The sequence below is a fragment of the Oncorhynchus nerka genome, linkage group LG18 (assembly GCF_034236695.1).
Source record: "Oncorhynchus nerka isolate Pitt River linkage group LG18, Oner_Uvic_2.0, whole genome shotgun sequence".
Classification (NCBI taxonomy): Eukaryota; Metazoa; Chordata; class Actinopteri; order Salmoniformes; family Salmonidae; genus Oncorhynchus; species Oncorhynchus nerka.
Window position 1 is genome coordinate 17,701,532 of NC_088413.1, and position 144,179 is coordinate 17,845,710.

Consider the following 144,179-nt stretch of genomic DNA (forward strand, 5'->3'; position numbering starts at 1 on the left):
CTACTACATTTTGAGACAGAGAGAGAGAAAGATGGAGGGCTGGGATTGGAGAGAGGGCGAGAAGGAAAGATGGATGGAGAGACCAGAGAGAACTGTTCGTCCTGTCTACTGGTGTCTCAGAGAGAGAGGAGGGATGGGGGAGAGAGCATTTTGTGAGCTTCAGTCGCTTTTGTGTGTGTGAGAAAGAGGTTTTGTGTGTGAGAGAGAGAAAGTGTGTGTGAGAAAGAGGTTGTGTGTGTGTGAGAAAGAGGTTGTGTGTGTGAGAAAGAGGTTGTGTGTGCGAGCTCATGACTCACCTGACTGTATGATGTTATCACTGGGCCGCTCCCCTGACAACGTGATAATGTCACCGGGGTCAGTGGCGTTGGCAGTGATGTCACAGAGGTCACTGAAGTAGCCATCGTTCTTAAGGATGAACACCAGCGACGCCCAGCCGTACGCTATCCCCGAGAAACACAGGTTTTCAACGAATCCCGAGGCCACCGTCAAACTGTGGCGCAGCTTGGCCCCGCCCCCACATCCCAGCATGCTTTCTGCTGCCACTGCCGCTTACTTCCTGCTTCACTTCCGGGTTCCTCCTATGGGACTTTGTGTTGCTGGTCAGAGGGGTGGTGGTGAAGCTCGGTAGTAGTGGTGGTGGGTCCCTCAATTTCTGACCACAGCATTGGTGCCCCCTTTCAGCCCCAGGGGTATTTTTGGAAAGTAAGAGGAGATGAGGCGGGACTAGCGCCAAAATATGAAGTACTAAAATAAATGAGGGCAGTGAACCCCCCTGCAGCTAGTTTACCTCACACTTCACCGTGTTGATCTGCATTGACTAGAATTAGTAGAACATGAACACAAACTATTAACCTTAACCTTTCTTTCACTACATCTGGCACTATAGCACTAGGTTCTCACACACAGTACACACACTACACACAGTACACATAGTACACACGCACAGAGGGCACTGCTCCTGAAACTCTGTTACATAGTATTGCTATGTAACAGCAAATACACCGTTAACCCAGATACACTGGGCACAAAAGCAAACATACTCACAAGATGCATACTATGCACACACACACACTCTACCTGTAGAAGGGCCAACAGTGTTGCCTCTGTCATCTTCTCTCTCAGAACACAGTGTTCATCGTAGTTCTCTGGTCTCTATAGTACCACATAGTTCTCTCTGTCTGCTCACTGGTTCAACTCATCTGACTTACTCACTGGTTCTAACTGGTTCACTGGTTCTAACTGGTTCACTGGTTCTAACTGATTCACTGGTTCTAACTGTCTCACTGGTTCTAACTGGTTCACTGGTTCTAACTGGTTCTAACTGTCTCACTGGTTCTAACTGATTCACTGGTTCTAACTGTCTCACTGGTTCTAACTGGTTCACTGGTTCAAACTGGTTCACTGGTTCTAACTGGTTCTAACTGATTCACTGGTTCTAACTGATTCACTGGTTCTAACTGTCTCACTGGTTCTAACTGGTTCACTGGTTCAAACTGGTTCACTGGTTCTAACTGGTTCTAACTGATTCACTGGTTCTAACTGATTCACTGGTTCTAACTGTCTCACTGGTTCTAACTGGTTCACTGGTTCTAACTGGTTCTAACTGTCTCACTGGTTCTAACTGATTCACTGGTTCTAACTGTCTCACTGGTTCTAACTGGTTCACTGGTTCTAACTGGTTCACTGGTTCTAACTGGTTCACTGGTTCTAACTGGCTCACTGGTTCTAACTGGTTCACTGGTTTAAATTGCTTGCCTCCCTAAAAGGCTGCCCCCCCACCGATTGAAGCCAGGTTCCCAAAGTCCATGTTGTCGGTTGGAGAGAATGCCTCAGTGTGTTCCATGTTGTCGGCTGGAGAGAATGCCTCAGGGTGTTCCATGTTGTCGGCTGGAGAGAATGCCTCAGGGTGTTCCATGTTGTAGGTTGGAGAGAATGCCTCAGGGTGTTCCATGTTGTCGGCTGGAGAGAATGCCTCAGGGTGTTCCATGTTGTCGGCTGGAGAGAATGCCTCAAGGTGTTCCATGTTGTCGGCTGGAGAGAATGCCTCAGGGTGTTCCATGTTGTCGGCTGGAGAGAATGCCTCAGGGTGTTCCATGTTGGCTGGTGTCCCAGTTGGCAGTTTTATGCGGAGTCACTGACTGAGGTTGTGTCCTGGTTGCAGCTATGTGCAGGCTGACACAGGAAAGGCCTGACGCTTTATCAGACACATTATTGGCAGTGGCTGGAGGGAGGGGGGCGGGGGCTTCAGTGTGTCAATCATCCTCTACTTAGGCTCTCATTAGTTCATTGGAGTGCCTTGGCTCCTCCCAGTGGTGTATCTGTCTGTGGCTGTACTGTCCTTGTCCCCAAAGATCCTGCTCTCAGACACACATGCAGTTCCTCTGTCTGCCTCCACAACAGTCCAACCAGACTAGAGGAGTGCTGTGAGCTGTGACAAGGTCAGAGGTCGTCTCGTCTACTAGCCGCTGTCAGAACTAACAGCTAACAGGTTACAAAGGTTTACGTTAGTTTAAGTTCTGTTTGTTTACCTCAAGGTCTGGGGCCTGTTGCACAAAAGTAGAATTAAGACATCCGGGATAAATGACTCAGCTGAGCTCAATGAAGCCAAAACATGTGCGTCCAGGCTTAATTGGTTGCACAAAGACCAAGCCAGGATGAGCAGACACGGATTCATTAAGCCAGGTGAAACCAATCCTGGATAGGTGCGCGCTCAAGGCTCACTCAAATAGACCCCGCCACAGATCACAGATGAACTGATTTACCATGGCAACTAGAGCCGCGTACTTTTCCCCGTCGGAAGCACAAATCCTCATGGAGGCATACGAGGAGGTAAAAGATATAATTAAGAAGAAAGGCAACACCGCCACAGTGATAAAGCAAAGAGAAAAAGCGTGGCAAAGTATTGCAGACCGCCTGAATGCGTAAGTAGTGCACAATTACACACTCACCGCTCCGCTGAAACATCACAATTACAATTCAAATATTTAATTCACATCTCCAAAAATGCAGTTGTACTGTAATTATGAAACGGTTAAATTTTTAATTGAAATGCACTGCAGATATGAGTGAAATTGAGTAAAGTAACTCCATCACACTGTATAAAGCTATGATAAACTTTTTGATATTTTTACTGAAAACAAGACAAAAATACCAAGTAATTTTTTGCAGTGTGACTCCATTAAATGTGTGTGTGTGTGTGTGTGTGTGTGTGTGTGTGTGTGTGTGTGTGTGTGTGTGTGTGTAGATTAAACATGAACGGGCCAAAACGGACATGGCAGCAGGTCAAAATCAAATACAAGAACATTCTGCAGAATGGTATGGTCCCTGACTAATATTTAACAAAGCACAAGCATATATTGTACCCAGAAGGTGCCTGCTCACACATTGTCTGTACTGTTTTAGCAGTGAAAAAGAATACCCACAGACAAGGCACGGGTGGTGGGTCACCAAAGGCTGACCTTACCCCAGCAGAGGACATGGCCTTGGAACTAAATAAAGGCAGGCCCGTCTTAGAGGGGATCCCTGGGGGGAAAGAGACGAGCATAGGTTCCTCCCAAGATGCCACCCGCTTCATTCAAGGTATGTCCTTCCATCTCTACATGGGATACAACCACATTCATATTGAATCAATTTGGACTGTCTGACTTTGGTTTACCTATTGCCTTGCAGTGCCTGGCAGCACTGTGTTCCTGTTAGAGCCACCAGCACAAGCACCAGACGATGCTGATCCAGTGAGTACTCCATCAAAGACATACTGTAGGCCTGGCATGTCTTGTCTACTAGCTTCAATATGAATCCGATTAAATGTGATAGGGTGAAGGCTCCAGTGCAGCAGCAACAGCACATGATGGAGACGATGATGAGGAGGAGACCATCTCTCTGGATTCCAGAAGGCATGAGGTATCATGTTAAGACTGTGAAAGTACTATTCACTCTACAATGGTGAGGAGTCCTCATCAAAATCAAAAAATCTAATTTCTTTTACAGGACCCAGATGCTATACAGTGGGAAAACCAGCCTGGCAACATAGTGCGTATTAATAAAAGGACACCACATCCTGCCAAATTCCAGCTGCGCTAATTGTATTGTGTTCACAGAGCTCACAAGCTATCAGAAAGTTGTATGGCAACCACCTCCGGCGCCAAATAGAACTGGCAGACATAGACATTCAGTACAAGAAGAAAAAGATGGAAAATCTTGCACTGGAGTCCGAAATAAAAAAGAGGACAATTAGGAAACTGGACCTTGAAATAAAAAAACTTGAGAGGGAGGTGAGATATGCCTTCAATGTACACTGTATGCTAACTGTAACACAAATGTATTAATCATTATTTTTCTTTCCTCCCCCAGCTCCAAGAAGATGACACAGCTCAAAATAAAAATTAGGTATATTCTCGTAAAGTCAAGTGAGCCATGACATATGAGCTCTTATTGTGAGCACACAGGACGGTGGCATCTTTCTAAGGTTTTTTTTATTTTCCCAGCAATCAGTACAACCAAGTCATCGTTATAAGGCATCGCCCTCTTTTGCCCACCCCCAGCACCAGGTGTGGCCACTAGCCTATATGAAGGCCCAAAATTGTGTGTTCCTTTCTGCTCTGACAATGGCATGCCCATTCGTGCGAGATGTGGTGGATGAAGAAGCACTTGTGCTGAGGAGAGCCTTCAGGCGAGAAAGGGTCTTCAGGGACCGGTTGGACCCACTGGCCTTCCCTGATGACCATCTATATGAAAGATACAGGTTTTCTGCAGATGGCATCAGGTATCTATGCAGACTACTGGGTCCCAGGATTAAGCACCGCACTGCACGGAGCCATGCACTGAGTGTGGAGCAAATGGTTTGTGTGGCCTTGCGCTTTTTTGCTAGTGGAGCCTTCCTGTACTCAGTGGGGGATGCAGAACAGCTGAACAAGGCCACAATTTGCCGCACAATAAGGAGTGTGTGTCTGGCTATCAAAGCATTAGCAGATGTCTTCATCTCCTTCCCTGGCCACAGAAGACTCTGTGACATCAAAGAGGAGTTCTATAGGATTGCAGGTAAGAGGATCTACAAATTACAGGACAACTGTTAACACATAGTAGGATACTCATTACTTTGTGTGACAGGTTTCCCCAATGTCATTGGTGCAGTGGACTGCACACACATAAGGATAAAAGCCCCCTCAGGTGCCCATGAGGCCGATTTTGTGAATAGGAAATCCTTTCACAGCATTAATGTTCAGGTGAACATAACTTTTGATATTGTCCATTGACGAACACTCTGCATTGCCAGTGATGTGCATTGATTGGTGTAATATTCCTCATCTTATGATTTCAGATGGTCTGCAATGCTGACTGTGTGATCAGCAATGTTGTGGCAAAATGGCCTGGCTCAGTCCATGACTCCAGAATCTTTCGGGCCTCTGAAATCTATCAGTGCCTATCACAAGGTAAGCCACACAACCCCTATTTATAACCATCATGGCTGTGTCAAGAATATCACTGTGTTTATGAGGTAGTAATGATGAGATTTTGTGTTGACAGGTGAATTCTCTGGTGTGTTGCTGGGAGACAGGGGTATGGCTGCCAGCCTTTTCTCCTGACACCTTTCACAGACCCCCAGGAAGCACAGCAGGCCTACAACCATGCCCATGCCAGGACCAGGGCCAGAGTTGAAATGACCTTTGGCCTCCTGAAGGCACGCTTTCACTGCCTTCACAAATTAAGGGTCAGCCCTGTTAGGGCATGTGATATTACTGTGGCTTGTGCTGTCCTCCACAATGTGGCCTGCCTGAGGAAGGAGAGGGCCCCCAGAGTGCCACCAGCCATGGACTGGGACAATCCGGCAATCTTCCCTGATGACGACAGTGGTCGGCTGCTGAGGGACCAATATGTGTTGAATTATTTTAGTTAGTATGTGTGCTTTCAATTTTGGTTAAATATGTCCTGCGGTGGCAGAGGAATTTGGGTTTTTTGGGTTCGTTTTTGACGAATTTGGCCTCTTATGATGTTTGTGCGGTATACTGTGTGTAATACAAGGCTGCAGGGAGGCTACTGCATCCATTCATTTGTCTGTTCAGTTGATGTGTATGGATTTGTCCTGCATTTATTTTAGTGTGCAGACATGCAGGGTGTGTTATATACAGACCTTTGAATGTGTATGTATCATTTTGTATAATATGCTTGGATTCTGTGCTTTCCATCTTGTAGAGTCACTGTGACTTCAGTTTCGAAAGGAGCTGATGGTTTACCTGCTTTGTTTTGTCCTTATTCAATAAAGGAACATAATGTTACACATTGTGTTTTTATATTCATATGGAATGTGTATTTGTTTATATGACAGAGTACTAGGGCCACACTGAAGAAAAAGGATAAAGTCATAAATTTATGAGGCTGGTTCTTTCTGCAGAAAAGCTACATATTGTTTTTACAGTTTTGATACTTATGACAATGTGATACTTAATATTCTGGCACATCAGCATGTCTTTGTTTATGAAACCATACTGAAGTACAATTTCACGAAATGCCCCACATCTGTCATTTTAACAACTGTCCTCCTTTAAAACAACTGGTTACAATATTATGACTTGTGTTTTTTTCCCCTCTGTGGCCCTAATATTCTATCATTTTATATATAGCCTTATAGTCTATGGGAAACTGTAAATTATCTAATGATAGCAACATCATCTAAAAATCATTTTTTATCCAAAATCATTGAAATTAATGATCACAAACGTTTAAATAATAACAGTGGGTCTAGTTATATGTGATAACAATGTATAGTGAGCAGTGAAATAACTATTGGTTTCCATTTGTGGTGACTGCTGACTGACATTAGGGATGAGATTAAATAGATCCTGGAATTTAGCCTGGTCTGGAGCAGGCTAGCTCCACAGAATAAATCTCCATGGTAATTTATACCATAACATATCCTCCTGCCCCCTATCCATCTTTAGTGCAACCGGATTACGGATCAATTGAGCCAGGATCACCAAGATATCCTGGCTTAATCCCTTATCCTAGTTTTGTGCAACAGGCCCCTGGTCCATAGCATCTGTTTGTTTACCTCTGGCTCTGGTCCATATCATCTGCTTGTTTACCTCTAGCTCTGGTCCATATCATCTGCTTGTTTACCTCTAGCACTGGTCCATAGCATCTGTTTGTTTACCTCTGGCTCTGGTCCATAGCATCTGTTTGTTTACCTCTGGCTCTGGTCCATAGCATCTGTTTGTTTACCTCTAGCTCTGGTCCATAGCATCTGTTTGTTTACCTCTAGCTCTGGTCCATAGCATCTGTTTGTTTACCTCTGGCTCTGGTCCATAGCATCTGTTTGTTTACCTCTGGCTCTGGTCCATAGCATCTGTTTGTTTACCTCTAGCTCTGGTCCATATCATCTGTTTGTTTACCTCTGGCTCTGGTCCATAGCATCTGTTTGTTTACCTCTGGCTCTGGTCCATAGCATCTGTTTGTTTACCTCTAGCTCTGGTCCATAGCATCTGTTTGTTTACCTCTGGCTCTGGTCCAGGTCTGGTCCATAGCATCTGTTTGTTTACCTCTTACCTCTGGCTCTGGTCCATATCATCTGTTTGTTTACCTCTAGCTCTGGTCCATAGCATCTGTTTGTTTACCTCTAGCTCTGGTCCATAGCATCTGTTTGTTTACTCTGGCTCTGGTCCATAGTTTGTTTACCTCATCTGTTTGTTTACCTCTGGCTCTGGTCCATAGCTCTGGTCCATAGCATCTGTTTGTTTACCTCTGGCTCTGGTCCATAGCATCTGTTTGTTTACCTCTAGCTCTGGTCCATAGCATCTGTTTGTTTACCTCTCTGGTCCAGCTCTGGTCCATATCATCTGTTTGTTTACTCTGGTCCATAGCATCTGTTTGCTCTCTGGTCCATAGCATCTGTTTGTTTACCTCTGGCTCTGGTCCATAGCATCTGTTTGTTTACCTCTAGCTCTGGTCCATAGCATCTGTTTGTTTACCTCTAGCTCTGGTCCATATCATCTGTTTGTTTACACCTAGCTCTGGTCCATAGCATCTGTTTGTTTACACCTAGCTCTGGTCCATAGCATCTGTTTGTTTACACCTAGCTCTGGTCCATAGCATCTGTTTGTTTACCTCTAGCTCTGGTCCATATCATCTGCCTCTGTCTTGTTCTGTCTGTGGCTGTACTGTCCTTGTCCCCAAAGATCTCTGGTCCATAGACCAGAGGAGTGCTGTTGTGACAAGGTCAGAGGTCGTCTCGTCTACAGAACTAACTTACAAAGGCTCTGGTCCACCTAGCATCTGTTTGTTTACCTCTGGCTCTGGTCCATAGCATCTGTTTACCTTTACCTCTGCTTGCTCTGGTCCATAGCATCTGTTTGTTTACTCTGGTCTAGCTCTGGTCCATAGCATCTGTTTGTTTACCTCTAGCTCTGGTCCATATCATCTGTTTGTTTACCTCTGGCTCTGGTCCATAGCATCTGTTTGTTTACCTCTAGCTCTGGTCCATAGCATCTGTTTGTTTACCTCTGGCTCTGGTCCATAGCATCTGTTTGTTTACCTCTGGCTCTGGTCCATAGCATCTGTTTGTTTACCTCTGGCTCTGGTCCATAGCATCTGTTTGTTTACCTCTAGCTCTGGTCCATAGCATCTGTTTGTTTACCTCAAGGTCTGGTCCATAGCATCTGTTTGTTTACCTCTGGCTCTGGTCCATATCATCTGTTTGTTTACCTCTAGCTCTGGTCCATAGCATCTGTTTGTTTACATCTAGCTCTGGTCAATAGCCTCTGTTTGTTTACCTCTAGCTCTGGTCCATAGCATCTGTTTGTTTACCTCTGGCTCTGGTCCATAGCATCTGTTTGTTTACCTCTAGCTCTGGTCCATAGCATCTGTTTGTTTACCTCTAGCTCTGGTCCATATCATCTGTTTGTTTACACCTGGCTCTGGTCCATAGCATCTGTTTGTTTACCTCTGGCTCTGGTCCATAGCATCTGTTTGTTTACCTTTAGCTCTGGTCCATAGCATCTGTTTGTTTACCTCTGGCTCTGGTCCATATCATCTGTTTGTTTACACCTAGCTCTGGTCCATATCATCTGTTTGTTTACACCTAGCTCTGGTCCATAGCATCTGTTTGTTTACACCTAGCTCTGGTCCATAGCATCTGTTTGTTTACCTCTAGCTCTGGTCCATAGCCTCTGTTTGTTTACCTCTAGCTCTGGTCCATATCATCTGTTTGTTTACACCTAGCTCTGGTCCATAGCATCTGTTTGTTTACCTCTGGCTCTGGTCCATAGCATCTGTTTGTTTACCTCTGGCTCTGGTCCATAGCCTCTGTTTGTTTACCTCTGGCTCTGGTCCATAGCATCTGTTTGTTTACCTCTAGCTCTGGTCCATAGCATCTGTTTGTTTACACCTAGCTCTGGTCCATAGCATCTGTTTGTTTACCTCTAGCTCTGGTCCATAGCATCTGTTTGTTTACACCTAGCTCTGGTCCATAGCATCTGTTTGTTTACACCTAGCTCTGGTCCATAGCATCTGTTTGTTTACCTCTAGCTCTGGTCCATAGCCTCTGTTTGTTTACCTCTGGCTCTGGTCCATAGCATCTGTTTGTTTACCTCTAGCTCTGGTCCATAGCATCTGTTTGTTTACACCTAGCTCTGGTCCATAGCATCTGTTTGTTTACCTCTAGCTCTGGTCCATAGCCTCTGTTTGTTTACCTCTAGCTCTGGTCCATATCATCTGTTTGTTTACACCTAGCTCTGGTCCATAGCATCTGTTTGTTAACCTCTGGCTCTGGTCCATAGCATCTGTTTGTTTACCTCTGGCTCTGGTCCATAGCATCTGTTTGTTTACCTCTGGCTCTGGTCCATAGCATCTGTTTGTTTACCTCTAGCTCTGGTCCATAGCATCTGTTTGTTTACCTCTAGCTCTGGTCCATAGCATCTGTTTGTTTACACCTAGTTCTGGTCCATAGCCTCTGTTTGTTTACCTCTAGCTCTGGTCCATATCATCTGTTTGTTTACCTCTGGCTCTGGTCCATAGCATCGGTTTGTTTACCTCTGGCTCTGGTCCATAGCATCTGTTTGTTTACCTCTAGCTCTGGTCCATAGCATCTGTTTGTTTACCTCTAGCTCTGGTCCATAGCATCTGTTTGTTTACCTCTGGCTCTGTGGGTTGAGGTATGTCCTCAAAAATGGCATCGTATTAACACACGAATCATTTACCACATAATCTTCATCTCAATAATTCCCACACCTGCAAATCAAAATGTGTTTACACACGCAAGCACGCACACACCCCTGACGAAAAAATATTGCAGTCAGAGTGCAGTATAACTGCAGTGTTCTGCCAAAAAAATATTGCAGTCAGAGTGCAGTATAACTGCAGTGTTCTGCCAACAAAATATTGCAGTCAGAGTGCAGTATAACTGCAGTGTTCTGCCAACAAAATATTACAGTCAGAGTGTAGTATAACTGCAGTGTTCTGCCAACACTGCGTCCAAAATAAGTTTTTTTTAATGTAACAATTTCGCAGTGTAACTGCAGTTATCTGTAATTACTGTCTCCAAAATACCAGTTGACTGCCGTCACTGCACTTTTACTGCAGTTTCAAAACTGCAATCTTTTTTTGTAAGGGACATAAATGCATATTGCAACAATAACAGCTGTTGATAGATGTCATGATCAATGGCATATACATTTGCAGTTTTGAAAAACATTTGGTTTGAAGTAGGCGACTGTAGGCCTCGTTGAAATCCTGCAAACAGGTCTTTGGAAACATCAGGAAAGCTAAATTAGCATCATAAACAGCCTAATAAATATTCGCCTCCATATCGTCTCATTTGGTTAAGTTCAAATTCACATCACTAGGCTACATACATGAATAACCTACCTCGTTCTTATCTCTGTCAAATCGAACAGAGTAGGTCTAGACGAGGGTTTGTGAGACAATGCTGTTTTTGTTCTTTAGGTAGGCCTAGGTTACAATATACAGTTGAAGTGGGAAGTTTACATCCACTTAGATTGCAGTCATTATAACTTGTTTTTCAACCTCTCCACAAATGTCTTGTTAACAAACTATAGTTTTGGCAAGTCGGTTAGGACATCCACTTTGTGCATGACACAAGTCATTTTTCCAACTATTGTTTACTGTAACGAATCTCTTCTTCGTCTGAGGAAGAGTAGTTAAGATCGGACCAATATGCAGCGTGGTAAGTGTCCATGTTAATTTATTAGAACTGAACACACAAAACAAAATCGTGAATGACAGAAACGAAACAGTTCTGTCAGGTGATAAACACAAAACAACTACCCACAAATCATAGTGGGAACACAGACTACCTAAGTATGGTTCTCAATCAGAGACAACGATTGACAGCTGCCTCTGATTGGCAGCTGTCAGAGACAACCCCCCTCCTCCCAGAATGGGGCACCTGCTTACACATACTGCTTTGTCTGAATGTATCTATGCAGTGCCAATAGGACACAATCTACTGTCATTACTGTATTACAGTACAGTGACACTTGCACAATCACAACAAAAGTATTGGACTGTAACTCTGTTCCTCTCAAATGGAACCCTGTACAGCTGCTTCATCGTAAGTTGGTGTTGACGCAAGATGTGGCAGAGTGTCGACATACTGACACGGTTGATATTATGGAATGTTGTGTGATCTGCCATGATTTGCTCTCGTAGTTGATGTAGGCGGATGGTCTTGTTTACCAACACTAGATTGACAATGGCCAGTTCCTGTTGTCGTGGAAATTTCCTCTATTTACCAAATCATGAGAGCAAACCACAACACACAAGTCAGAGTTAGTTATCAAGGTCCATCTTTAATTATATGAGCTCTATCACAATCCTGTGACTCTCAGATCAATTCAGTGTCTCTCAATGAATTCTCTGAGAGCCCCACTACAATGCAACTGAGATCCTTTAATAGCAAAGAACACACATAGTCAGACAGCATAGACATAATAAATAGTTCAGCTTTGTCTCCTTACTCAAACCCCAGAACCATAAACCAATCCTCCATATCAACAGGCATATATCAAATTGTCATTTAGATACAACCAACCCTAAATACAAACTCACGGAGAGGATAGAATGATTCCAGACACTGCCATCCTCCATGGGAAAAGTAGGGAGTGAACTGGCACACACACAGTGGAGCAAAAGATATGTTTACACATGATGACACTTTGACCTCTCCCCTCTCTGCGGCCCATGCAACTTAGTCTTGACATAGAACAGATAACTGTAACCCCGCCACAGTATTATACAAAAATACCATTCTGATGAGAAGTAACTTACAAACATATGATGAATATAAAACATCTTACAAATGTTACCAACAAATTCTGAATCTTCCACGACACTGTTCGTGGTGAACAGACGTTGCCGTCCACTGCCGAATTCAGATATGTTTGATTTTGAATAGAAGTGTTTCCCCAATGATTGCAAGAGATCTCATTCTTGAATGAAGTGTCTAATGTAACAAACAGTGTGTAATGTTTTGTAAGTGTTTTGCAGAATTGCAAACAAAGTGCAAAGCAGAAAATGTGTTTGTACTTTTGGTGCCTTTGTTTAAGGGATGGTTGCAAAAGTTAAGGTTTTGATGCTTTTGTCTGAGCATTCACTTTCAGTGTGTCAGCAATCGGCAGAAACTGTAAACAGAATATCCAGTGTTTGTTAAGAGGGGGGAGAAGATGTTTGGAGAGAGGGAGATAGATGGGGGGGATGTTTGGAGAGAGGGAGATAGATGGGGGGGGATGTTTGGAGAGAGGGAGATGATTTGGAGAGAGGGAGATAGATGGGGGGGATGTTTGGAGAGAGGGAGATAGATGGGGGGTGTTTGGAGAGAGGGAGATAGATGGGGGGGGGATGTTTGGAGAGAGGGAGATAGATGGGGGAGGGATGATCATTGCACTCTTGATTTCTAAGAAAAGGGTTTTCATTGATACACTCAAACACAAACCACACATGTACACACATTCAGCCAATCAAGAATTAGCTGATTAGAAATCCCAGGTGTGTTTGAGAATTGACGACCTGCGGATAACAGAATCATCAACACAACTGATCGATTGTTCAATCATCTGTTTATCCTCAGATTTTGTGTGGCTTGTGGAAGGAGAGAATGCATGCTCTGGTCGATTGGAGGTGAAGTCCAATCAGTCCTGGGCCTCAGTGTGTGAAGCTGACTTTGACTGGCCGGATGCAGAGGTAGTTTGTCAGGAGCTTCTCAGGAGCTTCTCTGTCCAGATTTCAGAGCAGTTCATGTACCTCTCTCTCTCTGACTTTTTCACACACATTATTTCTCTCTTTGTCTTACTCTCTCTCTCTCTCTGACTCTCTATCTCTCTCACAAACATTATTTCTCCCTTTGTCTTACTCTCTCTCTCTCTCTCTCTCTCTCTCTCTGTCTAGCTACACTACTCAGTCTGTTGCAGGGATGGAGTAGGTGTGCAGGGAAAGTGGATTTACATAATTTAGGCGGGGCCACAATAGCGGGCCCTGACTGGGACATCAACGAAGCAACTGTGGTGTGCAGACAGCTGGACTGTGGTTCTGCAGTTTCAGCAACACGAGGCAGTTACTTTGGCAGAGGATCTGGATTTGTCACACAGATGTATTTTTCATGCAGAGGATCTGGATTAGTCACACAGATGTATTTTTCATGCAGAGGATCTGGATTAGTCACACAGATGTATTTTTCATGCAGAGGATCAGAGTCTGAACTGCGTCGATGCCCATTCTCATACGCCGGCTTCGGAAGCTTTTCTCACGGCGAAGGCGATGCCGGTGTGGTCTGTTCAGGTTAGACTTGTTGGTTAGATGGTGTGGAGTTGTTTGTCTTTTTACTGAGTCACTCTTGTTGTACATGATGTAATAGCTTTCTGAAGTGAGGAGAAGTTTCCATTGATAGGACATTTACAGACACTTTTCAGCTTTCAGGTTCTAGCATTGTATTGATACTCAGGAAACATATTTGTTTTGTGTGTTTGACTATTTCCGTGATAGTTTGGCTCCATTAACACTATCAGAGGAACTGCTCTATTGCATTAAATTATGACTAATTAATCAAATAGAAATCCTCAATTATAATGAACTGCTATTGTATTTCAAAGTCCATAAGTTGCTGTAGGCCCTTCATCTTTGAAATAGAATAACAATAAACCTCATAAACAGGGTAGGTATCTATTTGTGTTGCTCTGTGAGGGAGGGTGTTATTAATCACTTCCACTTACTTCCCCATCGATGATGTCATCACATCTAAATGAAGAAGGTCATTAGATGTTCCATCCTCTTCTCCAGATCTCCTGGTCCAGCCTGATATCTCCCTGAATGTCTCAACGGAAGGGGTGTACAGGGGCTACCCGGGGCCCGAGCCGTAATGGGGCCACATCTTCCCCATTACCTGCTCCACTCAGCCACAGTACCCAGGAGGCTCCTTCCTCCTCACGTTCACCGGCTCCAACAGAACACAGACCCAGCCAGCTGTCAATCACTCTTCTGCCTTCCTCTTCCCTGCTGCAGATGACTCCCACCAAGGAAACTACTGCTGTGTTTATAAGAATGATGTTTTCTCTCATAACTTCTCCTCTGAGAGTGAGCTCCTCTCTCTAAACCGTAACAGGTACCAGACGTAACTTTAACTGACAGACTCTGATTCACAGATGGTTCTGATGCTAATCACTAGGATGCCAACCAATATGTGTCTCTGTTCCAGCCTCTCCTCTGCCAGCTGTCATCATCAGACTGGTCATAGTGCTGCTGACCACCACAGCTACGTTTCTGCTCTGCAAGTCAAGAGTCAGGTAAACAAAAGATTTATGCATAGAGGTTGTATACGAACTAGTTGGGAGATGGACTGTCATGGTGTGTGTGTGTGTGTGTGTGTGTGTGTGTGTGTGTGTGTGTGTGTGTGTGTGTGTGTGTGTGTGTGTGTGTGTGTGTGTGTGTGTGTATTGAGATCCCTTTCAGTAAACAGTAGTCTCCTGGTGCTGTCTCTTTAGGTCAGTAGGTGTCAACAGAGAGCTGGATAGCGGTGCGTGGAGGGGTTGCCCCTGCATCCCAGGAGGGAGGGCTGCTGGCAGAGAGAGGGGAGAGCAGCCCAGAGGACAGGAGGAAGAGGATGAGTAGGAGGCAAGTCTTTGAACACACTGCCCAAGATCAGGTTACACACACACACATCTTCAGAATAAGCTATTTAAGATATAGGTCATTTCCACTTAGTAATTTCCACAAAATGAGGAAATGGACATTAGTCGGGGTGGGGGGGAGATGATGCATTTCTAACCTTTTAATATCTCTCCAGTTTGCCCACATACACACATATTTTCAGAATAATCAATGTAAAGATATAGGTAATTTCCACAGTTCTGAGTACAGTATGTCCTGAGTAATTTCCTGTATATAAAACCCTGATACTAGCTGGGACTGGTGGGGGTGTGAGAAAGAAAGGTGGAGCAGAGAAAATGTATATGATGGAAACAAAATGATACGTGATTTTAATTTCATATTTTGGCAACTTTCTCAACTATATTTACTCATAACTCTTTTCTTGAATTACAGATTTGTACACATGTTGCAGTTTAGTGCTGCTTTGCATAACTAATGTATCCTATATCCCATAACCTGTGTTTTTACGAATTTATGGCTGTGTCACAAATATCACCCTATTTTGACCAGTGCCCTATAGTGCAGTATGTATGGAAAGTGCACTAAATCAAAAATTGATTGATGTAGAAAATAATGCTTGTGTAAATAATAAATATATATATATATGTGTGTGTGTGTTTTTGTATCAAAAAACTGTATGTTATCAGTGCATAGTACACACATATGGGTTTGTGCAAGACTGATACAGCTACTGTAAATTGTACATTTTCAGATTTTAAATGTTCTCATTAATATTTACTTGAATATTGATGTTACTAGTTTTTGTTTTTTATATTAGCTACAGATGATAGAAACTACTACTACAGTAACTACTACATAGGACATTCTGTATGTGATATTATGCATTGGGGTGGCAGGGTAGCCTAGTGGTTAGAGCGCTGGACTAGTTCAAATCCCTGAGCTGACAAGGTGCAAATCTGGCGTTCTGTCCCTGAACAGACAGTTGACCCAGTGTTCCTAGGCCGTCATTGAAAATAAGAATTTGTTCTTAACTGACTTGCCTAGATAAAAAAAAATATCCTGAATGCTTTGTTTATATTCATTGATTGGTCTATCTGGTAAATAAAAGGTCATTGATGTTACAGAAAACATATAAAATTTTATTCAGAAACTAAAACTTTGATTCGTGTGTATTTTATTTTTGATCAAATACTTTACAACGCATGCTGGTATTGGGGTAATGCGCAACAATGGTAATTACGGTAAAGAACCCAACCCCTATCCTGTGTGTGTGCTCGTCATCTCGCACTCAGGGAAGGGAAAATAGGAAAACTGTCGGGAAGGAAGAGCAGTGAACACGCCGAGGAACATACATATTATGTATTCTAGATTGGTCCTAAAAGAGTACACAGTCAAGGGGGGCTATAAGCTAGTCACTTTCAGCGTTAGTTTACCCATGTGTGTGTAATCTAGGTAAAGTTATTCGCTGAATAGGGGAAATTCGACTTCACTACTCGGACGTGCAGTGGGCTAAGAACGCCCAGAACAGCAGCAGTTGGAAATCTGAGTCTGTTTCGATAGGCCTGGATCCCTGTTCAAACAACGTCTGGGGACTTGCATGAAAACAACAAAAGAACCACCCGAAATTGGTAATTCAGTACATTGTTTTTCAATCATTTGAGCTAAGTGTCTGAACGTATACAAAAAAATAGTTAACGTTTGCTAGTTAGCAAGCGGTCGCTAGCGGTGTTGTAGTTTGGTTAGCTAACGTTAGATGTCTACAGTTAGCGATTTGTAACTTAGCTATAATATAGCTACTGTATTCGGCTGTATTTGTTTTGCACTCATTGCACTACTGTCCAATAATAGCGACTTGCTTAGTTACCTATTAATAAGATAACATTAGCGTAAAACAATCGTCGTTAGTTAGTTTCTGCTAGCCAACGAGCTAACGTTTGCTTGAGAGCGAGTGTGACGTTTGTCACCTAGTTAACGTTACCCAACTAACAATTGAGTTATGTGAAGTTTACAAAATTGTCTACCTAACAAGCATTTTATGGATTTAAGTTCCATGTACTTCACAGACTCCCGGCAGACAGTAAGTTGGCCACACTGTAGTCGTTAGGTCAAAGCCCGTCGGCAGAGTGAGCTACCAGATACTCCTCGTACACGGACGTTGGGCCGCTCACGAAATATGAGTCAAAGTCCACGTTAATCATTTTATCATAGGTCTCTATTACATCACCATCATGTGTAGATTGAGTTTTCTGCTGTCACCCCCCTCATGCAGTTAATGTGTAGCAGTGGTGTAGCGTTAATGACTCTTGTGAGAAGTTGTTCTCGACTAGCCAAGGTAGCTAACTAACGTTACATTGTTTAGGAAGTGCTCTGTACTAAACTTTATCCCCTGTCATATTTGCCAAGAGTCTTTGTAAGAAATTGCCCGTGGAAAGGATGGGATATATCGAGATGTATGTGTTGAAGTCATGAACCAGCTGCAAAGTGTACTAACGACTACTGTAACATTACACGGCTGTGTACAGTAATAATTGTCCAACACCATCGGTGTTTTTTTTCTTCTGCTTTTCTGTTATGAAGGGGTGGCTCCCTCTTTCATGTCTTGGATTTCTTTGATATATTCACAATGAGAGCAAGATAGAAAGGGGGGCGGGAGAGGAAGAGAAGAACCTGTTTTGTGGGTCTTGGCCACGTTTTGGAATAGGATGGGTTTACATAGTCATTTAGCAGAAGCTCTTATCCAGAGTGTCTTACAAGAGAAATCAGGGTGAAGTGCCTTGCTCGAGGGCACATTGACATATTTTTTGTCTAGTCGGCTCGGGATTTGGACCAGCAACCTTTTGGTTTCTGGCCCAACACTCCTATCCGCTAGGCTGCCTGCCAATGGGTGGGGTAGAGTCAGGCGTGGTTGTTTCATTTGCACTCTCATGGTATGTAGAAAGACTTCAGAGTCCAACAGCGATGCCGTTGCCACCTTCTCAGTTCACACTATTTCAATGCAGGGTCTCCACCAGACGTGACCAGGGCCATGCATTGGTTTGTTCTGCTTTATATTGTATGCTACAGTTCCATGGTTTGTTGCTCCTCGCCACCAGTATCTATTGATCAAAAAGAGCACCGTACATACACATGCCGTCAACATTGACCAGTTGAAATTTTGGAGAAGCAGAGGGAACACGTTAGTACATGCTCTCTTTTCAGTAGTAGTAGGTTACTTCACCCCTTCGCCAAATTGAACACTTCTCATTTTACCCTCAAATGTAATTTGTGAGATGACTCTGTCGTTGAGTTCATACTAGAAGTTATTTCAAAGTGACTTGAGAGTTGTAGCCTAGCAATGTAGTAGCCTAGCAATGTAGTAGCCTAGCAATGTAGTAGCCTAGCAATGTAGTAGCCTAGCTCCAGCACACAGGCGGTGATTTTTATGCCAGGAGTATCATTTATGAACCTCTTTAATGACAGCCTTTCAAGTCACGCTATGGGTGTGGCCCAGACACATGCACGTCTGCTTGTACTGTATTTGCACCTTCCTAGGTTTGGCGCTACACCTGAGATGTGTTTATATTTCAACTGTTAACTTGGTGTTAAAAAAAATCCAATACTTTGCCAGTGGTTTTCAGAGTGAACATGTCAGCCATTTCATTTCCTGGTCACCTTTACTGGTCGTGCATGACTCCACTCTACCTGTATGTAAACAACAGGTGTGGCCATTTCACATTCTCTTCCCTCCATATATTTGATTGAGCATGACATCACACTGCTGTGTATCTGACTCCCTTTTCCCCAGTCAAAGAATTAACATGGCTAACTTTTTACTGTTGTCTTGCACTGCCCAATGTGCCTCTACTGTGTGTCCGTGTCAGAGGCCACCATACTCTGGCTAGTATTTAGTTTGCCTGCGGGGAGTGTTACATAGGCAGAAGTCTAGGACTGGCACTGGTGGTGTTTGGACTGAGGCCAAGGTTAAAACACACACACCAACTGCCCGTCTCTGTCGTCAGCCATTCAAATGTATCTGAGTCAGGAGCACCAGTACAGGGACCAGACCACAACAAGACTTTACCACACAGCAGCGATGACACTCAGTAAAACACTGGGGAATCAAGTTTGTGTGTGGTCTAGAGGTCGACCGATTAATCGGAATGGACGATTAATTAGGGCCAATTTCAAGTTTTCATAACAATCGGAAATCGGTATTTTTGGGCGCCGATTTGTCGTTTTGAAAAATTATTATTATTTTTAGACCTTTTTATTTAACTAGGCAAGTCAGTTAAGAACACATTCTTATTTTCAATGATGGCCTAGGAACAGTGGGTTAACTGCCTCGTTCAGGGGCAGAACGACAGATTTGTACCTTGTCAGCTCGGGGGTCCAATCTTGCAACCTTACAGTTAACTAGTCCAACGCAATAACGACCTGCCTGTCTCGTTGCACTCCACAAGGAGACTGCCTTTACGCGAATGTAGTAAGCCAGGTTAAGTTGCTAGTTAGCATTAAACTTATCATATAAAAAACAATCAATCATAATCACTAGTTAACTACACATGGTTGATGATATTATCTAGCATGTCCTGCGTTGCATATAATCTGACTGAGCATACAAGCATTAAGTATCTGACTAAGCGGTGGTAGGCAGAAGCAGGCGCATAAACATTAATTCAAACAGGACTTTAGTGCGTTTTGCCAGCAGCTCTTCGTTGTGCGTCAAGCATTGCGCTGTTTATGATTTCAAGCCTATCAACTCCCGAGATGAGGCTGGTGTAACCGAAGTGAAATGGCTAGCTAGTTAGCGCACGCTAATAGCGTTTCAAACTTCCCTCGCTCTGAGCCTTGGGGTGGTTGTTTCCCTTACTCTGCATGGGTAACGCTGCTTCGATGGCGGCTGTTGTCGTTGTGTTGCTGGTTCGAGCCCAGGGAGGAGCGTGGAGAGGGATGGAAGCTATACTGTTACACTGGCAATACTAAAGTGCCTATAATAACATCTAATAGTCAAAGGTTAAGGAAATACAAATGGTATAGAGGGAAATAGTCCTATAATTCCTACAATAACTACAACCTAAAATTGAAGACTCATGTTAAAAGAAACCACCAGCTTTCATATGTTCTCATGTTCTGAGCAAGGAACTGAAACGTTAGCTTTCTTACATAGCACATATTGCACTTTTACTTTCTTCTCCAACACTTTGTTTTTGCATTATTTAATCCAAATTGAACATGTTTCATTATTTATTTGAGGCTAAATTGATTTTGTTGATGTATTATATTAAGTTAAAATAAGGGTTCATTCAGTATTGTTGTACTTTTTTGGTCCTCCAATAATCTGTATCAGTATCGGAGTTGAAAAATCATAATTGGTCGACCTCTAGTGTGGTCCTTGCATATTACTACCCAATCACTATAAAACTATTATTTCCATGTAGTATGGAAACATACTGATCAGGCCTCATGTCAGTGGAAGCTAACTGCTACTGATTGAGGACTTTTGTATCTGGAGATTTAACTGGTCACGCTGAGACACTTTTTTTTTCTTTTTTTAGAAAATGTTTTTTATAATATTTTTGATATTTTCTTCAGATGTGGTTTATTTTTTTAACTCATATTTTACCAGGTAAGTTGACTGAGAACAGGTTCTCATTTACAGCAACAGCCTGGAGAGAGGGTGAATAAGCCAATTGGAAGCTGGGGATTATTAGGTGGCAGTGATGGTGATGAGGGGTCAGATTTGGAATTTAGCCAGGACACTGGGGTTAACACCCCTTACGACAATTACCATGAGATCTTTAGTGACCACAGAGAGTCAGGACACACGTTTAACGTCCCGTCCACAAGCCTGCACCCTACACAGGGCAATGTCCCCAATCACTGCCCTGGGGAATTGGGATATTTTATTTTAGACCAGAGGAAAGAGTGCCTCCTACTGGCCCTCCAACACCACTTCCAACAGCGTCTTGTCTCCCATCCAGGGACTGACCAGGACTAACCCTGCTTAGCTTCAGGGGCAAGCCAGCATTGGGATACAGGGTGGTATGCTGTTGGCATTGATCTAGATTAGTTAGTGGTATTTACCTACAATCCTACATACATGTGTTGACTGAGAATGCATCATGCACATTGGTGGGTTAGTTTTGTGTGTGAGAACTGTGTAGGGTCGGGAGCAGTAAATGGCTGTCTAATACCCATGCTATCCCATCAGTGGACACACAGGATTCACCACTGGGCTAACTGCTTTAATAATGGAGGGGCTAACGATGGCCCCACCTGCACTTAAGGCCTGCGCTGGACTGGACTTGTTAGAAACATCAGCATTATGGTGATGAAGCCTGATGCTCAGAGATCTCCATATATGCATACAGCCTAGGCTAGATACTTTGTTCTCCTTGAAATGGGAAATGATTTCCACAGCCTGTAAGTAACGGAATATAACTCAGAAACACAACACCACAGTACAGCCATACACGGCGGCAAGCAAATCTTTAGGTTGACTCAGCGTGATATCTCTGCTGTCTCATTCAACATCCTTTAGGGTGACTGAGCCTGATATCACTGCTGTCTGTTTCAATAGCTGTCGTGTGTGTCTTAGAACACACTACAAAGAATCTAGAATCCTAGTCAACTGATCACTGGTGTCGCCTTCAGTCTTTCAACAGCTGATAGTCTAGAAAGAACCTAGAATCCTAGCCAACTGGTCACCTTTAGTCTCTTTCAACAGCTGATAGAAATATCCTAGAACCCTAACTGGCATGCTTAGTGAGGTCAAAATTACATGTAGCACATTCAGGATGACAGAGCCTCATATCACTGGTGTCTCACCTCCAGTCTCTGAACAGCTGCTGTCTCTGTGTCTCACAACACAGTCTAAGGCTGTGTTTAGGCAGGCAGCCCAATTCTGATATTTTTTCTCTCCAATAATTTGTCCGTTGACCAATCTGATTGGATGTGATTGGCCAAAAGACCAATTAGTGGGAAAAACATCAGAATTGGCCTGCCTGTCTGAACGCAGCCCTAGAATCCTAGAAATCTGGCACATGATTTTAGGGGCATGGCCATTTGGCTTCAAAATGTGTTCAATCTGCCAGGGCAGTGTTTAAAAAAAAAAAAACTCAGTCAGGCTTCCAACTTACTCTTAAAAGTTGTAATAGTAGAATGCACAAGGTGAAATTTCGATATTGGGTAGTACATCATCAGGTCATGTCAGTCATTGCATACCTCAAAGAGCTATTTATAACTAGTCCATGTCATCTGTTTTTAGCACATAGATTTTGAGTCACTTAAATATCACATGAATAGACATTAGACATGGCAAAATGTATAGAATTGCAAGAAAATTAGCTATATAACAATGTTCTCTGCACCCAATGACAAAATGTGAATAATTGCAGAAAATAAGCTTTAAACCAGCAACATTTTCTCTCCTCCAACAAGCGGGGTGCAAATAGTTTGTGTCATGAACATTACATTCTCTGGAAACAGCTCTGATGGACAATCCTGCAGTTTGCATGCCAATTGCACACTCCCTCAAAACCTGAGACATCTGTGGCAATGTGTTGTGACAAAACTGCACATTTTTGCGGCCTTTTAGTGCCCCCAGCACAAGGTGCACCTGTGTAATGATCATGCTGTTTAATCAGCTTCTTCATATGCGACACCTGTCAGGTGGATGGATTATTTTGGCAGAGGAGAAATGTTCACTAACAGAGATGTTCATTTCTTTTGAGAAATAAGCTTTTTGTGCTTACAGAAGATTTCTGTTGTCTTTAATTTCAGCTAATGAAACATGTGACCAACACTTTATGTTGCGTTTTTATTCACTCTACATACACACACACTTTGTTACGTTACAGCCTTATTCTAAAAGGTATTAAAATAAAAAACATTCCTCAGCAACCTACACACAATACCCCATAATGACAAAGTGAAAACTGGTTTTTAGACAGTTTTGCAACAACAAAAAATATATAATACAGAAATACAGTATTTACATAAGTATTCAGACCCTTTGCTCTGAGACTTGAAATTGAGCTCAGGTGTATCCTGTTTCCATTGATCATCCTTGAGATGTTTCTTCAACGTGATTGGAGTCCACCTATGGTAAATTCAATTGATTTGACATGATTTGGAAAGGCACACACCTGTCTATATAAGGTCCGATAGTTGACAGTGCATGTCAGAGCAAAAACCAAACCATGGAGGTCAAAGGAATTGTCCATAGAGCGCAGAGACAGGATTGTATCGAGGCACAGATCTGGGGGAAGGGTACCAAAACATTTCTGCAGCATTGGAGGTCCCCAAGAACATATTGGCCTCCATTCTTAAATGGAAGAAGTTTGGAACCACCAAGACTCTTCCTTCAGTTGGACACCCAGCCAAACAGAACAATTAGGGGAGAATTGCCTTGGTGAGCAAGGTGACCAAGAACCCGATGGTCACTCTGACAGAGCTTGAGAGTTCCTCTGTGCAGATGGGAGAACCTTCCAGAAGGACAACCATCTCTACAGCACTCCACCAATCAGGCCTCTATGGTAGAGTGGCCAGATGGAAGCCATTCCTCAGTAAAAGGCACATGACAGCCTGCTTGGAGTTTCTCAGACCATGAGAAACAAGATTCTCTGGTCTGATGAAACCAAGGTTCCAAGTATTTGACCTGAACGCCAAGCGTCACTTCTGGAGGAAACATGGTACCATCCCTATGATGAAGCATGGTGGTGGCAGCATCATGTCTGGAGGAAACCTGGTACCATCCCTATGATGAAGCATGGTGGTGGCAGCATCATGTCTGGAGGAAACCTGGTACCATCCCTATGATGAAGCATGGTGGTGGCAGCATCATGCTGTGGGGATGTTTTTCAGCAGCACGGAGACTAGTCAGGATCGAGGGAAACCTGAACGGAGCAAAGTACAGAGATCCTTGATGAAAACCTGCTCCAGAGCGCTCAGGACCTCAGACTGGGGTGAAGGTTCACCTTCCAACAGTACAACAACTCTAAGCACACAGCCAAGACAATGCAGGAGTGGCTTTAGGGACAAGTCTTTGAATGTCCAGCCAGAGCCCGGACTGAACCCAATCGAACCAATGTTGTGAAGTGGCCCAGACATGAATCTGATCGAAAATGTCTTATAAAAATGTCTTACTTCTAGTTGAAGCACCTTTGGCAGTGTTTACAGCATTGAGTCTTGGGTATGACGCCTCAAGCTTAGCACACCTGTATTTGGGGAATTTCTGGAATTTCAGGTCTGGAGACCTGAAAAAAGCTGTGCCGCCATGCTCCCCATCCACCCTGACAGAGCTTGAGGATCTGCAGAGAAGAATGGGAGAAATTCCCCAAATACAGGTGTGCTAAGCTTGAGGCGTCATACCCAAGACTCAATGCTGTAATCACTGCCAAAGGTGCTTTAACTAGAAGTATGGAGTAAAGGTTCTGAATACTTCTGTACATGTGATATCAGTATTTCTCATGTTCTCAACTTTCATTATCAAGCAGCCAATCTTTTTAACAATCAATGCTAATTGTTGCATCTTTAGATCTTCCCTCTTAATTTTTAAAGGATATTTTCATCTCTGTCATATGAAACTATTCGGTGTGCTTTGGAGAACGGTGTTTTCCCACTAATTGGAATTTGGAATGTATAATGTGAGTAAATAAGTTATTAGGCTATCTGTTTAGGATATTTATTTCTCGCACAGAATGACAATTTGACCAATAGAATAGGTCAACTTTTTGAACTATGGGGGATAGTAAATTGACAGGCTAGTGCTTTTGCTGTTTGTTACTCATCTTGATGTCTGATGAAGGTGAATGTGGACAGTGGTTCTAACTTCCTCAGAATGGGAGAAGGAACACCGTAGCATCCCTGACGTGTCTGTCTTCACTCCCAGCCTACTTCAGAGCTGAGATGTCTGTGAGAAGGAGGAGGAGGAACACCGTAGCATCCCTGACGTGTCCTCCTTCACTCCCAGCCTACTTCAGAGCTGAGATGCCTGTGAGAAGAAGGAGGAGGAACACCGTAGCATCCCTGACGTGTCCTTCTTCACTCCTAGCCTACTTCAGAGCTGAGATGCCTGTGAGAAGGAGGAGGAGGAACACCGTAGCATCCCTGACGTGTCCGTCTTCACTCCCAGCCTACTTCAGAGCTGAGATGTCTGGGAGAAGGAGGAGGAGGAACACCGTAGCATCCCTGACGTGTCCTTCTTCACTCCCAGCCTACTTCAGAGCTGACATGCCTGTGAGAAGAAGGAGGAACACCGTAGCATCCCTGACGTGTCCTCCTTCACTCCCAGCCTACTTCAGAGCTGAGATGCCTGTGAGAAGAAGGAGGAGGAACACCGTAGCATCCCTGACGTGTCCTTCTTCACTCCTAGCCTACTTCAGAGCTGAGATGCCTGTGAGAAGAAGGAGGAACACCGTAGCATCCCTGACGTGTCCTTCTTCACTCCCAGCCTACTTCAGAGCTGAGATGCCTGTGAGAAGGAGGAGAAGGAACACCGTAGCATCCCTGACGTGTCCGTCTTCACTCCCAGCCTACTTCAGAGCTGAGATGTCTGTGAGAAGGAGGAGGAGGAACACCGTAGCATCCCTGACGTGTCCGTCTTCACTCCCAGCCTACTTCAGAGCTGAGATGTCTGTGAGAAGGAGGAGGAGGAACACCGTAGCATCCCTGACATGTCCGTCTTCACTCCCAGCCTACTTCAGAGCTGAGATGTCTGTGAGAAGGAGGAGGAGGAACACCGTAGCATCCCTGACGTGTCCTCCTTCACTCCCAGCCTACTTCAGAGCTGACATGCCTGTGAGAAGGAGGAGGAACACCGTAGCATCCCTGACGTGTCCTCCTTCACTCCCAGCCTACTTCAGAGCTGAGATGCCTGTGACGTGTCCCTCTTCCTCCTAGCCTACTTCAGAGCTGAGATGCCTGTGAGAAGAAGGAGGAACACCGTAGCATCCCTGACGTGTCCGTCTTCACTCCCAGCCTACTTCAGAGCTGAGATGTCTGGGAGAAGGAGGAGGAGGAACACTGTAGCATCCCTGACGTGTCCTTCTTCACTCCCAGCCTACTTCAGAGCTGAGATGCCTGGGAGAAGGACCCGGTCACGAGACTGGCGTTGGCTAATAACAATTGAGATATCTGAGAGAGCCATGTGAGTGAGAGGTGCTTTGGAGCACGGCGGCTGGCAGCCAGGAGAAGGGAATTGTAAAGATTATATTCAGCCCAAGGGCACAACGGACACTGGCTGCAAGGCATGGATTTTCGGGGGTGTTGCGGCCACACCAGGGGGTCGTCGATGCCACTGGGACATTTGAGGCCTGTATGTGGTACAAGGCTACCCATCTGAACCTGTCTTGTTAATTGTGTTTTGTCCCTGTCAGTGTAAACCCATGAGCCCAATTTAAATGCGTTAGCCTGCTTTAGAGGTACCTTGAAAATATGTTTGCTGATAAATGAGGCCAACTTTTATCATTCTTTCTAGTTCTTATATTTCTTCTTTTTTGGATTAGTGCGTTTTGTTCTGTATTATTGCACTGTCGCTGATAGAAACATAAGCATTTCGCTGCACCCGCGATAACATCAGCAAAACATGTGTACGTGACTAACATTTGATTAGAGATATGAAATCATTAGAGGAATGCAAAGAAAGGCCCCTTGCCCTTGCAACCACTCCAGGGCTGAAAAGGAGAGGTAGATAGAGAGAGAGGGACAGATGAGTGGATAAATGAAAAAGTGAAGGATTAGCCACAAACACAACCTGAACAGCTGAGGCAGGATGTGACATGCCAGAACTCCCGTTGGAATGTGTGACGGAGGTGTGTGTGAGAGAGAGGGGGGGGAGAGACAGTTTGTCAAGCGGAAAGAGAAGGGGAGGGTGAAGAGATTAAGCAAGTTCACTGAAACTTGATGTTCTGTTTTTAGTTTTCAAGGATAAAGCTCATGTCACCATGACCAGATACCAGACCTACTGTAATACACTTGTCTTTGTTCATCCACTCACCACAGACAGCTGCAGACTGGGTGGGGGGTTGCTACTGTACAGTAATGAATCCGGCCAGTGGCTGACTGGAGACAGGATTGAAGGGGGAATGATTTGGATGGCTGGTCCTCCGGTATGACTACAGCTCAACAAGGATCTGATTCAATGTAGGCTAATGTGGTTCTGAATCGGTTATGTTTTGAACTCGGTGTGTCAACGGTTATTCCAATAGCCAAACGGACGTTAGGATTGAAATACTTTTGTGAGTATGACATTTAGATTTTTTTTTTGGGGGGGCTATTTTAACATGAACAAAAACTTTTTCTGATTTACATTTTAACATCCATGTGACATTGTTACATTCAAGAATATACCATGACATTTCAAATTCTTAGTTTAATAATGTTGGGTAGTTTTTACACTGGGTGTACCAAACATTAAGAACACCTCTTTCCATGACAAACTGACCAGGTGAATCCAGGTGAAAGTGTCGATCCCCTTATTGATGTCACTTGTTAAATCCGATACAGTCAGTGTAGATGAAGGGGAGGAGACGGCTTAAAGAAGCCTTGAGACATGGATTGTGTATGTGGGGGGGGTTCAACTCAATATTGTGTTCCGAATGTTTTGTATAGCCAGTGTAAAGCTTGGCTCTTCTCTAGGCTACTCTATCCAAGACAGTGTAAAGCTTGGCTCTTCTCTAGGCTACTCTATCCAAGACAGTGTAAAGCTTGGCTCTTCTCTAGGCTACTCTATCCAAGACAGTGTAAAGCTTGGCTCTTCTCTAGGCTACTCTATCCAAGACAGTGTAAAGCTTGGCTCTTCTCTAGGCTACTCTATCCAAGACAGTGTAAAGCTTGGCTCTTCTCTAGGCTACTCTATCCAAGACAGTGTAAAGCTTGGCTCTTCTCTAGGCTACTCTATCCAAGACAGTGTAAAGCTGGCTCTTCTCTAGGCTACTACATTTACATTTACATTTAAGTCATTTAGCAGACGCTCTTATCCAGAGCGACTTACAAATTGGTGCTTTCACCTTATGACATCCCTATCCAAGACAGTGTAAAGCTGGCTCTTCTCGAGGCTACTCTCGAGGCTACTCTATCCAAGACAGTGTAAAGCTTGGCTCTTCTCTAGGCTACTCTATCCAAGACAGTGTAAAGCTGGTTCTTCTCTAGGCTACTCTATCCAAGACAGTGTAAAGCTTGGCTCTTCTCTAGGCTACTCTATCCAAGACAGTGTAAAGCTGGTTCTTCTCTAGGCTACTCTATCCAAGACAGTGTAAAGCTGGCTCTTCTCTAGGCTACTCTATCCAAGACAGTGTAAAGCTGGCTCTTCTCTAGGCTACTCTATCCAAGACAGTGTAAAGCTGGTTCTTCTCTAGGCTACTCTATCCAAGACAGTGTAAAGCTGGCTCTTCTCTAGGCTACTCTATCCAAGACAGTGTAAAGCTTGGCTCTTCTCTAGGCTACTCTATCCAAGACAGTGTAAAGCTGGCTCTTCTCTAGGCTACTCTATCCAAGACAGTGTAAAGCTGGCTCTTCTCGAATGTACTCTCGGGCTACTTATCAAGACAGTGTAAAGCTTGGCTCTTCTCTAGGCTACTCTATCCAAGACAGTGTAAAGCTGGTTCTTCTCTAGGCTACTCTATCCAAGACAGTGTAAAGCTGGCTCTTCTCTAGGCTACTCTATCCAAGACAGTGTAAAGCTGGCTCTTCTCTAGGCTACTCTATCCAAGACAGTGTAAAGCTGGTTCTTCTCTAGGCTACTCTATCCAAGACAGTGTAAAGCTGGCTCTTCTCTAGGCTACTCTATCCAAGACAGTGTAAAGCTTGGCTCTTCTCTAGGCTACTCTATCCAAGACAGTGTAAAGCTGGCTCTTCTCTAGGCTACTCTATCCAAGACAGTGTAAAGCTGGCTCTTCTCGAGGCTACTCTCGAGGCTACTCTATCCAAGACAGTGTAAAGCTTGGCTCTTCTCTAGGCTACTCTATCCAAGACAGTGTAAAGCTGGTTCTTCTCTAGGCTACTCTATCCAAGACAGTGTAAAGCTGGCTCTTCTCTAGGCTACTCTATCCAAGACAGTGTAAAGCTGGCTCTTCTCTAGGCTACTCTATCCAAGACAGTGTAAAGCTGGTTCTTCTCTAGGCTACTCTATCCAAGACAGTGTAAAGCTGGCTCTTCTCTAGGCTACTCTATCCAAGACAGTGTAAAGCTGGCTCTTCTCTAGGCTACTCTATCCAAGACAGTGTAAAGCTGGCTCTTCTCTAGGCTACTCTATCCAAGACAGTGTAAAGCTGGCTCTTCTCGAGGCTACTCTATCCAAGACAGTTTAAAGCTGGCTCTTCTCTAGGCTATTCTATCCAAGACCGTGTAAAGCTGGCTCTTCTCTGGGCTACTCTATCCAAGACCGTGTAAAGCTGGCTCTTCTCTAGGCTACTCTATCCAAGACAGTGTAAAGCTGGCTCTTCTCTAGGCTACTCTATCCAAGACAGGGACTTCCATGATAATACGTTGTATGATGATGAATAACATTGTGACTGCTACCAGTTAGCTAGTCTTGGCTGTAGCTGAGTTGCCTTGGTGTCTCTCCTCTTCCTCCGTCTGCTCGCTCCCTTCTCCTAAGTTACTAACCGGCCCATCCGCGTCAGCAGCCATAGCGTGCCAGCCTCCCTCGTGCAGAAGAGCTCAGGTTAAAAACAGGTATTTTGACTATCCGGATATCTGACAGATTCATGATACTATTTGAGTAGTGAAATTATTTCAGACCCACATTCCTTTTCCTTTTTAATAAAAAAAATAAAAATAAAAAAAAGATTTTCCCAAGACTTGACCAGGAAGTTCATCTCTGTCGGTTTGTGTTTGGTTCAGTTAGGCCAAGTTTCCTGTTCTGAATCCTCTAGCTACGTTTGGTTCAGTATGTTTCCTGTTCTGAATCCTCTAGCTACGTTTGGTTCAGTAAGTTTCCTGTTCTGAATCCTCTAATACGTTTGGTTCAGTAAGTTTCCTGTTCTGAATCCTCTAGCTACGTTTTGGTTCAGTAAGTTTCCTGTTCTGAATCCTCTAGCTACGTTTGGTTCAGTAAGTTTCCTGTTCTGAATCCTCTAATACGTTTGGTTCAGTAAGTTTCCTGTTCTGAATCCTCTAGCTACGTTTGGTTCAGTAAGTTTCCTGTTCTGAATCCTCTAGCTACGTTTGGTTCAGTAAGTTTCCTGTTCTGAATCCTCTAATACGTTTGGTTCCTCGACATGTTTAAAGGTCCAATGCAGCTGTTTTTCTCAATATTAAATCATTTGTGGGTAACAATTAAGTACCTTGCTGTGATTATTTTCCATTAAAATGGTCAAACACACAAAAAAATGCTTGTTAGCGAAGAGTAATTTCTCAAGCAAGAATGTAGCTGGGCTGCCTGGGAGTGGGGCTGCCTGGGAGTGGGGCTGCCTGGGAGTGGGGCTGCCTGGGAGTGGGGCTGCCTGGGAGTGGGGCTGCCTGGGAGTGGGGCTGCCTGGGAGTGGTCTGAGTGAGGAAACTCAAAATGAGCTCTTATTGGCAGAGTTTTTTTTTTATTGGTCTATTAACAATCTCCATCCCACCAAAACAGGCTGAAGTTCCAGGCAGTCTTCTAACAGCTCTTACACTAAAAGGGCATTATGATTTTCACAGTGTTATTTCAACCTCCATAGTATGAATATAGCACAGTGTCTTTAAAGTCTGTTCTGTCTTTTACTGTCGTTCTAGTTTCTGGTTCTGTTTTGGGCTCAGCCAGGAGCTGATGGGTGTAAACTCTGGGCCCAGAAATAGACTTCTAGAACCCGTGGTGCTCTCTCTCTCGCTCCGTTTCTCATTCTCTCCTCTCTTTATCTCGCTCTCACCTGCCTCTGTGGAAGACAAGAGGTGCTAACGAGCACCACCTGCCACAGCCCTTCCCTAAGAACATGTGATTCTCCCCCCCAGTCATCACACTCTTATTGTAACTCAACTTATTTCCTTCTGCTTCTCCCTCTTCCTCTTCTTCTCCTCTCCCGTTCTTCTCTTTCCTGTTTCTCCTCAACCTCCCTCCTATCCTCCCTCTCTCTCCTTCTCGTCCTCCCCTCTCTCTCATGCTGTTCATCTCTAAGTGTGGAGGTGATTAGCATCCTGGCTTCCTGCTGTTTCTCTGTACAGCATCACTGTAATGTGTGTTTGTGGGTTAACATTTACATTTAAGTCATTTAGCAGACGCTCTTATCCAGAGCGACTTACAAATTGGCTGTCTGTGTCTCTCTGTGTGTGAATATAACGGAGTATGGAATGTTGTTTAAAAACGGTTTATTCTGTGTGTGTCAGGTTAACTCTGTCCTTCCTCTTTGTGTGGTGCTATGTGATTTAACCCTGTCTTCTCTACTCAGTGTGGTGCTAGGTGATTTAACCCTGTCTTCTCTACTCAGTGTGGTGCTATGTGATTTAACCCTGTCTTCTCTACTCAGTGTGGTGCTATGTGATTTAACCCTGTCTTCTCTACTCAGTGTGGTGCTAGGTGGTTTAACCCTGTCCTCTACTCAGTGTGGTGCTAGGTGATTTAACCCTGTCCTCTACTCAGTGTGGTGCTAGGTGGTTTAACCCTGTCCTCTCTACTCAGTGTGGGGCTAGGTGGTTGAACCCTGTCCTCTCTACTCAGTGTGGTGCTAGGTGGTTGAACCCTGTCCTCTCTACTCAGTGTGGTGCTAGGTGGTTTAACCCTGTCCTCTCTACTCGGTGTGGGGCTAGGTGATTTAACCCTGTCCTCTCTACTCAGTGTGGTGCTAGGTGGTTTAACCCTGTCCTTTCTATTCAGTGTGGTGCTAGGTGATTTAACCATGTCCTCTCTACTCCGTGTGGTGCTAGGTGGTTTAACCCTGTCCTCTCTACTCAGTGTGGGGCTAGGTGGTTGAACCCTGTCCTAACTTCTACTCAGTGTGGTGCTAGGTGGTTGAACCCTGTCCTGTCTTCTACTCAGTGTGGTGCTAGGTGGTTTAACCCTGTCCTCCTCTGTGGTGCTAGGTGGTTTAACCCTGTCCTCTCTACTCCGTGTGGTGCTAGGTGGTTGAACCCTGTCCTCCTCTGTGGTGCTAGGTGGTTTAACCCTGTCCTCTCTACTGCGTGTGGTGCTAGGTGGTTTAACCCTGTCCTCTCTACTCAGTGTGGTGCTAGGTGGTTTAACCCTGTCCTCTCTACTCAGTGTGGTGCTAGGTGGTTGAACCCTGTCCTCTACTCAGTGTGGTGCTAGGTGGTTGAACCCTGTCCTCTCTACTCAGTGTGGGGCTAGGTGGTTGAACCCTGTCCTCTCTACTCAGTGTGGTGCTAGGTGGTTGAACCCTGTCCTCTCTACTCAGTGTGGTGCTAGGTGGTTTAACCCTGTCCTCTCTACTCGGTGTGGGGCTAGGTGATTTAACCCTGTCCTCTCTACTCAGTGTGGTGCTAGGTGGTTTAACCCTGTCCTTTCTATTCAGTGTGGTGCTAGGTGATTTAACCATGTCCTTTCTATTCAGTGTGGTGCTAGGTGATTTAACCATGTCCTCTCTACTCCGTGTGGTGCTAGGTGGTTTAACCCTGTCCTCTCTACTCAGTGTGGGGCTAGGTGGTTGAACCCTGTCCTAACTTCTACTCAGTGTGGTGCTAGGTGGTTGAACCCTGTCCTCCTCTGTGGTGCTAGGTGGTTTAACCCTGTCCTCTCTACTCAGTGTGGTGCTATGTGGTTTAACCCTGCTAGGTGGTTTAACCCCCTGTCCTCTACTCAGTGTGGTGCTAGGTGGTTGAACCCTGTCCTCTCTACTCAGTGTGGTGCTAGGTGGTTGGTCCTCCTACTCTGTGTGGTGCTAGGTGGTTTAACCCTGTCCCCTGTCCTCTCTACTGTGGTGCTAGTGTGGTGCTAGGTGGTTTAACCCTGTCCTGTGTGGTGCCCCTGTCCTCTACTCAGTGTGGTGCTAGGTGGTTTAACCCTGTCCTCTCTACTCAGTGTGGTGCTAGGTGGTTTAACCCTGTCCTGTCCTCTCTACTCAGTGGTGGTCCTCTCTACTCAGTGTGGTGCTAGGTGGTTTAACCCTGTCCTCCCCTCCTCTCTACTCAGTGTGGTGCTAGTGTGGTGCTAGGTGGTTGAACCCTGTCCTGTCCTCTACTCAGTGTGGTGCTAGGTGGTTTAACCCTGTCCTCTCTCTACTCAGTGTGGTGCTAGGTGGTTTAACCCTGTCCTCTCTACTCAGTGTGGTGCTAGGTGGTTTAACCTGTCCTGTGTGGTGCTACTCTCTACTCAGTGTGGTGCTAGGTGGTTTAACCCTGTCCTCTCTCTACTCAGTGTGGTGCTAGGTGGTTGAACCCTGTCCTCCTCTGTGGTGCTAGGTGGTTTAACCCTGTCCTCTCTACTCCGTGGTGGTTGGTGCTAGGTGGTTTAACCCTGTCCTCTCTACTCGTGTGGTGCTAGGTGGTTTAACCCTGTCCTCTCTACTCAGTGTGGTGCTAGGTGGTTTAACCCTGTCCTCTCTACTCAGTGTGGTGCTAGGTGGTTGAACCCTGTCCTGTCCCCTCTACTCAGTGTGGTGCTAGGTGGTTGAACCCTGTCCTGTCCTCTCTACTCAGTGTGGTGCTAGGTGGTTTAACCCTGTCCTGTCCTCTCTACTCAGTGTGGTGCTAGGTGGTTGAACCCTGTCCTGTCCTCTCTACTCAGTGTGGTGCTAGGTGGTTTAACCCTGTCCTCTCTACTCAGTGTGGTGCTAGGTGGTTGAACCCTGTCCTCCTCTGTGGTGCTAGGTGGTTTAACCCTGTCCTCTCTACTGTGTGTGGTGCTAGGTGGTTTAACCCTGTCCTCTCTGTGGTGCTAGGTGGTTTAACCCTGTCCTCTCTACTGTGTGTGGTGCTAGGTGGTTTAACCCTGTCCTCTCTACTCAGTGTGGTGCTAGGTGGTTGAACCCTGTCCTCTCTACTCAGTGTGGTGCTAGGTGGTTTAACCCTGTCCTCTCCACTCAGTGTGGTGCTAGGTGGTTGAACCCTGTCCTGTCCTCTCTACTCAGTGTGGTGCTAGGTGGTTGAACCCTGTCCTGTCCTGTCCTCTCTACTCAGTGTGGGGCTAGGTGGTTTAACCCTGTCCTGTCCCCTACTCAGTGTGGTGCTATGTGGTTGAACCCTGTCCTCTACTCTGTGGTGCTATGTGGTTGAACCTTGTCCTCTACTCAGTGTGGTGCTAGGTGGTTGAAACCTGTCCTGTCCTCTACTCAGTGTGGTGCTATGTGGTTGAACCTTGTCCTCTACTCAGTGTGGTGCTATGTGGTTTAACCCTGTCCTCTCTACTCAGTGTGGTGCTAGGTGGTTGAACCCTGTCCTGTCCTCTACTCAGTGTGGTGCTATGTGGTTTAACCCTGTCCTCTCTACTCAGTGTGGTGCTATGTGGTTTAACCCTGTCCTCTCTACTCAGTGTGGTGCAATGTGGTTTAACCCTGTCCTCTCTACTCAGTGTGGTGCTAGGTGATTTAACCCTGTCCTCTCTACTCAGTGTGGTGCTAGGTAGTTTAACCCTGTCCTGTCCTCTACTCAGTGTGGTGATATGTGGTTTAACCCTGTCCTCTACTCAGTGTGGTGCTATGTGGTTGAACCCTGTCCTGTCCTCTCTACTCAGTGTGGTGCTAGGTGGTTTAACCCTGTCCTCTACTCAGTGTGGTGCTAGGTGGTTTAACCCTGTCCTGTCCTCTCTACTCTGTGTGGTGCTATGTGGTTGAACCCTGTCCTGTCCCCTCTACTCAGTGTGGTGCTAGGTGGTTTAACCCTGTCCTGTCTACTCAGTGTGGTGCTATGTGGTTGAACCCTGTCCTCTCTACTCAGTGTGGTGCTAGGTAGTTTAACCCTGTCCTGTCTACTCAGTGTGGTGCTATGTGGTTGAACCCTGTCCTCTCTACTCAGTGTGGTGCTAGGTAGTTTAACCCTGTCCTGTCCTCTCAGTGTGGTGCTATGTGGTTGAACCCTGTCCTCTCTACTCTGTGGTGCTATGTGGTTGAACCCTGTCCTGTCCTCTCTACTCAGTGTGGTGCTATGTGGTTGAACCCTGTCCTCTCTACTCTGTGGTGCTATGTGGTTGAACCCTGTCCTGTCCTCTCTACTCAGTGTGAATGGAGCAGTGTGAGAGTGCAGCCTCTCTCCTGGCCTCCGTGAGGGAGCAGGAGCGTCAGTTTGAGCGTCTGACTCGCGCTCTGGAGGAGGAGAGGAGGTGCGGAGGCACCCTCCCACGCCCTCCCCCCAATCTACAGGTAAAGACCTCGCCCCCATGGGATCATCCATCAACCCCATAGCATTCATGGGATCATCCATCACCCCCATAGCATTCATTGGATCATCCATCACCCCCATAGCCATCATGGTATCACCCATTCCATCACTTCGTCCTCGTTTCATCACCGTTCAACCGTCCTTGTAACTATCCATGCAGTCACCTCCATAGCTGCCGTTAGGGTTGTAACATTCCGATATCTTCCAGGAGGGAATAAGCAGGAAATTGGAGGATTTCCGGAAAACCTGTGGAATTTTGCATGAAGTTCACAGAATTGTGCAATCCTAGCCCCCATGGTATCACCCATTGCCTCACCCCAACCGTCGTCCTGTCTCGTTCCATCATTGGTCAACCCTCCCTGTAGCCATCATTGGTCAACCCTCCCTGTAGCCATCATTGGTCAACCCTCCCTGTAGCCATCATTGGTCAACCCTCCCTGTAGCCATCATTGGTCAACCCTCCCTGTAGCCATCATTGGTCAACCCTCCCTGTAGCCATCATTGGTTACAACTCTGTGGATGTGCATGTCATGTGAAGGTAGCCTGGTACCCCCAGGTCATCTATGTGGATGTGCATGTCATGTGAAGGTAGCCTGGTACCCCCCAGGTCATCTCTGTGGATGTGCATGTCATGTGAAGGTAGCCTGGTACCCCCCCAGGTCATCTCTGTGGATGTGCATGTCATGTGAAGGTAGCCTGGTACCCCCCAGGTCATCTCTGTGGATGTGCATGTCATGTGAAGGTAGCCTGGTACCCCCCAGGTCATCTCTGTGGATGTGCATGTCATGTGAAGGTAGCCTGGTACCCCCCCAGGTCATCTCTGTGGATGTGCATGTCATGTGAAGGTAGCCTGGTACCCCCCCAGGTCATCTCTGTGGATGTGCATGTCATGTGAAGGTAGCCTGGTACCCCCTCAGGTCATCTCTGTGGATGTGCATGTCATGTGAAGGTAGCCTGGTACCCCCCCAGGTCATCTCTGTGGATGTGCATGTCATGTGAAGGTAGCCTGGTACCCCCCAGGTCATCTCTGTGGATGTGCATGTCATGTGAAGGTAGCCTGGTACCCCCCAGGTCATCTCTGTGGATGTGCATGTCATGTGAAGGTAGCCTGGTACCCCCCAGGTCATCTCTGTGGATGTGCATGGCATGTGAAGGTAGCCTGGTACCCCCCAGGTCATCTCTGTGGATGTGCATGTCATGTGAAGGTAGCCTGGTAAAAACATTATACCGTATTTTCAGTGTTAATGATCCCAGTCCCTGGCTGGTCCTGTGGTCAGAATATTACAGATCGTTCAGACAGTAGAATTGCAGTATTTAGTTTGAGAATACAACACTGACTGACCAGATGTTAGCTAAATGCTAAATGCTAACGTGTGAAAATGAACACAATTGCAAAGACGGGCAAATCCAGCTCAATGTTATACAAGCATTGCTAGTAGCTACTGAATGTCATTTTTGGTGCTTTTCTGCAGGAGGAGCAGCATGTGTACACTGAGCAGAAGGGAGAACAGAGGAGGAAAAATACACTTTATTGTTTACAAATAGTATACTGCTGCCTGCTTGATTCATAACCGGTTGGGTTTTGTCCAATCCCTGGTCTAGGTTACTGTTTACCATGTCCACTTCCTGCTTAGTGTCTGTGACTGTGTCAGGCTTCCCTGTCTGGACGTAGTGACCGCATAGCTTTAGATTACTTGCGAGCGCACACACACACTGTCTGGTAAGCAGACACACTGAGGTGTGTCATTTTCCCACCCGCAGGCATTTTATAAACACACTACACGGTAAACACGTAGTCTCCTCTCTCAGGGTTGGTCTGGTCAGTCAGTGTTGTATCTCTGGAGAACAGACAGGGTTGGAATGTGCCTGGACCCTGTTTACAGAGCTGACAGGCACACACACACACACACACACACACACACTGAGAACCCCACTGAGACACACACACACAGGGTCAACTGACAACCCACTGACAGGTTCTCACACGCCCTGCTCTCTGAGGCTCTTCCTGTCTTGCTGGCAGCAGTGTTGCTCTGAACCGGTCTCTCCTCATCCTCCATGTCTCACCCATTCTGTCCTTCATTTGTTTTTTTCATTCGCGTCATCAATTGTTTTATTGTTTGGCTACTTTGTACTTACTGTATTTCTGCTGAATGTCTGGGGTTGAATGAATGGGATGTGTTGTTGTCTGTTGTCTGGGGTTGAATGAATGGGATGTGGTGGTGCCCGTTGTCTGGGGTTGAATGAATGGGATGTGGTGTTGTCTGGGGTTGAATGAATGGGATGTGGTGTTGTCTGGGGTTGAATGAATGGGATGTGGTGTTGTCTGGGGTTGACTAAATGGGATGTGGTGTTGTCTGGGGTTGAATGAATGGGATGTGGTGTTGTCTGGGGTTGAATGAATGGGATGTGGTGGTGTCTGGGGTTGACTGAATGGGATGTGGTGGTGTCTGGGAATGACTGAATGTGTTGTTGTCTGTTGTCTGGGGTTGAATGAATGGGATGTGGTGGTGCCCGTTGTCTGGGGTTGAATGAATGGGATGTGGTGTTGTCTGGGGTTGAATGAATGGGATGTGGTGTTGTCTGGGGTTGACTGAATGGGATGTGGTGTTGTCTGGGGTTGAATGAATGGGATGTGGTGTTGTCTGGGGTTGAATGAATGGGATGTGGTGGTGTCTGGGGTTGACTGAATGGGATGTGGTGGTGTCTGGGGTTGACTGAATGGGATGTGGTGGTGTCTGGGGTTGACTGAATGGGATGTGGTGGTGTCTGGGGTTGACTGAATGGGATGTGGTGGTGTCTGGGGTTGACTGAATGGGATGTGGTGGTGTCTGGGGTTGACTGAATGGGATGTGGTGGTGTCTGGGGTTGACTGAATGAATGGGATGAATGGGATGGTGTCTGGGGTTGACTGAATGGGATGTGGTGGTGTCTGGGGTTGACTGAATGGGATGTGGTGGTGTCTGGGGTTGACTGAATGGGATGTGGTGGTGTCTGGGGTTGACTGAATGGGATGTGGTGGTGTCTGGGGTTGACTGAATGGGATGTGGTGGTGTCTGGGGTTGACTGAATGGGATGTGGTGGTGTCTGTTGTCTGGGGTTGACTGAATGGGATGTGGTGGTGCCTGTTGTCTGGGGTTGACTGAATGGGATGTGGTGGTGCCTGTTGTCTGGGGTTGACTGAATGGGATGTGGTGGTGCCTGTTGTCTGGGGTTGAATTAATGGGATGTGGTGGTGCCTGTTGACTGAATGGGATGTGGTGGTGCCTGTTGTCTGGGGTTGAATTAATGGGATGTGGTGGTGCCTGTTGACTGAATGGGATGTGGTGGTGCCTGTGTGTGTGAAAGGAGCCTGGGGCTCTGATGTCATGACATTCTCTCTGTGTCCTGCATTAACCTGCTCCTCTGAATGTTTGGAATAACTCTGCTCCTTTCTGGCCACTGGCCCTGCGGTTGACACACATACACACACACACACGCTGTCCTCTTGTGTAAACTACTCCTGTCTTCCCCTCCGCTCTACAGAATGGGCGTGTTTCTTGTGATGCGGACATAGAGAGGCTCACACTGAACGAGGGATACGTCAACGGGACACATGTAAGCTGTGTGTGTGAACCGGAATATGTCTTCCTCTTTGTCAGTTGTGTGACTGTCTATGTATCTGTGTGTGTGACATGTTTGCCTGTGTTAATTAAGTTCGCTAGTGTGCATTTATCTGTGTGTGTGTGTTATATTGTGTGTGTGGGTGTAACAGTGTCTGTCTCCGTCCTTCAGTACAGGATGGAGCCTGGTCAAGTCGTCCAGGAGACGGTTACCGTGGAGGAGGACCCGCACGAGGTGCCCCCCCTCATCTCTGTGGAAACCAGCGAAGATGGCACCACGCGCCGCACAGAAACTACGGTACTACCTTTACACACACACACACACACACACACACACACACACACACACACACAGTTGACACTTGAGGATTGTGAATGCCATTAGCTATTTGATTGACTTTTTCTGCCTCCACGCCCCTTACTTTCTCTAACTTACCCTTTTCTCCCCTCCTTTTCCTCTCCAACCTCTCTACCCCTCCCCTGACTCATGTCATCTCCTCCGTGTCTGACACTAACCTCTCTCCCCTGACTCATGTCATCTCCTCCGTGTCTGACACTAACCCCTCTCTCCCCTGACTCATGTCATCTCCTCTGTGTCTGACACTAACCTCTCTCCCCTGACTCATGTCATCTCCTCCTTGTCTGACACTAACCTCTCTCCCCTGACTCATGTCATCTCCTCCTTGTCTGACACTAACCCTCCCCTCTCCCTGACTCATGTCATCTCCTCTGTGTCTGACACTAACCTCTCTCCCCTGACTCATGTCATCTCCTCCTTGTCTGACACTAACCTCTCTCCCCTGACTCATGTCATCTCCTCCGTGTCTGACACTAACCCCTCTCTCCCCTGACTCATGTCATCTCCTCTGTGTCTGACACTAACCTCTCTCCCCTGACTCATGTCATCTCCTCCTTGTCTGACACTAACCTCTCTCCCCTGACTCATGTCATCTCCTCTGTGTCTGACACTAACCTCTCTCCCCTGACTCATGTCACCTCCTCCTTGTCTGACACTAACCTCTCTCTCCCCTGACTCATGTCATCTCCTCTGTGTCTGACACTAACCTCTCTCCCCTGACTCATGTCACCTCCTCCGTGTCTGACACTAACCTCTCTCCCCTGACTCATGTCACCTCCTCTGTGTCTGACACTAACCCCTCTCTCCCCTGACTCATGTCATCTCCTCTGTGTCTGACACTAACCTCTCTCTCCCTGACTCATGTCATCTGACTCATGTCATCTCCTCTGTGTCTGACACTAACCTCTCTCCCCTGACTCATGTCACCTCCTCTGTGTCTGACACTAACCCCTCTCTCCCCTGACTCATGTCATCTCCTCTGTGTCTGACACTAACCTCTCTCTCCCCTGACTCATGTCATCTCCTCTGTGTCTGACACTAACCTCTCTCTCTCATGTCACTGTGTCTGACATGTCATCTGTCATCTCCTCTGTGTCTGACACTAACCTCTCTCCCCTGACTCATGTCATCTCCTCTGTGTCTGACACTAACCTCTCTCTCCCCTGACTCATGTCATCTCCTCCGTGTCTGACACTAACCTCTCTCCCCTGACTCATGTCATCTCCTCCGTGTCTGACACTAACCTCTCTCCCCTGACTCATGTCATCTCCTCTGTGTCTGACACTAACCCCTCTCTCCCCTGACTCATGTCATCTCCTCTGTGTCTGACACTAACCTCTCTCCCCTGACTCATGTCACCTCCTCTGTGTCTGACACTAACCCTCTCCCCTCTCCATCTGACTCATGTCATCATCCTCTGTGTCTGACACTAACCTCTCTCCCCTGACTCATGTCATCTCCTCTGACTCCCCTCTCTCCCTGACTCATGTCATCTCCTCCGTGTCTGACACTAACCTCTCTCCCCTGACTCATGTCATCTCCTCTGTGTCTGACACTAACCCCTCTCTCCCCTGACTCATGTCATCTCCTCTGTGTCTGACACTAACCTCTCTCCCCTGACTCATGTCATCTCCTCCTTGTCTGACACTAACCTCTCTCCCCTGACTCATGTCATCTCCTCCTTGTCTGACACTAACCCCTCTCTCCCCTGACTCATGTCATCTCCTCTGTGTCTGACACTAACCTCTCTCCCCTGACTCATGTCATCTCCTCCTTGTCTGACACTAACCTCTCTCTCCCCTGACTCATGTCATCTCCTCCTGACACTGACTCTGTCATCACTAACCTCTCTCTCCCCTGACTCATGTCATCTCCTCTGTGTCTGACACTAACCTCTCTCCCCTGACTCATGTCATCTCCTCCGTGTCTGACACTAACCTCTCTCCCCTGACACTAACCTCTCTCCCCTGACTCATGTCATCTCCTCCGTGTCTGACACTAACCTAGTTGTATCTGTTTCTCCTCCCCCCAGGTAAAGAAGGTAGTGAAGACTACCATGACTCGTACAGTCATCCCCTCTGTGTCTGACAACCTCTCCCTGGATGGAGGGGGGTCTATGACAGGTGTAGGGGGTTACACCACCCCCATGGAGCGAGTCTACAGACAGCCAGGTCCTCCCATGGACTACCCCACCAACACCGTGCCCCGAAACTACCACTACGGACCCCCGGGAGGGTACGAGGACTACCGCCAGGGCCCTCCCTCCATAGGGGAGACCTACGCCAGCCTGAGCAGGGGAGCACGCATGGACGACCGCTACAGGTAGGGCAGGTGGATCTGTTGTCTCTTTATCCATAGACGTAGAGTTGGGAGACAATGGGTATATCCTCTCCTTTCTCCCTCCTCAACTCTCTCCTCTCTACTTCTCCCCTCCAGGCCAGCTGATGGGTACCGGACCCTGGACTCAGGATACAGAGCCATCAGCAGGAACCAGCTGGACCCATACGCAGCACAGCCACAGGTGGGTCGTATGGCGTGTGTGTTAAATAAAGTGGGTCGTATGGGCAGTGCGTTGGAGCTGTCAGGATTGCAGAATGTGTGTTAACGTGATGATAATGTATTGGTCAGGTGGGTCGTATGGGCAGTGTGTTGGAGCTGTCTGGACTGCAGAAGGTGTGTTAACGTGATAATAATGTATTGGTCAGGTGGGTCGTATGGGCAGTGCGTTGGAGCTGTCTGGGATGCCGAGGTTTGTCCCAGAGCCGTACGGTCTGGAGGATGACCAGAGGAGTCTGGGATATGACGAGGCAGACTACGGCATGGGACCGGCCATCCACTACGGAACAGTTCCACGCAACCAACAAGCCTTCAACCACGGACCGCCCCGCAGGACAGGGTACATGTCCCAGTGTGTTGAGGGAGTGTGTGCAGTAATGTCTGGTCTCCTTCTCTGTGTCCCTGGTTGTTTATTCAGTCAGTGTAGTGTCCACTCCCTACTAACCCCTACCACTGTAGTGTCCGCTCCCTACTAACCCCTACCACTGTAGTGTCCGCTCCCTACTAACCCCTAACCACTGTAGTGTCCGCTCCCTACTAACCCCTACCAGTGTAGTGTCCGCTCCCTACTAACCCCTACCAGTGTAGTGTCCGCTCCCTACTAACCCCTACCACTGTAGTGTCCGCTCCCTACTAACCCCTACCACTGTAGTGTCCGCTCCCTACTAACCCCTACCAGTGTAGTGTCCGCTCCCTACTAACCCCTACCAGTGTAGTGTCCGCTCCCCACTAACCCCTACCAGTGTAGTGTCCGCTCCCCACTAACCCCTACCAGTGTAGTGTCCGCTCCCCACTAACCCCTACCAGTGTAGTGTCCGCTCCCCCCAGTGTAGTGTCTACCAGTGTAGTGTCCCCCCACTACCAGTGTAGTGTCCGCTCCCCACTAACCCCTACCAGTGTAGTGTCCGCTCCCCACTAACCCCTACCAGTGTCCGTGTAGTCCGCTCCCCACTAACCCCTACCAGTGTAGTGTCCCTCCCCACTAACCCCCACCAGTGTAGTGTCCGCTCCCCACTAACCCCCACCAGTGTAGTGTCCGCTCCCCACTAACCCCCCACCAGTGTAGTGTCCGCTCCCCACTAACCCCCACCAGTGTAGTGTCCGCTCCCCACTAACCCCCACCAGTGTAGTGTCCGCTCCCCACTAACCCCCACCAGTGTAGTGTCCTCTCCCCACTAACCCCCACCAGTGTAGTGTCCGCTCCCCACTAACCCCTTACCTCTTCTCTCTCCTCCCAGGAGCTATGAAGGGACTCTGGACGGAGACATGAGTGGAGCAGGGGACATGTACTACTGGGGAGGTGCACCCCTGGCCCAGGGAGAGAGGGGTAGCATGGCCTCCTTGGACAGGTGAGACTCCTTGGTGTCGTATTGTAGATATATCAGGGGTATTCACATCCAAGCCTGCAGGTCCGGACCAGGGCTTAAAATGAACACCCCCCACCACCTGCCAACGCGGGTACATCTTGTCATTGGTGGGTCAGATGTCTGTTTCACCAGCCATGTTGGTGGGGGCCAGGGCTCCACAGTGCCAGCATTTCACTCACATTTGTGAATAAAAATAGTCAAGTATGATTAAATGCTGCAGTGGCAATTTTCAAAGTATTTCTGCAGTTTTTGTTTCACAGCTGGTAAATGAATCACACAAAGTCAAAGAACTATGAATCTTATAGCCTATACCACCTCGCACAGTGTCAGGAGATGAGGGGAAAATCATTTTTAGAAGCTTTGTGCACAGGCATAAAAGTTGGTCTAATTTACTTGAAGATGAAGTCTACTGAAGTAAGACTTTGTCCTTGTGTTTCCTGGCTATTTATTTATATTGGTTTTGTTTACATGTTAGGTTGTTTTTCAATGTTTGAGTTTCAACTGTTAGAGAAGAGAAGACAACCCTGCTGCTTGTCAGACTCTTTCTCACAGGACAAACATGACTCTAGTCGCGTTACCACGGTAACCTCCCGTCCTTAAAGGGGCAGGGGATAATTTTTGTTAAGAGTCAGGTCACAAAAAAATGAAATGAAATTAAACAATATACCACATTACTTCTTAACAGTAATACATGTTATTGTTTTAGAAACATTACAAAGCATGCACATCTGTATTTTTGTTTTGTTTGTGTAATTTTAGGGGAAATATTTTGGATGGTAAAAAAAACTGAGTGCCTGGTAGATCTTTAAATCTACCTGCCACAGTGGCTGGTGGACCAAAAAGTGTATTTTAGGACTGGTCCGGACCACTGCTGTTTTTCTGTTCTACCTGATAATGAATTGTACCCACCTGGGATCCCAGGTCTAAGTTGGTCCCTGATTAGAAGGGAGGAATGATATTCAACAGTGGAACTGGATTCAAGGTCCAGATGTGGAATTTGCCTGCACTACTGTATGTCGCTTTGGATGAAAGTGATGTGTATATTCTCTTACCTGATTGGCCAGCACCCTGAGGAAAGGCCCTGCCACTTCCTGGAGACAGCCTGAGCTGCCGGAGGTCATCGCCATGCTCAACTACAGACTGGACCCCGTCAAGAGCAACGCTGCCGCATACCTGCAGCACCTCACCTTTAAGAACGACAAGGTAATATATATATATATATATATACACCTGCAGCACCTCACCTTTAAGAACGACAAGGTAATATATATATATACACCTGCAGCACCTCACCTTTAAGAACGACAAGGTAATATATATATACACCTGCAGAACCTCACCTTTAAGAACGACAAGGTAATATATATATATATATATACCTGCAGCACCTCACCTTTAAGAACGACAAGGTAATATATATATATATACACCTGCAGCACCTCACCTTTAAGAACGACAAGGTAATATATATATACACCTGCAGAACCTCACCTTTAAGAACGACAAGGTAATATATATATATATACACCTGCATTACCTCACCTTTAAGAACGACAAGGTAATATATATATATATATATATATATATACACCTGCATTACCTCACCTTTAAGAACGACAAGGTAATATATATACACCTGCAGCACCTCACCTTTAAGAACGACAAGGTAATGGGCGCGTTCCTCTGCCCAGGTGTTGCTGACGCCTGACAGATCTTACAACGACTGGATCGGTTTACCACATAATATGTTATAGAAATCTGTCAGTCGATGACGTGGCACGTAACCATTGGTTGATGCAACGTCTGAGCAGGGGAATGCAACCAATATATATATATATATATATATATACCTTTTTTTTCCTTCTTTATTTAACTAGGCAAGTCAGTTAAGAACGTTCTTATTTTCAATGAGGAACAGTGGGTTAACTGCCTTGTTCAGGAGCAGAATGACAGATTTTTTTTTACCTTGTCAGCTCGGGGATTCGATCTAGCAACCTTTTGGTTACTAGTCCAGCCCTCTAACCTCTAGGCTACCTGCAGCCCCTTTTAAGAACGACAAGGCAATATGTGACTTGCTCTATGATAATCAGTCACATTGACCTCAAAACCATTTGGTGTTTTAGGCAGTGCTGGAAAGAAGAGAATGGGAGTTTGTAATGAGGCCAACATGATCTCTACTCCAAATATCCAACGAGTTGCATGTCATTACATGTTGAGTCCCCACACCATGTTTTTCAGAGAAACTAGGTCAATGTTTGCAGTTACTTTTAAGAACTTTATTCAAAATAATGAATACGAAAACACAAAACATGAAATGCAGTAACTCTACAGACAGTGTCTGTCTGCATCGTTGTTGCAGACACATGTAAACGTGGCCACAGTTGTACACATACAAGCAACAGAGTGCATTGGCTACATTCACTTATGTTCACACTGGTACATACATGACAGAGAATCACTTGGAAAGGCTAAAGGTCACAGCCATAATATATGCAAAGACTACATGCTGCGTGCACGTGTTTGAACATGTACACACACGTGCACATCCCATGTCGTCCCTGCACATATTATGGTTGTGACCTTTAGTCTTTCCAAGTCAGATTCCATTCGTAGAGGCTTGGGAGGTTAAATAATGAATCACGTTAAATAATATCTCTTATAATTCCATGTCACAGAGAATGTGTGTAGGCTATATTCAAACACATTTTCCCCGTGTGACAACGTCCCTGGGGACAGCACATGCAGATGTGACCAAATGACCCTCTCACAAACCAAGGACCCTGACACCCATGACGGTTACACAGAGTAAACAACATCTGAGAAGTGCTAAACCAGAGAAGGGGATGGAGGGGGTGAGAGGTGATACGGGTCAGAGGCATCTCTGGTCTCTAAGCAGCAACTAAAAGGAGAAACGTTAAAGACCATATGAACGCACGGCACCAGAGTACAGACTGACCGTCTCTCTGGGGCTGATTCATGTGGGCTTTGGTTAGTCTTTTCCACTGGTCCACTGGTTTGAGCTGTTCAACGTTCCATACAAATATAAGTATCAAGGTTTAGGGAAGCACTCGTCATGATCACGCATCAAAGTTTTGCACTTGGGCCACACAGAGAAGGTCTGAAATGTCGGCATCACTCGGATGTCTGGCCTCTTAAATCCAGGGGTCCATCCTGAGAGCGGCATCACTCGGATGTCTGGCCTCTTAAATCCAGGGGTCCATCCTGAGAGCGGCATCACTCGGATGTCTGGCCTCTTAAATCCAGGGGTCCATCCTGAGAGCGGCATCACTCGGATGTCTGGCCTTTTAAATCCAGGGGTCCATCCTGAGAGCGGCATCACTCGGATGTCTGGCCTCTTAAATCCAGGGATCCATCCTGAGAGCGGCATCACTCGGATATCTGGCCTCTTAAATCCAGGGGTCCATCCTGAGAGCGGCATCACTCGGATGTCTGGCCTCTTAAATCCTGGGGTCCATCCTGAGAGCGGCATCACTCGGATGTCTGGCCTCTTAAATCTAGGGGTCCATCCTGAGAGCGGCATCACTCGGGTGTCTGGCCTCTTAAATCCAGGGGTCCATCCTGAGAGCGGCATCACTCGGATGTCTGGCCTCTTAAATCCAGGGGTCCATCCTGAGAGCGGCATTACTCGGATGTCTGGCCTCTTAAATCCAGGGGTCCATCCTGAGAGCGGCATTACTCGGATGTCTGGCCTCTTAAATCCAGGGGTCCATCCTGAGAGCGGCATCACTCGGGTGTCTGGCCTCTTAAATCCAGGGGTCCATCCTGAGAGCAGCATCACTCGGATGTCTGGCCTCTTTAATCCAGGGGTCCATCCTGAGAGCGGCATCGCGTGGACATCTGTCAAAGTGTTGATGTAGTGGATGACTCGCTGAATGTCGTCGTAGGACGGCACCTGTTTGCTGGCGATACAACCACCACACCTCTTCTTCCCTGACACCTAGAACGTCATCACTGCAGTCAGCTTGTCTGCAGAAATTCTGAAACCACAAAGTCAATTATTTAAAAGTCCTGAACAGTCATTCTGAAAAGCACTTTGTCTCTCTTGGCTAAATACCAGGAAGTTTGAAAAGACCGGCTGAGTGGGCGTGGAGCTTATATTCATGAGCTGGCCTTGACTGACAGCTCTTTGAAAAGCCTTTGTCAAGCAACTTGGATGCAGCGTTGCATTAAAATCACCTCAAGCAAATGTGGTGAAACACAAAGAACCTCAAACAATATTGCATCAATTATATGTTTATATATATATTTTATATACATCTCCCGTTTAGAATGTATGTTGATGTGGTTCACAGCAGCACTGACAGATGTTTTGAAAGAGACCCCCACCCCTCCCTTTGTTCCATGCTGACTGGAGACCCATCTAGCCAGTAACTAGATGTTTTGAAAGAGACCCCACCCCTCCCTTTGTTCCATGCTGACTGGAGACCCATCTAGCCAGTAACTAGATGTTTTGAAAGAGACCCCCCCCCCCCTCCCTTTGTTCCATGCTGACTGAAGACTCATCTAGCCAGTAACTAGATGTTTTGAAAGAGACCCCCACCCCTCCCTTTGTTCCATGCTGACTGAAGACCCATCTAGCCAGTAACTAGATGTTTTGAAAGAGACCCCCCCCCCCCCCCCTCCCTTTGTTCCATGCTGACTGAAGACTCATCTAGCCAGTAACTAGATGTTTTGAAAGAGACCCCCACCCCTCCCTTTGTTCCATGCTGACTGAAGACTCATCTAGCCAGTAACTAGATGTTTTGAAAGAGACCCCCACCCCTCCCTTTGTTCCATGCTGACTGAAGACTCATCTAGCCAGTAACTAGATGTTTTGAAAGAGACCCCCACCCCTCCCTTTGTTCCATGCTGACTGAAGACTCATCTAGCCAGTAACTAACGAACACCAGACACGGATGTAAGAGGAAACGTATAAGTATCTTTGACATAGATGAATAGGGTAAACTCTAATTATATTTGTCATAGATGAATAGGGTAAACTCTAATTATATTTGTCATAGATGAATAGGGTAAACTCTAATTATATTTGCTGAACACCTACAGTCAGATTTTGGCACCAGTAGAGTAGCTATCTAGCTATATAAACCATGCTCTTCTGCAAACATGCCTTCTCCCACGTTGGTCACACGCTCCTTTTTGAGCTGTTTCCTTGCAGAGGTTTCCATGGCACCAGCGATCTTGAAAGGACGAATAGCAATAAACAATTAAGTCAGTCATCGTCATAATCTACTTTAGTCAATACATTTACAACCAATATCAACACATACAAAGGACACAACCTGCACTCATTGAAATGCATGTGTGAACACACACTTTTACTAGTATTGTAAATGGGTGATGTTTGATATTAAGATATTTGATAACTATAGACGGCCATTTCATGTATTTATGTAGTCTGCCTTGGACAAATATAAACACAAGTTTGTATTTCTCTTTTCCCCCTCTCTGCACTGTTGGGAAGGCCGTAAGCATGTCACTTAGTCTACATCTGCTGTTTACCTGGAACCTGTACGCTGATAATCAGGATGCAGGTACAGGGAGTGAATTGAATAAACAAACATGGAACAAAACCAGCAACACGAGTAGCATTCAGACATGGGACATATAAACAGAAACAATAAGGCCTGGGGAAGGAACACAAGGGAGTGACCGATAGGTGAGGTCATCAGGAAGGTCATGGAGTCTCATGAAGCGCAGGTGCGTGTAACGATGGTGGCTGGTGTGCGTAATGATGACTACACTGGTGACAACGAGCGCCAGAGAGGAGGAGCGCGAGTAGACGTGACATTACCCCAATCATGTGACGAATAAACAGTTATTTTATTTGACACGGAAATACATCCCCACTTCTCTCTCATGGTCAGTCACTCAACTACAAACACTACTAGTGACATAGCAATCTGGGTTGTATGGGCAGAACATCCCCACTTCTCTCTCATGGTCAGTCACTCAACTACAAACACTACTAGTGACATAGCAATCTGGGTTGTATGGGCAGAACATCTCCCACTTCTCTCTCATGGTCAGTCACTCAACTACAAACACTACTAGTGACATAGCAATCTGGGTTGTATGGGCAGAACATCCCCACTTCTCTCTCATGGTCAGTCACTCAACTACAAACACTACTAGTGACATAGCAATCTGGGTTGTATGGGCAGAACATCTCCCACTTCTCTCTCATGGTCAGTCACTCAACTACAAACACTACTAGTGACATAGCAATCTGGGTTGTATGGGCAGAACATCCCCACTTCTCTCTCATGGTCAGTCACTCAACTACAAACACTACTAGTGACATAGCAATCTGGGTTGTATGGGCAGAACATCCCCACTTCTCTCTCATGGTCAGTCACTCAACTACAAACACTACTAGTGACATAGCAATCTGGGTTGTATGGGCAGAACATCCCCACTTCACTCTCATGGTCAGTCACTCACTCAACTACAAACACTACTAGTGACATAGCAATCTGGGTTGTATGGGCAGAACATCCCCACTTCTCTCTCATGGTCAGTCACTCACTCAACTACAAACACTACTAGTGACATAGCAATCTGGGTTGTATGGGCAGAACATCCCCCACTTCTCTCTCATGGTCAGTCACTCACTCAACTACAAACACTACTAGTGACATAGCAATCTGGGTTGTATGGGCAGAACATCCCCCACTTCTCTCTCATGGTCAGTCACTCACTCAACTACAAACACTACTAGTGACATAGCAATCTGGGTTGTATGGGCAGAACATCCCCCACTTCTCTCTCATGGTCAGTCACTCACTCAACTACAAACACTACTAGTGACATAGCAATCTGGGTTGTATGGGCAGAACATCCCCACTTCTCTCTCATGGTCAGTCACTCACTCAACTACAAACACTACTAGTGACATAGCAATCTGGGTTGTATGGGCAGAACATCCCCACTTCTCTCTCATGGTCAGTCACTCACTCAACTACAAACACTACTAGTGACATAGCAATCTGGGTTGTATGGGCAGAACATCCCCACTTCTCTCTCATGGTCAGTCACTCACTCAACTACAAACACTACTAGTGACATAGCAATCTGGGTTGTATGGGCAGAACATCCCCCACTTCACTCACTCGTGTACAAAAACACACACTTGGCTTTAATACACACGAGGTAATATATACACCTATAGCACCTCACCTTTAAGAACGACAAGGTCATATCTTTATCTATACACACTTAGTTTATATACACAAACAGAACCGGCAGCACCTCACCTTCACACCCACAGCCTTAAAGCCCCTTGCATATCTATCTCAATTACCTCGTACCCCTGCACATGGACTCCATACTGCTACCCTGTTTATATAGCCATGTTATCATTACTCATTATGTATTTATATACTTTTGTTATTAAGTGTTACTTTTCTATCAGTTTTCCTATTTTCTCTCTGTCTGCATTGTTGGGAAGGGCCCGTAAGTAAGCATTTCACTGTTAGTCTACACTTGTTGTTTATGAAGCATGTGAGGAGTAAAATTAGATTTGATTCCCCACGCACCCTTAATCTAGTCAAACACAGCCATGCTGCAGGCTACCTAGCTACTGTCTTTCATGTCAGAATGAGAGCAACACACAACCACCAACACCTCATCCCTCTTTCCCTCCCCTCCCTCCCTCCCTCCCTCCTCCCTCCCTCCCTCCCTCCCTCCCTCCCTCCCTCCCCCCTCCCTCCCTCCCTCCCTCCCTCCCTCCCTCCCTCCCTCCCTCCCTCCCTCCCTCTCCTCTCTCCCTCTCCTCGTTCCCTCTCCCTCTCCTCTCTCCTCGTTCCCTCTCCCTCTTCCCTCTCCTCGTTCCCTCTCCTCTCTCCTCTCCTCGTTCCCTCTCCTCTCCCCTCTCCTCTCTCATCGTTCCCTCTCCTCTCCCCTCTCCTCTCTCCCCCTTCCCTCTCCTCTCTCCCCTCCAGGTGAAGACAGATGTCCGTCGTATGAAAGGTATCCCATCCCTGGTGTCCATGTTAGACAACCCTAAGAAGGAGGTCCACCACGCCGCCTGCGGAGCGCTCAAAAACATCTCTTACGGACGAGACTCTGACAATAAGATCGCCATCAAGAACTGTGATGGAGTACCGGCCCTGGTCAGACTGCTGAGGAAGACCAGAGACCAGGACCTGACCGATACTATCACAGGTAATACTACTGCAGTTACTACTAGTGTACGACTGCGGTTACTACTAGTGTACTATTGAGGAAGACCAGAGACCAGGACCTGACCGATACCATCACAGGTAATACTACTGTTGTTACTACTAGTGTACTACTGTTGTTACTACTAGTGTACTACTGCGGTTACTACTAGTGTACTACTGAGGAAGACCAGAGACCAGGACCTGACCATCACAGGTAATACTACTGTTGTTACTACTAGTGTACTACTGAGGAAGACCAGAGACCAGGACCTGACCGATACTATCACAGGTAATACTACTGTTGTTACTACTAGTGTACTACTGAGGAAGACCAGAGACCAGGACCTGACCGATACTATCACAGGTAATACTACTGTTGTTACTACTAGTGTACTACTGAGGAAGACCAGAGACCAGGACCTGACCGATACTATCACAGGTAATACTACTGTTGTTACTACTAGTGTACTACTGTGGTTACTACTAGTGTACTACTGAGGAAGACCAGAGACCAGGACCTGACCGATACTATCACAGGTAATACTACTGTTGTTACTACTAGTGTACTACTGTTGTTACTACTGCGGTTACTACTAGTGTACTACTGAGGAAGACCAGAGACCAGGACCTGACCGATACTATCACAGGTAATACTACTGCGGTTACTACTAGTGTACTACTGCGGTTACTACTAGTGTACTACTGCGGTTACTACTAGTGTACTACTGCGGTTACTACTAGTGTACTACTGCGGTTACTACTAGTGTACTACTGCGGTTACTACTAGTGTACTACTGCGGTAAGTGGGAGACGGTAGTGTGTGGTGGTGGTGATGATGATCCGTCACTCTCTTCCTCAGGCACGCTGTGGAACTTGTCGTCTCACGACTCAGTGAAGATGGAGATCGTTGACCACGCTCTGCACGCCCTCTCAGACGAGGTGATGGTAGCTCACTCGGGCTGGGAGAGAGGGAACGAGGCAGGAGGAGAGGAGAACCTCAAACCACGACACCTGGAGTGGGAGACGTCTCTCACCAACACAGCTGGCTGCCTGAGGTACGGAGGGAGGGAGAGAGAGGGAGAGAGAGGGAGGGAGAGGGATGGATTCTACAGTGGGAGGAAAAAGAGGAGGGTGATATGGCCGTAATATCATATCACAATATGTTTCTCATTTTTTACGGTATTTTAACGTTTCTGAATAATAAAAGTTGTAAATATATTTTATGCTTCAACATTGACCGTAGAATTGCAACATATTAATTCTTAATGATTTTATTGGTCTTTTTCCATTCTGATGGTTTTATACTCAACCCAGCTAGGACCAAACTGAAGTCGTCCAATTTGTCAAACTTTTCATTTGAACTTGGGCACTGTATCAAAATATCATGATAGACGATATTGTAAAATACATACCAGTGTTGAAGATGTGTCAGCCAGCCATGAAACAGTAATGTATCGTCCATTTAGTGACTGGTAGCTGTGTGTTGGTCTTGCAGTGTGTGTGTGTGTGTGTGTGTGTGTGTGTGTGCATGTCTGTACAGGTGTGCCTGAGGAATTCCCAGAAGGTAGGGCAGAGTGGGAATGTGCTGTGTTCCCCAGTGGGTGTGTCTGTCTCTGTTAAAGGCAGGCTACAACACAATGACTGGCCCAGTAACCTGATCTACGATCTCACTGTCCTCTCACTCGACTGGAGTTTAACAACCACAGGCTTCCATCCTAAATTGCCCCGATCCCCTATATGGGCATCCCTAACATTAGTGCACCACATAGAGAATAGGGTGCTTTTTGGGAGGTGACCACACGCTTTGACTTTCAGTCTCTGCAACACACTGACATAGGACCACTCAGTGTTTTATTACTAATGGTTGTGTGCTGGAATCCTTATGTGGCCACTGATTGTAGCCACTCTCATTCCTCTCTCTCTGTCTCTTGGTCTCTGCCCATTTCCCCTCTGTTTCTCTATTGCTTGTTTGTTTTTTCTCACACACCTTCTCTACCTCTCCTCCCACCGCTCTCTCTAAAACAGGAACGTGAGCTCTGAGCGCAGTGAGGCCAGGAGGAAGCTGAGAGAGTGCACAGGATTGGTCGACTCGCTCATGTACATTGTCCAATCACAGATCAACCTGAAAGACGTGGACAACAAGGTGTGCACACACACACTGCTGTTTTATCTTGTGATCCTGAACTTTGATTGTGTCCACATGTATTTTAATCCTGTTCTCCTTTTCCTTCGTCTTATCCCCCCCCTCTCGACACCCCCCCCCTCCCTCTCTCTCACCTCCCTGTCTGTCTCCAGCTGATAGAGAACAGTATGTGTCTGCTGAGGAATCTGTCCTATCAGGTATAGTTGTAGTTTATATTGTTGTCCTTTGTTTCTTTCTACAGTGTTTCATCCTGCCTTTTTAGTAATGTGTTGTGACCTTTTGAATTGTACTTTAAAGAGATTCTCTGGTACTTCTGTAGACTTTTTAGCCAGTAGTTCTTAGTGTTGCATGGTATACCCAAACTTCTGTACTTTTTCCGATAGCAGCACATGACAAACGGTTCGGTCCTAGATAAAGGTACTTCTGTCAAATGAGTGTCACGTCATCTACTGATTGAGAGAGGATCAAGTTAGTTTATCAGCGCAGCCGAGGTCCCCTTATGACGTGAGAGCACGGTGCCCACTCCACTTCCCCATGGCTAACACTGGCCTGTTCCACTTCCCCGTGGCTAACACTGGCCTGTTCCACTTCCCCACTTCCCGTGGCTAACACTGGCCTGTTCCACTTCCCCGTGGCTAACACTGGCCTGTTCCACTTCCCCGTGGCTAACACTGGCCTGTTCCACTTCCCCGTGGCTAACACTGGCCTGTTCCACTTCCCCGTTAACACTGGCCTGTTCCACTTCCCCGTGGCTACTTCCCTTCCCCTGGCTAACACTGGCCTGTTCCACTTCCCGTGGCTAACACTGGCCTGTTCCACTTCCCACTGGCTAACACTGGCCTGGCCTTCCACTTCCCCGTGGCTAACACTGGCCTGTTCCACTTCCCCGTGGCTAACACTGGCCTGTTCCACTTCCCCGTGGCTAACACTGGCCTGTTCCACTTCCCCCTGGCTAACACTGGCCTGTTCCACTTCCCCGTGGCTAACACTGGCCTGTTCCACTTCCCCGTGGCTAACACTGGCCTGTTCCACTTCCCCGTGGCTAACACTGGCCTGTTCCACTTCCCCGTGGCTAACACTGGCCTGTTCCACTTCCCCGTGGCTAACACTGGCCTGTTCCACTTCCCCGTGGCTAACACTGGCCTGTTCCACTTCCCGTGGCTAACACTGGCCTGTTCCACTTCCCCGTGGCTAACACTGGCCTGTTCCACTTCCCCGTGGCTAACACTGGCCTGTTCCACTTCCCCGTGGCTAACACTGGCCTGTTCCACTTCCCCGTGGCTAACACTGGCCTGTTCCACTTCCCGTGGCTAACACTGGCCTGTTCCACTTCCCGTGGCTAACACTGGCCTGTTCCACTTCCCCGTGGCTAACACTGGCCTGTTCCACTTCCCGTGGCTAACACTGGCCTGTTCCACTTCCCCGTGGCTAACACTGGCCTGTTCCACTTCCCCGTGGCTAACACTGGCCTGTTCCACTTCCACACTGGCCTCCACTTCCCCGTGGCTAACACTGGCCTGTTCCACTTCCCCGTGGCTAACACTGGCCTGTTCCACTTCCCCGTGGCTAACACTGGCCTGTTCCAACACTGGCCTGTTCCACTTCCCGTGGCTAACACTGGCCTGTTCCACTTCCCCGTGGCTAACACTGGCCTGTTCCACTTCCCCGTGGCTAACACTGGCCTGTTCCACTTCCCCGTGGCCACTGGCCTGTTCCACTTCCCCGGCCACTGGCCTGTTCCACTTCCCCGTGGCTAACACTGGCCTGTTCCACTTCCCCGTGGCTAACACTGGCCTGTTCCACTTCCCCGTGGCTAACACTGGCCTGTTCCACTTCCCCGTGGCTAACACTGGCCTGTTCCACTTCCCCCGTGGCTAACACTGGCCTGTTCCACTTCCCCGTGGCTAACACTGGCCTGTTCCACTTCCCCGTGGCTAACACTGGCCTAACACTGGCCTGTTCCACTTCCCCGTGGCTAACACTGGCCTGTTCCACTTCCCCGTGGCTTCCCACTTCCCCGTGGCTAACACTGGCCTGTTCCACTTCCCCGTGGCTAACACTGGCCTGTTCCACTTCCCCGTGGCTAACACTGGCCTGTTCCACTTCCCCGTGGCTAACACTGGCCTGTTCCACTTCCCCGGCTAACACTGGCCTGTTCCACTTCCCCGTGGCTAACACTGGCCTGTTCCACTTCCCCGTGGCTAACACTGGCCTGTTCCACACTTCCACTTCCCCGTGGCTAACACTGGCCTGTTCCACTTCCCCGTGGCTAACACTGGCCTGTTCCACTTCCCGTGGCTAACACTGGCCTGTTCCACTTCCCCGTGGCTAACACTGGCCTGTTCCACTTCCCGTGGCTAACACTGGCCTGGCTAACACTGGCCTGTTCCACTTCCCCGTGGCTAACACTGGCCTGTTCCACTTCCCCGTGGCTAACACTGGCCTGTTCCACTTCCCCGTGGCTAACACTGGCCTGTTCCACTTCCCCGTGGCTAACACTGGCCTGTTCCACTTCCCCGTGGCTAACACTGGCCTGTTCCACTTCCCCGTGGCTAACACTGGCCTGTTCCACTTCCCCGTGGCGAACACTGGCCTGTTCCACTTCCCCGTGGCTAACACTGATTGTGACCAAAACCTTTATTCCTCTGTCCCAGTCAAGATCCTATTTGCTCGAGCCTTGAACTGGCTGTGTGTGTGAATAATGTCATGGGTCTTAAAGAGAGACACTGTTATCAAATAAAGAGATTGCTTCTTCTATGCAAATATTGTTGATCAGTACAATAAAGTAAGTCCCAAATGGAAGGGAAACGATAGTTTTTTCATCTGCAGCACCATGAAATCAGCCAGAAAGCTCTACCTCAATTCATGGTCACGCTGCTATTCAATATGCATTCAGCTGTATTGTGAATACACCTAGACTACATCTTGATTTGCCCAGTTTATCAATAGAGATTTACCGTTCAAATACATTATTACCATGATGTTATGTAGTTACATTAGTAAAATAAATGAAGTCAAATTGATTGTATAATTGATTCATTAAAGCGTACATTCAAAAATAATACATTTAATATAGAACTGGAAGATCTGTCTGGTTCAAGTGCCATTCTGTGCCTTTGGCCATGGTATTGTTTTAGTACTGTATGGAGTATTGTGATACTTAACCTGGTATCCGTATGGAAGTTGAACTTTTAGCATGGTGACGACACTGTTCACAGTTGTGAAAGTAGTGCTCACGAGCCAGAAGTGGTCCCTCAGCGCTCACTCTGCTGTGTGTGCATCTTGCTAGCTGTCACTCAAATCGCGAGGGGCTGAAGCTCATTGGCTAGAACTTGAAATGCTAGGGGGCTGACCCACATGGGGGGAAAATGGCACAGTATAGTTCCAGAAAAAGTTGCTTTCAAACTAGGGATTCCGTGGCTAATTGAGTTCAGACAGTAATTCTGCTCGTCGATTCTGATTGTGTGAGCAACATGTTGACACATCAGCCCAAAGCCGGAGGGGTAAAGAACATACTGAGTAGGCACCAACGTTTCACAGCATGTCTTTAAATAAGTCATATTATACTATATGATTGTAAACTTGACTTGACCGTAGGTTCACCGGGAGGTGCCGGGCGCTGAGCGCTACCAGGAAGCCATGTCCCTCAACCAGGGCCCCGCCCCCTCCACTGGAAAGACCAACCGCTTCAGCTCCCGCAGGGGCAAAGGTCAGTGTGTGTCTGTGTGTTTGCGTGGGTGCCTCTGTCTGCCTGTCTGTCTTGTCTGTGTGAGTGAGTGTTTATATTATCTGTCTGTGGAAGGAAGGCAGATGGAGAGTGAGAGTGATGCAATTGTTGACTTTAGTGTGTGTGTACACAGTATAGTGACAGTGTAGCAGGAAAGAGAGACAGCAGAGAACCAGTGGTTGGCCTGGGATGTTGAATGCTATTTACCCCCATCCTAAAGAATGTTCAGTCTCACTCCTTAATGTCTGTGAGGGAAATTATTTGTTTCTCTATTTATGAACAGACATTTAGTTTTTGATGGTTTGTCTTTGTGCTGGTGTGGATGTTGGTGTGTGTTTTTGATGGTTTGTCTTTGTGCTGGTGTGGATGTTGGTGTGTGTTTTTGCTGCGATAGTTTCTAATCTAATCCTACATTTGATCTATGCTGGTGCTTTGGTGGGAGGAGGTGTCTTGGTGGCTGGGTCACTGCTGCTGTTCTCGCTTGACTCAAATGATCTTCCTCTCTCCTCCTCCTATCATTTAATCCTCCCTCGTTCTGCTCTCCTCTCTGCTGTGGAACAGATGACTGGTGTTCTAAAGGTAAGCTCTGACCTCTGCTTGTCTGCTGGGTAGAGCATTAATTAGGACGGGCTAATGATGTGTCAGTCTCCTAACTCTATGCATGCACTGTCATGCTCTCTGCCGTCTCCTAGAGGACGATGTGTGTGAGTCTGTATTAGCATGTGTGCTCCTACCTAGTGGCTTTTTCAGTGGCTCACAGAGCTGTGTGGTTCTAGAGAACCATAGCGGTTAGAGGGTTCTAGAGCACTGTAGCGGGCGGGGGAGTTCTGGTGCGCCGTAGTGGGGGGGTTTATTGAGTGTTCTGTGCGTCTGTTTCTGAGTGTTCTGATGTTCTGTTGCAGGGAGAAATGAAGACGGAGCAGATATGATTGACATTCCAAAGAGGACTACACCTGCCAAAGGTAACACAGTATAAAGTGGCATCATGTAGACTGGAATATGCATGTTTCTCCTGTCCACTCATCTGCTGTACTGATCTGAAAGAAGTGACCAGGTGACAGCTAAGCCAGCCTAATGAGCTCCCATCACATTGTTTTCACCTGTGAAGTTTTTTTCCCAATCATGCTGCTTTCAAGACAACTGGGAAACGAGGTCAAATCATGTCAGTGATCTTCAGTTCTGAAATTCCGAGCTCTATTCCGAGCTCTGACTTGGAATTCCAAGTTGGATGACCATTCAAAGTGACCCCCCCCCCCCCCGAGCTCCCAGTTCTCCTGAACTCACTGAAGTCTGAGATTTATGAATGCAGCAACAGTGCAGGTGAAAATGAGAAGACACTGAGATGTCTCCATGTTTCTAACACCTCTCCCTCCGTGTGTCTCTCCAGGTTATGAGTTGTTGTTCCAGCCAGAGGTGGTGCGTGTCTACACCTCTCTGCTGAAGGAGAGTAAGAACCCCACCGTGCTGGAAGCCTCCGCCGGAGCCGTGCAGAACCTGTGTGCCGGACGCTGGACCGTGAGTCAACCACAACACCACCACACACCTTGAGACACCACGACCTGTTAGTTTAACCCAACCACAACCACCATCAGGCCCAACACCACCACACACCTTGAGACACCACGACCTGTTAGTTTAACCCAAACACAACCACCATCAGGCCCAACACCACCACACACCTTGAGACACCACGGCCTGTTAGTTTAACCCAAACACAACCACCATCAGACCCAACAACACCACGACCTGTTAGTTTAACCCAAACACAACCACCATCAGACCCAACAACACCACGGCCTGTTAGTTTAACCCAACCACAACCACCATCAGGCCCAACACCACCACACACCTTGAGACACCACGACCTGTTAGTTTAACCCAAACACAACCACCATCAGACCCAACACGACCACGACCTGTTAGTTTAACCCAAACACAACCACCATCAGGCCCAACACCACCACACACCTTGAGACACCACGGCCTGTTAGTTTAACCCAAACACAACCACCATCCGGTCCAACACCACCACGGCCTGTTAGTTTAACCCAAACACAACCACCATCAGGCCCAACACCGCCACGACCTGTTAGTTTAACCCAAACACAACCACCATCAGGCCCAACACCACCACGACCTGTTAGTTTAACCCAAACACAACCACCATCAGGCCCAACACCACCACGACCTGTTAGTTTAACCCAAACACAACCACCATCAGGCCCAACACCACCACGACCTGTTAGTTTAACCCAAACACAACCACCATCAGGCCCAACACCACCACACACCTTGAGACACCACGACCTGTTAGTTTAACCCAAACACAACCACCATCAGGCCCAACACCACCACGACCTGTTAGTTTAACACAAACACAACCACCATCAGACCCAACACCACCACACACCTTGAGACACCACGGCCTGTTAGTTTAACACAACCACCATCAGGCCCAACACCACCACGACCTGTTAGTTTAACCCAAACACAACCACCATCAGGCCCAACACCACCACGACCTGTTAGTTTAACCCAAACACAACCACCACCAGGCCCAACACCACCACACACCTTGAGACACCACGACCTGTTAGTTTAACCCAAACACAACCACCATCAGGCCCAACACCACCACGACCTGTTAGTTTAACCCAAACACAACCACCATCAGGCCCAACACCACCACGACCTGTTAGTTTAACCCAAACACAACCACCATCAGGCCCAACACCACCACGACCTGTTAGTTTAACCCAAACACAATCACCATCAGGCCCAACACCACCACGACCTGTTAGTTTAACCCAAACACAACCACCATCAGGCCCAACACCACCACGACCTGTTAGTTTAACCCAAACACAACCACCATCAGGCCCAACACCACCACACACCTTGAGACACCACGACCTGTTAGTTTAACCCAACCACAACCACCATCAGGCCCAACACCACCACACACCTTGAGACACCACGACCTGTTAGTTTAACCCAAACACAACCACCACCAGGCCCAACACCACCACGACCTGTTAGTTTAACACAACCACCATCAGACCCAACAACACCACGACCTGTTAGTTTAACCCAAACACAACCACCATCCGGTCCAACACCACCACGGCCTGTTAGTTTAACACAACCACCATCAGGCCCAACACCACCACACACCTTGAGACACCACGGCCTGTTAGTTTAACCCAAACACAACCACCATCAGGCCCAACACCACCACGACCTGTTAGTTTAACCCAAACACCACCACCATCAGACCCAACACCACCACACACCTTGAGACACCACGACCTGTTAGTTTAACCCAAACACAACCACCATCCGGTCCAACACCACCACGACCTGTTAGTTTAACCCAAACACAACCACCATCAGGCCCAACACCACCACGACCTGTTAGTTTAACCCAAACACAACCACCACCAGGCCCAACACCACCACGACCTGTTAGTTTAACCCAACCACAACCACCATCAGGTCCAACACCACCACGACCTGTTAGTTTAACCCAAACACAACCACCATCAGGCCCAACACCACCACGACCTGTTAGTTTAACCCAAACACAACCACCATCAGACCCAACACCACCACGACCTGTTAGTTTAACCCAAACACAACCACCACCGGTCCAACACCACCACACACCTTGAGAGACCACGACCTGTTAGTTTAACACAACCACCACCGGTCCAACACCACCACGGCCTGTTAGTTTAACCCAAACACAACCACCATCAGACCCAACACCACCACACACCTTGAGACACCACGACCTGTTAGTTTAACCCAAACACAACCACCAAACACAACCACCAAACACAACCACCATCAGGCCCAACACCACCACGACCTGTTAGTTTAACCCAAACACAACCACCATCAGGCCCAACACCACCACGACCTGTTAGTTTAACCCAAACACAACCACCATCAGACCCAACACCACCACGACCTGTTAGTTTAACCCAAACACAACCACCATCAGGCCCAACACCACCACACACCTTGAGACACCACGACCTGTTAGTTTAACCCAAACACAACCACCACCACGACCTGTTAGTTTAACCCAAACACAACCACCACCAGGCCCAACACCACCACGACCTGTTAGTTTAACCCAAACACAACCACCATCAGGCCCAACACCACCACACACCTTGAGACACCACGACCTGTTAGTTTAACCCAAACACAACCACCACCAGGCCCAACACCACCACGACCTGTTAGTTTAACACAACCACCACCACACACCTTGAGATACCACGACCTGTTAGTTTAACCCAACCACAACCACCACCAGGCCCAACACCACCACACACCTTGAGACACCACGACCTGTTAGTTTAACCCAAACACAACCACCACCAGGCCCAACACCACCACGACCTGTTAGTTTAACCCAAACACAACCACCATCAGGCCCAACACCACCACACACCTTGAGACACCACGACCTGTTAGTTTAACCCAAACACAACCACCACCAGGCCCAACACCACCACGACCTGTTAGTTTAACCCAACCACAACCACCATCAGGTCCAACACCACCACGACCTGTTAGTTTAACCCAAACACAACCACCATCAGGCCCAACACCACCACGACCTGTTAGTTTAACCCAAACACAACCACCACCAGACCCAACACCACCACACACCTTGAGACACCACGGCCTGTTAGTTTAACACAACCACCACCGGTCCAACACCACCACGGCCTGTTAGTTTAACCCAAACACAACCACCATCAGACCCAACACCACCACACACCTTGAGACACCACGGCCTGTTAGTTTAACCCAAACACAACCACCATCCGGTCCAACACCACCACGGCCTGTTAGTTTAACCCAAACACAACCACCACCAGGCCCAACACCACCACGACCTGTTAGTTTAACCCAAACACAACCACCACCAGGCCCAACACCACCACGACCTGTTAGTTTAACCCAAACACAACCACCATCAGACCCAACACCACCACGACCTGTTAGTTTAACCCAAACACAACCACCACCGGTCCAACACCACCACGGCCTGTTAGTTTAACCCAAACACAACCACCATCAGACCCAACACCACCACACACCTTGAGACACCACGACCTGTTAGTTTAACCCAAACACAACCACCATCAGGCCCAACACCACCACGACCTGTTAGTTTAACCCAAACACAACCACCATCAGGCCCAACACCACCACACACCTTGAGACACCACGACCTGTTAGTTTAACCCAAACACAACCACCACCAGGCCCAACACCACCACGACCTGTTAGTTTAACCCAAACACAACCACCACCAGGCCCAACACCACCACGACCTGTTAGTTTAACCCAAACACAACCACCATCAGGCCCAACACCACCACACACCTTGAGACACCACGACCTGTTAGTTTAACCCAAACACAACCACCACCAGGCCCAACACCACCACGACCTGTTAGTTTAACACAACCACCACCACACACCTTGAGATACCACGACCTGTTAGTTTAACCCAACCACAACCACCACCAGGCCCAACACCACCACACACCTTGAGACACCACGACCTGTTAGTTTAACCCAAACACAACCACCACCAGGCCCAACACCACCACGACCTGTTAGTTTAACCCAAACACAACCACCATCAGGCCCAACACCACCACACACCTTGAGACACCACGACCTGTTAGTTTAACCCAAACACAACCACCACCAGGCCCAACACCACCACGACCTGTTAGTTTAACCCAACCACAACCACCATCAGGTCCAACACCACCACGACCTGTTAGTTTAACCCAAACACAACCACCATCAGGCCCAACACCACCACGACCTGTTAGTTTAACCCAAACACAACCACCACCAGACCCAACACCACCACACACCTTGAGACACCACGGCCTGTTAGTTTAACACAACCACCACCGGTCCAACACCACCACGGCCTGTTAGTTTAACCCAAACACAACCACCATCAGACCCAACACCACCACACACCTTGAGACACCACGGCCTGTTAGTTTAACCCAAACACAACCACCATCCGGTCCAACACCACCACGGCCTGTTAGTTTAACCCAAACACAACCACCACCAGGCCCAACACCACCACGACCTGTTAGTTTAACCCAAACACAACCACCACCAGGCCCAACACCACCACGACCTGTTAGTTTAACCCAAACACAACCACCATCAGGCCCAACACCACCACACACCTTGAGACACCACGACCTGTTAGTTTAACCCAAACACAACCACCATCAGACCCAACACCACCACGACCTGTTAGTTTAACCCAAACACAACCACCACCGGTCCAACACCACCACGGCCTGTTAGTTTAACCCAAACACAACCACCATCAGACCCAACACCACCACACACCTTGAGACACCACGACCTGTTAGTTTAACCCAAACACAACCACCATCAGGCCCAACACCACCACGACCTGTTAGTTTAACCCAAACACAACCACCATCAGGCCCAACACCACCACACACCTTGAGACACCACGACCTGTTAGTTTAACCCAAACACAACCACCACCAGGCCCAACACCACCACGACCTGTTAGTTTAACCCAAACACAACCACCACCAGGCCCAACACCACCACGACCTGTTAGTTTAACCCAAACACAACCACCATCAGGCCCAACACCACCACACACCTTGAGACACCACGACCTGTTAGTTTAACCCAAACACAACCACCACCAGGCCCAACACCACCACGACCTGTTAGTTTAACACAACCACCACCACACACCTTGAGATACCACGACCTGTTAGTTTAACCCAACCACAACCACCACCAGGCCCAACACCACCACGACCTGTTAGTTTAACACAACCACCACCACACACCTTGAGATACCACGACCTGTTAGTTTAACCCAACCACAACCACCACCAGGCCCAACACCACCACACACCTTGAGACACCACGACCTGTTAGTTTAACCCAAACACAACCACCACCAGGCCCAACACCACCACGACCTGTTAGTTTAACCCAAACACAACCACCATCAGGCCCAACACCACCACACACCTTGAGACACCACGACCTGTTAGTTTAACCCAAACACAACCACCACCAGGCCCAACACCACCACGACCTGTTAGTTTAACCCAACCACAACCACCATCAGGTCCAACACCACCACGACCTGTTAGTTTAACCCAAACACAACCACCATCAGGCCCAACACCACCACGACCTGTTAGTTTAACCCAAACACAACCACCACCAGACCCAACACCACCACACACCTTGAGACACCACGGCCTGTTAGTTTAACACAACCACCACCGGTCCAACACCACCACGGCCTGTTAGTTTAACCCAAACACAACCACCATCAGACCCAACACCACCACACACCTTGAGACACCACGGCCTGTTAGTTTAACCCAAACACAACCACCATCCGGTCCAACACCACCACGGCCTGTTAGTTTAACCCAAACACAACCACCACCAGGCCCAACACCACCACGACCTGTTAGTTTAACCCAAACACAACCACCACCAGGCCCAACACCACCACGACCTGTTAGTTTAACCCAAACACAACCACCATCAGACCCAACACCACCACGACCTGTTAGTTTAACCCAAACACAACCACCACCGGTCCAACACCACCACGGCCTGTTAGTTTAACCCAAACACAACCACCATCAGACCCAACACCACCACACACCTTGAGACACCACGACCTGTTAGTTTAACCCAAACACAACCACCATCAGGCCCAACACCACCACGACCTGTTAGTTTAACCCAAACACAACCACCATCAGGCCCAACACCACCACACACCTTGAGACACCACGACCTGTTAGTTTAACCCAAACACAACCACCACCAGGCCCAACACCACCACGACCTGTTAGTTTAACCCAAACACAACCACCACCAGGCCCAACACCACCACGACCTGTTAGTTTAACCCAAACACAACCACCATCAGGCCCAACACCACCACACACCTTGAGACACCACGACCTGTTAGTTTAACCCAAACACAACCACCACCAGGCCCAACACCACCACGACCTGTTAGTTTAACACAACCACCACCACACACCTTGAGATACCACGACCTGTTAGTTTAACCCAACCACAACCACCACCAGGCCCAACACCACCACACACCTTGAGACACCACGACCTGTTAGTTTAACCCAAACACAACCACCACCAGGCCCAACACCACCACGACCTGTTAGTTTAACCCAAACACAACCACCATCAGGCCCAACACCACCACACACCTTGAGACACCACGACCTGTTAGTTTAACCCAAACACAACCACCACCAGGCCCAACACCACCACGACCTGTTAGTTTAACCCAACCACAACCACCATCAGGTCCAACACCACCACGACCTGTTAGTTTAACCCAAACACAACCACCATCAGGCCCAACACCACCACGACCTGTTAGTTTAACCCAAACACAACCACCACCAGACCCAACACCACCACACACCTTGAGACACCACGGCCTGTTAGTTTAACACAACCACCACCGGTCCAACACCACCACGGCCTGTTAGTTTAACCCAAACACAACCACCATCAGACCCAACACCACCACACACCTTGAGACACCACGGCCTGTTAGTTTAACCCAAACACAACCACCATCCGGTCCAACACCACCACGGCCTGTTAGTTTAACCCAAACACAACCACCACCAGGCCCAACACCACCACGACCTGTTAGTTTAACCCAAACACAACCACCACCAGGCCCAACACCACCACGACCTGTTAGTTTAACCCAAACACAACCACCATCAGGCCCAACACCACCACACACCTTGAGACACCACGACCTGTTAGTTTAACCCAAACACAACCACCATCAGACCCAACACCACCACGACCTGTTAGTTTAACCCAAACACAACCACCACCGGTCCAACACCACCACGGCCTGTTAGTTTAACCCAAACACAACCACCATCAGACCCAACACCACCACACACCTTGAGACACCACGACCTGTTAGTTTAACCCAAACACAACCACCATCAGGCCCAACACCACCACGACCTGTTAGTTTAACCCAAACACAACCACCATCAGGCCCAACACCACCACACACCTTGAGACACCACGACCTGTTAGTTTAACCCAAACACAACCACCACCAGGCCCAACACCACCACGACCTGTTAGTTTAACCCAAACACAACCACCACCAGGCCCAACACCACCACGACCTGTTAGTTTAACCCAAACACAACCACCATCAGGCCCAACACCACCACACACCTTGAGACACCACGACCTGTTAGTTTAACCCAAACACAACCACCACCAGGCCCAACACCACCACGACCTGTTAGTTTAACACAACCACCACCACACACCTTGAGATACCACGACCTGTTAGTTTAACCCAACCACAACCACCACCAGGCCCAACACCACCACACACCTTGAGACACCACGACCTGTTAGTTTAACCCAAACACAACCACCACCAGGCCCAACACCACCACGACCTGTTAGTTTAACCCAAACACAACCACCATCAGGCCCAACACCACCACACACCTTGAGACACCACGACCTGTTAGTTTAACCCAAACACAACCACCACCAGGCCCAACACCACCACGACCTGTTAGTTTAACCCAACCACAACCACCATCAGGTCCAACACCACCACGACCTGTTAGTTTAACCCAAACACAACCACCATCAGGCCCAACACCACCACGACCTGTTAGTTTAACCCAAACACAACCACCACCAGACCCAACACCACCACACACCTTGAGACACCACGGCCTGTTAGTTTAACACAACCACCACCGGTCCAACACCACCACGGCCTGTTAGTTTAACCCAAACACAACCACCATCAGACCCAACACCACCACACACCTTGAGACACCACGGCCTGTTAGTTTAACCCAAACACAACCACCATCCGGTCCAACACCACCACGGCCTGTTAGTTTAACCCAAACACAACCACCACCAGGCCCAACACCACCACGACCTGTTAGTTTAACCCAAACACAACCACCACCAGGCCCAACACCACCACGACCTGTTAGTTTAACCCAAACACAACCACCATCAGGCCCAACACCACCACACACCTTGAGACACCACGACCTGTTAGTTTAACCCAAACACAACCACCACCAGGCCCAACACCACCACGACCTGTTAGTTTAACCCAAACACAACCACCATCAGGCCCAACACCACCACACACCTTGAGACACCATGACCTGTTAGTTTAACCCAACCACAACCACCATCAGGCCCAACACCACCACACACCTTGAGACACCACGACCTGTTAGTTTAACCCAAACACAACCACCACCAGGCCCAACACCACCACGACCTGTTAGTTTAACCCAAACACAACCACCATCAGGCCCAACACCACCACACACCTTGAGACACCATGACCTGTTAGTTTAACCCAACCACAACCACCATCAGGCCCAACACCACCACGACCTGTTAGTTTAACCCAAACACAACCACCATCCGGTCCAACACCACCACGGCCTGTTAGTTTAACACAACCACCATCAGGCCCAACACCACCACACACCTTGAGACACCACGGCCTGTTAGTTTAACCCAAACACAACCACCATCAGGCCCAACACCACCACGACCTGTTAGTTTAACCCAAACACCACCACCATCAGACCCAACACCACCACACACCTTGAGACACCACGGCCTGTTAGTTTAACACAACCACCACCGGTCCAACACCACCACGGCCTGTTAGTTTAACCCAAACACAACCACCATCAGACCCAACACCACCACACACCTTGAGACACCACGGCCTGTTAGTTTAACACAACCACCATCAGGCCCAACACCACCACGACCTGTTAGTTTAACCCAAACACAACCACCACCAGACCCAACACCACCACACACCTTGAGACACCACGGCCTGTTAGTTTAACACAACCACCACCGGTCCAACACCACCACGGCCTGTTAGTTTAACCCAAACACAACCACCATCAGACCCAACACCACCACACACCTTGAGACACCACGGCCTGTTAGTTTAACCCAAACACAACCACCATCCGGTCCAACACCACCACGGCCTGTTAGTTTAACCCAAACACAACCACCACCAGGCCCAACACCACCACGACCTGTTAGTTTAACCCAAACACAACCACCACCAGGCCCAACACCACCACGGCCTGTTAGTTTAACCCAAACACAACCACCATCAGGCCCAACACCACCACACACCTTGAGACACCACGGCCTGTTAGTTTAACCCAAACACAACCACCATCAGACCCAACACCACCACGACCTGTTAGTTTAACCCAACCACAACCATCATCAGACACACATCCCTTTCAGCCTCCCTACTTGACCTCTAACAGAAACCCTTTACACCTGGACCGTAAGTCAATCACAGTATAATCACAAACTCCACCTCCAACCCAGACACCACCTTTCTAGACCCTTGTTAAACCACAGTCTAGTACTCAAAACAGTCTGTCCATTTCCTGAACACAAATACACTACAATAATCATTGATCTGTATGTATTCTCTCTGTCTCAGTATGGGCGGTATAATTGATCTGTATGTATTCTCTCTCTCTCTGTCTCAGTATGGGCGGTATATCCGTGCATTGTTGCGTCAGGAGAAGGGTCTTCCCATGATGACAGAGCTGTTGGCCCATGGCAACGACCGGGTGGTCAGGGCCATGTCTGGAGCTCTGCGGAACCTGGCTATCGACGCCCGCAACAGAGACCTGCTCGGTTAGTACTGTTTCTGTGGAACTGTTTTTCCCTCTCCCTGTTTCTCTTGCTCTCTCTCTCGCGCTCTCTCTCCCTCTCTTTCTCCCTCTCTCGCGCTCTCTCTCTCCCTCTCTTTCTCCCTCTCTCGCTCTCTCTCTCCCTCTTTTTCCCTCTTTTTCCCTCTTTTTCCCTCTTTTTCCCTCTCTCGCGCTCTCTCTCTCCCTCTCTTTCTCCCTCTCTCGCGCTCTCTTTGAGCCAACCTGTGTTATTAAATACTACAGCTATGTCTCTCTAACTCTTGTCTCTGTAGGTAAACATGCAGTTCCCCACCTGGTATCCAACCTGCCTGGTGGGGGTCAGAGCCAGCCTGTGAGGGCTCTGTCAGAGGAGACGGTGGTGTCTGTACTGAGCACCCTTCATGAGGTTCTGGGCTCCAGCCTGGACGCTGCCAAGATCCTCAGAGCCTCGCAGGGCATCGAGAGACTGGTGCTCATCAATAAGGACGGGTGAGCTGGTGTGTGTGTGTGTGTGTGTGTGTATATATGAGACAAAAAGAGGTACATGTGTCTCTTTCCATCAGTCTGAATGATGTTGAACAGGAGTGTCAAACTCAGTCTCTGGTGGGCTGAGGGTCTGCAGGGTTTCTCCCTTTTACTGATCAATTACATACTAATTGAAAGGAAAAACTGGGACTGGGGGGTGTAGTTGACCTCCCTCCGGGGTGGAATGGGAGGGGTGTAGTTGACCTCCCTCCGGGGTGCAATGGGGGGTGTAGTTGACCTCCCTCCGGGGTGGACTGGGGGTGTAGTTGACCTCCCTCCGGGGTGGACTGGGGGTGTAGTTGACCTCCCTCAGGGGTGGACTGGGGGGTGTAGTTGACCTCCCTCCGGGGTGGAATGGGAGGGGTGTAGTTGACCTCCCTCCAGGGTGGAATGGGAGGGGTGTAGTTGACCTCCCTGGAATGGGAGGGGTGTAGTGACCTGGGTGGAATGGGAGGGGTGTAGTTGACCTCCCTCCGGGGTGGAATGGGGGTGTAGTTGACCTCCCTCCGGGGTGGACTGGGGGTGTAGTTGACCTCCCTCCGGGGTGGAATGGGGGTGTAGTTGACCTCCCTCAGGGGTGGACTGGGGGTGGGGGTTGACCCCTCCGGGGTGGAATGGGAGGGGTGTAGTTGACCTCCCTCCAGGGTGGAATGGGAGGGGTGTAGTTGACCTCCCTCTGGGGTGGACTGGGGGTGTAGTTGACCTCCCTCCGGGGTGGAATGGGAGGGTGTAGTTGACCTCCCTCCGGGGTGGAATGGGAGGGGGTGTAGTTGACCTCCCTCCGGGGTGGAATGGGAGGGGTGTAGTTGACTCCCTCCGGGGTGGAATGGGAGGGGTGTAGTTGACCTCCCTCCGGGGTGGAATGGGAGGGGTGTAGTTGACCTCCCTCCGGGGTGGAATGGGAGGGGTGTAGTTGACCTCCCTCTGGGGTGGAATGGGAGGGGTGTAGTTGACCTCCCTCCGGGGTGGACTGGGAGGGTGTAGTTGACCTCCCTCCGGGGTGGACTGGGGGGGTGTAGTTGACCTCCCTCCGGGGTGGAATGGGAGGGGTGTAGTTGACCTCCCTCCGGGGTGGAATGGGAGGGGTGTAGTTGACCTCCCTCCGGGGTGGAATGGGAGGGGTGTAGTTGACCTCCCTCCGGGGTGGAATGGGAGGGGTGTAGTTGACCTCCCTCCGGGGTGGAATGGGAGGGGTGTAGTTGACCTCCCTCCGGGGTGGAATGGGAGGGTGTAGTTGACCTCCCTCCGGGGTGGACTGGGAGGGTGTAGTTGACCTCCCTCCGGGGTGGACTGGGAGGGTGTAGTTGACCTCCCTCCGGGGTGGACTGGGAGGGGTGTAGTTGACCTCCCTCCGGGGTGGAATGGGAGGGGTGTAGTTGACCTCCCTCCGGGGTGGACTGGGAGGGTGTAGTTGACCTCCCTCCGGGGTGGGCTGGGGGGTGTAGTTGACCTCCCTCCGGGGTGGAATGGGAGGGGTGTAGTTGACCTCCCTCCGGGGTGGAATGGGAGGGGTGTAGTTGACCTCCCTCCGGGGTGGACTGGGGGGTGTAGTTGACCTCCCTCCGGGGTGGAATGGGAGGGGTGTAGTTGACCTCCCTCAAAGGTGGACTGGGGGGGTGTAGTTGACCGCCCTCCGGGGTGGAATGGGGGGGTGTAGTTGACCTCCCTCCGGGGTGGACTGGGGGGTGTAGTTGAATCACCTCTTTCTGTTTGATGCTGTTTCTCTTTCTGAGTCCTCCAGTTCTCTCTCCTGATAGGAACCGGTCAGAGCGAGAGGTGCGTGGTGCCGGCCTGATACTCCAGTTAGTTTGGGGCTATAAGGAGTTGAGGAAGACCCTGGAGAAGGATGGCTGGAAGAAGACAGACTTCATGGTGAACCTCAACCCGCCCAACAGCACCCAGCCCCGGGTCAACGGAGGATATGAAGACAGTACGCTGCCGCTCATAGACAGGGGTGAGACAGACAATAACATCTAGCTACACACACACACACACACACACTGAGGTCTTCACAGGTCTACCCCAATATCTGAGACCCGACTCCGGAACTGTCTGAGTCTAAAATTGTCCCTGGGGTCTGGGTTGGATCCATGTTTGATTGCCACAGGTCTCTGGTCTATGTAACTACAGCTGATGGACCGGACCCGACCACAGCTCTGAATAGCCTATAGCGGTTGTATTCAGTGGTTTTCTGTGGGGGACCCCATTCCCCCCCACAAATCTAATGACACAACCCTGAAATTTGTCAATTTCGATTTTTACATCAACCTTTTATTCATTACATTTTCATCTCTCTGATAAATACATTTACTCAATAAAATTATAACATTTCTCAGAAGAGTTTGTATATTCTCCCAATCTGTACTCTTAATTAAAACCAAAAAGAGTATTTGTTTATGTGGGGAACCCAGTCACCTACCTACAATCTCCGACCACTCGCCTATAACCACCACAATATAACCTACACACTATAACCCACACACTATAACCTACCACACTATAACCTACCACCACCACACTATAACCTACCACCACCACACTATAACCTACCACCACCACACTATAACCTACCACCACCACACTATAACCTACCACCACCACACTATAACCTACCACCACCACACTATAACCTACCACCACCACACTATAACCTACCACCACCACACTATAACCTACCACCACCACACTATAACCTACCACCACCACACTATAACCTACCACCACCACACTATAACCTACCACCACCACACTATAACCTACCACCACACTATAACCTACCACCACACTATAACCTACCACCACCACACTATAACCTACCACCACCACACTATAACCTACCACCACCACACTATAACCTACCACCACCACACTATAACCTACCACCACCACACTATAACCTACCACCATACACTATAACCTACCACCATACACTATTACCTACCACCTCACTATAACCACCTACCACACTATAACCACCTACACACTATAACCCACCACCACACACTATTACCTACACACACACTATAACCACCACACTATAACCACCACCACACACTATAACCTACACACACACTATAACCACCACACTATAACCACCACACTAGCTGTCTCTCATCCTGTGACTTTGTTTGTCAGGAGGAGGAGACAAGAGCGACATGATTCCACTAAATGATATGGGACCAGGTATGTCTACACACACACACACACACACACACACCAACACACACACACGCCTAAACACACCACTGTTAACAGGCCTTGGCTGTCTTCCAGATGCCTACTCCACACTGGACCAGAGGGGGAGGAAGAACACTCTGGACAGAACACTGGAGCCTGCTGACAAAGACACAGCACAGGTACACACACACACAGAGCATGTTCTCGCATGTCTCACTAAATACTGTGGTTAGCTTCTTTTCTCACAAACGATTTCTCACTTAACTTCTGACACTAACCCACTTTATCAACACTCTCTCTGCCCCCCTCTCTCTCGCCCCCCTCTCTCTCTGCCCCCCTCTCTCTCTTCCCCTCTCTCTCTATCTGATTTTTCTGGTTTTCATATTGTTCGTTCTGAACACACCCGTCTCTTTTCTCTCTCTGCTTCAACCCACCACCTTTCTTCCCTCTTCTCCCTCCCCCTTTTCTCTCTCCTGTCTTCCTTACCACCCTTTTCACTCCCTCCTCCCCGTTCTTTCTTTCTCTCCCTCCTCCCCCGTTCTTTCTTTCTCCCCCCCGTTCTTTCTCCCCCCTTCCCCCGTTCTTTCTTTCTCTCCCCGTTCTTTCTTTCTCCCCCGTTCTTTCTCCCCCGTTCTTTCGTTCTTTCTCCCCTTCCCCCGTTCTTTCTTTCTCCCCCGTTCTTTCTTTCTCCCCGTCTCCCCTTTCTTTCTCCCCCGTCTCCCCTTTCTTTCTCCCTCCCCGTTCTCTCTTTCTCCCTCCCCGTTCTTTCTTTCTCCCCCTTTTCTCTTCTTCCCACCTTCTCTTCCCCCTCTCAGGGAGGGCTGTATGAGGAGAGGCGGGACTCTGTTCCTCTCATGGACTCTTATGACGGTTAGGCCACACCCCCCCACACACTGCATGTGAGCGCATGGTATGTGTGTCCACCGACTGAACACCTGCCTCTCTCACTAAACCGCATGGCCTAACTAACCTCTGTGTGTCCCCCCCATTGTATTGGTGTTTGTTTCTTGCTCCCTCTGTTGGTGATTTGTATATTTGATATAGTATGTTGTTGATCTTGTGTCTTGATGTTCGTTTCATTTGTTTCATGTCTGTATACATATGGAATTTTGTATTTTGTGTGTTTGATCTCTTTTCAAGCGTCTGTGTCATGTATTGATTGGTGATGTTTAGGCTGTGTGTGTTCATGTTGTCTGTGTGTGTCATGTATTGATTGGTGATGTTTAGGCTGTGTGTGTTCATGTTGGCTGTGTGTGTCATGTATTGATTGGTGATGTTTAGGCTGTGTGTGTTCATGTTGGCTGTGTGTGTCATGTATTGATTGGTAATGTTTAGGCTGTGTGTGTTCATGTTGTCTGTGTGTGTCATGTATTGATTGGTAATGTTTAGGCTGTGTGTGTTCATGTTGTCTGTGTGTGTCATGTATTGATTGGTAATGTTTAGGCTGTGTGTGTTCATGTTGTCTGTGTGTGTCATGTATTGATTGGTGATGTTTAGGCTGTGTGTGTTCATGTTGTCTGTGTGTGTCATGTATTGATTGGTAATGTTTAGGCTGTGTGTGTTCATGTTGGCTGTGTGTGTCATGTATTGATTGGTAATGTTTAGGCTGTGTGTGTTCATGTTGGCTGTGTGTGTCATGTATTGATTGGTGATGTTTAGGCTGTGTGTGTTCATGTTGGCTGTGTGTGTCATGTATTGATTGGTGATGTTTAGGCTGTGTGTGTTCATGTTGTCTGTGTGTGTCATGTATTGATTGGTAATGTTTAGGCTGTGTGTGTTCATGTTGGCTGTGTGTGTCATGTATTGATTGGTGATGTTTAGGCTGTGTGTGTTCATGTTGTCTGTGTGTGTCATGTATTGATTGGTAATGTTTAGGCTGTGTGTGTTCATGTTGTCTGTCTGTGTCATGTATTGATTGGTAATGTTTAGGCTGTGTGTGTTCATGTTGTCTGTGTGTGTCATGTATTGATTGGTGATGTTTAGGCTGTGTGTGTTCATGTTGTCTGTGTGTGTCATGTATTGATTGGTAATGTTTAGGCTGTGTGTGTTCATGTTGTCTGTGTGTGTCATGTATTGATTGGTGATGTTTAGGCTGTGTGTGTTCATGTTGTCTGTGTGTGTCATGTATTGATTGGTAATGTTTAGGCTGTGTGTGTTCATGTTGGCGTGTGTCATGTATTGATTGGTGATGTTTAGGCTGTGTGTGTTCATGTTGTCTGTGTGTGTCATGTATTGATTGGTAATGTTTAGGCTGTGTGTGTTCATGTTGGCTGTGTGTGTCATGTATTGATTGGTGATGTTTAGGCTGTGTGTGTTCATGTTGGCTGTGTGTGTCATGTATTGATTGGTGATGTTTAGGCTGTGTGTGTTCATGTTGGCTGTGTGTGTCATGTATTGATTGGTGATGTTTAGGCTGTGTGTGTTCATGTTGTCTGTGTGTGTCATGTATTGATTGGTAATGTTTAGGCTGTGTGTGTTCATGTTGGCTGTGTGTGTCATGTATTGATTGGTAATGTTTAGGCTGTGTGTGTTCATGTTGGCTGTGTGTGTCATGTATTGATTGGTGATGTTTAGGCTGTGTGTGTTCATGTTGGCTGTGTGTGTCATGTATTGATTGGTGATGTTTAGGCTGTGTGTGTTCATGTTGTCTGTGTGTGTCATGTATTGATTGGTAATGTTTAGGCTGTGTGTGTTCATGTTGGCTGTGTGTGTCATGTATTGATTGGTGATGTTTAGGCTGTGTGTGTTCATGTTGTCTGTGTGTGTCATGTATTGATTGGTAATGTTTAGGCTGTGTGTGTTCATGTTGTCTGTCTGTGTCATGTATTGATTGGTAATGTTTAGGCTGTGTGTGTTCATGTTGTCTGTGTGTGTCATGTATTGATTGGTGATGTTTAGGCTGTGTGTGTTCATGTTGTCTGTGTGTGTCATGTATTGATTGGTAATGTTTAGGCTGTGTGTGTTCATGTTGTCTGTGTGTGTCATGTATTGATTGGTGATGTTTAGGCTGTGTGTGTTCATGTTGTCTGTGTGTGTCATGTATTGATTGGTAATGTTTAGGCTGTGTGTGTTCATGTTGGCTGTGTGTGTCATGTATTGATTGGTAATGTTTAGGCTGTGTGTGTTCATGTTGGCTGTGTGTGTCATGTATTGATTGGTGATGTTTAGGCTGTGTGTGTTCATGTTGGCTGTGTGTGTCATGTATTGATTGGTGATGTTTAGGCTGTGTGTGTTCATGTTGTCTGTGTGTGTCATGTATTGATTGGTGATGTTTAGGCTGTGTGTGTTCATGTTGGCTGTGTGTGTCATGTATTGATTGGTGATGTTTAGGCTGTGTGTGTTCATGTTGTCTGTGTGTGTCATGTATTGATTGGTAATGTTTAGGCTGTGTGTGTTCATGTTGGCTGTGTGTGTCATGTATTGATTGGTAATGTTTAGGCTGTGTGTGTTCATGTTGGCTGTGTGTGTCATGTATTGATTGGTGATGTTTAGGCTGTGTGTGTTCATGTTGTCTGTGTGTGTCATGTATTGATTGGTAATGTTTAGGCTGTGTGTGTTCATGTTGGCTGTGTGTGTCATGTATTGATTGGTGATGTTTAGGCTGTGTGTGTTCATGTTGTCTGTGTGTGTCATGTATTGATTGGTAATGTTTAGGCTGTGTGTGTTCATGTTGTCTGTCTGTGTCATGTATTGATTGGTAATGTTTAGGCTGTGTGTGTTCATGTTGTCTGTGTGTGTCATGTATTGATTGGTAATGTTTAGGCTGTGTGTGTTCATGTTGTCTGTGTGTGTCATGTATTGATTGGTGATGTTTAGGCTGTGTGTGTTCATGTTGTCTGTGTGTGTCATGTATTGATTGGTAATGTTTAGGCTGTGTGTGTTCATGTTGGCTGTGTGTGTCATGTATTGATTGGTGATGTTTAGGCTGTGTGTGTTCATGTTGTCTGTGTGTGTCATGTATTGATTGGTAATGTTTAGGCTGTGTGTGTTCATGTTGGCTGTGTGTGTCATGTATTGATTGGTGATGTTTAGGCTGTGTGTGTTCATGTTGGCTGTGTGTGTCATGTATTGATTGGTGATGTTTAGGCTGTGTGTGTTCATGTTGTCTGTGTGTGTCATGTATTGATTGGTGATGTTTAGGCTGTGTGTGTTCATGTTGTCTGTGTGTGTCATGTATTGATTGGTAATGTTTAGGCTGTGTGTGTTCATGTTGTCTGTGTGTGTCATGTATTGATTGGTGATGTTTAGGCTGTGTGTGTTCATGTTGGCTGTGTGTGTCATGTATTGATTGGTGATGTTTAGGCTGTGTGTGTTCATGTTGTCTGTGTGTGTCATGTATTGATTGGTGATGTTTAGGCTGTGTGTGTTCATGTTGGCTGTGTGTGTCATGTATTGATTGGTGATGTTTAGGCTGTGTGTGTTCATGTTGGCTGTGTGTGTCATGTATTGATTGGTAATGTTTAGGCTGTGTGTGTTCATGTTGTCTGTGTGTGTCATGTATTGATTGGTAATGTTTAGGCTGTGTGTGTTCATGTTGTCTGTGTGTGTCATGTATTGATTGGTGATGTTTAGGCTGTGTGTGTTCATGTTGGCTGTGTGTCATGTATTGATTGGTGATGTTTAGGCTGTGTGTGTTCATGTTGTCTGTGTGTCATGTATTTGGTTGGTGATGTTTAGGCTGTGTGTGTTCATGTTGTCTGTGTGTGTCATGTATTGATTGGTAATGTTTAGGCTGTGTGTGTTCATGTAGGCTGTGTGTGTTCATGTTGGCTGTGTGTGTTCATGTTGGCTGTGTGTGTCATGTATTGATTGGTGATGTTTAGGCTGTGTGTGTTCATGTTGTCTGTGTGTGTCATGTATTGATTGGTGATGTTTAGGCTGTGTGTGTTCATGTTGGCTGTGTGTGTCATGTATTGATTGGTGATGTTTAGGCTGTGTGTGTTCATGTTGTCTGTGTGTGTCATGTATTGATTGGTAATGTTTAGGCTGTGTGTGTTCATGTTGGCTGTGTGTGTCATGTATTGATTGGTGATGTTTAGGCTGTGTGTGTTCATGTTGGCTGTGTGTGTCATGTATTGATTGGTGATGTTTAGGCTGTGTGTGTTCATGTTGTCTGTGTGTCATGTATTGATTGGTGATGTTTAGGCTGTGTGTGTTCATGTTGTCTGTGTGTGTCATGTATTGATTGGTAATGTTTAGGCTGTGTGTGTTCATGTTGGCTGTGTGTGTCATGTATTGATTGGTGATGTTTAGGCTGTGTGTGTTCATGTTGTCTGTGTGTGTCATGTATTGATTGGTGATGTTTAGGCTGTGTGTGTTCATGTTGTCTGTGTGTGTCATGTATTGATTGGTAATGTTTAGGCTGTGACAGATTGTCTTCACTAGCAGGTTCTGTGTCCTCTCAATCCTCTACGTTTATACAGCTGGTGAATGAGTTGCACTCTTACTACAAATATTGCACATGGTAGTAACCCTTCTCTCTCTCTCTGTTCTGGTGTTCCCACAGAGAAACTGATAGTGTGCATCACTAGAAGAGAGCAGCCTCTACCGGCCTACTGCCCCTGCTGAACCTCTGGACACTCACTGAGGGACCACTGACTCCACTAGAACTGGACTCTCTCCTTCTGTGTCTTTTTCTCTTTCCTTTCTCTCTTTTTCCTCTCTCCTCTCAATTTCTAAATCTTCTTTCCCTCTTATCTCTCTCGGGGTCTGTGACATAAGCCACTTGCATGACCTTCAGCCTTCCTCACCTCCCTAGCTCTCCCTCATTCCTCTATTTAGACTGTGACTTTTAGCCACTAAAGGAACACTATGGACTCCTGACATCCCTCTTCTACCTGTCGACACTACTATGACATAAGACCACTTCTAATTTAGTAACTCCTCCCACCACAGTGACACACTAACCCCCAACACTACACTAACTCCTCCCACCACAGTGACACACTAACCCCCAACACTACACTAACTCCTCCCACCACAATAGGGACAGTTGTGACTTCATCTGGGAACTGGGAACGTTCACCACCACAGTAACAAAGCTAATCAAAAGGGAACTGTTGGAATGGGATTCAAACTGTAACTGAACTTAAACTGACAAACCCCTTTTTTTACTGGAATGGTTAAAACTGCGTTTCTACAAGTGATTGTGAAGATTTCCAGTCAAGGTTTTTTTTCCTTCTTGTGATAACTAATTACCACTAAACTTCTGTTTCCCAACAAAGAATCAATGTTTGTTGATCTACCGCCGGTGTTGCTTTGGTCTTTGTTGGAGGTGTGATTGCTGAGTTGTGGTTCTGACTAGTGATGAACACGTGCCAAACTACACACCACTATTGCAGTAACTTTCTACTACAGAGTATTTCTGAACACTACTTCTCTTCTCAGAGCCATCTGTTGTGATGTTCTAGTGTACATGACATCATTGGGTGATGTCAGACAGGCACTGGTGTGCCATTGGGCAGTGTTGTGGGAAAGTAAGTAGCTTGACGACCACTTTAAAATTTTACACATGGGTCTTGCGTCACAGAACATTCTTGATCGTCTGTTCTGCAGATTATATTTCTATGATTTTCACCCATGTATAATAGACCAGTGAACCGTTTCGGCTCTATTCAATACATTTCTATCTGTGTGGCTCTTTAGCGTCATTGTTATACCCCCTTTCTCAACTCGCTCTGGTTCTAATGGTTCTCCTGAAGCTATGGGAGAAACCACAGATTTGATTGTTGATCCAGTGACTGCATTTCTTTCAATCTGCAAATCTCTATATATATGAATGTGTAAATATGTGATCGCCTTCAACTACGTCTGTGTGGCTCATGGCTAACTGGAGTGCCTCGTTCGTTGGTGTTTTTAAGGTGGGATGGGGGTTTTCCCTGGGGGTATCATTCACTAGCAGCAACATTCCAGAACATTGAATCCAAATGGAATGTATAGAACATTTTTTTTTGTGTGTGTTCCGCATAATAACACAATGGAATGTATAGAGTTGATATGATTGATGCTCTGCATATGGAACAGAGAACCATTCTAGTGCCATTACGTTCCACGTCAAACTGGAGGGTTCCAGCCTACTGAACCTACGCCTGGGTGTCCATCTACCCTGCTGGACTGGCTGGTGTCCATGGAGACCACAGAACACTAAGAGGGGAGAGGACACATTTAGCTGGTTGTTTCCCTCCAGACTGAGTTCCTTTAGTACCGTAGACAACATTATTATTCTCAGTGCAGAGTAAGATGTAGATATTTTCTCAGTAGATTAAAGCACTAGGGGTAAAAGCGTTTATTGGTTCCTTTGATTATTTTCATGCCAATCCAACACTACAAATGGTCAGTCTCAGAAAAATGTAAATGAGTTGCCTTGTAACCAGATATAGTCCTAGAATGAGATGATCTAGAACTGATACAGGAAATGATGTGGGAGTGGAATCCAATGGGAAAGTGGGACTAAAGAGGGGCGGAGCATAAAAGTAAATTAGCAAGATTTGTATAAGTGCAAAGACCTGATTTTGATTCTAGTTGCTATTTAAAAAATAAATAAAATAAAAAGCAAATTTAACTATATATAGAAGATAAATATTTGTTAATTTGACTGGTTTTATGTATTGTTTTTATATTTTATGATTTGGGTTTATTCGTCTTGCAAGGTATTGTGGGTGAACGCATATGCAATCAGGTTTATTTTTGAATTGAGAAACAGTTATGGTTTATATATTTTAATTAAAGAGAAAACAAGCAAAACACAATGTAAAATCAATTGTACATTCCAAATGGTCCCCTATTCCCAATATAGTACACTACTAAATGGCCTGATATGGCTCTGGGTGAAAGTAGTTAACTATATAGGGGACAGGGGGACATTTAGGAGACAGTCTAACTCTCAATTTCTGTCAACAGTTTATTATTGGACCGCTGATCTAAAATGTGATTCTGGATGAAAACCTTAATCTCTTCTTCTATGCCTTGGCTCTTAATGTTGCACATTTCTCTCATGAATGGAATATGTAACAAGCAATACAGTTTATAATAAATCAAATAAAAAGTGCTTTTTTCAATACTGGCCTTGACTTTTTCTCTCTAGCTCTGTGTGTGATTTGAGAAATGCATGTGTTGCAGTAAATGTTAGTTCTGGCTGTACAGTTGTACTCTTCATAAACACAAACATCAATCATACGGTGTCATGCAGTGTTGAGATGCTGAAATCAATGGGTGAATTAACGCACGCCTCTGATTGGCTAAAGTCAACAGAATACTTTTCAACATTGAACTGAAGATTTCAACAGGTTTGCTCTTGATCAGATCAAGTGGCTCTTCCGCTGAGTGCGGAACGACAGACGATTATCAACGACGAGCCGAAATGACCCCATGATTCGAATGTGCAGGCTTGGCTTTTCCCACGTTAACTACGCATCAACACGCACGATCGCCCCTCGCGATTTTGACGTTGAAGAGAACTCCTTTCTGAAGTGTGACGTCAGTCCGTGAATTTGACCACGTTGTGGGAATATGTCAACATTAACTATTTGAAACAAATTGGTTGGCGATATTCTGATTTTCGAGAAAGCAAGTCACTAGAAAAGAAAAAGCCCTGACTGGCATCGAAAAGGTAAGCATGTGCATTAGCTAGCCGTCCAGCTAACACATTTAGCTAACGTCACCAGACTTTCGTTTCTAGTTCCCCGGCACGAGTGTGCTGAAAAGTATACATATTAAACTAATTACATAGAAAGCTGTACCACACTTGCAGTTGTTTGAGAACGAAATGAATGTGCACTAATGCAACACATTAACATTTGTGTTTTTGATTGTAGGCCTATTGTCAGTGTGTCTTTTAAGTGGAGGTCGCCCACAACACGCTTTGAATTGCATGGCGTTCCAACAAGCGTTCCAACGGAACAAGCTGTCTTTTCTAGCAAAAGCACTGACTAACTAACAAGTGATACGAATAGCTGAACTTCTTTTATTCTAGTCATGAAACGAATGTGTTAACTAATACATGACAAAAGAGTCCCACATGTAAAGTACTAGCCACTCACCCCGGTGGTGTGTATTTATGGAGGCCAAGGGAAGCCAGGATTAACCAAGAAAAAAAATAACATTTTCGTATTTCTGTGTTTCATAATTTTCCTTCAATTCGCAAGAGGCTGAATGGATATCACAGGAGAAAGCATCCGAGCGAGCGAAACAGCGCCCCTCTGTCTCTCTACGTGCAGGCCATCTATCTGATGCTGTCTGGTCCAAACAAGTATGACATTGTTGCTGCCCGTAGCATCTCACAACCAACTTCACACCTTGTCTTTTCAGCCCAGTCTTCTCCAAGCACGACATTTTGAGACAATGAATGAAAATCCGGTTTTACCATTGTTTCACTTCGTCAAATGCTGTATACCATCAGATCGATCTGCAGTCATTTAAATCTCTTCCCCATTTTTCCCTACATCCCTTTCTATCCTCTAAACCCCACAACTCTATCCCTCTCTCTGTGCTACCCACTGCCTCCCCCTTCTCCCCACATCCCTTTCTATCCTCTAAACCCCACAACTCTATCCCTCTCTCCGTGCTACCCACTGCCTCCCCCCTTCTCCTCACATCCCTTTCTATCCTCTAAACCCCACAACTCTACCCCTCTCTCCGTGCTACCCACTGCCTCCCCCCTTCTCCCCTACATCCCTTTCTATCCTCTAAACCCCACAACTCTATCCCTCTCTCCGTGCTACCCACTGCCTCCCCCCTTCTCCCCTACATCCCTTTCTATCCTCTAAACCCCACAACTCTATCCCTCTCTCCGTGCTACCCACTGCCTCCCCCCTTCTCCCCACATCCATTTGTCCTCTGTCTCCTCTACCACTCTATCCCCCCTCTCCATTCTACCCAATACCCCCTCCCCCAACCCACCCCTCCCTCTCAGGGTGGAGGCCAAGAAGAGGAGGATGTGGAGGTACCGTCTGCCTGGCTTTGAGTTGAGGCTCCTGGAGGAACTACAGAGACAGAAGCACAACAGTCTCTACTGTGATACCCTGTTACAGACTGATGGTGAGGGAGGAGGGGAGTGATGGAGAGACTGCAGTCTACTGTGATAACTTGTTACAGACTGATGGTGAGGGAGGAGGGGAGTGATGGAGAGACTGCAGTCTACTGTGATAACCTGTTACAGACTGATGGTGAGGGAGGAGGGGAGTGATGGCGAGACTGCAGTCTACTGTGATAACCTGTTACAGACTGATGGTGAGGGAGGAGGGGAGTGATGGTGAGACTGCAGTCTACTGTGATACCCTACTACAGACTGAGGGAGGAGAGAGAGGGGGGGAATGGAATCAATCAGAGCATATGAGCAGAGATGAGAGATTGGAAATCCTGTTAATCTCTCATGTTGCTCAGCACTCTAGCACTCCATGTCCTTTCCTACTGCTCATCTCTCATGTTGCTCAGCACTCCAGTGCTCCATGTCCTTTCCTACTGCTCATCTCTCATGTTGCTCAGCGCTCGTGTTCCATGTCCTTTCCTACTGCTCATCTCTTATGTTGCTCAGCGCTCCAGTGCTCCATGTCCTTTCCTACTGCTCATCTCTCATGTTGCTCAGCACTCCAGTGCTCCATGTCCTTTCCTACTGCTCATCTCTCATGTTGCTCAGCGCTCCAGTGTTCCATGTCCTTTCCTACTGCTCATCTCTCATGTTGCTCAGCGCTCCAGTGTTCCATGTCCTTTCCTACTGCTCATCTCTCATGTTGCTCAGCACTCCAGTGTTCCATGTCCTTTCCTACTGCTCATCTCTCATGTTGCTCAGCGCTCCAGTGCTCCATGTCCTTTCCTACTGCTCATCTCTCATGTTGCTCAGCGCTCCAGTGCTCCATGTCCTTTCCTACTGCTCATCTCTCATGTTGCTCAGCACTCCATGTCCTTTCCTACTGCTCATCTCTCATTTTGCTCAGCGCTCCATGTCCTTTCCTACTGCTCATCTCTCATGTTGCTCAGCGCTCCATGTCCTTTCCTACTGCTCATCTCTCATGTTGCTCAGCACTCCATGTCCTTTCCTACTGCTCATCTCTCATGTTGCTCCGCACTCCAGTGCTCCATGTCCTTTCCTACTGCTCATCTCTCATGTTGCTCAGCACTCCATGTCCTTTCCTACTGCTCATCTCTCATGTTGCTCAGCGCTCCATGTCCTTTCCTACTGCTCATCTCTCATGTTGCTCAGCGCTCCATGTCCTTTCCTACTGCTCATCTCTCATGTTGCTCAGCGCTCCATGTCCTTTCCTACTGCTCATCTCTCATGTTGCTCAGCGCTCCATGTCCTTTCCTACTGCTCATCTCTCATGTTGCTCAGCGCTCCATGTCCTTTCCTACTGCTCATCTCTCATGTTGCTCAGCGCTCCATGTCCTTTCCTACTGCTCATCTCTCATGTTGCTCAGCGCTCCAGTGTTCCATGTCCTTTCCTACTGCTCATCTCTCATGATGCTCAGCGCTCCATGTCCTTTCCTACTGCTCATCTCTCATGTTGCTCAGCGCTCCAGTGTTCCATGTCCTTTCCTACTGCTCATCTCTCATGTTGCTCAGCGCTCCATGTCCTTTCCTACTGCTCATCTCTCATGTTGCTCACTGGTCCATGTCCTTTCCTACTGCTCATCTCTCATTTTGCTCAGCGCTCCATGTCCTTTCCTACTGCTCATCTCTCATGTTGCTCAGTGGTCCATGTCCTTTCCTACTGCTCATCTCTCATTTTGCTCAGCGCTCCATGTCCTTTCCTACTGCTCATCTCTCATGTTGCTCAGCGCTCCATGTCCTTTCCTACCGCTCAGCTAAAAACCACTCCGCTCTCACAGGAGAAAAACAAACTGCTGCTCCAAATTCGTTCCATTCGTTCAAATCACAATTGAATCAACATCCATCTATTGCTGTGACTACCTGGACCTACCTATTGGTTTTAACCTACATCCATCTATTGTTGGGACTACCTGGACTACCTGGACCTACCTATTGGTTTTAACCTACATCCATCTATTGTTGTGACTACCTGGACCTACCTATTGGTTTTAACCTACATCCATCTATTGTTGTGACTACCTGGACCTACCTATTGGTTTTAACCTACATCATCTATTGTTGTGACTACCTGGACCTACCTATTGGTTTTAACCTACATCCATCTATTGCTGTGACTACCTGGACCTACCTATTGGTTTTAACCTACATCCATCTATTGCTGTGACTACCTGGACCTACCTATTGGTTTTTACCAATTGAAACTAAACCATATGGATTTAAATGAAAAGTATTTTAATAAACATTTCTAATAGGCCTAAGAAGGAACGAAAATGAATGAATTAAGCTATATTATTTCAAGGCAATAGGCTACATAGAAATACATTGTGAACCATTTGCGAGTGTGACACAATAGGCTGGTATGGACATAAAGCATTTAAACAACATTTTGTTTTATTAAATAATTATAGTCTATAAATTGTGCACATCGGCTGTGAATTACTGAGAATTAAATACAAATGAAATGATAAATGACTTATTAGAGGCTTTTGAAAATGTTGAGTTTGGCCAGTTTGTGTCTTCAGGCCCATGTGATGGTGGCTTCAGGCCCATGTGATGGTGGCTTCAGGCCCATGCGATGGTGGCTTCAGGCCCATGCGATGGTGGCTTCAGGCCCATGCGATGGTGGCTTCAGGCCCATGCGATGGTGGCTTCAGGCCCATGCGATGGTGGCTTCAGGCCCATGCGATGGTGGGAATATGCCAGGCCTGTTTGGCAAAAATCAGTTATGGTCTATTGTATAGATAATAGAACAAAAATGAACTCGACTTTTAAGAGATGTCAAATCAAACTTTATTTGTCACATGCGCTGAATACAAGTGTAGACCTTACCGTGAAATGCTTACTTACAAGCCCTTAACCAACAGTGATTTGTAGTTTATAAATACTTCACTACAGTGACAAACTTAATTAGATACCCACTTTCTGTTAGCATGTGCACATAGTAAGTACCCCATCATGCTTTCGGGATATGTGTCTTTTCAGATTCCACAATGATTCTTTAGTTGTGGACAGAACGTCATCCCTCTCTTGCTCTTGGTCCTCATCTTTATAAGTCACCTTGATTTGGCACCTGTGTGTTTGATCAGTTTCTTTATGTCAATATTTAGAGAACTTCATGATAGTAGCTAAAGCAAGGGGCAATAGCAGCACACAAGTAGACTACAGATGCATGCTGGGTCGGGCACGCCCTGAGCTGGTGAAGTGAGCACTACTGGAGAGAAAGTGGAGCGGGCGAGAAGGCCGACCCTCCAGCCTTTGGGAATCTCGCTCCACCTTCCAGTCACATTGGGCCCCTCGCTCCACCTTCCAGTCACATTGTGCCCCTCGCTCCACCTTCCAGTCACATTGTGCCCCTCGCTCCACCTTCCAGTCACATTGTGCCCCTCGCTCCACCTTCCAGTCACATTGGGCCCCTCGCTCCACCTTCCAGTCACATTGGGCCCCTCGCTCCACCTTCCAGTCACATTGGGCCCCTCGCTCCACCTTCCAGTCACATTGGGCCCCTCGCTCCACCTTCCAGTCACATTGGGCCCGCTCCTCTCACATACTCTGGAATCAATGGAACGGTGTCAGACACATGGAAACCACATTGGAGTCCATTCCATTCCAGTCATTAAAATTAGCCTGTCATCCTATAGCTCCTCCCACCAGCCTCCACTGGTCTCTACTGTGATACCCTGCTATAGACTGATGGTGGGAGGGTGGGAGGAGAAAGGGGGAGGGAGGGAGGGACAGTAATGAAATGATGTAAAGTAACCAAATGATTGATGTAAGTTAGGGAGACCCAATGAGGTTTAGATTGAGGATAGTAAATAAAGGGATCAATCAAATCCAACTGCCATTCTTCCTCTCCTTCCACATGCCCTTATTTCATACCTAAACCCCAGTAGGCCTTCATCACATTTCCTAACCTGCATTATAAATGTAGCTAATGATGTCACATTTCTCTCTTCCCACAGGATTGTCAGTCCCGGCCCACAGCTGCATCCTGGCTGCCCTGAGCCCCTACCTGTCCAATGCCCTGTCCAACCAGTCATCCCCCCTCCCGGCTGGGCAGAGATGGCCACTCAAGCTCCAGGCTGTGAAGGCCCAGACCCTGCTGAAGCTGGTGGATCTCCTGTACTCCGGAGAGCTGGAGGGAGAGGGCAGCATGGAACAAGAAGAGGTTATGGCCGCTGCCTGTAAGCTGGGCATAGGCCGCTTGGTGGAGGGGTGGAAGGACCGGGGGAGGGAGGGAGAGGGGGAGGAGGAGAGGAGGTGCAGTCTCAGAGACGTGGGGGTGCAGACGGAGGGAGGAGAGACACAGGTGGGGGCGTTGGTGGAGACGGGGACACAGACTGTGGACTGTAATGGAGGTACATGGAGGACTTTCCTCAGTCCTCTCCCTGATGCTCTCCCTACACCCCTCCTACTAGTCCAGAGCAGCAGTGAAGGCCAGCAGCACACAACTCACACGGCACTCCCTTCCCTGAGTCCTCAGATTATGACCCCCACTTCACACCCCAGTTCCACCCCACCCAGCGTCAAAGCACCGGTCAACAGTGGAACAGCTCCCTTTAGAACCCACCCTCGGACCTCCGAACCGGAGGTCACAAACCTCTCATCGTCCTCTGTTGTCCTGAGCGGTGACATGGTCACCCAGAGTGACGATTCAGACCACCCCACGACACCCCGGGAGGAGAGTGCCGTCCCAGAATGCTCTGTGGCAGAGAACGGCGTAACGGAGAGGAGGATGAAGAAGAGGGAGCAGCAGCTGACATCACACCCTGGGAGAGCAGAGGAAGGAGGAACAGGGGAGTGTCTGGAGAGGAGAGGTATGAGGGGATGACAGTTATTTTACACATCCTTTGGGGTTTCTAGTTATTTTCTGAATCTCATATTTAACATGTTGTTTATTTGTGTCTGTGTCATGTACTGTAAAGTGTGTTGCCGTGTATAACTGCACTGTAAATAAGATGTGATGTGATTGTGAGGTGTGGTTGGGAGGAAGTGGCTGAGCGGACAGAGGCTGGAGAACACTCAGATCTCCATCAAGGTCAAGCTGAGGAGGAGGACCAGGGGACAGGTAGGTGGGGTGTCCAAAATGGCACCCGGTTCCCTAAATAGTGCCCTAGTTTTGACCTGGGCCCTGGTGAAAAGTAGTGCACTGTGTAGTGAATAGGGTGCCATTTTGGATGTTGAGTTTTTCTTTGCTAATGTGTGCCTCTGCTTGCTGTCTGGAGTCCAGGCTGGGTTAATGTAAAAATAACTTATTCTCACTCTTTTGATCTAAAAACTGCTTTATCAATACATTTGATTGATTGTTTAACAGCTGTGGGAGCTGGTCAGTGGGCAGGAGACGGACGGAAGCATCTCACCTGGTCAGGGGCAGGAGACAGATGGAACCATCTCACCTGGTCAGGGGCAGGAGACAGATGGAACCATCTCACCTGGTCAGAGGCAGGAGAGGGACGGAACCTTCTCACCTGGTCAGAGGCAGGAGAGGGACGGAACCTTCTCACCTGGTCAGAGGCAGGAGAGGGACGGAACCATCTCACCTGGTCAGGGGCAGGAGACAGACGGAACCATCTCACCTGGTCGGAGGCAGTTGGTCCTCGCTGCTCTGAAGAAGGTGAGTGACACAGTAACTATGAAACTGTTCTAACACTTCCAATGCCATTCTAACTGATTGTTGTCAGTCAGCAAAGTAAGAGAGGGCTCATTTGAGGGCTACATTTTCACTCTAGAACATTTTTGCCCATGAGTTTTGATACAGTGAATAGCCATTACCATGTTAGGAAGCCATTGAGGGGTTTCTGAATACCCTGTCCATTATTCAAGTTAATCTGAGCTGTCAAAACAGCAGCACAACAGTTCAAATATATATTTCCTAAACATTACTTTTGAAACCCTGTTCAGATGAAACCCTGCTGAAGACAGAATAGGTGTGTAAACGTTAGTATATAAATGTAATGGAGCCGTGTGGTTTATCTTCTCTAAGTGTTCTAAAATGTCTCCTTGTCTCCTTTCTGTCACGGCAGGAAACGCATGATCGCATGAGGACAAGACAACTACCACGCCAGCCTCTCCCCCCGCTCCAGTCCCCAGCCCTCCCCCGGTGCTCTCCCCTCGACACAGCTTTCCTCACCCCTCCACCCCGGTCCCGCCCCCACCCCACCTCCAAAACCACCACCGCCCAGTCAACCTCCCTCAAACACTGCAGCTCCACCCATCATCCGACTCCACACCCAACACATGAACCACAGCTCGCCTTGCCCCAGCCTCCGGTACCTTCATTTATTTGACGATAAATAAAATAAAAACAATTCAACCACACATTTGAAAATGATCCAGGTTAACACAGAAATGTTTAACAACATATATCCGTTGTGGTCCTCTTGTTTTGGCCGGCAGGTAGAGGATTCAGACGAGCAGATTGAGAAGATGCTGGAAGACATCATGATGGGGTTGAACATACTGCCCCCTGTGGTTCTGGATAGGGACTGCGACCAACGCCACCATCTCCAAAGCCACGACAGACCGTCGGCCTGCTCCTGCTCGCATCATCCCGTCCACGCAAGGCACAGCGCCGTTGGCTCGGCTTCTCGTTGCGTGTGTTCCCATGGCTACGCGACAGGAAGTGATGATGCGTCGTCAACTGAAACAGGTATGTTTTGTAACATGTTATGTGATTGACCACCTTTCTCTACTGTTGTATCTACATCTGAGAAGACTTCATCTTTACATTTAGCAGATGCTCTTATCCAGAGCAATTAGGGTTAAGTGCCTTGCTAAAGGGCACATCAACAGATTTTCCATCTAGTCAGCTTGGGGATTTGAACCAGCAACCTTTCGGTTACTGGCCTAGCGCTCTTAACCCTAGGCTACCTGCTGCCTTGAATCTGAACCAGGCTCCTTGTTAACTATGTTTTAAGGCTTTCTAGCGACTTAGGTCAGTGTTTCCCAAATCCAGTCCTCCAGTACCCCCAGCAGCCCAACTCTGATCCTCCAGTACCCCCAGCAGCCCAACTCCGGTCCTCCAGTACCCCCAACAGCACACATTTGTGTTGAAGCCCCAGACAAAAACACCCGATTCAACTTGTCAAGGGCTTGATGATTAGTTGACAAGTAGAAGCAGGTTTGCTGTTGGGGGTACTGTAGGACCAGAGTTGAGCTGTTGGGGGTACTGTAGGACCAGAGTTGAGCTGTTGGGGGTACTGGAGGACCAGAGTTGAGCTGTTGGGGGTACTGGAGGACCAGAGTTGGGCTGTTGGGGGTACTGGAGGACCAGAGTTGGGCTGTTGGGGGTACTGGAGGACCAGAGTTGGGCTGTTGGGGGTACTGGAGGACCAGAGTTGGGCTGTTGGGGGTACTGGAGGACCAGAGTTGGGCTGTTGGGGGTACTGGAGGACCAGAGTTGGGCTGTTGGGGGTACTGGAGGACCAGAGTTGGGCTGTTGGGGCTACTGGAGGACCAGAGTTGGGCTGTTGGGGCTACTGGAGGACCAGAGTTGGGCTGTTGGGGGTACTGGAGGACCAGAGTTGGGCTGTCGGGGGTACTGGAGGACCAGAGTTGGGCTGTCGGGGGTACTGGTGGACCAGAGTTGGGCTGTCGGGGCTACTGGAGGACCAGAGTTGAGAAACACTGACTTAATGATAAGTCATGTACATTTTAAATGCTTGCCCTTCCTCAATTACTCACAGCATTGCTTGCACTTATCTCACGTGTCATCCATTACAATAGATTGATATTAGCACCCACACTTAGCTACCACCAGGCTGACCTCTATCTCTGTCTTTCTCTCTCAAGCCTTCCACTCCATCACCTCCTCCCATTTCGTCACCACGACAACCTCCTGCACAGTCACCCCTGACCTTTACCTGGACCCACAACCTCTGACCCCTCACCAATGTTCCACCTATCACCCCTCCACCCCCCTCTCTCATCCTCACCCCCACTTCTCCTGTAATGATTACTCCTCTGACTGGGCCTCCTATTGTTCAGGGTTCCAGTGCTCCTCTGAGAACGCCAAGAACCACCAGGAACTCCTGATCCGGTTCCAGAACTCTCAAAACCAGGAACTCCAGAACCGGAACTCCAAGAGCCTGGTGTTTGGATATGGTGGCAGCAGCAACATCATGCCAGTCCACTCAGGCTCTTCACCAAGGCCTCCCCACCAGTCCCTTCCTCAGAGCCAGGCCTCTCTACTTTACGCAGGGGAAGAGGACCGAGATCCAGGGTTCTGGAAGGGTTCTGCCCAGACGGGCGTTCCGTCGACATACAGAGACCATGTTTGTAATCTGTCCTCTGCGGATTGTCTGTCGTCCAATGGAGACGCTACTCCAAGTCATGTGAATGGAGACACTACTCCAAGTCATGTGAATGGAGACACTACTCCAAGTCAAGTGAATGGAGGGACCATCCCAAGTCATATGAATAGAGAGGCCATTCCAAGTCAGAGTCCGAGTCAGGCCAGTACGAATCAGGAAGTTCCACAAGAAGAGGAACCTTCGGTCACCCCCGGTTTCCTACCCCCCTCTGAAACTGATGTCTCTGAACCACAACATCCAGCATGCCCACCAGATGCCTCTCCCTGGAAAGGACTACATTTCCCAGAACTCCTTTCACTGCTGTCTCCAGGAAGTGAAACCCAGCCTTCCCAATCTCCTCCTCCACAATGGGAAGAGCTACGCCTGCCAAAATGTCTCTCACCCTTAAATTCACCGGAACCCTTACCCCCACCATCTCCGGCGAAACCCTTCCTTAAATCCCCATTCCGGCATCCTGTAACTCCATTCCATAGAATCCCTCAGCTGTCAAAGCTACCACCTTGGCTCTGCTGCACTCCGAGAAGACTACAGTTTCCACTGAGCTCCATGATCCACTCTCCACGCTCCCCAGGAAATCTGTGTGAATCTAAAAAATGCCTTGGGCTGCCGTGGGAATCCAACAACAACTCCGAGCAGATGACTGATGGTCAATACAAGGCTAGCATTAGCAACAACTCCGAGCAGATGACTGATGGTCAATACAAGGCTAGCATTAGCAATAACTCCGAGCAGATGACTGATGGTCAATACAAGGCTAGCATTAGCAACAACTCCGAGCAGATGACTGATGGTCAATACAAGGCTAGCATTAGCAACAACTCCGAGCAGATGACTGATGGTCAATACAAGGCTAGCATTAGCAACAACTCCGAGCAGATGACTGATGGTCAATACAAGGCTAGCATTAGCAACAACTCCGAGCAGATGACTGATGGTCAATACAAGGCTAGCATTAGCAACAACTCCGAGCAGATGACTGATGGTCAATACAAGGCTAGCATTAGCAACAACTCCGAGCAGATGACTGATGGTCAATACAAGGCTAGCATTAGCAACAAGGACGAGGAGGAGAGGAAAAGGAAGAAGGGCGCGACCACCACTACGGGGCGAAGGCTTGAGAAAGCAAAGGCGAAGATAAGAGAGGGAGATGAAACCTGGAAGCCCCACAGTAACAGGAAGAGAATCCGTGTGAGGAGAAAGGAGGGTTTGGAGCCGGAGCAGGGGCGAAGGACTGAGACACCAAAAGCAAAGACAGAGAGGAGACAGGAGGATGAAACCTGGAGTCAACACAGGAAGAGAATCCGTGTGAGGAGAACAGAGGGTTTGAAAGCGGAGCAGGAACAATCAGAGGACAGTGAGACCCCAGAGCCTCCTCGGAAAAAGAGGAAACGCAACGTCTCTACAAAGATAGAAGATAGTCCTTTAGTGAGGACTGAAAGGGTGAAACTCAACGACAGAACGAAGACTGAGAACGGACAAGTGAAAATAAGCCTCTGCTCTGTCAGTCTGTCAACCAACAATGTCTTAGCGAGAGAAAGATTAGGACGGTACCTTTCCAACACCTCCACAAAGTCTTTGTCCAGCCTTGGGGAGGAAGCCAACCCACCTCCAGAAGGAAGGGAAACTGGGAACCCAGTAAGGGTGCTCCGAGCCAGGGATCGAGATGTGAAACGCCCTCCTAACGTTTGGACCGCAACCGGGAGCTGCTCCCCAGTAAAACTTCACCAAGAAGACAAGCAGTCCAACATGTCTTCTGAAACTCCCAGTCCCTCCTCCTCTGGGTTTCAAGCTCTGGCCAAAGCAGTTGGACTGCTCCAAATCCCACCAACACCACCCCCGAAGCGGAAACGTGGTAGACCCCCCCTTAAGATACGACCAGGAAAAAAACAGGTTTCCCAGGCTGGTGGTTTATTCCCCACCAGTGCCATGACAACGGGCAACCATGACGCGGAAGCTGTTGAGCACAAAAAGGAAAGAGGAGAAGGAGAACCACAGGGAAAGGAAAGAGGAGGAGGAGAACCGCAGGAAAAGGAAAGAGGAGGAGGAGAACCGCAGGGAAAGGAAAGAGGAGGAGGAGAACCGCAGGGAAAGGAAAGAGGAGGAGGAGAACCGCAGGGAAAGGAAAGAGGAGGAGGAGAACCGCAGGGAAAGGAAAGAGGAGGAGGAGAACCGCAGGGAAAGAAAATAGGAGGAGGAGAACCGCAGGGAAAGAAAGGAGGAGGAGAACCGCAGGGAAAGAAAGCAGGAGGAGAACCGCAGGGAAAGAAAGGAGGAGGAGTACCGCAGGGAAAGAAAGGAGGAGGAGAACCGCAGAGAAAGAAAAGAGGAGGAGAACCGCAGAGAAAGAAAAGAGAAGGAGAACCTCAGGGAAAGGAGAAAGGAGGAGGAGAACCTCAGGGAAAGGAGAAAGGAGGAGACCCACAGGTAAAGGAAAAAGGAGGGGAACCACAGGTAAAGGAGAACGGAGGAGGGGAACCACAGGGAAAGGACGACAAGCGAAAGTGCAGGAAAAGGAGGAGGCTCAGGGAGGGACATGGCAAAGGAGAGAGAGCAGAGTTGTTCCAGAGACTACCCGTGTTGTCTCAATCTAAAACAGTTGTTCTAAAGCCTAGCTCGCAGACAACTTCCCCCAGTACCCATGAAGAGCAGGTTCCTTCCAACTGTTCCGGGATTGGAACCGGAACCATTCTGCAACCCCAGCCGTCTGGTCAGCCACAGAACTCCAGTCCAAAAAGATCTGGAGAGACTGAATCAGACAGAGACCCATTGAGACCCCCTGCTGTCAAGCGGACCCCCTCCAAGGGTCGGGCACCCACTGTGTGTCTCAAGAAGTTCCAAGAACTCCTGAAGCACAGGCACCAAAACACGAGGAAGTCCACCAAAAGCAAGCAGACAAAAGAAGGTGAAACTGAAGTTCAGAAACAAAGTGAAAGAAAGTTATTGAAACCCAACGAAAGTGACAACGGTCAAAATGCATCAAGACTGATGAACAAAAACATAAGTTCTTCCCAGCCTCTAGAAAGAGAGTCGGCCATTAGACCAACCGTTGATAATGACCATCAGACCAACCGAACAGAGAGCGACCATCCAGAGGAAAAAGATGGAGGACACGACAGCAGCAGCACTTGTGGACAGGAGACGGAGTATCAAGATCTCATCTACAAAGAGACTGAAAGAGAGAACGTTGAGGATAGAGAACATTTTGAGTACACAGAAAAAGTTTTAGACGGGGAAAACGTGGATGCGTCAGGAGACTTTTTCAAACTCCGAGAGGAGCTGGCTACCTTATCGATGACAAGGACAAAGGACATGGTGGATCCTCATCGGAGCGACAAAGGCAACAAGGAAAGAAGAGATCTGGTTTCCAAGGAGAACAGAGAGAGGGAAACAGACTCATCTACAGAGACAAACCAGAAGACCGAAAAGGGAAAAGGATCCGTGGTGGAGGCGTATAGGAGAAGTGTCATCATCCAAGAGGTGGAGGAGAAAATGGAGGATGGATATTTGGAGATGGAGATCTCCAGCGAGGAGTTGGATGTGGTTGATGAGGTCCAGCAGACGTTGGGCTACGCCGGGGCTGAGGAAGTGAGTGGGGAAGAGGAGGAGATAGATGTAGAGGAGATGGGTCCAACGATGTATCCTGATGCAGGTAAATCAATTTCAACCTGAATTATTTTTCAAATTTGAGGGACATTTTGAAGTGGATTTAACAGGTGACATCAATAAGGGATCATAGCTTTCACCTGGATTCACCTGGTCAGTATGTCATGGAAAGAGCAGGTGTTCCTAATGTTTTGTACACTCAGTGTAGTAGATCGCTACTGGCAGTTGCTTTTCATATTTTAATCTAGTTTGAGCTTAAATACTCTCAATTATGTTACCTCTTTCAAATGTTTACGATGGGTTTCTTTATTCGTAGCTTGGCAAGAGGTTCCCGGTGCCAGAGAAGTGGACCAAGTGAGTTCCACCATGGCCAGCTTCAGAGGCATCACCCACAACCACATCCACCTCCCTCAGAAAATCAAAATGGCGACCGCTGACCCCGAGATGGCCGACGTGAGTATTCCGACCCCTCTGGAGGCAGAGCCTTTCACGCTGACATCACAAAGGGTCACCACGGGGTCAAAAGGAAGCTGGGAGCCAGAGGAGGAAGAGGACGTGGAGGTGGACGTTCTTGAGTGGTCGCCGGATGTGCGACCAAGAGTGTGGGGAGCGGGACTTGAGCAAGGCGTCACAGAACTGACCGAGGAAGACGAGATAGACGTGATGGGAGAGGAAACGGACTGAGTAAGTGGGATGGTGGACTCTTAGGGACGTGTTCATTTAGAATCCAGTAAAAAATTAAAAATAATACAACGTTGCCATTGGAGAACGCAAGTGTGTATTCTTCAACAGAAAGGCTAGCGTTGCATGTGTGTATTCTTCAACAGAAAGGCTAGCGTTGCATGTGTGTATTCTTCAACAGAAAGGCTAGCGTTGCATGTGTGTATTCTTCAACAGAAAGGCTAGCGTTGCATGTATGTATTCTTCAACAGAAAGGCTAGCGTTGCATGTGTGTATTCTTCAACAGAAAGGCTAGCGTTGCATGTGGGTATTCTTCAACAGAAAGGCTAGCGTTGCATGTGTGTATTCTTCAACAGAAAGGCTAGCGTTGCATGTGGGTATTCTTCAACAGAAAGGCTAGCGTTGCATGTGTGTATTCTTCAACAGAAAGGCTAGCGTTGCATGTGTGTATTCTTCATTGGAAACGTTTGTTATTTGTAACAGATTCTAAACAGTGTGTTCTTGAGAAGAAAGGCTACCGTTCCTAAGCAACCTCCCCACTCCTCCTCTCCACACTGTTAACTATCGGAGCAGCCCCAACCTTCCACACTGACTTGATGAGACTAACTCACTAAATGAGGGTCTCGCTATATAAAAGAAACAACCTTTGTTGATTGTGATTTTGTTGTTGTTTGAGCCCTAGGCTAGAGACTCGGCAAACGCAGATACTCTTTTGTTACATTTCAGGGCCTGTATTAACAGCTTCTCAGAGTACGAGTGCAGATCTAGGATCAGTTTTTCCTTTCAAGTCATAATGAGTAACAGGGCCTACTCTGAGACGCTGGTGAATACTGGACCCTGGTGTTCATGCTGGTTATTTTGATACCTTCAGAATCAGTCAGTGTCCAATCAGAAGCACTTAAATATGTTTACATCTGCCACTTTTGACAAGTTCTTTATTTGTAGCTTCATTGTTTGTATAACTTTGTAAATTAGAAAGAAGGCCTGTCATTTAAATATAATAATTGTGTTGTATTAAAATGGCTTTCTTGACCACAGCTGTCCAATAGATTTGTTATCTCAAGCACGGTCAAGCACCTAGCTATTGAAGTAAACATTTAACTTTGCCTACTATGCTCAATGTTTGTACTCATGCTCAATGTTTGCTCACATTCAATTACAATTTTCTAGCCTCCCAGTCAAGCAATCTGTGTTCTAACAAAAAGGAGTTTGTTTGATGTTCTGTTGGTGCCATAATGAGAATGGACTGTCACTTGCTGTCTAGGAGGCCTAGTCCCAATACTTTAACAATGCATCCTTACTTTCTACCTCCCTTGAAGAATTGCTCACTGAACATGGCAGGATAAGTAGGGTTCTTGTAAATAGTTTACAGCAATCTTTTCTTGTCAGATTTATTGTGTCAATCATGAGGTAAAAGTGAAGGATCAAGGATGCATTGGAAAAATATTAAAAACTCGATTGATTTGACAGCTGTTTGAATGGTTTGAATGCGCATCTTTATTGACAACGGAGTTGTTCTTGAGAGGGAAGGAACAACACACGTGTATTCCTCAATCTGAAGGTTAAATAAGCCGGTGGTCGGGTGTTTGTTGGCCGCTGAGAGTGGTCGTTTGGACGGTTCTATTTTGGAGAGAGTACGGTCTGGAGCGGATACAACGCAGACATGGACCCAGAGAAAGCACAGCAACTGGCGGCGGAACTAGAAGTGGAAATGATGGCTGATATGTACAATCGGTAAGAACGGCTAACTAGCAATGGAATGTTAGCTAGCCAGTTAACGTCCTTTCTCCACTGAAATGCTAGAATGTGCTAATTACAGTGTAACACGCTGCATTTGCATGTAGCTTGCTAGCTAATTTTGACTGTCGTATTTAGCTTTTTGGTGGTGAGTTAAAAACATCATGTTAGATGGATTCTCAGGCTAGCTATTTAGCTTTATAGCGTTAGCTAGCTGTCGTGCTACTGAACGTCAGACCGAATCAATCGATTTAGAATAGAGTACTATTGTATAACGCACACACTCGACTACATTGCTGTACATGCATAAGCAAAAACAAAGGGATGACCATCCCTAGTTAGCTAGCTAAGTAAGTCATGTTATTTAGGGCTCATTCAAATGGAACTGATTTAGCTAGCTAGTTATATTGCCAGCTAGGAGTGCACACATTGACTTTTCATAACATAATCAGAATGAAGAGTTCTATGACCTTGCACATACATGGAGATTTTGATTTCTTGCATCCTGTCTCCTCTCCTTCTCAAAACATCAGAGGGAAGCGAGGAGAGCACTGGGGGAGATCTCATCCCAATGCTCTCCTGACATTCCTCTCCTCTTTTGCCTTCTAAGGTTTTGACAAGGAAAAAAGGAAAAGACGCTTGAGATACAGCCCTCATCTTTATCGTAATCTACAAGGTCTAACGCCCTCTTCTTTCTCTCCATCTTCCTCCTCGCAGGATGACCAACGCGTGCCACAGGAAGTGCGTGCCCCCCCACTACAAGGAGGCAGAGCTGTCTAAAGGGGAGGCGGTCTGTCTGGACCGCTGTGTGGCCAAGTACCTGGATCTACACGAGAGGCTGGGCCGCAAGCTCACCGAGCTCTCAGTTCAGGACGAGGAGATGATGAGGAAGAACGCTATTGGACAATAATATATATATATATTTTTAGGGAGGGATGGGGGTGGGTTAGTGCCAGGGTTACCATGCTTTCTGTGCAGGGGGATAGAGAGAGGGAGCGATAGGGTGGGATGGAGCGTTGGGGTTTAATAAACGTATGGCTCTTATGGAGGGGATGGAGTTGCCGTCCAGAGTGGCTTGGGTGTGTTTAAAGAGCAAGATGCTTGGAAGGAAGGTTTGTGATTACGGTGTGGATTGGAAATTGGGATGGATGAAGCCTGTTTTGTGTGAACAGTGGTTGTACTTGTGGTTTGAGCCAATATCTCTTTTTTTTTTACCACAGTAAAGACACTGCATAGTTAACTATTATCTGTTCAGCCAATCAGTGCTCTCTCAGCATTGTGTGTGTGTAGCCCTTTTTAGTTATGTGGGCGTGTCAGAAGTGATGATGAATTGAGAAATCCCCCAATAATGTTTAACAAAATGCTTTCATTGTTCCATAGTGCAGTATTCTCTGCAGCCATTCCTTAGGGGGACCCTGGGAGAGGCTCCTTTCTGCTCTAGCCATGGACTAATACACCTGTCTCAACTAATGAACACCCGTTGGGCTCATATCAGTGTCTCAGAGTAGGAGTGCTGATCTAGGCTTTATGAGTACGGGCCCTTGTCCCGGAGGAATAGATGGAGACACTGCTGTAGTCAATATGAGGACCATGCCTATCTGAGTGTCATTTCTTTACATTTTCATCAGTCTCAGTTTGTTCATTGGCTTTGTATTTTCTTCATGTTGAAACTGTGCTAATGTTGTACAAAGTTTTCTTTTGTGACATTTTAAAAACCTTTTTTTTGTTTAAATCTGAATAAATATTGTTATAGTATATATTTTAGTTTTTAGTTATAAGTTCTACACTGTATTTTCTTCACAGTAATACAATAACACTGTACTTATTTTTATGTTCCAAATGGCACCCTTTTTCCTATGTAGTGCACTATTTTTGACCAGAGCACACTGGTCCTTGGTCAGAAGTAGTGCACTATATAGGGAATAGGGTGCCGTTTGGGATGTATTAGCCTTATTCAATGTTAAACATTGCAGGAAAATAAGGTGTTCAATCTCAGAACATGTTTACTTAGTAGACTTGTATGACGTTTCTTGAAACCTCCCTCCCATTACAAATAAAATCAACTGTCAATTTCAAGGGTCATATTGACTTTACAACACACAAGAGCAGTCAATGCACTGCACGTTGCTTTTTCGAGATGGAACCAACATTTCGTAGGACGATGTATACCATGCGTATCGCGTACATATAACTAATACAACTTAAAACGAAATATATTATGTAGCTTTAAGACAATCTAAAACAACGTGAAACTAAAAATGCTCTGTAGCTTTAAGGCGAACATTGTGGATAGGGTTAAAAAGAGGAAGTGAGCACACAGCGGAGTTTCGTTTCCCTAATGAAAGTTTTAATTTGGGATCTGAGCTTTAACACGAGAAAGGAGAAGCGCAAGTACAGTAGTACGCGACGGGGGTACCAAGAAATAATACGCAGTTTTATTCGTGCACATGACAATACAATAGCCCTGAAGGGCGACAGAACGACGCCGATCCTGACAAAATAATGGTGAGTGAATTACATCTTTGCATGTATTGAATCGCGCACTCGTGTATTTTATACGACATTGATTTAAAGGTTTGTTTTCATAAATATTTATATATTCAAGTTACAAGTATTGTCCGCCATTGTAGATGGTCACTATTTTAAAATGGTGTTCTTATTGGTCACACTGTTTTAGAAGTCAAAACGTTTTAATGCAATCTAATTATCAACTTATATGTAATCTTTGATAATGGAATAATAGTTGTATTTATTTGGTCTTTGAATGATTGATCATGAAGCAGCAAGCCACTGTGCACAACTCAACCATATTCCCCCATGGTTAAAACGTCATTTTAAAACGTTTATTACACCGCACTTCATTAGTAGTCTATTTTCATTGAAGTGTGAAAAGAAATTCAATCTTCATGTGCTTACTGCTGTTCTCTGTATCGTCCGACAGATGGCGGAGGCCGATGCGGAAGAGAACGTGTACCGTGAGGCTGTGGCGGAGTCGCCTGTTGCGCCCCCTAATGGCGACATTAACATTGACGACCTGTTACCCGACGGTCCTCAGGGGAATATTCAAGGACAGGTGTTGTGTGAAAAAAACATGAAGTACAATGTTTTTTCAACTTTGCTACCGATGTTTACAATGCAATATCCAGCGATTTTTAAGGAGCATTCCACACTTTTTTGGTTTCTTATGCTAGTGTGCTCTCTTGTCTTATTATTTATTTATTCTCTGAAATGATTCAAAATTAAATTATAAAAAAGTATAACTACAACACTAACAACCCTGTATTTCCCCCCTTCACCTCTCTCTTCCCCTCCCTTCACCTCTTTCTCCCCCTCCCTTCACCTCTCTCTCCCCCCCTTCACCTCTCTCTCCCCCTCCCTTCACCTCTCTCTCTCCCCTCCCTTCATCTCTCTCTCCCTCCCTTCATCTCTCTCTCCCCTCCCTTCACCTCTCTCTCCCCTCCCTTCATCTCTCTCCCCCCTCCCTTCACCTCTCACTCCCCTCCCTTCACCGCTCTCTCCCCCCCCTTCAACTCTCTCTCTCCCCTCCCTTCACCTCTCTCTCCCCTCCCTCCCTTCACCTCTTCATCTCCCCCCCTCCCTTCATCTCTCTCTTCCCCTCCTTCACCTCTCTCTCCCCCCCCTTCACCTCTCTCTCCCCCTCCCTTCACCTCTCTCTCTCCCCCCTCCCTTCACCTCTCTCTCTCCCCTCCCCCACTCCCTCTCCATTCACCTCTCTCTCCCCCTCCCTTCACCTCTCTCTCTCCCCCACTCCCTCTCCCTTCACCTCTCTCTCCCCTCCTTCACCTCTCTCTCTCCCCCTCCCTTAACCTCTCTCTCTCTCCCTCCCCCACTCCCTCTGCCTTCACCTCTCTCTCCCCCTACTTTCACCTCTCTCTCCCTCCCCCACTCCCTCTCCCTTCACCTCTCTCTCCCCTGTCCCCCTCTCCCTCTGCCTTCACCTCTCTCTCCCCCTACTTTCACCTCTCTCCCCTCCCCCCCTCCCTCTCCCTTCACCTCTCTCTCCCCTGTCCCCCTCTCCCCCTCCCTTCACCTCTCTCTCCCCTCCCCTGTACCCCCTCTCCCTCCTCCCTTCACCTCACCCCCTCCCCTGTCCTTCCCCCTTCCCTGTTCCCCCTCCCACTCCCCCTCCCTTCACCTCTCTCCCTCTTCCCTCCCCTGTTCCCCCTCTCCCCTTTACCTGTCTCTCTTTCCCTCTCCCCCCTCCCTTCACCTCTCTCTCTCCCTCCCCCCCCTGTCCCCCTCTCTCTCTCCCTCCCCTCCCCTGTCCCCCTCTCTCTCCCCTCCCCCTCCCCTGTCCCCCTCTCTCTCTCCCTCCCCCTCCCCTGTCCCCCTCTCCTCCTCCCTTCACTTCTCTCTCTCTCCTCCACCTCCCATGTCCCCCTCTCCCCCTCCCTTCACCTCTCTCTCCCCTCCCTTCACCTCTCTCTCTCCCCCTCCACTTCACCTCTCTCTCTCTCTCTCCCCCCACTCCCTCTCCCTTCACCTCTCTCTCTCCCCTCCCCACTCCCTCTCCCTTCACCTCTCTCTCCCCCTCCCCCACTCCCTCTCCCTTCACCTCTCTCTCCCCATCCCCCACTCCCTCTCCCTTCTCCTCTCCTTCTCTCTCTCTCTCTCTCTCTCTCTCCCCCTCCCCCACTCCCTCTCCCTTCACCTCTCTCTCCCCCTCCCTTCACCTCTCTCTCTCCCTCCCCCTCTCCCCTCCCTTCACCTCTCTCTCTCCCTCTCTCCTGTACCCCTCTCCCCCTCCCTTCACCTCTCCCCTCCCCTGTCCCTCCCCCTTCCCTGTTCCCACTCCCACTCTCCCCCCTCCTTCACCTCTCTCCCTCTTCCCTCCCCTGTTCCCCCTCTCCCCTTTACCTGTCTCTCTTTCCCTCTCCCCTCCCTTCACCTCTCTCTCTCCTCCCCTGTCCCCCTCTCTCCCCCTGTCCCCCTCTCCTCCTCCCTTCACCTCTCTCTCTCGCTCTCTCTCTCCCTCCACCTCCCCTGTCCCTCCTCTCCCCTCCCTTCACCTCTCTCCTCTCTCTCTCTCTCTCTCTCTCTCTCTCTCCCCCTCCCTTCACCTCTGTCTCTCTCTCCCTCCCCCTGTCCCCCTCTCCCCTCCCTTCACCTCTCTCTCTCTCTCCCTCCCCTCCCCTGTCCCCCTCTCCCCTCCCTTTACCTCTCTCTCTCTCTCTCTCTCTCTCTCTCTCCTCTTCACCTCTGTCTGTCTCTCCCTCCCCCTGTCCCCCTCTCCCCTCCCTTCACCTCTCTCTCTCTCCCTCCCCTCCCTGTCCCCCTCTCCTCCTCCCTTCACCTCTCTCTCTCGCTCTCTCTCTCCCTCCACCTCCCCTGTCCCCCTCTCCCCCTCTCCCCTCCCCCACTCCCTCTCCATTCACCTCTCTCTCCCCCTTCACCTCTCTCTCTCCCCACTCCCTCTCCCTTCACCTCTCTCTCCCCTCCTTCACCTCTCTCTCTCCCCCTCCCTTAACCTCTCTCTCTCTCCCCTCCCCCACTCCCTCTGCCTTCACCTCTCTCTCCCCCTACTTTCACCTCTCTCTCCCTCCCCCACTCCCTCTCCCTTCACCTCTCTCTCCCCTGTCCCCCTCTCCCCCCCTTCACCTCTCTCTCCCCCTCCCTGTACCCCTCTCCCCCTCCCTTCACCTCACCCCCTCCCCTGTCCTTCCCCTTCCCTGTTCCCCTCCCACTCCCCCTCCCTTCACCTCTCTCCCTCTTCCCTCCCCTGTTCCCCCTCTCCCTTTACCTGTCTCTCTTTCCCTCTCCCCTCCCTTCACCTCTCTCTCTCCCTCCCCTCCCCTGTCCCCCTCTCTCTCTCCCTCCCCCTCCCTGTCCCCCTCTCTCTCTCCCTCCCCTCCCCTGTCCCCCTCTCTCTCTCCCTCCCCTCCCCTGTCCCCCTCTCCTCCTCCCTTCACTTCTCTCTCTCTCCCTCCACCTCCCTGTCCCCCTCTCCCCCTCCCTTCACCTCTCTCTCTCCCCCTCCCTTCACCTCTCTCTCTCCCCACTCCCTCTTCCTTCACCTCTCTCCCCCTCCCTTCACCTCTCTCTCTCCCCCTCCCCACTCCCTCTCCCTTCACCTCTCTCTCCCCCTCCCCCACTCCCTCTCCCTTCACCTCTCTCTCTCTCCCCATCCCCCACTCCCTCTCCCTTCACCTCTCTCTCTCTCTCTCCCTCCCCCCCCCACTCCCTCTCCCTTCACCTCTCTCTCCCCCTCCCTTCACCTCTCTCTCTCCCTCCCCCTCTCCCCTCCCTTCACCTCTCTCTCTCTCTCCCCCTCTCCTGTACCCCTCTCCCCTCCCCTTCACCTCTCCCCCTCCCCTGTCCCTCCCCTTCCCTGTTCCCCTCCCACTCTCCCCCTCCCTTCACCTCTCTCCCTCTTCCCTCCCCTGTTCCCCCTCTCCCCTTTACCTGTCTCTCTTTCCCTCTCCCCTCCCTTCACCTCTCTCTCTCCCTCCCCTGTCCCCCTCTCCTCCTCCCTTCACCTCTCTCTCTCGCTCTCTCTCTCCTCCACCTCCCCTGTCCCCCTCTCCCCTCCCTTCACCTCTCTCTCTCTCTCTCTCTCTCTCTCTCTCTCCCTCCCTTCACCTCTGTCTCTCTCTCCCTCCCCCTGTCCCCCTCTCCCCCCCTTCACCTCTCTCTCTCTCTCCCCTCCCCTCCCCTGTCCCCCTCTCCCCTCCCTTCACCTCTCTCTCTCTCTCTCTCTCTCTCTCTCTCTCTCTCCCCCCTCCCTTCACCTCTGTCTCTCTCTCCCTCCCCTGTCCCCCTCTCCCCCTCCCTTCACCTCTCTCTCTCTCTCTCCTCCCCTCCCCTGTCCCCCTCTCTTCCTCCCTTCACCTCTCTCTCTCGCTCTCTCTCTCCCTCCACCTCCCCTGTCCCCCTCTCGCCCCTCTCCCCTCCCTTCACCTCTCTCTCCCCCTCCCTTCACCTCTCTCTCTCTCTCTCCCTCCCCCTCCCCTGTCCCCCCTCTCCCCCTCCCTTCACCTCTCTGTCTCTCTCTCTTCACCCCTTCCCCAGATGGAGGAGTTCCTGGGCCCCCAGCCGGAGTACGATGAGGAAGAGGAGGAGAATAAGTATTACAGAAGGAAGAAGCTGGGCGTGGTGAAGAACGTCCTGGGGGCCAGCGTTGGGGGCATGATCATATACAGCGTCTACATGGGTAACACCTGTCTGTCTGTCTGTCTGTCTGTCTGTCTGTCTGTCTGTCTGTCTGTCTGTCTGTCTGTCTGTCTGTCTGTCCCTGTCCCGTCCGTCTGTCTCTATTCTATTCTATTCATATATGCCTGTATTCCATTTTGGACATGTTTTGTGTGTGTCATGTATTCAGTCATTTATATGTGTGTGTGTGTGTGTGTCTGCAGGCCTGTTGCAGATGCAGCTGATCCTCCACTATGATGAGACGTACAGGGAGGTGAAGTATGGTAACCTGGGTCTGGAGGACATCGACAAGAAGATGCTGATGGGGATCAACGTTACACCCATCATAGCCCTGTTATACACCCCCATACTCATCAGGTATACTATATATATATATATATACACCCATCATAGGCCTGTTATACACCCCCATACTCATCAGGTATACTATATATATATACACCCATCATAGGCCTGTTATACACCCCCATACTCATCAGGTATACTATATATATATACACCCATCATAGCCCTGTTATACACCCCCATACTCATCAGGTATACTATATATATATATATACACCCATCATAGGCCTGTTATACACCCCCATACTCATCAGGTATACTATATATATATACACCCATCATAGGCCTGTTATACACCCCCATACTCATCAGGTATACTATATATATATATATATACACCCATCATAGCCCTGTTATACACCCCCATACTCATCAGGTATACTATATATATATATATACACCCATCATAGGCCTGTTATACACCCCCATACTCATCAGGTATACTATATATATATACACCCATCATAGGCCTGTTATACACCCCCATACTCATCAGGTATACTATATATATACACCCATCATAGCCCTGTTATACACCCCCATACTCATCAGGTATACTATATATATATACACCCATCATAGGCCTGTTATACACCCCCATACTCATCAGGTATACTATATATATATATATATATACACCCATCATAGGCCTGTTATACACCCCCATACTCATCAGGTATACTATATATATATACACCCATCATAGCCCTGTTATACACCCCCATACTCATCAGGTATACTATATATATATATACACCCATCATAGGCCTGTTATACACCCCCATACTCATCAGGTATACTATATATATATATATATATATACACCCATCATAGGCCTGTTATACACCCCCATACTCATCAGGTATATTATATATATATATACACCCATCATAGGGCTGTTATACACCCCCATACTCATCAGGTATACTATATATATATATATACACCCATCATAGGCCTGTTATACACCTCCATACTAATCAGGTATACATTTACATTTAAGTCATTTAGCAGACGCTCTTATCCAGAGCGACTTACTATATATATATATATATACACCCATCATAGGCCTGTTATACACCCCCATACTCATCAGGTATACTATATATATATACACCCATCATAGCCCTGTTATACACCCCCATACTCATCAGGTATACTATATATATATACACCCATCATAGGCCTGTTATACACCCCCATACTCATCAGGTATACTATATATATATATATATATATATATATATATATATATATATACACCCATCATAGGCCTGTTATACACCCCATACTCATCAGGTATACTATATATATACACCCATCATAGCCCTGTTATACACCCCATACTCATCAGGTATACTATATATATATATACACCCATCATAGGCCTGTTATACACCCCCATACTCATCAGGTATACTATATATATATATATATATATATATATATATATATATATATATATACACCCATCATAGGCCTGTTATACACTCCCATACTCATCAGGTATACTATATATATATACACCCATCATAGCCCTGTTATACACCCCATACTCATCAGGTATACTATATATATATACACCCATCATAGGCCTGTTATACACCCCCATACTCATCAGGTATACTATATATATATATATATATATATATATATATATATATATATATATACACCCATCATAGGCCTGTTATACACCCCCATACTCATCAGGTATACTATATATATATACACCCATCATAGCCCTGTTATACACCCCCATACTCATCAGGTATACTATATATATATATACACCCATCATAGGCCTGTTATACACCCCCATACTCATCAGGTATACTATATATATATATATATATATATATATATATATATATATATATATATATACACCCATCATAGGCCTGTTATACACTCCCATACTCATCAGGTATACTATATATATATACACCCATCATAGCCCTGTTATACACCCCCATACTCATCAGGTATACTATATATATATACACCCATCATAGGCCTGTTATACACCCCCATACTCATCAGGTATACTATATATATATATATATATATATATATATACACCCATCATAGGCCTGTTATACACCCCCATACTCATCAGGTATACTATATATATATATATATACACCCATCATAGGCCTGTTATACACCCCCATACTCATCAGGTATACTATATATATATACACCCATCATAGGCCTGTTATACACCCCCATACTCATCAGGTATACTATATATATATACACCCATCATAGCCCTGTTATACACCCCCATACTCATCAGGTATACTATATATATATATATACACCCATCATAGGCCTGTTATACACCCCCATACTCATCAGGTATACTATATATATACACCCATCATAGGCCTGTTATACACCCCCATACTCATCAGGTATACTATATATATATATATACACCCATCATAGGCCTGTTATACACCCCCATACTCATCAGGTATACTATATATATATATATATACACCCATCATAGGCCTGTTATACACCCCCATACTCATCAGGTATACTATATATACATATACACCCATCATAGGCCTGTTATACACCTCCATACTAATCAGGTATACACACATACTCCTGCTTTCTTCTCATTCTTTCTCTCCTCTCTCGATCCTCTCGCTCTCTCTCTCTCGATCCTCTCTCTCTTTTTCTGTCTCTCTTTTTCTCTCTCTCTCTCAGGTTTCTGGGCACCAAATGGATGATGTTTCTGGCAAGTGGAATTTACGCTCTCTTCGTCTCAACCAATTACTGGGAGCGATACTACACCCTGGTACCATCGGCTGTGGCCATTGGTGCAGCCATTGTCCCGCTGTGGGCGTCGTTAGGGAACTACATCACAAGGTTAGGAAGTGGAGAATGGAGACACACACATCAACGTCACACAGACCAGAATACATGTGCAGCTCGTACGGGTGGCAGTGTTTATGTCGTGTTGTGTTTCGCTACGTAGTGTTAATCACACTGTGTTTTATTGTGTTTCTGTCTCTCTCTCGCTCACACACTCAGGATGGCACAACAGTACTATGAGTATGTGAACTATAAGGAGGATCACGTCCAGGAACAGAAGAAACTACCCAAGGGGGCGTGTCATCGCTATGTCATCATCTTCCAATCCGTGTTCTTCATCATCTTCCATGTATGTAGCCATTGGTCGAGTCACTTGTCAGTCAGTGAGTGATATATCGGTTAAGCATTGCCGTGTGTGTGTGTGTGTGTGTGTGTGTGTGTGTGTGGATTCTGATGTCTGGCCGTGTTTCTCTTTGTGTCTCTCAGCTCAGCCTGGTGTTTGCAGAGTTCCCCCAGCGCCTCTTCCTCCACCAGTTCCTTAGTGACTACAACCACACACTGTACAACGTTAAACACTGTGGTAAACTGACCTGTAGTCTGTTATCTGTACAATGTTAAACACTGTGGTAAACTGACCTGTAGTCTGTTATTATCTGTACAATGTTAAACACTGTGGTAAACTGACCTGTAGTCTGTTATCTGTACAATGTTAAACACTGTGGTAAACTGACCTGTAGTCTGTTATCTGTACAATGTTAAACACTGTGGTAAACTGACCTGTAGTCTGTTATTATCTGTACAATGTTAAACACTGTGGTAAACTGACCTGTAGTCTGTTATTATCTGTACAATGTTAAACACTGTGGTAAACTGACCAGTAGTCTGTTATTATCTGTACAACGTTAAACACTGTGGTAAACTGACCTGTAGTCTGTTATTATCTGTACAACGTTAAACACTGTGGTAAACTGACCTGTAGTCTGTTATTATCTGTACAACGTTAAACACTGTGGTAAACTGACCAGTAGTCTGTTATTATCTGTACAACGTTAAACACTGTGGTAAACTGACCAGTAGTCTGTTATTATCTGTACAATGTTAAACACTGTGGTAAACTGACCTGTAGTCTGTTATTATCTGTACAACGTTAAACACTGTGGTAAACTGACCAGTAGTCTGTTATTATCTGTACAATGTTAAACACTGTGGTAAACTGACCAGTAGTCTGTTATTATCTGTACAACGTTAAACACTGTGGTAAACTGACCTGTAGTCTGTTATTATCTGTACAATGTTAAACACTGTGGTAAACTGACCTGTAGTCTGTTATCTGTACAATGTTAAACACTGTGGTAAACTGACCAGTAGTCTGTTATTATCTGTACAACGTTAAACACTGTGGTAAACTGACCAGTAGTCTGTTATTATCTGTACAATGTTAAACACTGTGGTAAACTGACCAGTAGTCTGTTATTATCTGTACAACGTTAAACACTGTGGTAAACTGACCTGTAGTCTGTTATTATCTGTACAAGGTTAAACACTGTGGTAAACTGACCAGTAGTCTGTTATTATCTGTACAACGTTAAACACTGTGGTAAACTGACCAGTAGTCTGTTATTATCTGTACAATGTTAAACACTGTGGTAAACTGACCTGTAGTCTGTTATTATCTGTACAATGTTAAACACTGTGGTAAACTGACCAGTAGTCTGTTATTATCTGTACAAGGTTAAACACTGTGGTAAACTGACCTGTAGTCTGTTATTAAGTGTACAAGGTTAAACACTGTGGTAAACTGACCAGTAGTCTGTTAACTTCCATTTCCTTACCCTGACTCTCAGAGGAGAAGCAGGATGTATGGTTGTAATAGTATTGTTTTCGTGCACCTCAATCTCTCTCACCCCCCCTCCCCCTCCCCACTCCTCTCTCTCTCTCTCTCTCTCTCTCTCTCTCTCTCTCTCTTTCCTCTCTCTCTCTCTCTCTCTTTCCTCTCTCTCTCTCTCTCTCTCTCTCTCTCTCTCTCTCTCTCTCTTTCTCTCTCTTCTCTCTCTCTCTCTCTCTCTCTCTCTTTCCTCTCTCTCTCTCTCTCTCTCTCCCCTCCTCTCCCACTACTCTCTCTCTCCCTCTCTCTCTCTCTCCTCTCCCCTCCCTCTCTCTCTCTCTCCCCTCCCCACTCTCTCTCTCTCATCCCCCTCCCCACTCTCTCTCTCTCTCTCTCCCCCCTCTCTCTCTCTCTCTCTCTCTCTCTCTCCCCTCCCCTCCCCACTCCTCTCTCTCTCATCCCCCTCCCCCCACTCCTCTCTCTCTCTCCCCCTCCCCCTCCCCACTCCTCTCTCTCTCTCTCTCTCTCTACCCCTCCCCTCCCCACTCCTCTCTCTCTCTCATCCCCCCTCCCCACTCCCCTCTCTCTCTCTCTCTCTCTCTCTCTCTCTCTCTCTGATCAATGGTTTAACAAATATACAGGTTTTTGTTTCATCACTTTCTTTATCCCTCTCTCTTTATTGGGTTCAGGGGACAGTGGTATGATTGGTGGGTTTAATAACTCCTCCCCCTCCCCAGGTGCGGAGGGCAGTGGTATGATTGGTGGGTTTAATAACTCCTCCCCCTCCCCAGGTGCGGAGGGCAGTGGTATGATCGAGGGTTTCAACAGGACCGTCCTGAAGCACCTCCCTCGCTCCCTGCTGCTCATCCAGGTGGAGAGTGTTCTCATGGGGGCCGCCTTCCTCTCCATGGTCATCGTAAGACACACACACACACCCATACACACAGACACACACAAACACACACACAGGCAAAGACACGTGTGTACACGCATACCTAAAATGATCATCCTAACAGCCTAGCATTATTTCACCCAACAATCAATACAACACCCTCCGAGATTACCCAGAGTCCATTGCTTGCTTTCCCACAGTCGTTCACTGTGTTTTACCGATAGTTCCTGGCGGTGTGCGGGGCTGCGTACCGCCCTACAGAGGAGATCGATCTGAGGAGTATCGGCTGGGGGAACATCTTCCAGTTGCCCTTCAAACACCTGAGAGACTACAGGCTGAGACTCCTCATCCCTTTCTTCATCTACAGTGGACTGGACTCACTCTTCTCTGTCACGGGACTCACTCTGGTAGTCATTACAGGAAGTCCTTTAGTAACTGTCCTAGCTGGAGTCTGAATGTTGTCTATGTAGCTTTCACAGACCTACTGTGTCACTTTACCTAGTGTGGACATAGATTCTGCTGGAGGGCAGCTATATTCATGATGCTCGATCTCTCCTCTCTCTCTCTATCCTCTCTCTCGCTCGTGCTCTTTCTCTCGCTTGCTCACTCTCTTTTTTCTCACTCACTCACTCACTCACTCACTCACTCACTCACTCACTCACTCACTCACTCACTCACTCACTCACTCACTCACTCACTCACTCACTCACTCACTATCTCTCTCTCTGTCCTGTTCAACCCCCCCTTTTCTCCTACTTTCCCTGTCTTTGTCTCTCCTCTAATCTATCCTCATGTCTCCCCCTCCCAGTCGTATGGTGTGTGTACGGTGGGTCTGGAGTGGCTGTATCTCCTGGTGATGGTCTATGGTCTGTCCTGCTCCCTGTTCTCCTGCCTGTCCCTGTCCCTCCTCAGGCTGCCACGCTACGTCTCTCTGCTAGGGGGCGCTGTGATCCACGGTCCTCTGCTGGTGTTCTTGCTGTTCTGGTCCCCGGCTCCACGCTCACCTGATCAACTGCCTTACCTGCTGGTGGTGATCGCCCTCTGGGGAATGGGGTCTGCATTGAATAAGACTGGACTCAGCAGTGAGTTTTAGTACTATGATCACACACACGCACGCACACGCACACACACACACACGACTCTTTTATTTCCTTGTTCAGACTTAATCATTTCCAACATTTATGTCTCCTCTCTCTCATATCTTCCACCTCTCCACCTCCCCTTTCTCTCTCTAACCCCCTCTCTACTGCCCTCCTCTCTCTCATATCTTCCACCTCTCCACCTCCCTTTCTCTCTCTACCCCCCCTCTCTACTGCCCTCCTCTCTCTCATATCTTCCACCTCTCCACCTCCCATTTCTCTCTCTACCCCCCCTCTCTACTGCCCTCCTCTCTCTCATATCTTCCACCTCTCCACCTCCCCTTTCTCTCTCTACCCCCCTCTCTACTGCCCTCCTCTCTCTCATATCTTCCACCTCTCCACCTCCCATTTCTCTCTCTACCCCCTCTCTACTGCCATCCTCTCTCTCATATCTTCCACCTCTCCACCTCCCCTTTCTCTCTCTACCCCCTCTCTACTGCCCTCCTCTCTCTCATATCTTCCACCTCTCCACCTCCCCTTTCTCTCTCTACCCCCCCCCCTCTCTACTGCCCTCCTCTCCCTCATATCTTCCACCTCTCCACCTCCCCTTTCTCTCTCTACCCCCCTCTCTACTGCCCTCCTCTCTCTCATATCTTCCACCTCTCCACCTCCCCTTTCTCTCTCTACCCCCTCTCTACTGCCATCCTCTCTCTCATATCTTCCACCTCTGCACCTCCCCTTTCTCTCTCTACCCCCTCTCTCTACCGCCCTCCTCTCTCTCATATCTTCCACCTCTCCACCTCCCCTTTCTCTCTCTACCCCCTCTCTACTGCCCTCCTCTCTCTCATATCTTCCACCTCTCCACCTCCCCTTTCTCTCTCTACCCCCCCCTCTCTACTGCCCTCCTCTCTCTCATATCTTCTACCGCCCTCCTCTCTCTCATATCTTCCACCTCTCCACCTCCCCTTTCTCTCTCTACCCCCTCTCTCTACTGCCCTCCTCTCTCTCATATCTTCCACCTCTCCACCTCCCCTTTCTCTCTCTACCCCCCCTCTACTGCCTTCCTCTCTCTCATATCTTCCACCTCTCCACCTCCCTTTCTCTCTCTACCCCCCCTCTCTACTGCCCTCCTCTCTCTCATATCTTCCACCTCTCCACCTCCCCTTTCTCTCTCTACCCCCCCTCTCTACTGCCCTCCTCTCTCACTCTCTCTTCCCTCTTGTCTACCGCCCTCCTCTCTTTCTCTTGCTCTCTTTCTATCTACCCCCCTCTCCACCGCACCCCCCCTCCCTGTCCCCCACTCTCCACTGTCTCTCTCTCTCTCCGTGTCTGTCAGTTCTCCTGGGTATGTTGTATGAAGATAAAGAGAGACTGGACTTTGTCTACACCATCTACCACTGGTGGCAAGCTATCGCCATCTTCATAGTCTACCTGTGGACTGGACTCATCATGAGGGTATGTGTGTGTCCCTGTGTGTGTGTCCGTGTGCGTCCTCATGCGTGTGTGTCCCCGTGTGCGTCCTCATGCGTGTGTGTCCCCGTGTGTGTGTGTCCCTGTGTGTGTGTGTGTGTCCGTGTGTGTGTTCGTGTGTTAGAACAAGTGTAAAAACGATTAATTTAAAGTGCTTATTTCACTCCTCTCTTTCTCTCCTTTCTCATTCCTGGTCCCTCCTCCTCAGGCCAAACTCTCCATTCTATTGGTCATCTTGCTGCTGGCGTGCTTCTGCTATTGGACGATGGAGCGACGCCTGGCCAAGAACATGCATTTCAGACTGCCTCGCATTCCCCGCCCCAAACACAAGGTAACCTATCACAATCTGTTCATTTTTTACTATGTTTTTACATTTGTTTTCTTTAAATACCATTTGGCTGGAGAGAAAAGTGCAAATATCACCTTCACTAGTAATGCGATAAAGACAAGCAAAACAGAACACTGAAATGAAACAGTCTTTGTTTAAGGTTTGGCATTGGCAATAAAGACAATTAAAAGAGCAATATCAATATCAACAAGCTGCACAAGAACTCACTACTGTAATGGTCCAGGTTACAAAGTGGCTCAGTGACTCGTGTTTGCATCTCAATGTGAAAAAAACTGTTTGCATGTTCTTCACAAAGAGGGCAACAGATGCTACTGAGCCAGATGTCTATGTGTCAGCGGAGAAGCTCCAGGTGGTATCCGATTTTAAGTACCTTGGCATCATACTTGATTCCAACCTCTCTTTTAAAAAGCATGTGAAAAAGGTAATTCAAATAACCAAATTCAACCTAGCTAATTTCCGAATTATACGAAATTGTTTGACTACAGAGGTACAAAGTACTTCGAAACTATGATACTCCCCCACTTAACATACTGCTTGACTAGTTGGGCCCAAGCTTGCTGTACAACATTAAAACCTATTCAGTCTGTCTACAAACAGGCTCTCAAAGTGCTTGATAGGAAGCCCAATAGCCATCATCATTGTCACATCCTTAGAAAGCATGAGCTCTTGAGTTGGGAAAATCTTGTGCAATACACCGACGCATGTCTTGTATTCAAGATCCTTAATGGCCTGGCTCCCCCTCCACTCAATATTTTTGTTAAACAGAAAACCCAGACATATGGCAGCAGATCCACAAGGTCTGCCATGAGAGGTGACTGTATAGTTCCCCTGAGGAAAAGCACCTTTAGTAAATCTACATTCTCTGTGAGAGCTTCCCATGTCTGGAATACACTGCCATCAGACACACATAGCTGCATCACATATCACACTTTCACAAAATGCTTGAAGACATGGCTAAAGGTCAATCAGATTTGTGAACATGGTCCCTAGCTGTGTGTTGCCACTTTCCATGTTGTCTGTTGTCTGTAGCTTGTGAGGTGTGGAAACACTTTGTTGCTTTTATGAATTTTGTCTTGCTGCTTTTTGTTCTATGTTGCTCTGTCTGTATGCTACGTCTTGCTTGTCCTATGTTGCTCTGTCTGTATGCTATGTCTTGCTTGTCCTATGTTGCTATGTCTTGCTTGTTCTATGTTGCTATTGTTTATATTGTAATTGTTTTTAATAACCTGCCCAGGGACTGCGGTTGAAAATTAGCCGGCTGGCTAAAACCGGCACTTTTACTAAAACGTTGATTAATGTGCACTGTCCCTGTAAAAATAAAAAAATTAACTCAAACTCAATGTGTCTTCAATAATGACACAAAGTCATCAATTGACATGTTTGGTCTGTAATGTAATATAATGTTGACTGTGTCACTTCCTCCTCAGGTCAAAGGTTATCGTTACCTGGAGGAGGAAAACTCAGATGAGTCGAACTCGGAGGAGAGTGATGAGGATGATGATGAAGAGCAGCAGGAGGAGGTGATCAGGGAGGACTTTGGCGGAGACGCAGGGTCGCAGGGCTCTGATTCGACCAGGGAGAGGAGAGGAGGGGCTAGGGGACGCCGCAGGAGGAGAGACGATGATTATGAGCAAGCGGGGGAAAGGGAGGAGAGAGAGGGATAGAGAAAGAGTGAAAGAGCGAAAAATAGTTAGAGAGACATGGAGAGAGTGAGTCCTTTAGCTATCCTCTAGGTATCCTCTTAAGTATCCTCTAGGTGTCCTCTAGCTATCCTCTTGGTGTCCTCTAGCTATCCTCTTGGTGTCCTCTAGCTATCCTCTTGGTGTCCTCTAGCTGTCCTCTAGGTATCCTCTAGCTGTCCTCTAGGTATCCTCTAGCTGTCCTCTAGGTATCCTCTAGCTGTCCTCGAAGGTATCCTCTAGGTATTATCTAGCTGTCCTCTAGGTATCCTCTAGCTGTCCTCTAGGTATCCTCTAGCTGTCCTCTAGGTATCCTCTAGCTGTCCTCGAAGGTATCCTCTAGGTATTATCTAGCTGTCCTCTAGGTATCCTCTAGCTGTCCTCTAGGTATCCTCTAGCTGTCCTCTAGGTATCCTCTAGCTGTCCTCTAGGTATCCTCTAGCTATCCTCTAGGTATCCTCTAGCTGTCCTCTAGGTATCCTCTAGGTGTCCTCTAGCTATCCTCTTGGTGTCCTCTAGCTATCCTCTTGGTGTCCTCTAGCTATCCTCTTGGTGTCCTCTAGCTGTCCTCTAGGTATCCTCTAGCTGTCCTCTAGGTATCCTCTAGCTGTCCTCTAGGTATCCTCTAGCTGTCCTCGAAGGTATCCTCTAGGTATTATCTAGCTGTCCTCTAGGTATCCTCTAGCTGTCCTCTAGGTATCCTCTAGCTGTCCTCTAGGTATCCTCTAGCTGTCCTCGAAGGTATCCTCTAGGTATTATCTAGCTGTCCTCTAGGTATCCTCTAGCTGTCCCCTAGGTATCCTCTAGGTATCCTCTAGCTGTCCTCTAGGTATCCTCTAGCTGTCCTCTAGGTATCCTCTAGCTGTCCTCTAACTATCCTCTAGCTGTCCTCTAGGTATCCTCTAGCTGTCCTCTAGCTATCCTCTAGCTGTCCTCTAGGTATCCTCTAGCTGTCCTCTAACTATCCTCTAGCTGTCCTCTAGCTGTCCTCTAGGTATCCTCTAGCTGTCCTCTAGCTATCCTCTAGCTGTCCTCGAAGGTATCCTCTAGGTATTATCTAGCTGTCCTCTAGGTATCCTCTAGCTGTCCCCTAGGTATCCTCTAGGTATCCTCTAGCTGTCCTCTAGGTATCCTCTAGCTGTCCTCTAGGTATCCTCTAGCTGTCCTCTAGGTATCCTCTAGCTGTCCTCTAGGTATCCTCTAGCTGTCCTCTAACTATCCTCTAGCTGTCCTCTAGCTGTCCTCTAGGTATCCTCTAGCTGTCCTCTAGCTGTCCTCTAGCTGTCCTCTAGGTATCCTCTAGGTATCCTCTAGGTGTCCTCTAGCTATCCTCTAGCTGTCCTCTAGCTATCCTCTAGCTATCCTCTAGGTATCCTCTAGCTATCCTCTAGCTGTCCTCTAGCTATCCTCTAGGTATCCTCTAGGTATCCTCTAGCTGTCCTCTAGGTATCCTCTAGGTGTCCTCTAGCTATCCTCTAGCTGTCCTCTAGCTATCCTCTAGGTATCCTCTAGCTATCCTCTAGGTATCCTCTAGCTATCCTCTAGGTATCCTCTAGGTATCCTCTAGGTATCCTCTAGCTATCCTCCAGGTATCCTCTAGGTACTTTCCCCAGTCCAGCTCTCTTACAACAGTGCAGATTAAGGAAAGGAGTTGAATCAGAAGAAGAGACAAAACGGGTGTGTCTCAAATGTAAGGAGGATAAAACAGAGCGGTACAGGAGGATAAAACAGAGCGGTGCAGGAGGATAAAACAGAGCGGTACAGGAGGATAAAACCAGAGTGGTACAGGAGGATAAAACCAGAGTGGTACAGGAGGATAAAACCAGAGTGGTGCAGGAGGATAAAACCAGAGCGGTACAGGAGGATAAAACCAGAGCGGTACAGGAGGATAAAACAGAGTGGTACAGGAGGAAAGAGAAGAACGGGGGATTTTACACAGAAGGAAAGAGGATGGAGAGAGGACAGGAATTCAGTTTCGATGGATTCTCATAACACAACTGAAAAGGGAAGAAGTAATTTACTCCACTTCAAATATAAACCAGTTTCCCTCCGGTGCATGATCACATGGCATATGGCCCAAATGGCACGCTATTCACTATATAGTGCACCCATTTTGAACAGGGCCCATTAGGGCTCTGGCCAAAAGTAGTGTACTATATAGGGAATGGGGTGCCATATCGGACTCATGCATACTGTATAGACACCTGAAACATATATGAAGTTAGGTACATCACAGGCACTTTTGACAGGGCACATACAGGGCTCTGGTCAAAAGTAGTGCACTATAGAGGGAATAAGGTGCCATCTGGGACACAGCCTTTGTATTTCAACAGTATCACTGTATTGTTAGTCAGCTGTGTTGTCATGGTTCCTAGCTCAGGTGTTTTGAGTGGCCTACATTTGATGGGTTTTTTTGTAAGGAATTTATTCAATCAATGATTTTGAAAAAGTTGAATTATATTCATGAATTATAATGAGAATAAATGGATTGTAATTGTTTTTTTATGACTGTTTTGAAGGTGTTTTCTGAGTATAAAGCTGGTTTTGTGCCTCTTGATGTGGGTGTTCTGTTATCAAAGACCAACTAATATCACCATGGAAACTTAGTTCATAGAAGTGAACACCTTATATGCTTAGTTAAATAAAAAGTCACTCCTACACTGTAAGTAAGGAAAGATATCATTAACAAAAAAACATTCACTTATTTTAGAAGACTTGATCTTTATTTGGATCCCCGTGAGCTGACTCCATGACAACAGCTAAATGTGTATACAAGCATACAGTCAACACACACACATACACTTAAAGGTACACCGTGAGTGTAAAATGCATTTATTTATTTTTACTCCAATTTTGGTTTGAGAGGTGACTATGTTTCATATACACATATGGTATTATATGAATACATTTTTTCCTTGTTAAACCACACAGCCCTTAGTAGGCGAGTAATAAAAGCTTTAAGTCATGGGCGTGGGGAGGTATGCCCCTTTGTGTGCTCCAATGAGGTCATTCCTGGACTACTTCTGTCCATTGAGTTAAGGCAGTGTTTACCAAACCTCTCCTTGGGCCTCCCCAGACGTTTCACATTTTTGTTTTAACCTTAAATTGTCACACCTGGTTCAATTAGTCAAAGGCTTGACGATTAGTTGACGAATTCAATCATGCGTGCCAGTTTAAGGTTAAAACGAAAATGTGAAATGTCTGGGGAGCCCAAGGAGATGGTTGGGAAATCCTGATTTAAACGACCTCTTTTGGCTCAAGAGCACCCCCCAGAGGCAAAACGGATGTACAGTACAATAGATGTTGAGTACAGATGTACAGTATAATACAAGTATATACTATATGTAGTAGATGTATTGTAGATATGTTTATGAAGACATTTAGATGTATCTATATAAAAACATACATATAGTACAGTATATAGTAGATGTGTGTATGAAGACATATAGTACAGTATATAGTAGATGTGTGTATGAAGACATATAGTACAGTATATAGTAATGTGTGTATGAAGACATATAGTACAGTATATAGTATATAGTAGTACAGTATATAGTAGATGTGTGTATGAAGACATATAGTACTGTATATAGTAGATGTGTGTATGAAGACATATAGTACAGTATATAGTATATAGTAGTACAGTATATAGTATATAGTAGTACAGTATATAGTATATAGTAGTACAGTATATAGTAGATGTGTGTATGAAGACATATAGTACAGTATATAGTATATAGTAGTACAGTATATAGTATATAGTAGTACAGTATATAGTATATAGTAGTACAGTATATAGTAGATGTGTGTATGAAGACATATAGTACAGTATATAGTAGATGTGTGTATGAAGACATATAGTACAGTATATAGTAATGTGTGTATGAAGACATATAGTACAGTATATAGTATATAGTAGTACAGTATATAGTAGATGTAGTACTGTGTATGAAGACATATAGTACTGTATATAGTAGATGTGTGTATGAAGACATATAGTACTGTATATAGTAGATGTGTGTATGAAGACATATAGTACAGTATATAGTATATAGTAGTACAGTATATAGTAGATGTGTGTATGAAGACATATAGTACAGTATATAGTAGATATGTGTATGAAGACATATAGTAGATGTGTGTATGAAGACATATAGTACAGTATATAGTAGATGTGTATGAAGACATATAGTACAGTATATAGTAGATGTGTATGAAGACATATAGTACAGTATATAGTAGATGTGTGTATGAAGACATAGAGTACAGTATATAGTAGATGTGTGTATGAAGACATAGTACAGTATATAGTAGATATGTGTATGAAGACATATAGTACAGTATATAGTAGATGTGTGTATGAAGACATATAGTACAGTATATAGTAGATGTGTGTATGAAGACATAGTACAGTATATAGTAGATATGTGTATGAAGACATATAGTACAGTATATAGTAGATGTGTGTATGAAGACATAGTACAGTATATAGTAGATATGTGTATGAAGACATATAGTACTGTATATGTGTGTATGAAGACATATAGTACAGTATATAGTAGATGTGTGTATGAAGACATATAGTACAGTATATAGTAATGTGTGTATAAAGACATATAGTACAGTATATAGTATATAGTAGTACAGTATATAGTAGATGTGTGTATGAAGACATATAGTACTGTATATAGTAGATGTGTGTATGAAGACATATAGTACTGTATATAGTAGATGTGTGTATGAAGACATATAGTACAGTATATAGTAGATGTGTGTATGAAGACATATAGTACAGTATATAGTAGATGTGTGTATGAAGACATATAGTACAGTATATAGTATATAGTAGTACAGTATATAGTAGATGTGTGTATGAAGACATATAGTACAGTATATAGTATATAGTAGTACAGTATATAGTAGATGTGTGTATGAAGACATATAGTACAGTCTATAGTAGATGTGTGTATGAAGACATATAGTACAGTATATAGTAGATGTGTGTATGAAGACATAGTACAGTATATAGTAGATATGTGTATGAAGACATATAGTACAGTATATAGTAATGTGTGTATGAAGACATATAGTACAGTATATAGTATATAGTAGTACAGTATATAGTAGATGTGTGTATGAAGACATATAGTACAGTCTATAGTAGATGTGTGTATGAAGACATATAGTACAGTATATAGTAGATGTGTGTATGAAGACATAGTACAGTATATAGTAGATATGTGTATGAAGACATATAGTACTGTATATGTGTGTATGAAGACATATAGTACAGTATATAGTAGATGTGTGTATGAAGACATATAGTACAGTATATAGTAGATGTGTGTATGACGACATATAGTACAGTATATAGTAGATGTGTGTATGAAGACATAGTACAGTATATAGTAGATGTGTGTATGAAGACATAATACAGTATATAGTAGATGTGTGTATGAAGACATATAGTACTGTATATAGTAGATGTGTGTATGAAGACATATAGTAGATGTGTGTATGAAGACATATAGTACAGTATATAGTAATGTGTGTATGAAGACATATAGTACAGTATATAGTATATAGTAGATGTGTGTATGAAGACATATAGTACAGTATATAGTAGATGTGTGTATGAAGACATATAGTACAGTATATAGTAGATGTGTGTATGAAGACATATAGTACAGTATATTGTAGATGTGTGTATGAAGACATATAGTACAGTATATAGTAGATGTGTGTATGAAGACATATAGTACAGCTCCGTTTTTGTTGTATTCCAAAACTCACAATGTATCCCTTCTCTACACACCAGTCAGTGAAGCAGGTAAGTGACCACGTTGTTTGTTTCACGGTGTTCTTTCCGTTTTGTTTTCTCTCAAATTCATCAAACGCTTATTTTCTACATCGTCATACCAACTTATTGTTGATGTAGCCATTTTAATAAAGGGGAAAAGACGCAACGTCATAGTCATGGTATACGGTCTCACATACACACGGCTGAATGCTGTTTTAGCCAATCAGCATCCAGTATCCAAACTACCCAGTGTATAGTACGGTATATAGTGAATGTGTACAAACATATACTACCCAAGAAGAACACAGGAGCCAGGTCTGAGTTGAGCATGAGTTTATTGGTCAGTGATGATCTCCCTCCTCCTCCTCTCTCACCACTACTGTCTATTGCTGTTATTGGTGCTGGTGAACCAAAGTCCCTGATATATATCTGTGATATATATACTACAACCTGCAAGACTGTTATTACACTATAACGGTCCTCTATAACGTGTTACAGTGATGACTTAACTCGTCTCACGTTGCTGTTGACGTTACGGCACTGATATACGAGTCGCCTCTCGTAGGAATAATACCCTGTTGTGTTATCAACCAGAGTATCTGAGGACGTCCGTGACGGAGTTGAGATGTGTTAGTAGAAACTGTGGGATGGTTCTGACTGACTGTGTTTGTGTTGGCCGTGCTGTGACAAGGCCCCAGTAGACCCAGCCCTAGGCCGAAGCCTGGGGCTCTGTTAGGGGTACGGTCCGCTCTGGGCCCGGTTAGTGCTGGATACGGCGGATAGACTGGATCTGGGGGGTCTGGCAGTGGGAGCCCCAGTTCTTCCAGTGCTGGTAATCTCCACTGTGTCTCTCACACTCCATGATGTACTGCTGGCCCCTGTAGCCGGGGAACTGGTAGCACACAAAGCTGTGGGGATGGAGGGAGAGAGGAGAGAGGGAGCGGAGGGGGGAAGGGAGGGATGGAGGGAGAGAGGAGAGGGAGCGGAGGGGGAGGGATGGAGGGAGGGAGGGAGAGAGAGGGTGATAGGTGGGGTGCAGAGGGAGGGAGAGACATGTTTGGCTTAGAGTGGAGTTTCGCTTGACATTCAATAGAATTGTCACACAATGTTTTGCTTTAATTGTTTCACTATAGCAAGATTGGAGTGTGTTTGTGTCAGTGGAGGCTGCTGAGGGGAGGACGTCTCATAATAACAGCTGGATCAGAGCAAATGGAATGGCATCAAACACATAGAAACCACGTGGTTGATACCATTACACTTATTTCGATCCAGCAGTCACCACAAGCCCCCCCCCCCCCCCAAATAAGGTACCACCAACCTCCTGAGGTTTGTACAGTATCTAATTAGTGAGTGTGTGCTTGTGTTTAATGTTGACTTACGCGCCACACTGAACGTGCATGGATCCGACCTCGGGCATGCACCAGCCCATGGCCCTCAGAGAGGGGTAATCATCACACAGCTCAGCGCTGCGGCCCATGAAGTTCTCTGTCTCAAAGATCTGCATACGACTGCTCTGGTGGGACTGGGAGGGGAAGGAGGAGAGAGGATAGAGGGGGAGGGTGGAGCGAGGATACAGGGAGAGGGTGGAGCGAGGATAGAGGGAGAGGGTGGAGCGAGGGGGAGGGAGAGAGAGGGATAGAGGGGAGGGAGGAGCGAGGATACAGGGAGAGGGTGGAGCGAGGGAGAGAGAGGACAGAGGGAGAGAGAGGATAGAGGGGGAGGGTGGAGCGAGGATACAGGGAGAGGGTGGAGCGAGGATAGAGGGAGAGAGAGGATAGAGGGGAGAGAGGATAGAGGGGGGAGAGAGGATAGAGGGAGAGAGAGGATAGAGGGGGAGGGTGGAGCGAGGATAGAGGGAGAGTGAGGATAGAGGGGGAGAGAGGATAGAGGGGGAGAGAGGATAGAGGGGGAGAGAGGATAGAGGGATAGACAGGATAGAGGGAGAGAAAGAGAGAAGGGGAGAGAGAGTGGGAGGGGATAGGACACAATCTCAGTTAGTTAGTATCCTTTTTGCTTTCTCATACAGACTGACACATACAGTACTGTACATACAGTCTATCCTTCTCTCTGACTTCTATAAACACTAACATAGAATACTGTCTTCTATAAACACTAACATAGAATACTGTCTTCTATAAACACTAACATAGAATACTGTCTTCTATAAACACTAACCTAGAATACTGTCTTCTATAAACACTAACATAGAATACTGTCTTCTATAAACACTAACCTAGAATACTGTCTTCTATAAACACTAACATAGAATACTGACCACTGTCTTCTATAAACACTAACATAGAATACTGACCACTGTCTTCTATAAACACTAACATAGAATACTGTCTTCTATAAACACTACCATAGAATACTGTCTTCTATAAACACTACCATAGAATACTGTCTTTTATAAACACTACCATAGAATACTGTCTTTTATAAACACTAACATAGAATACTGTCTTCTATAAACACTACCATAGAATACTGTCTTTTATAAACACTAACATAGAATACTGACACTCTTTCCCACGCTCTCTATGTATCCATCTCTTGCTGTATTTCTCTCTCCCCCCCACACACACACACACACACACACACACAGTCCTCACAGCGCAGTAGATGGGGCGCAGGGACATGAGACGCTCCACGTGGTAGGATAGGGAGCCGCTGTAGGCATCCCAGTGGGGGTACTCTCCTCTCTCCAGGATGAACTGCTGGCCCTGGAAGTCATGATGCTCAAAGCCCACCCAGCTACAGGGGTAGGGAGAGAGAGTTACTGACTAGTTACATTCAGAGATAGAAGGGGACAGAGAGGGAGGAGAGAGAGTTACTGACTAGTTACATTCAGAGATAGAAGGGGACAGAGAGGGAGGAGAGAGAGTTACTGATATGTTACATTCAGAGATAGAAGAGGACAGAGAGGAGGAGAGAGATGGAGGAAAGAGAGTTACTGACTAGTTACATTCAGAGATAGAAGGGGACAGAGAGGGAGGAGAGAGAGCTACTGACTAGTTACATTCAGAGATAGAAGGGGACAGAGAGGGAGGAGAGAGAGTTACTGATATGTTACATTCAGAGATAGAAGGGGACAGAGAGGGAGGACAGAGGGAGGAGAGAGAGTTACTGACTAGTTACATTCAGAGATAGAAGAGGACAGAGAGGGGAGGTAGAGAGTTTACTGACATGTTACATTCAGAGATAGAAAGGGACAGAGAGGAGGAGAGAGAGGGAGGAGAGAGAGTTACTGACTAGTTACATTCAGAGATAGAAAGGGACAGAGAGGAGGAGAGAGAGGGAGGAGAGAGAGTTACTGACATGTTACATTCAGAGATAGAAAGGGACAGAGAGGAGGAGAGAGAGGGAGGAGAGAGAGTTACTGATATGTTACATTCAGAGATAGAAGAGGACAGAGAGGGAGGAGAGAGAGTTACTGACTAGTTACATTCAGAGATAGAAGGGGACAGAGAGTGAGGAGAGAGAGTTACTGACTAGTTACATTCAGAGATAGAAGGGGACAGAGAGGGAGGAGAGAGTTACTGACTAGTTACATTCAGAGATAGAAGAGGACAGAGAGTGACGAGAGAGAGTTACTGACTAGTTACATTCAGAGATAGAAGAGGACAGAGAGGGGAGAGAGAGAGTTTACTGACATGTTACATTCAGAGATAGAAGAGGACAGAGAGGGGAGAGAGAGAGTTTACTGATATGTTACATTCAGAGATAGAAGAGGACAGAGAGGGGAGAGAGAGAGTTTACTGACATGTTACATTCAGAGATAGAAGAGGACAGAGAGGAGGAGAGAGAGGGAGGAGAGAGAGTTACTGACTAGTTACATTCAGAGATAGAAGAGGACAGAGAGGGAGGAGAGAGTTACTGATATGTTACATTCAGAGACAGAAGAGGACAGAGAGGGAGGAGAGAGTTACTGACTAGTTACATTCAGAGATAGAAGAGGACAGAGAGGGAGGAGAGAGTTACTGACTAGTTACATTCAGAGATAGAAGGGGACAGAGAGGGAGGAGAGAGTTACTGACTAGTTACATTCAGAGATAGAAGAGGACAGAGAGGGGAGAGAGAGAGTTTACTGACATGTTACATTCAGAGATAGAAAGGGACAGAGAGGAGGAGAGAGAGGGAGGAGAGAGAGTTACTGACTAGTTACATTCAGAGATAGAAAGGGACCGAGAGGAGAGAGAGAGGAGAGTTTACTGACATGTTACATTCAGAGATAGAAGAGGACAGAGAGGAGGAGAGAGAGTTACTGATATGTTACATTCAGAGATAGAAGAGGACAGAGAGGGAGGAGAGAGAGTTACTGACATGTTACATTCAGAGATAGAAGGGGACAGAGAGTGAGGAGAGAGAGTTACTGACATGTTACATTCAGAGATAGAAGGGGAAGAGAGGGGGGAGAGAGAGTTACAGACGTGTTACATTCAGAGATAGGAGAGGACAGAGAGGGAGGAGAGAGAGGGAGGAGAGAGAGTTACTGACTAGTTACATTCAGAGATAGAAGAGGACAGAGAGGGAGGAGAGAGTTCCTGACATGTTACATTCAGAGATAGAAGAGGACAGAGAGGGGAGAGAGAGAGTTTACTGATATGTTACATTCAGAGATAGAAGAGGACAGAGAGGGGAGAGAGAGAGTTTACTGACATGTTACATTCAGAGATAGAAGAGGACAGAGAGGAGGAGAGAGAGGGAGGAGAGAGGGTTACTGACTAGTTACATTCAGAGATAGAAGAGGACAGAGAGGGAGGAGAGAGTTACTGATATGTTACATTCAGAGATAGAAGAGGACAGAGAGGGAGGAGAGAGTTACTGACTAGTTACATTCAGAGATAGAAGAGGACAGAGAGGGAGGAGAGAGTTACTGACTAGTTACATTCAGAGATAGAAGGGGACAGAGAGGGAGGAGAGAGTTACTGACTAGTTACATTCAGAGATAGAAGAGGACAGAGAGGGGAGAGAGAGAGTTTACTGACATGTTACATTCAGAGATAGAAAGGGACAGAGAGGAGGAGAGAGAGGGAGGAGAGAGAGTTACTGACTAGTTACATTCAGAGATAGAAGAGGACAGAGAGGGGAGAGAGAGAGTTTACTGACATGTTACATTCAGAGATAGAAAGGGTCAGAGAGGAGGAGAGAGCGGGGGGAGAGAGAGTTACTGACATGTTACATTCAGAGATAGAAAGGGACCGAGAGGAGGAGAGAGAGGGAGGAGAGAGAGTTACTGACATGTTACATTCAGAGATAGAAGAGGACAGAGAGGAGGAGAGAGAGTTACTGATATGTTACATTCAGAGATAGAAGGGGACAGAGAGTGAGGAGAGAGAGTTACTGACATGTTACATTCAGAGATAGAAGGGGAAGAGAGGGGGGAGAGAGAGTTACAGACGTGTTACATTCAGAGATAGGAGAGGACAGAGAGGGAGGAGAGAGAGTTACTGACTAGTTACATTCAGAGATAGAAGAGGGGAGAGAGGGGAGAGAGAGAGTTACTGACATGTTACATTCAGAGATAGAAGAGGACAGAGAGGGGGGAGAGAGAGTTACTGACTAGTTACATTCAGAGATAGAAGGGGACAGAGAGGGAGGAGAGAGTTACTGACATGTTACATTCAGAGATAGAAGGGGAAGAGAGGGGGGAGAGAGAGTTACAGACATGTTACATTCAGAGATAGGAGAGGACAGAGAGGGAGGAGAGAGAGGGGAGAGAGAGAGTTACTGACATGTTACATTCAGAGATAGAAGAGGACAGAGAGGGGGGAGAGAGAGTTACTGACTAGTTACATTCAGAGATAGAAGGGGACAGACAGGGAGGAGAGAGTTACTGACATGTTACATTCAGAGATAGAAGAAGACAGAGAGGAGGAGAGAGAGTTACTGACATGTTACATTCAGAGATAGAAGGGGACAGAGAGGGAGGAGAGAGAGTTACTGATATGTTACATTCAGAGATAGAAGAGGACAGAGAGGAGGAGAGAGAGTTACTGACATGTTACATTCAGAGATAGAAGGGGACAGAGAGTGAGGAGAGAGAGTTACTGACATGTTACATTCAGAGATAGAAGGGGACAGAGAGGGAGGAGAGAGTTCCTGACATGTTACATTCAGAGATAGAAGGGGAAGAGAGGGGGGAGAGAGAGTTACAGACGTGTTACATTCAGAGATAGGAGAGGACAGAGGGAGGAGAGAGAGGGAGGAGAGTTACTGACTAGTTACATTCAGAGATAGAAGAGGGGAGAGAGGAGGAGAGAGAGGGAGGAGAGAGAGTTACTGATATGTTACATTCAGAGATAGAAAGGGACAGAGAGGAGGAGAGAGAGGGAGGAGAGAGAGTTACTGATATGTTACATTCAGAGATAGAAAGGGACAGAGAGGAGGAGAGAGAGGGAGGAGAGAGAGTTACTGATATGTTACATTCAGAGATAGAAAGGGACAGAGAGGAGGAGAGAGAGGGAGGAGAGAGAGTTACTGACATGTTACATTCAGAGATAGAAGGGGACAGAGAGGAGGAGAGAGAGAGAGGAGAGAGTTACTGACATGTTACATTCAGAGATAGAAAGGGACAGAGAGGAGGAGAGAGAGGGAGGAGAGAGAGTTACTGATATGTTACATTCAGAGATAGAAAGGGAAAGAGAGTAGGACAGAGAGTGAGGAGAGAGAGTTACTGACATGTTACATTCAGAGATAGAAGGGGACAGAGAGGGATGAGAGAGCTACTGACATGTTACATTCAGAGATAGAAGGGGACAGAGAGGGAGGACAGAGAGTTACTGACATGTTACATTCAGAGATAGAAGGGGAAGAGAGGGAGGAGAGAGTTACTGACATGTTACATTCAGAGATAGAAGAGGACAGAGAGGAGGAGAGAGTTACTGACATGTTGCATTTCATTCAACAAGAGAAGGGGACAGATTAAAATACAATGAGAAAAGAGTAGGACAGAGGGACAACACCCCACCCTGGTGGTCAATGGTTGACCATGCATGACAACAGGCTACAGCACAGAGAATCATACCCCCACCCACCCACACAGACAAACACCAAACACAGATACCCCCACCCACCCACCCACCCACACAGACAAACACCAAACACAGATACCCCCACTCACCAACACACACACACACACCGATACCTCCACTCACACACACAGCCTCCACAGACAACCAGGGTTGTAAGAGACTCACGCTCCACCAACACACACACACACCGATACCTCCACTCACACACACAGCCTCCACAGACAACCAGGGTTGTAAGAGACTCACGCTCCACCAACACACACACACACACCGATACCTCCACTCACACACACAGCCTCCACAGACAACCAGGGTTGTAAGAGACTCACGCTCCACTCTCCACTCTGATAGAACGGATGTTGTCCAGACCACAGTTCTGGATGTTACAGCACTCAGAGGTAAACTCCTGGCACTTGCCCTGGAAGTGCTCCTGCTCAAACACAGTCACCTACAGCGACAGATAGATAGATATTAGTGTGTTTGTGTAAATCATATAATCGATTATTTAAATATGTGTGTGTGTGAGATCACCTTGAAAAAAGGGGCCATACCCATGCCAGGGAAAAACATGGGGGAGGTCATGTGGGTTTTAGTAGCTCTATTCATGTCTATAGAGAGAGGGGAGAGAGAGAGGGGGAGGGAGAGAGGGGGCGAGAGAGGGGGAGAGAGAGAGAGAGAGAGAGAGAGGGGGGGGGAAGAGAGAGAGGGAGAGAGAGAGAGAGAGAGGGGGAGAGAGAGGGGGAGAGAAGGGGAGAGAGGGGGAGAGAGAGAGAGAGAGAGGGGGGAGAAGGGGGAGAGAGAGGGGACAGGGGAGAGAGAGAGGGGGAGAGAGAGGGGGAGGGGGAGAGAGAGAGGGGAGAGAGAGAGGGGGAGAGAGAGAGAGAAGGGGGAGAGAGAGGGGGGAGAGAGAGGGGGAGAGAGAGAGAGAGAGAGAGAGAGAGAGAGAGAGAGAGAGAGAGAGGGGGAGAGAGAGGGAGAGGGGAGAGAGAGAGGTGGGAGAGAGAGAGGGGGGAGAGAGGGGAGAGAGAGAGAGAGAGAGAAGGGGAGAGAGAGGGAGAGAGAGAGGTGGCATGAGAGGGAAGTTTCTTCATTTAAACTAGGATAGATTACAATTCAATGTATTAAAATCCTTTAATATTGTTTAAGCATTCCCAGTAATCTATGAAATATGTTAATGATGATGTCTGGAAATGTCCTCATGTTCGAGATTATTATTATTATTATTATTATTATTTCCATTCTGATGGAACCAATTTATGGAACCACAAACAACTAACATTACTGCCATCATCCAAAAAGTCTAATAAAAGGTAATGGGAGCCTAGTATAGCATATCCCCAAAGATGTTGTGACAATCCTTAAAACTTTTACATTTTTTAAATGTAAAAGTTAAAAACTGGTTAAAACCATTTTATAAAACATACTGTAACATAAGCCAACACAAAATCCAATAACTTAACGTTATCAATTTCTAATAACAGCCTATATTTATTCCATCACCAACAACGAACCCTATTTGGACTAGGCCTACAATTACATTTAATATTTTTTATAAATATAGGCTAAGAAATACTTCTCAAAATGTTTATCCAATTATGAGTGTTACGGCGGTGGATAGCCTAGGCCTAAATCCTTTCTGTTGAAACACCATGGGCTATTCGGTTCAACCAGGACCGGGGGCTTACCTGGTTCGTCTCCTCTCCTCTCTCACGCGCCAATCCTTTTACGTAGAGTTTTGTGAGAATCGGGCTCTTCTGTTTTATACCGCAGTCCACGGTGGCCCGCGTGTCTCCACTGGCGACAACGTGCGTGCGTGTGCGCGTTTCATCATGTCTGTGTGAGTGAGGTGTAAGTGAGTTTTGGGTAAAGTTAACACGCCCGTGCGCGTGTTTCTATGTCGGCACCCCTCAGTGTATCCGTGCGTAAATGTGTCCTATGGTGCGCGCGGCCGTGTGAGCAATACACGAGCCCCCCCCCGCCCCCCCCCCACCACCACTCTCTCTCCCTTTATTTGTTTCCTATGGGGTCGGGTGTGCGCCTTGTTGACTCAGCAGATAATATAGTACCGGTTGAATGCATGGTGGGACAGTAATGTTCGCGTCCGTTCAGAGTGAATGGGGGGGCCCAGTGTTGGGCCGAACGCCGTTATATTCGTGTAGGTCAGCAGTGCCATCGTATAGCATTAACAATGGCCGGGCTGTAGGTAGAGCGTTAACAATGACCTCGCTGTAGGTAGAGAATGAGAAGAATTTACCTCTCCTGTGCTGTGGTCAGACCACTGTGTGCTTTTAGAGGAAAACATTTAGGAAAATGAACGAAACTAGAAATTAGTGTCAAAGAGTGTGACTTCAGTTAAATGTAGAGATAATGTTATGAAATAGCTGCCTTGCCTATCACAATGACTTCAATCAAATTAGATGTTAGTATTGATATAGCATAATATACCCTAGTTAGATAGCCTATTCTATAGAAGCAAAAGGTCAAGTCACAGCCATACATTTTTTGAAAGTGAGCTAAAATTGTAGTAGGTTACAGCAGTAGGCTAGGCTATACTAGAGATGTTAGGCCAATACATGATGTTCTGTTTATCCAAGCCCATAGTACTGGTGAGTTCACACGGTTGTCATGGTGCCCCCCTCCACATACACACACAGTTCATGATGACCTCTTTAACCCTTGACCTCTGAGCTAGAACATTTGAAGAGGTTATGGCAGGCTGGTGGCCGACTGTTTACATACAAACTTCATATTTGGTATATTTCATGTGCAACAATATTATTTGAACAGTGAGGTTGCAGATTTTAGACTAAGAACATTAAGGTAGGAATTCCACATTTACATACCAGAGAGGCTATTTTTAAATCATGTTGATGCAGGGCGCAAATTGATGACTGAAATGTCCAGATTTTAATAGTGGTCGAGAGGAGAGAGCCGAGCCTCGAGCCTATTTCTTTCCAAATGGTGCAGATAGAAATGTCTTGTAACTGACATGATTCCTATATGAATGAGTAGCATGTATATTCTACATGATATATTTCTATCTGAACGTGCTGTAGTGGGGCATCCTACTTAGATGTTGCAGATGAAAATGCCTTTCATAGAGCTGCTGTGATTCCTTAATCAAATCAAATTTGATTTTATTAGTCACATGCGCCGAATACAACAAGTGTAGACCTTAAAGTGAAATGCTTACTTACAAGCCCTAACCAACAATGCAGTTTAAAAAATATGGATAAGAATAAGAAATAAAAGTAGCAAGTAATTAAAGAGCAACAGTAAAATAACAATAGCGAGACTATACACAGGGGGGGTACCGATACAGAGTCAATGTGTGGGGGCACCGGTTAGATGAGGTAATATGTACATGTAGGTAGAGTTATTAAAGTGACAATGCATAGATGATAACAACAGAGAGTAGCAGCGGTGTGAAAGAGGGGGGGGGCAATGCAAATAGTCTGAGTAACCATTTGATTAGATGTTCAGGAGTCTTATGGCTTTGGGCTGTTTAGAAGCCTCTTGGACCTAGACTTGGCGCTCCGCTACTGCTTGCCATGCAGTAGCAGAGAGAACAGTCTATTACTAGGGTGGCTGGAGTCTTTGATGATTTTTAGGGCCTTCCTCTTACACCGCCTGGTATAGAGGTCCTGGATGGCAGGAAGCTTGGCCGCAGTGATGTACTGGGCTGTTTGCACTACCCTCGGTGGTGCCTTGCGGTCAGAGGCCAAGCAGTTGCCATACCAGGCAGTGATGCAAACAGTCAGGATGCTCTCGATGGTGCAGCTGTAGAACCTTTTGAGGATCTGAGGACCCATGCCAAATCTTTTCGGTTTCCTGAAGGGGAATAGGTTTTGTCGTGCCCTCTTCACTACTGTCTTGGTGTGCTTGGACCATGTTAGTTTGTTGGTGATGTGGACACCAAGGAACTTGAAGCTCTCAACCTTCTCCACTACAGCCCCGTCAATAAAAATGGGGGCGTACTCTGTCCTCTTTTTCATGTAGTCCACAATCATTTCCTTTGTCTTGATCACGTTGAGGGAGAGGTTGTTGTCCTGGCACCACACGGTCAGGTCTCGGACCTCCTCCCTGTAGGCTGTCTCGTCGTTGTCTATGATCAGGCCTACCACTGTTGTGTCAACGGCAAACTTAATGATGGTGTTGGAGTCGTGCCTGGCCATGCAGTCGTGAGTGAACAGGAGGGGACTGAGCACACACCCCCTGAGGGGCCCCTGTGTTGAGGATCAGCGTGGCGGATGTGTTGTTACCTACCCTTACCACCTGGGGGTGGCCCGTCAGGAAGTCCAGGATCCAGTTGCAGAGGGAGGTGTTAAGTCCCAGGGTCCTTAGCTTATTGATTGAGTTCTGAGGGCACTATGGTGTTGAATGTCGAGCTGTAGTCAATGAATAGCATTCTCACATAGGTGTTCCTTTTGTCAAGGTGGGAAAGGGCAGTGTGGAGTGCAATAGAGATTGCATCATCTGTTGATCTGGTGGGGCGGTATGCAAATTGGAGTGGATCTAGGGTTTCTGGGATAATGGTGTTGATGTGAGCCATAACCAGCCTTTCAACGCACTTCAAGGCAACAGACGTGAGTGCTACGGGTCGGTAGTCATTTAGACAGGTTACCTTAGTGTTCTTGGACACAGGGACTATGGTGATCTGCTTGAAACATGTTGGTATTACAGACTCAGGAGGGAGAGGTTGAAAATTTCAGTGCCACTTGCCAGTTGGTCAGCGCATGGTCACAGTACATGTCCTGGTAATCCGTCTGGCCCTGCGGGCTTGTGAATGTTGACCTGTTTAAAGGTCTTACCCACATCGGCTGCGGAGAGCGTGATCACACACTCTTCCGGAACAGCTGGTGCTCTCATGCATGTTTCAGTGTTATTTGCCTCGAAGCGAGCATAGAAGTAGTTTAGCTCGTCTGGTAGGCTCGTGTCATTGGGCAGCTCTCGGCTGTGCTTCCCTTTGTAGCCTGTAATGGTTTGCAAGCCCTGCCACATCCGACGAGCGTCAGAGCCTGTATAGGTCGATTCGATCTTAGTCCTGTATTGACGCTTGGCTGTTTGATGGTTCGTCAGAGGGCAGAGCGGGATTTCTTATAAGCTTCCAGGTGAGAGTCCCGCTCCTTGAAAGCGGCAGCTCTAGCCTTTAGCTCAATGCGGATGTTGCCTGTAATCCATTGCTTCTGGTTGGGGTATGTACGTACGGTCACTGTGGGGATGACATCATCGATGCACTTATTGATGAAGCCGATGACTGATGTGATGTACTCCTCAATGCCATCGGAGGAATCCCGGAACACATTCCAGTCTGTGCTAGCAAAACAGTCCTTTAGCTTAGCATCTGCTTCATCTGACCACTTTTTTATTGACAGAGACACAGGTGCCTCCTGCTTTCATTTTTGCAGGAATCAGGAGGATAGAATTATGGTCAGATTTGCCAAATGGAGGGCGAGGGAGAGCTTTGTATGCGTCTGTGGAGAAAAGGTGGTCCAGAGATTTTTTCCCTCTGGTTGCACATTTAACATGCTGTAATTTGGTAAAACGGATGTAAGTTTCCCTGCGTTAAAGTTCCCGTCTGCTAGGAGTGCCGCCTCTGGGTGAACGTTTTCTTGTTTGCTTTTGGCAGAATACAGCTCATTCAATGGGGTCTTAGTGCCAGCCTCAGTCTCTGGTCGTATATAAACAGCTATGAGAAATAAAGATGAAAACTCTCTAGGTAGATAGTGTGGTCTACAGCTTATCATGAGATACTCTACCTCAGGCGAGCAATAGCTCAAGACTTCCTAAGATATCGTGCACCAGCTGTTATTTACAAAAAATAACATTATGTACAAAATAAGTTTTAAAAAAAAGTTACAAACAACGCAAAGAAACAAACAAAAAAACACTCAAATGCACATGACCCCAAATTGACCCTAGAAATGGAGAGGACACCATTTAGAAATGCTTTATCCCTTAGTTAACGCTGTGGGTTCATATCATAGAGATATTTAGAGGAATCAACTCGGATATAACCCATTTTAGCATGGACATTGTCATTGAGGGCTTCCACCATTTTAAAGTAGTCAACTGGATGGGGATTCCTACGGGTTTAAAGGGAGCAGAGCATCTTCAAATTGGGTTGCCTCTGGTTTGTTAATGGCTGTTATTCTATATCATCATTTAGTGGCCACAATGAATGAATGACACACAACATTTGGTTCAGGACTCCAGCACCACAGGTGAGGATAAATCACTATTATAAGCTTGACAGTTTTATCAAACACAAAAGTAGAACATTTACTATTTTCAATGGAGATAGCCTCAATGGCGCTGCCCATGCTATCACAGTTTCCATAATGGCACAGATACAAAGATGAGACCTCTTTCCATCTCTATGGTTGATATTCACACAATGTTAGGTCCAGCAGCCTCGCCCAACACATAATAATGTCACGGAAGCGTATTCTAATAGTGTAAAAGGCTGTTAGTTGACCATAATAGGTTCTATGCCCATTTGAACAGGGAAAGGGTGTTCATTTGTTTGATGAGATTACAGATTTTCCCTATTTCCTATGGGTCCCGGTCAAAAATTGTGCACTAAGGGGCATCCCGGGTGGCGCAGTGGTCTAAGGCTGTGCCACCAGAGACTCTGGGTTCGAGCCCAGGGTCTGTCGCAGCCGGCCGCGACCGGGAGGCCCATGGGGCGGCACACAATTGGCCTAGCGTCGTCCGAGGGATGGTTGGGGATAACCTCACATCACGCACTAGTGACTCCTGTGGTGGGCTGGGCGCAGTGCACGCTGGCTAGGTATACGGTGTTTCCTCCGACACATTGGTGTGGCTGGCTTCTGGGTTGGATGTGCGCTGTGTTAAAAAGCAGTGTGGCTTGGGTTGTGTTTCGGAGGACACATGGCTCTTGACCTTCGCCTCTCCCGAGTCCGTACCAGAGTTGTAGCGATGAGACAAGACAGTAACTACTAACAATTGGATACCACGAAATTGGGGAGACAAAGGGGGTTAAAAAAATAATAATTGTGCACTAAAATAGGGAACAGGGTGCCATTTAGGATTCAGATAACTGTCTCTAGGCACAGTTCTAGGATCAGCTTAACCTCTCCATATTCTAAGCTGTATCATTAGGAGGGAAATCATATAAACTGACCTTAGATCACCATTTAGATCTAATTGGTCCTACTCTATGTCACAGAGTCGTGAAGTGTTTTGTATATTTGGCATGTTGGTATAGTTCAGTGGTGTCTAACATGAGGCCTGCTACTTGATAATGTGTCATTAAATTGTTTTATCAAATGTAAAAAGACATACAATTTAACATGAACATGTCCATGTTGGTGAGATGACAATTCACTCAATAGTTGTACATTTACTGACGATGCTACTTGGGCAGTGAGATGATTCATGTTGTGTACCTCACCAAAAGTAGGCCAACTATGTATAATAGGGATGTAGAAGTCACTTTACCTGCACTAAGGGGCCATTTCTGAGAAGTCAGGAAGAATATGTTTTAAAAAACAACTGCTGAAAAGCTACATTGTTATGTTCTAACCCATTCACATGATGTTCTTGTTGGTGTAGCTACAATGACAAAATAACAGGGGGACTACCATAGACCATACTACCATACTACCATAATACCATAGACCATACTACCATAGACCATACGACCATACTACCATACTACCAGAGACCATACTACCATACTACCAGAGACCATACTACCATACTACCATAGACCATACTACCAGAGACCATACTACCATACTACCATACTACCATAGACCATACTACCATACTACCATAGACCATACTACCATACTACCATACTACCATAGACCATACTACCATACTACCAGAGACCATACTACCATACTACCATACTACCATACTACCATACTACCATAGACCATACTACCATACTACCATAGACCATACTACCATACTACCATACTACCATACTACCATACTACCATAGACCATACTACCATACTACCATAGACCATACTACCATACTACCATAGACCATACTACCATACTACCAGAGACCATACTACCATACTACCATACAACCATACTACCATAGACCATACTACCATAGACCATACTACCATAGTACCATAGACAATACTACCATAATACCATAGACCATACTACCATAGACCATACTACCATACTACCATAGACCATACTACCATAGACCATACCACCATACTACCATACTACCATACTACCATACTACCATAGACCATACTACCATAGACCATACTACCATAATACCATAGACCATACTACCATAGACCATACTACCATACTACCATAGACCATACTACCATAAACCATAATAGCATAGACCATAATACCATACTACCATAGACCATACTACCATACTACCATAGACCATACTACCATAGACCATACTACCATATACCATAGACCATACTACCATACTACCATACTACCATAGACCATACTGCCATACTACCATACTACCATAGACCATACTACCATAGCCCAAACTACCATACTACCATAGACCATACTACCACACTACCATAATACCATAGACCATACTACCATACTACCATAGACCATACCACCATACTACCATAGACCACACTACCATACTACCATAGAACACACTACCATACTACCATATACCATACTACCATAGACCATACTACCATACTACCATAGACCATACTACCATAGACCACACTACCATACTACCATAGACCATACTACCATACTACCATAGACCATACTACCATACTACCATAGACCATACTACCATACTACCACACTACCATACTACCATAGACCATACTGCCATAGACCATACTACCATAGACCACACTACCATACTACCATAGACCATACTACCATAGACCATACTACCATAGACCATACTACCATACTACCATAGACCATACTACCATACTACAATAGACCATACTACCATACCACCATAGACCATACTACCATAGACCATACTACCATAGACCATACTACCATACTAACATATACCACACTACCATACTACCATACTACCATAGACCATACTACCATACTACCATAGACCACACCACCATACTACCATAGACCATACTACCATACTACCATAGACCATACTACCATACTACCATAGACCATACTACCATAGACCATACTACCATAGACCACACTACCATAGACCATACTACCATACTACCATATACCATACTATCATACTACCATAGATCATACTACCATAGCCCATACTACCATACTACCATAGACCATACTGCCATACTACCATACTACCATAGACCATTATACCATACTACCATAGACCATACTACCATAGACCATACTACCATACTGCCATACTACCATAGACCATACTACCACACTACCATACTACCATAGACCATACTACCATGCTACCATAGACCAAACTGCCATAGACCATACTACCATACCACCATACTACCATAGACCACACTACCATACTACCATAGACCATACTACCATACTACCATAGACCATACTACCATACTACCATAGACCACACTACCATACTACCATAGACCCTACTACCATATACCATACTACCATACTACCATAGACCATACTACCAAAGACCATACTACCATAGACCACGCTACCATACTACCATACTACCATAGACGGTACTGCCATAGACCAAACTACCATACTACCATACTACCATAGACCATACTACCATAGACCATACTACCATACTACCATAGACCATACTACCATAGACCATACTACCATATACCATACTACCATAGACCATACTACCAAAGACCATACTACCATACTACCATAGACCACGCTACCATACTACCATACTACCATAGACGGTACTGCCATAGACCAAACTACCATACTAACATACTACCATAGACCATACTACCATACTACCATAGACCATACTACCATACTACCATAGACCATACTACCATACTACCATAGACCATACTGCCATAGACCATACTACCATACTACCATAGACCATACTACCATAGACCATACTACCATACTACCATAGACCATACTACCATAGACCATACTACCATACTACCATAGACCATACTACCATACTACCATAGACCATACTACCATACTACCATAGACCATAGACCATACCCACCATACTACCATAGACCATACTACCATACTACCATACTACCATACCATAGACCATACTACCATACTACCATACTACCATACTACCATACTACCATACTACCATAGACCATACTACCATAGACCATACTACCATAGACCATACTACCATACTGACCATACTACCATACTACCATACTACCATAGACCATACTACCATAGACCATACTACCATAGACCATACTACCATACTACCATACTACCATAGACCATACACCATACTACCATACTACCATAGACCATACTACCATACTACCATAGACCATACTACCATACTACCATAGACCATACTACCATACTACCATACTACCATAGACCATACTACCATACTACCATACTACCATACTACCATACTACCATACTACATACCATACCATACTACCATAGACCATACTACCATAGACCATACTACCATAGACCATACTACCATACTACCATAGACCATACTACCATACTACCATAGACCATACTACCATAGACCATACTACCATACTACCATACTACCATACTACCATAGACCATACTACCATACTACCACCATAGACCATACTACCATACTACCATAGACCATACTACCATACTACCATACTACCATACTACCATACCATACCATAGACCATACTACCATAGACCATACTACCATAGACCATACTACCATAGACCATACTACCATACTACCATACTACCATACTACCATAGACCATACTACCATAAACCATACTACCATAGACCATACTACCATAGACCATACTACCACATAGACCATACTACCATAGACCATACTACCATAGACCATACTACCATACTACCATACTACCATAGACCATACTACCATAGACCATACTACCATACCATACTACCATAGACCATACTACCATACTACCATACTACCATAGACCACCATACTACCATAGACCATACTACCATAGACCATACTACCATACTACCATAGACCATACTACCATACTACCATACTACCATACTACCATAGACCATACTACCATACTACCATAGACCATACTACCATACTACCATAGACCATACTACCATACTACCATAGACCATACTACCATACTACCATACTACCATAGACCATACTACCATACTACCATACCACCCATAGACCATACTACCATAGACCATACTACCATACCATAGACTACCATAGACCATACTACCATACTACCATAGACCATACTACCATACTACCATACTACCATACTACCATAGACCATACTACCATAGACCATACTACCATACTACCATAGACCATACTACCATACTACCATAGACCATACTAGACCATACTACCATAGACCATACTACCATACTACCATACTACCATACTACCATACTACCATAGACCATACTACCATACTACCATAGACCATACTACCATACTACCATACTACCATACTACATACTACCATAGACCATACTACCATACTACCATACTACCATAGACCATACTACCATAGACCATACTACCATACTACCATACTACCATAGACCATACTACCATACTACCATAGACCATACTACCATACTACCATACTACCATACTACCATACTACCATAGACCATACTACCATACTACCATAGACCATACTACCATACCATACTACCATACTACCATACTACCATACTACCATACTACCATAGACCATACTACCATACTACCATAGACCATACTACCATACTACCATAGACCATACTACCATACTACCATACTACCATAGACCATACTACCATACTACCATACCATACCCATACTACCATACTACCATACTACCATAGACCATACTACCATACTACCATACTACCATACCATACCATACTACCATACTACCATACTACCATACTACCATAGACCATACTACCATACTACCATAGACCATACTACCATACTACCATAGACCATACTACCATACTACCATACCATACCATACCATACTACCATAGACCATACTACCATACTACCATAGACCATACTACCATAGACCATACTACCATACTACCATACTACCATAGACCATACTACCATAGACCATACTACCATACTACCATAGACCATACTACCATACTACCATAGACCATACTACCATAGACCATACTACCATACTACCATACTACCATAGACCATACTACCATACTACCATAGACCATACTACCATAGACCATACTACCATAAACCAATACTACCATATACTACCATACTACCATAGACCATACTACCATACTACCATAGACCATACTACCATATACTACCATACTACCATACTACCATACTACCATAGACCATACTACCATACTACCATACTACCATAGACCATACCATACCATAAACCAAACTACGATAGACCATACTACCATACTACCATAGACCATACTACCATACTACCATAGACCATACTACCATACTACCATACTACCATAGACCATACTACCATACCATACCCATAGACCATACTACCATACTACCATAGACCATACTACCATACCATACTACCATAGACCATACTACCATACTACCATACCATACCATACTACCATACTACCATAGACCATACTACCATAAACCATAACTACCATAGACCATACTACCATATACTACCATAGACCATACTACCATACTACCATAGACCATACTACCATACTACCATACCATACTACCATAGACCATACTACCATAGACCATACTACCATAAACCATACTACCATAGACTACCATACTACCATAGACCATACTACCATACTATACTACCATACTACCATAGACCATACTACCATAGACCATACTACCATACTACCATAGACCATACTACCATACTACCATACTACCATAGACCATACTACCATACCATACTACCATACCATACCATACCAAGACCATACTACCATACTACCATAGACCATACTACCATACTACCATACTACCATACTACCATAGACCATACTACCATACTACCATAGACCATACTACCATACTACCATAGACCATACTACCATACTACCATACTACCATAGACCATACTACCATACTACCATAGACCATACCCATACTACCATAGACCATACTACCATACTACCATAGACCATACTATAGACCATACTACCATACTACCATAGACCATACTACCATACTACCATAGACCATACTACCATAGACCATACTACCATAGACCATACTACATACTACCATAGACCATACTACCATACTACCATAGACCATACTACCATACTACCATAGACCATACTACCATACTACCATAGACCATACTACCATAGACCATACTATACTACCATAGACCATACTACCATACTACCATACTACCATAGACCATACTACATACTACCATAGACCATACTACCATACTACCATAGACCATACTACCATACTACCATACTACCATAGACCATACTACCATAGACCATACTACCATAGACCATACTACCATACCATACTACCATACTACCATACTACCATAGACCATACTACCATAGACCATACTACCATAGACCATACTACCATAGACCATAGACCATACTACCATAGACCATACTACCATAGACCATACTACCATACTACCATAGACCACACATAGACCATACTACCATACTACCATACTACCATACTACCATACTACCATACTACCATAGACCATACTACCATACTACCATACTACCATACTACCATACTACCATAGACCATACTACCATAGACCATACTACCATACCATAGACCATACTACCATACTACCATACTACCATAGACCATACCCATACCAAACCATACCATACTACCATACTACCATAGACCATACTACCATAGACCATACTACCATACCATACTACCATAGACCATACTACCATACTACCATAGACCATACTACCATACTACCATAGACCATACTACCATAGACCATACTACCATACTACCATATACCACACTACCATACTACCATAGACCATACTACCATACTACCATAGACCATACTACCATACTACCATAGACCATACTACCATAGACCATACTACCATACTACCATAGACCATACTACCATACCATACTACCATACTACCATATACCATACTACCATATACCATACTACCATAGACCATACTACCATACTACCATACTACCATACTACCATAGACCATACTACCATACTACCATACTACCATAGACCATACTACCATACTACCATAGACCATACTACTACCATAGACCATACTACCATACTACCATAGACCATACTGCCATACTACCATACTACCATAGACCATACTACCATAGACCATACTACCATACTACCATACTACCATAGACCATACTACCATACTACCATATACTACCATACTACCATAGACCATACTACCATAGACCATACTACCATAAACCATACTACCATAGACCACACTACCATACTACCATACTACCATACTACCATACTACCATAGACCATACCACCATAGACCATACTACCATACTACCATAGACCATACTACCATACTACCATACTACCATAGACCATACTACCATAAACCATAATACCATAGACCATAATACCATACTACCATACTACCATAGACCATACTACCATACTACCATAGACCATACTACCATACTACCATACTACCATACTACCATAGACCATACTACCATACTACTATACTACCATAGACCATACTACCATACTACCATACTACTATAGACCATATACCATACTACCATACTACCATAGACCATACTACCATAGACCATACTACCATACTACCATAGACCATACTACCATACTACCATACTACCATACTACCATAGACCATACTACCATAGACCATACTACCATACTACCATAGACCATACTACCATACTACCATAGACCATACTACCATACTACCATAGACCATACTACCATACTACCATAGACCATACTACCATAGACCATACTACCATACTACCATAGACCATACTACCATACTACCATACTACCATAGACCATACTACCATACTACCATACTACCATAGACCATACCATACTACCATACTACCATAGACGGTACTACCATAGACCATACTACCATAGACCATACTACCATAGACCATACTACCATACTACCATACTACCATAGACCATACTACCATACTACCATAGACCATACTACCATACTACCATAGACCATACTACCATACTACCATACTACCATAGACCATACTACCATACTACCATACTACCATACTACCATACTACCATAGACCATACTACCATACTACCATACTACCATACCCATACTACCATACTACCATAGACCATACTGCCATAGACCATACTACCATACTACCATAGACCATACTACCATAGACCATACTACCATACTACCATAGACCATACTACCATAGACCATACTACCATACTACCATAGACCATACTACCATACCATACCCATACTACCATAGACCATACTACCATACTACCATACCATACTACCATAGACCATACTACCATAGACCATACTACCCATACTACCATACTACCATAGACCATACTACCATACTACCAAATACTACCATACTACCATACCATACTACCATAGACCATACTACCATAGACCATACTACCATACTACTACCATACTACCATAGACCATACTACATAGACCATACTACCATACTACCATAGACCATACCATACCATACTACCATAGACCATACTACCATACCATACCATAGACCATACTACCATACTACCATAGACCATACTACCATACTACCATACTACCATAGACCATACTACCATAAACCATAGATAGACCATACTACTACCATACTACCATAGACCATACTACCATACTACCATAGACCATACTACCATACTACCATAGACCATACTACCATACTACCATACTACCCATACTACCATACTACCATACTACCCATACTACCATACTACCATACTACCATACTACCATAGACCATACCATACCATACTACCATAGACCACCCATACTACCATAGACCATACTACCATACTACCATAGACCATACTACCATAGACCATACTACCATACTACCCATACTACCATAGACCATACTACCATACTACCATAGACCATACTACCATACTACCATAGACCATACTACCATACTACCATAGACCATACTACCATACTACCATAGACCATACTACCATACTACCACTACCATACTACCATAGACCATACTACCATACTACCATACTACCATAGACCATACTACCATACTACCATACTACCATACTACCATAGACCATACTACCATAAACCATACTACCATACTACCATACTACCATAGACCATACTAC

At 46.4% G+C, this 144,179-nt stretch overlaps 6 protein-coding genes and 1 long non-coding RNA gene across 16 annotated transcripts in view; 5 read left to right on the forward strand and 2 right to left on the reverse strand.

Moving 5' to 3' along the window:
* The window catches only part of LOC115115809 (equilibrative nucleobase transporter 1-like), a 16,366-nt gene extending 14,184 nt beyond the window's left edge, over positions 1-2,182 (reverse strand). Inside the window, exons 1-2 of one of the 2 annotated variants that reach the window (XM_065003600.1) lie at positions 1,078-2,182; positions 297-674 (exon numbers count right to left, since the gene is read on the reverse strand). In XM_065003600.1, coding sequence (XP_064859672.1) covers positions 297-528 — 232 coding nt within the window. In that variant the 5' untranslated portion in view covers positions 529-674; positions 1,078-2,182. Of the gene's footprint in view, positions 1-296 lie in introns of both variants that reach the window. The other variant, XM_065003601.1, reaches the window with a different exon arrangement.
* Positions 2,183-2,456: 274 nt separating this feature from the next.
* On the forward strand, positions 2,457-5,948 carry LOC135561780 (uncharacterized). Its single transcript, XR_010459648.1, has 8 exons — positions 2,457-3,315; positions 3,403-3,579; positions 3,670-3,731; positions 3,814-3,900; positions 3,988-4,271; positions 4,351-5,037; positions 5,318-5,429; positions 5,524-5,948. It is a non-coding gene; the product is annotated as an uncharacterized LOC135561780 (long non-coding RNA).
* A 10,430-nt stretch (positions 5,949-16,378) lies between these two features.
* Positions 16,379-80,857, forward strand: ctnnd1 (catenin (cadherin-associated protein), delta 1). 7 transcript variants are annotated; one of them, XM_065003604.1, is made up of 24 exons: positions 16,379-16,736; positions 35,167-35,309; positions 38,854-38,925; positions 39,103-39,228; positions 41,321-41,610; positions 41,725-41,809; positions 41,994-42,184; positions 43,083-43,193; positions 44,276-44,414; positions 51,173-51,395; positions 52,254-52,449; positions 53,420-53,537; positions 53,690-53,734; positions 57,135-57,246; positions 57,826-57,843; positions 58,167-58,226; positions 58,652-58,779; positions 68,952-69,102; positions 69,392-69,587; positions 71,381-71,577; positions 72,759-72,806; positions 72,897-72,979; positions 73,616-73,710; positions 78,307-80,857. In XM_065003604.1, the coding sequence occupies exons 2-23, from the start codon at positions 35,172-35,174 to the stop codon at positions 73,673-73,675; spliced, it is 2,787 nt and encodes a 928-aa protein (XP_064859676.1). In that variant the 5' UTR covers positions 16,379-16,736; positions 35,167-35,171; the 3' UTR covers positions 73,676-73,710; positions 78,307-80,857. The 7 variants fall into 7 exon arrangements, with proteins under 7 accessions (XP_064859676.1, XP_064859677.1, XP_064859674.1 ...); XM_065003605.1 differs by having other exon boundaries at positions 73,616-73,699; XM_065003602.1 differs by having other exon boundaries at positions 73,616-73,670.
* A 255-nt stretch (positions 80,858-81,112) lies between these two features.
* Positions 81,113-96,544, forward strand: LOC115118946 (uncharacterized). Its single transcript, XM_065003304.1, has 10 exons — positions 81,113-81,408; positions 81,944-82,047; positions 82,711-82,835; positions 86,805-87,659; positions 87,819-87,910; positions 88,157-88,456; positions 88,866-89,111; positions 89,239-89,491; positions 90,634-94,803; positions 95,074-96,544. Exons 2-10 carry the CDS (start codon positions 82,028-82,030, stop codon positions 95,439-95,441), a joined length of 6,429 nt encoding a protein of 2,142 aa, XP_064859376.1. The 5' UTR covers positions 81,113-81,408; positions 81,944-82,027; the 3' UTR covers positions 95,442-96,544.
* A 392-nt stretch (positions 96,545-96,936) lies between these two features.
* On the forward strand, positions 96,937-99,251 carry timm10 (translocase of inner mitochondrial membrane 10 homolog (yeast)). The gene is made up of 2 exons (XM_029644885.2): positions 96,937-97,172; positions 97,893-99,251. The coding sequence occupies exons 1-2, from the start codon at positions 97,102-97,104 to the stop codon at positions 98,083-98,085; spliced, it is 264 nt and encodes an 87-aa protein (XP_029500745.1). The 5' UTR covers positions 96,937-97,101; the 3' UTR covers positions 98,086-99,251.
* An 82-nt stretch (positions 99,252-99,333) lies between these two features.
* unc93b1 (unc-93 homolog B1, TLR signaling regulator) lies at positions 99,334-117,370 on the forward strand. 3 transcript variants are annotated; one of them, XR_010459649.1, is made up of 14 exons: positions 99,334-99,680; positions 100,117-100,248; positions 104,205-104,346; positions 104,549-104,702; positions 107,412-107,573; positions 107,739-107,868; positions 108,006-108,099; positions 110,136-110,260; positions 110,461-110,643; positions 111,045-111,318; positions 112,652-112,770; positions 112,994-113,116; positions 114,562-115,587; positions 115,709-117,370. XR_010459649.1 is itself a non-coding variant. In XM_065003610.1 (13 exons), the coding sequence occupies exons 1-13, from the start codon at positions 99,678-99,680 to the stop codon at positions 114,796-114,798; spliced, it is 1,878 nt and encodes a 625-aa protein (XP_064859682.1). In that variant the 5' UTR covers positions 99,334-99,677; the 3' UTR covers positions 114,799-117,370. The 3 variants fall into 3 exon arrangements, 2 of the variants coding, with proteins under 2 accessions (XP_064859682.1, XP_064859683.1); XM_065003610.1 differs by having other exon boundaries at positions 114,562-117,370; XM_065003611.1 differs by lacking the exons at positions 99,334-99,680; positions 100,117-100,248 and adding an exon at positions 100,249-100,271 and having other exon boundaries at positions 114,562-117,370.
* Positions 117,371-120,929: 3,559 nt separating this feature from the next.
* cryba1l2 (crystallin, beta A1, like 2) lies at positions 120,930-129,440 on the reverse strand. Its single transcript, XM_065003612.1, has 6 exons — positions 129,333-129,440; positions 128,179-128,255; positions 127,977-128,095; positions 123,226-123,367; positions 121,993-122,135; positions 120,930-121,521 (listed from the first exon to the last, which is right to left on the reverse strand). Exons 2-6 carry the CDS (start codon positions 128,251-128,253, stop codon positions 121,374-121,376), a joined length of 627 nt encoding a protein of 208 aa, XP_064859684.1. The 5' UTR covers positions 128,254-128,255; positions 129,333-129,440; the 3' UTR covers positions 120,930-121,373.
* Positions 129,441-144,179: the final 14,739 nt, after the last annotated feature.

Excerpts from the sequence above, each read along its gene's own strand:
- ctnnd1 (XM_065003602.1), top strand. The coding sequence starts at position 35,172 with ATGGAGCAGTGTGAGAGTGCAGCCTCTCTCCTGGCCTCCGTGAGGGAG. Across the intron at positions 44,415-51,172 it reads TCACCTTTAAGAACGACAAG|GTGAAGACAGATGTCCGTCG; the intron begins GTAATATATATA and ends TCTCCCCTCCAG. Across the intron at positions 69,103-69,391 it reads CCGCAACAGAGACCTGCTCG|GTAAACATGCAGTTCCCCAC; the intron begins GTTAGTACTGTT and ends TTGTCTCTGTAG.
- LOC115118946 (XM_065003304.1), top strand. The coding sequence starts at position 82,028 with ATGCTGTCTGGTCCAAACAA. Across the intron at positions 82,836-86,804 it reads TACCCTGTTACAGACTGATG|GATTGTCAGTCCCGGCCCAC; the intron begins GTGAGGGAGGAG and ends CTCTTCCCACAG. Across the intron at positions 87,911-88,156 it reads GGAGGAGGACCAGGGGACAG|CTGTGGGAGCTGGTCAGTGG; the intron begins GTAGGTGGGGTG and ends ATTGTTTAACAG.
- timm10 (XM_029644885.2), top strand. The coding sequence starts at position 97,102 with ATGGACCCAGAGAAAGCACAGCAACTGGCGGCGGAACTAGAAGTGGAA. Across the intron at positions 97,173-97,892 it reads ATGGCTGATATGTACAATCG|GATGACCAACGCGTGCCACA; the intron begins GTAAGAACGGCT and ends TCCTCCTCGCAG.
- unc93b1 (XM_065003610.1), top strand. Across the intron at positions 110,261-110,460 it reads CCTTCCTCTCCATGGTCATC|TTCCTGGCGGTGTGCGGGGC; the intron begins GTAAGACACACA and ends TTTTACCGATAG. Across the intron at positions 111,319-112,651 it reads GAATAAGACTGGACTCAGCA|TTCTCCTGGGTATGTTGTAT; the intron begins GTGAGTTTTAGT and ends CGTGTCTGTCAG.
- cryba1l2 (XM_065003612.1), bottom strand. The coding sequence starts at position 128,253 with ATGAATAGAGCTACTAAAACCCACATGACCTCCCCCATGTTTTTCCCT. Across the intron at positions 128,096-128,178 it reads GTATGGCCCCTTTTTTCAAG|GTGACTGTGTTTGAGCAGGA; the intron begins GTGATCTCACAC and ends CTGTCGCTGTAG. Across the intron at positions 123,368-127,976 it reads ATCAGAGTGGAGAGTGGAGC|CTGGGTGGGCTTTGAGCATC; the intron begins GTGAGTCTCTTA and ends CTACCCCTGTAG.